Here is a 121,658-nt window from a genome sequence, read left to right on the forward strand (position 1 = left end):
CTTTGTTTACGATACTGGAGTCAGCACTAGGACTAAAGGCTTGCTGACCGACCAAAACGAGGTTAATCAAAACGGAGTTCAAACCATGTAGTCGTGATAGATATTGGCATACTTTAAGTTCATTGGTGTCAACGTTGCCTATGGCAATCTACCACATAAAGCCCTCGGTTACTAACTAGGTCAACCAAGTGCAGACCAGTGCGGGGAAGGCTTGTGACGAGTTTCACCAATGTCAGATGTTGGCCTGCAGCTCCAGCTCCAGATACTTATCTTTACAGGGCTTTAGAGATATCGGTCAGCGATTAACAACCTTCGTAAAATGTATCCCATAAATCTAAGGGCAATAAAATTTGGCTTGTGTTTCTGGTTTTTGGCAATTAGGGTGGATATCGCTTATATACAGGTGTTCTCAGCGCCCACCTGTACAAGGGGTGAGGTGGTGCCTATCGCAGTTACACGTGGAACACAAAACGCGAGACACGATAATACTTAACGAGCGTGAACGTAAAGAATCTGACACCAAGGCAAGTATATGGCAAGTATATGGCAAGTACAAGAACTTGTTGCCTGTCCTGCTATAGCTGTATAATAAAGGGGTCCTCTGCACTTTGGCAAAGATACTATTGCTCTTTGTGTATTTTTTCTTAGAAAAAGTCTGTAAAATTACTCTTAGTACGTGTCTAGGTGCTGTTCTGAGTAGAATATTGCAGCTTTTCCGCTCACCTGCGTTGCTAGTAAGCTAACTCGATCACGTGAGGTGAGGTATGAAGTTATAAAGTTTATATCTTCCGGGTTGGTTTTTTTTTTTTTTAAACAATGACAGCTCAAATCTCAGGGTTTAGACAGAATTAAAGGATACTATACGCTCTCATCACGGTTTTTTTTTTTCAAAGCCTTTGTTATTGATACTTTCCTACTTCAGCAAAAGTTGCGATAATGTCTATTATTTCCTCGTACACAGGACTGAGGAAGTAAAATCTGTTTCCTTGCAGCGTTTGTGCATGTCCGCGTGTTCTCTCTATCTTGCCTCAACTTCTATGCCGAGTACCCGGAATATGGGACTGCGCATGCGTTGCTTATGGTTGCTAAGCAACTGTCCTGCTCATTAAACAACATATTGCCCAAACCATGGTTCTTTGATATCGAACTGATCCAGATTTCCCCCCTCGTCCTCGCGCTTCTTCACTTCAAGAGGATGCGAGACTTCTTGCAGGATCGATCTCGTATCGTCTCGTATCGTATGCTGACATCATTGTGCTGCTGTTCACAGTCAACGTTCGCCAGTTGAACAGCGATGGCGCCTGTATGGACAGACATGTGACCCCCGTCGTTCACTGCAGAACCCTCCACAGACTGACCCCCACTTCTTTGTTTAACCCTTTGTATGAGTCAAACCATATGTCTTCTGTGTTCCTTTGTCGCCGCGCGGCTTTTGTTCACTGTCGCGCCAGTGAGCGAGGTTGGCGCTGTGCTTGTGCCTCGAACGCTCGCGCGCGCGAACGCTCTATGTTGCGCCTTGACGCGCGGGTCTGTTTATGTTGCCTCGCGACCCTCGCCGTCACGTGACATGTCGTCATCTTCCGTTCGCTCGCGAAAGATAAACAGACGATCGTGGTGTTCACAGCTGAATCGAGTTGCAGAGGATGTAAGAAGCAGTTGCACATCTAACCATTGTACGAATTTGTTCCAGCGCCTCACAGTACTGAATAAAAGTATTTGTGGGGTTAGGACTTTAGGTAAGTTTGAGGTTCATGCTTGTTTACTTTTATTGGAGGGATTAACGGTCTGAAGGAACTCCGACACATGTCGTCTGCACTGCAGCTGCAATCTCATTCCTAAAGTGCAGCGAAATTCTCTGCAGTACTGATCGTGCGTTTAAACTTCATGAATTGGATTATAATAGTGGTTGAAGTTTTCTCTCATGTAAAAATATTTTTCGAGGCGCTGTCCGCAGTGCAGAAAAGATTGCTGTCTCCAAACATCGCAGCTGTGAAAACCCGCCATTGGCGCAGTTTCAAAACAAAGGGTGAAAACCAAAACAAAACCTGCTTTCCGTCTAATACACGAGCTAGAGCTTGCAGAGGTTTGATGCATAGACACATTTTGATAAGAAAATTGCAGTCCTGTTGAATACTTTTCAGATTTGCTCCTTGTTTCTTTGTTCTGGTGACCTTTTCTGTGGCATGTGTGCGTTCAGTCACTGGACGTTGATCAACGAGGATGTAGCGACCACGAAGTTTTGTTCCCTTCTTTTTCTTTGCATTGAGTTTTGCAGAAGTCGAAAATGGTTAAGAGATGAACTTCGTCACTAAGCAAGCGCTTATTTCGGTGTCTTTTTTTGTCAGAAGCACTAGAAACAATGGATGCAGAGTGTTTGCGAAGCCAGCGTGCAGCGCTGGGCGACTATAAATAGAACTAGGCTGCAAATATGGCGGAGGGACGAACAGATGTTGATGTTTTTCGTCCAAGCATTCTGTCGTTGAAAGAGCTCTGCTTGCATTCTCAGAGGAACCGTACTTTTAGGAAAAGATGTCTTAATCTTTTTTGCGTGAATTTTGTGTGCTTGACGTCGACATAACAAAGCAAGGTGGGTCTTTCTACGTGTGTTATGGTTCTGGTACAACAGGTTGGATCGAAATGTCAAAACGAGACCCATCACAACAACACGTACACGCTTGAGGCGGGACTGTAACTGAGGTGGTGAGATGTGCAGGTTGCAGTCAAGCTTGACCGTACTGGAGGCTAGAGCATGAATAGTTTTTATGCATGTTTAAAGTAGAGAACAGTGGCAGCATTTCGAGGTGCAGTGCTAGGATCGTATTGCGTACTATCAGCTGCGCTCGCATTAGGCTGGTAGTGTTGTTAAAAACATTTGTGAACTAGGGTTAACTCTTCTGTCAGGTGTTTGCTATGCTAGTGATAATTTCTTTCTAGTGTAAAGTAGCAGGGAAGGTTGTTTACTTGATTATTTTCAGACACCTGCAGTGATTTTTGTATGTAATGCAACAGTTCAGTTTTTGTTTTATCTTTCAGCAGATTGGTTCAGACAACGTTTTAGTGACCAAGGGATCGGCCAGCCATTTGCCTCTGTGTATGCTGAGAGCTCAGCAGTGTTTAAACAAACCCTGACCTGCAGCCCAACTTCGTCACACTCTGGCTTAGCTTTCAACGCATTGCTTCTCAAATTTATTAATTGGGGCTCTGCGCTGACACGTAAGCCTGCAAAACGGGTTGTTCATTCATTTGCTTGTTTGGCCCCCTCCTCAACTTCAAAATTCCCCGCCAGTCTATTCGATGTCTGTCCAGTTCGGCAAAAATGGTGAAGACTTTTCAGGCATACCTGCCAAACAAGTGTCACCGCACCTATAGCTGTCTGCACTGCAGGGCACATCTGGCCAACCACGATGAATTGATTTCAAAGGTGAGCCTGTCAGCTGTTGAAATGTTTTGAAATAAAACACACTCATAACATAAATTTTGGTTATTATTTTTAGAATGTTTAAAGTGTGAGAAATGCATGAAAATATTACCAGATTAACAGTTAATCTGTTTGGCAGCAAGTTGAAAATCTTAAAAATATCAATTTTTAGCCAGAAGAGGAAAAGCCCTGCAATATTCCCATGCTTATTGGGCCAAGAAGGTTCCAAAAGCTTATGGATTCATTGCAATATATAAACTTGAATGAGCTTTTTATGACAAATGTAAAATAGTGTTGTAATAAGCATTATTTCAATTAAAGCCATGGTATCCAAGTAAGTTTGGTGACCATCAAAGTTTGATCATATATCTGCATTCTAGTTGGTAGCTTACCCTACATAAATCTTATTCTGTTATTCTTATTTAAGGGTTTGGTTAGTGGATTTTGTGTGGGTGTGTGATGACCAGATAGATTAGTGCAAAGTTATTTCCAAAAATTTGCTAGAATACTTCCATTTCATTCTTGAGATATCCACCTATAAAGATTGCATACAAAGACATCAACAACATGGACATAAGGATAGACAGAAATATGTTCTTATTGTCTAGGTTACAGCACATGGGATGTATCTGTGGACAAATTTGTCAATAGCTTGACTTGTTATGGGGTTTCATGTTATTTGAAGGTGTATCTCAGAAATGGTGGAGGTTGAGAGGTATTATTCAAATATTGAGGCGCAGTATCTTGCACTGAGCTTTACCCATTCATTTCATAAAAACATTGGACCCTACTAGACTTTTAACACATTGGATATCTGTAGCTTACTATATAGTTCTGACTATTATTGCTGCATGTTTTGTGACCTATGGTCCCTTAATGACTGTAGTTAGTTGGTGGAATCAGTGTGTTGATAATTTTCTTTGCCAACATTTGTATAGCTGGTTATTTATAATTTCACAATTTTGATATTTTGCAGTCATTTCAAGGCAGTCAAGGGCGTGCCTACTTGTTCAATTCTGTGTAAGTTATAATGTGTGTACAATATGAGATGAGCAGATTACTGCATAGAAACTCATACAAAATATATTTCTTTAGTGCTGTGATTGTAAAGTCACCTGAGGTTTGAATGGAATGTGCTGTTGATTATCTTTTTATATCTTTATAACTATAGTTGATGTCAACAGTAGTTAATTTTCAGATCATAAGTATACTTCATATATATTAGTACAGTGCTCTTTTCAAAATGTTCGGAAAAAGTCAGTTCATTGTAATGCTAGTGATTTGTTGAAGGGATTACTAATTCACAGTGGAAGAATGATGAACAAGTAAGAAAATGAAATGACTAAAAACATTGAGATAAAAGGGTTTCTTTCTTGTGTACAGGGTAAATGTTGGCTGTGGTCCTGCAGAGGAACGAGTTTTGCTCACTGGCCTTCATGCTGTCGCAGACATTTATTGCGAGTGCTGCAAAACAACGCTGGGCTGGAAATACGTATGTTTGTTTATCATCAGATACTTTAAGAAGTAGGAAGTAGAAGATAAACCTAAGATGTGATGCAGAAAAATATCCTTTTAGGAGATAGTAATGCTGCAGAAAGAGAATTTTGAAAAAAAAATATAGACATTTCATAGAGTTTAGAAAGCTTTACAGATTTGTAAGTTGTGGAGCTTGAGATGGCTTGGACTTGCATTTGAGGACTCTGGATTCCCACTGTCTCTGAGTAGAGTGCATTTGTCTTTCTTGTTGCAGGAACATGCCTTTGAGTCCAGCCAAAAGTACAAGGAGGGCAAATACATCATAGAGCTTGCCCACATGATCAAAGATAACGGATGGGAGTGATCATGTGACTTATGTCTCTTCACTTTTCATTGGCCAGAGTATCTCTGTGAGCTTTTCTAAAGCAGAACACTGCACACATTAGTGTCTGTAATCATGTAGTCCAAGAGCAGGTCAGCAGGCAGTCTGCTTGCTGGCCTCTTATGTCTTCATTGGATTTTGACAGACATCGTCCATCCTTTGTGATGTGAAACTGTGAATTGTGGTCAGGCCTGTCTCATTTTGGCAGGCCAGTGACTGGGGTCTGCAGCACAAGATTCATTCCTTTGACCATTCAAGCAACCACACTTTGTTTCTTGTGTAGTGACTTTAGCCCATAGTCCTTGGCAAAAGGATATAGTAAAAGAAATTCAAGTGAGTTTCGAAATTTGACCCCAAGAAACAACCCACCAGTGCTTTCATGACTACACTGACAACTCCCCCCTTGTCTCAAATGAACATTGTGAAAATATTTTCTCTTGATGAAAGAAAGACGTCTGTGAAGGCATCTCTTTATCAAGGGACTCTTTCTTAAAAAAAAAGAAAAAAAAAAAAGAAAAGAAAAAATTGAACTTTCACCCTATAGAAAGATTTGCCATGGACAGTTAATTTCCATTTTTGATAGGAATGGAACGATGGCAGCTGTAGGGCAAGTAAATTTAGAGTACAGAGACCTGGGATGGAGGCAAGAAAATCCAAACAAATAAAAAAAAAACCCCTGCCTTTTATACAACTCAGCTTCGATTCATTCAGTGCACGGCTTGAGCTATTTTAGTACTGAGAAGATTTCTTTGTGTGGGAAGGTGACAAAGACTGAAGAGATCTCATTTTCCTAAATTTTTCTAATATTTATTAATTTCGTTTGTTTTTAATTTTTTTTTTCTGTTTTTCTTTCTGTTCTGTTGTACAGGGTTGGAAGGGATTTTGAAGAAGCTGGATTGGATGGGGTTGAGGAGAGGTGGGAATGGACAGATTGAAAGTAAAGAGGGGAGGTTCTTTTGTGAGATTAGGCACACTAACATGGCTTCATAAGGTCCACATGTACATAGCCTTTCCTGTGCTTTGCGAAAGTGCAGTTTGTGTCGGCATTTGGCACAAAAGAGAGAGAAAGCTAAGGGGAGGGACATTGGGTGCTTGCTGTGATTTTTGCTAGAGGGACTCTACATCCTTCAATGCCAAAATGAGGTGGAGTCCTCAGTCACCCAAATTGTATTTTGTATATTCATCCATTATATGTTTTGGTGTTCATGTGTTAGTAGTGCTTGATGTCGTTTCCAAGTGAGATGTTGTATTGAGTGTGCCCTATGGTATGTAGCATTTTTTTTCCCTTGTTTTCAATTTTGTAAACAACTTGAATTGGCATTGTAGCTGGAAAAGTACACAAGCTATGCTGATCATATGAGCACCTAAACACCTTAAAGAAGCAGTTCATTTCAGTGTATATAAATGTTTATTTATACTGTTTTTTTCGCAAGCTTTCAATGCAGTAGAAAACATTAAACGTGTGAAAACAAATGCTGCAGTCAAAACATAATTCGACTCCTTTGTTCGTTGTGCTTCAGCTGGATTGTGCTGTTACCTGTACAGTACTGTATTATTATTATCATGTAAGATGCAAATGCCAACATTTCTAGACAGCTTTGTTGCTGGAATTAAGGGCATACCATTATCAAGTTTCCCCCCCCTCCCCCATTGAGAAAGAGATTAATGCAAACCAATGCATGGAAGAAGAAACTGAAATAGTTTGATAGACAACCTTGCTGTATGGAGGATATAGATTTATTGTTGTTAAGATATAAAAGTGTTAAATATCTACAGTCTTTCTTGATATCCATTTTGTCCCCTCCCAAAAATGATAGACTTGTCATCATACATAAATATACATTTTCACAGTAGAAAAAATTATGCTGCTTGTACAAAATATTTTACTTTAATTTCTGTAATAAGGAAAATTGTTTACCTTCAAGGGTCTGTGACAAATACCGTTATGAAAGTAACATACAGCTAGCTATTTATAGAAAGAACAAAACCACAATTATGTTCTAACCTAGTACATTGAGCAGTGGAACTGGGGTGTTAAAGCTTTCGTGGGGGCTTATTAAGCAACCAGAAAAGTTTTAAGGGGTGCATTTTGTGAGTTGTAAAATATAGTTGGCTAAATTGTCAAAAAGCTGTGAAGTTTGCTAAAATATAGATTGTGAGTTGCTCTGTAGTACAGCCAAGCTTTGTAGCGTTTTTATCTAAAACTTCCTTTGGCTTTAGAGTGTAGTGCTTGATATTTCAACAACATGAAGCAAAAGTGTACAAAGATTGCAGGATTTCCAAATATAAACTAGTTTAAGGGCTTAGATTCCTTCTAAGTGGAGGAAACATTATTTGTGCTATGTGCTCATCTGGTAAAGAGTTTACAGATTAGGATGGATTTACATAATTTGAAGGAATAAATTTGCTAATTGATTAAATGATCTAAATTAGGCTTTAGTTTTGAGACCTAATTTCCCTGCTCAGTCCATAAGTTCCCCCCAGCTTCACCTTTACTACTGTGTCAGTTGACAACGGACAAATCATGCTATTTATATTTCACAGCTATTTTCTACAGAAAACTCATTCATGAAATTTCATTCATAAGAAGAATATTATTACTTTTCTTCTCTGGTCAACCATTATCTGCTGACTGGTTTTCAATGCTAGAGAAGAGTCGAAAGTCTGTATATGCCTATGTCATTTAATACTGCAGAACATACAGTGCACCTCCTGTACAGTTCTCTGCAAATGGTGCCAAGCTGTAACTACTTTAACCCAAGCTTCTGAGAGCTTTTGCTGTTCAACAGTTCACACAAACATGAAAAGATTTTTTGTCTTTTTGTTCTAGAGTAACATTATATGTATTTCCACTCAATAAAGATGTCAAACTATACCTTGACGTTGTGGCCTACGGAGCTATTATTTATTAAAACCTAGCTGTTTGTGATTTAGTTTCCTTGTCACTATTTGGTTGCCAGATGCTTACCGCTTAGACTTTTTGAAGGTCTCCTCGATCTTCCCCTGTCCCATTGGCTGACAAGGTGGCATGCCCAATTCACTTGTAGATGACTACTGGATTAGTCTGGCATACAATGTATAAATTTTACGAGGTGCGTTGTCTACCACCTAAAGAAGACATTATTGAAATGACATTTTCTTCTTTCATACACAACAGGATTACAAGACTAGACCTTAACCGCATTTGCTCCTTGGATTTTCTTGCCTTGCCTGACAAACCTGGCACAGCAAATTTTCATGATGTCTGGATTTTGTTTGTTTGTTTGGTGTTTTATAAACAAATCTCCCCTGTGAATAGCTGACAGCTTGTTGATGTCAAATTAATGGCCATTGCGCTCATTCACACAATTTGACATGTCTGACAATTGTTAACAGAATTCCAGCTTTGTTAGACAATCCTTGCAGTCAGATGGAAGTGTTTTGACTTGCAAGACTTACAGCAGCACTTTTGCAGTGGGCTATTTGAGGTACTTATTAAGTTTTGCTCAAAAAGTTTACAGTTGCACTGTCTGAGATGTAGACAGGAGTGAGATGGAAAATGCAGTGGAGCCAAGATTTTTTTTTTGAGGGGGGAACATGCAAGTGAAACAACTCATATTTTCATCTAAAATGATCTCAAACTGTCTACTTACAGATTACATCTTCCATTTCTGGGTGTAGGCAATAGCTCTAGTTCAGTGCATGATCTAGTCATCTTTTCTTCGCATAGACTTCAGCAGTTAGTAGTTTGTTGAAGTCCAGTTTTCAATGGATTTTTACAAGTCAAAACAAAACCTAGCATAACTAGATTTGTCAAAATATACTAGTGTCATTAATTGTAAAATCACCTTTAGGTGGAAGCACCTTCCTGTCAAACCATGCATGCAAGTAGTGTCCATAACCTATCAGAAAAGTAGGAAAAAAAAGAAGTAAATTCACATTACCATTACACTACGGAATATTGCTACAATTGGCAAGAGCCTTGTTTATTCCTTTTTACTCCTCCAGCAGCATAGGGCCACACAATTGGCGAGAACCAATCTGTTATATAATGTTTTTTAAACTCCATTCTTTCGTTTTATTCTAGCCCTCATTTCATTTACTTCTTTTTCTAATATCTTTTTTATATCTCCTGCTCTACTGTCTTTTATTTTCTGCTTAACAATTTCACAACAAAAATGAAAGGCCAACAATAATTGATTCACTGTTCTAGTTTGATGTCGAAACACAAAAATCGAACGATTGAAAATGACTTCGTGATATTTTGCAGAGTGGCCTTGGCTCATAAACAGTTGATAAGGAGGAGGTGGGCGTGGGGAGGGAGTAGTGGCCTAGAAACAGGCATTGGTCTAAGGGAGAGAACTGCAGTGCTGGACGTGACTGCATTACGTGCTCTTGTCTACACAGGCTGAGAATGGTGGCTGGCTAGGGAAAATAAGTTTCTTTGCTACTCAGGTGTCTCATCGTAATAGTTAAATGGTTGCTCACTTTTCGCTGGTGATCAGACACAATTCTGATGAGTTTTTCATTTTTGTTTCAGTTATACATTTGCACTAATCCACTTTACTCTTGTGACACAACTTTGCCTAATTTGGTGAAACGATCCTCGACCTTTTGCCGATTAAGAAGGGTTAACAGCTTGCTCAACACAAGAAGTTTTTCAGTTTTCGCCACAGATAAACCAGGTGCTTTCTAAACGACGAGCTGAAGATGAGGTAGACGAAAGGGTTGGCAAAATGGTTAAGGATGTAGCCGGTAGGGGCATAGGTCATGACGGAGAGGTCAGAGGACGAGAAGGGAGGCGTGTAGCCGACATAGAAGTACCAGACCATGGCCACGTAAGGGGGGATCCAGCTGACCACGAAGAGGATGGTCATGATCAGCAACAGCAAAGTCAGGCGCAGGTTTCGCGAGCTGTGGCCGCCATTGGAGGTCGTGACCTTTGCGATGTGGCCGTGCCGTCCTTTTCCGTTGGTGACCTCGTTGTCCACACAGGATGCGGATGGCGCGGAAAGTGTGGGATAGTCGCTGACCTCGGAGTCTGGTGCAACGCGAAAGCACGGCAGGCACTTGATGTCTCCGCGCGAGCGTGTCACGTGACCACCAGCCTCGGCAGACGTCGGCCCTTGTCCAGCTGTCTGACTGCTGTCGACGGTGATCACGTGCACGACCTCGGTACCTGTCGTCAGGTCCTTGTCCTCGATGCTGCCTCTCTTAGTGGGGGGAGCTCCCGCAACACTGGCCGGTGACTGGACGCTGTGGCTGAGCCCGGCCACGTCCACATGGCCTACAATATTATTCGGTGACCTGTTGAGGTCGTATTCTCTGCTCTCAGCTGCCATGTCGATGCCAGTAGCAGGTTCGCGGTGGGTGTGAAGATGAACGCCGTCCGTCGTCTGCTCGTCTGCTCCTGTCCAGAGCAACTCCTTATCTTGAACTTTCTGTGGCACGGAGGTCAACGACGATCTGGTCACCCAGGGGGTGTTCCTGCTGCAGTCAAAGTCCAGGGAGCTGCGCTTCGTTCCACACGCCTGTCCTTCATTCCCATCGGTAGCCACGCCTACTCGGTTTTCTCGCCGTTTCGCGAGGGATTTCCCCCTGGCGGTGCTTTGCGGTCCAACATCCCGCACTCCGTGCGCCTTCAGTATCTTTCTCGACATCCTGACCTTGACGATGATGAGTGTGTAGCAAGAGACAACGACAAGGAACATGAGGATGAAGACGACGAAGATGAAGGAGTAGTAGGCGCGGGTGAGGGTCTCTCCCAGTAACGTGGAGCTGGTGACACACAGGCCTTGCACGCTGCTGGAGTAGATCCAGATGGTGGGCAGTGCCGACACCATGCTGCCCACAGAGATGACCGCTACACAGCCGAGGCAGAACCGCAAGGACAGCTGGACGTTGGTCCTGCAGATCTTGATGTACCTGAGTCAAAATAAACTCCGGTATCAATTGTCGAAATCACCTTCACAAAGTAACGAGGCATGACCTGCAGGACTACGACTTGTGCTGATGGACTGATGGCCTGCATGGCTGTAGTGATTGTTGTTGGGCCCGTTGATGACTCGTGCGTAACAGCCATCAACCAAAAACATATTTTATAGTCGGTTCAGAAGACTGTTTCAGGTAGTTGTCTGATCAACGCCTATTACCAAACTGGTATCTTTATAGAGAAATCAAAAATAACATCCTGGCAATGTTGTGCTGCTGGCTTTTTTTTTTAAAGAGTGAAATTATATCATTCTTAGGGAAAAAAATCAAACTAGACTGTTTAAAAACAAATGGGTTCATTGCATGACAAATAAATAAAAATAAGAGATATGCAACTTGCTTCAACTGATGAAAAAAATATGAAGTTTTTAGATTAGGTCAGAGGGACGTGCGACCAAAGGGCAGGAGCTGAAGTTTGTTGAGGCAATTATCACCTGTCCACGGCGATGAAACCGAAGAGGATGACCGATGCAGTGATGACAGACTGGGAGAGCCAGTACACCAGTCGACACAGGCTGCTGGAACTATGGCGCTGCCAGTAACCTAAAAGTAGACATTGTAACAAACTCCAGTAAAGTTCTTTATGAGGTGAGATGTTATCAGCACATTAGGTTTACAAGCAGAATAAACTAAAATGAAAGCTATTCATAAGGCGAGACATGAAACTACAACAGCTCTACTTGTGAGATGACCACAGCTCATTCGTGCTAAGGTCTAACTCCACTAGAGCGTGAAAAGGATTCAAAAGACAAAAATTACTGTCAATTTTGTTCCTGTTTTATTTTAGAAACTTTTGTATGCGGATTACTTTGTTAACTTAACAGCAGAAGCTTTAATTAAACAGGCTTCTTATTCTTGAATGGTCTCCGGAAGGACAAATTGCTTTCACTTGCACCTTCTGGAGAGAGAGAATCTTTAGCCACTGGGAGTCATCCACTCTACTAGCAACACAATACAGGCGAAATGAAACTTTACTGTTCAGTAAATATCATATAAGCACGATATAAGGATTTCTATCCCTACATTATCCTTTCTGGTTAAAAGAGAAGAAATGGTTCACAATCTTTCTGTAGCCAGACTTTAATGAACTTTTTGTGTTGCCCCAGCGACCCTAATGCACTGACATCCTCCTGTATAAACAACTTCCGGACACTAATTCGCTAATTACCTAGGCTCTGAAATAAGAAAGCAAGCACCCAAAACCACCTACACACCCACATTACAGAAGCTATTATACTAAACGGATTCCCGAATCAGTGCAAGAGCTAGAATAATATGAGAACGATCAAAACTTAATTAACTGGTTTATTCATTCCGTGTGAGAACAATCGAAGCTTAATTCACTAGTTCATTCTTTCCGTATGAGAACAAACAAATCCTAATTTCCCTCTTCATTCTTTCCGATGTGAAAGTATAGACACATGCGACTGATTTTTTTTTTATTATTATTATTTTATAATGAGACCTAGAAAAAAGGTGAAAGTTGTTTGCTGATTTGCTTTGTTAAAACTCAGAAAATTACAGTCCGGAAATTCTGGTCTAAAATATTTCCGCCAATGAGAGAGAAAGCAGCATTGTTAACTTGAAGCTCGTCCACAGGGGTCAGAGGCCAAGAAGAGAGTTAATTAAGATGATGATTGTCTGGTAACAAAATACTTGTTAATTGGAGGTTAGAATTTGTGTGAAGGGTCATAAACCGCAAGAGTGCATATGTTTGTGTGTGCGTGAGTGCATGGGCGTGTGTGTGTGAGAGAGAGAATGGATCAGAAAGATGGGCACAGTCTTGTTCCTAAAAAACCATCTGCCGAAATTTTCAAAAATATTTCCTCGAAATCGCTCATTGTGTTCAGAGTTTTTAATGATATAGGAGAAGTAAATTTTCATGTAACAGTGTAAGTGAAATAGCAAGTTAAGAAAAAACAAAATATCGACGTTCTCAATCGTGTCCACTCAAAATTTCTGGTTTTAAATGAGTTGTTTACTTACAGTCGTATCGTAAACATGGAGAACATTACACTTCACTCTTTAGCGAAGGAAAGGGAAGGTTACTTGCCTTGTGTGTTTCTATGAGATTGACTGAGCTTCTTACTTGTTCTGCATTTTCGGCTTTCAGTAAACCAACAAATACTCTGGATTTTTTTTCTGGGGTGGGGGAAGGATTATTTCGTCCTTGGACAAAGGATTTTAGTAACTTCTTCGTTGTTGGACTTCTGCCCTCTCTAACGCAAGAAAGTATTCTAGAATGAGTTAAACACACACAGAATCCGAACCACCTGCTTTGAAGCAAAGTCGGCCAAATACTGTCAGCCGAACGGACCAAAAGCTTGTTTCTTTTATAGTGAGAAAAAAGTTAACTGGACCCATAATTCTTGATCAATTTATAAACAATTCAATTAAGTGAAAGGTTTGATGTTCAGTCAAACTAGCGAGCGGTCATAGAAGCTAGACTGAAAAACTGAAAACCGACGCGAAATTTTGTAACGGTTTTTAAAACGCCAAACCGTTTTGGGAAAGGTTTACAGTGTATATCACACGACAAACAGGAAAAGCAGGATTATTTCGGGAAAAAAAAGTTTATCGTGTGTGTCCGAGCCATTGTTGTATTTTAGAAGGGAGTTTGTTTTGTAGCCTGATATTTTGAGCGACGATGTATTCTAAGCGCAGATAACCATTTGGCTGTAATGGATGACTGCTGTGCTGGCAAGGGAGACAAAACCAAAGCAGACAAAGCACAGCGAGCGAGACGCATTGTTCTCCCCTTCATAGACCACGCCACAATAACAAATTTCTATGGGAAGCTCGGCCTGTTCCGACCTCCATGGAAGCCTATAAGGCTCAGAGGCAGGCTGGTCAATAGCCACATGATCAGACCCGGTCATTGACAGGGTGGCCATTGTACAGGCAGCGGCAGCCTGTTAATCGTGTGTCTGACAACATCAAACGGTTGTGCACTCCTCTCATAGGAAGACAATGCGCCGCTACCCGTCAGATCAGTTGCTCAACTCATTCAGTTCAAGGAGAACTGAAAGTAATATTTTAAATGTGTACTGTACAGTCCGTCTGTCTTTGCTGTCTCTCTGTATGTCAGTTTGTCTTTTTTTGTTTCCATCCGTCTGTCTGTCCCATCTGTCCCTTTCTAAATTGAAACTGTTTCTGTGAGCAGAGCACACACACACACACACAAACACAAAACTAAAGATATTTGATAAAAACAAAGGAAAAACTAGCGATCATAATTAAAATCATCGCAGAAAGAAAGATTCGCCAAATTTATAGTCATAACGATTTTCTCTTCACGATAAACGCCCTGCGAAGTAGAAGGCGATTGTTAGGTCTGTAATAGTCTACTCTTATAATAGAAACACTATATGATAAGCAGCAACTTCTTCACAGCGGGCCTCTGACATTTGGCGCAAAACTCAATCGAAAAAGCAAATAAAAAATCAGTCTGTGTTTCCCTTACCTGTCTCCATAGCCAGGTGGGTTGGTACACGGAAGAGGCAGACGATAAGGTCGAGGCCGCCGATGTACAGGATGTACCAATCGCAGGCAATCTTTCGAGGAACTGCAGAGTACACAATTATAACCAAGAGGTTACCAGGTACTCCCAGAGCTATCGCAGCTGACAGGAAGACCAGGTGGTAGTAGTACAACTCCACAGGTGGCGACGCCAGCATCAGCGGCATCGACGACTTCGTGGATCGGTTCCCGCTGACGGTGATGGTGTCGTTGTTGTCAACACTCGTCCAGCCAGAGACATTCATGATGATCTCAGGCAATAACTTCCTTGGCTCTAGGACGGGAGTTAAGAAAACAAAATCAAGATGATGATTAAATAAACTGAGATAAAAAAAATTAAAAACTTCAAAAGCAAAAATGAGATGCTTAACCATTTTAAAAAAATCACTTTTCTTGAACTGTGACCAAGAAGTCGAACCATTTCTCTTAATAACCGTACATTCTTTTACTCCGTCAGTATTTGGTTTCATTTTTGGCGAAAGATTTTTTTCCACCTTCCTTCTTGATGATGTAAATCTTTGTGACGATGGAAGCAACAGAAATAAAAACCAGTTGACGGGAAAAGTCAGTAGGTCGTGCATGCTGGGCTCCGTTAAAAAGGCAGCCATACATTCCTGAAGAACATGACAGCATTTCAATCTTGTCTGTATGGATGATATTGATGTGACATTTGAGAGATAGCTTCTTCTAATATGCCTTGCGATATGAAATCTGCAAAAACATTTCTTTGATGAAGGGATAGAAAGAATTATTAAACGAATGCACACAGAACAATCTGCATGTTTTAAGTATGTTTTGGTATCTGGAGTGTGTGGGAGATCAAGTGTTAGAAAAGTGACAATGTGTAAGGTACACAGAACTGTTTGAATGTTTTTGGAATATTTTAGAACTTGAAATTTGCAAGAAAGCTTAAAAAATACAATGTCATGAAGTCTGTCAAAGGAACACGGAACAGTCTGTATGTTTTGCCACATTTTTGTATATTTTGGGATGTTTTGGTATTGTATTGATATGTGCAAGAACCCGTCAGAAATATAGCATTATGTCTTAGTGTTATGGTTTTCCTTTTAAGGACAATGTCAACTGTTTTGCTGATAACCATTACATTTTTTCCTGCAACACAAGAATCACTGTGTGGGTTAAGTAGTGAAGAGGATTTTTAAGAAACCTCATCTTTGAATCGCTTTGCAACGCCAGCAATGTGGTTTCACAAAGTGCTGGCCTCATCGTATACTGGAATCTACAATATTAGACTGGAAGGTTCCACCGAATCAATCAAGTTTCAAGCACAAAGAAAACAATTCCTGTCGATCCTCCAGTACTTCCCAGTGCTGCGTTACCATCTTATGCCAGTGACTATTTGGTCTGTATTAAATATCTCTAGTGAAATCTGCCAAGAGTGCCAACCATTTTGCTTGTCTAATATCATCTGACACAAAGCGCGGGACAGAGTTTTCCATTATCTGGATAATTTTGTTTACTATTTCTGGGGACAAGTATCGCATATCTTCTGCTCGCTTGTGCTCAGTAAACAAAATCTTCATACACTGATAACGGTTGGTCTCGTCGTCATCGTGACAATGCATAACAAAGCTGGAAAGACTATTCACTTGCTTGATGAAGCTTGGAAGATGTTGCTGCTAATGAGATTAGTACTGGGTGGAAGTCTGACCATAAAGTTCAAGTCTTGACTGTCAGGTTGTCTTGTCACAGACGACAGGAAGATGCGAAGAAGACTTTTGGTGGGAGATAATTTTTTTAAAATGTTTTCTTAAAACCTTTCTAAACAAGTGTCTGACCAGCTTTGCAGCTAGCATGTGCTGTTCACATGCATACAAAACAACATGCTTTGTAATCAGTCATGCAGAGATGAAACCACGGGGCATTGAATTTTCTAATAGACGAAGCAGAAAATGTTATCATTAAAACATGCACCACTACCTGTCCCTGCCTCAGTGCCATTCTCGTTACAAGGTTTCTTATAGTCACCAACATGTACCCCTAACCTCGCAGATATACCATCATGTTGACCTCCTGATTGTCATGTCAGACATAATTATGCAGTGCCAAAGTCTATTGTGGAATTTCGTTAGAAGATTGTACTCTTGGTTGTTTCATGATGTTTTCTGTCAGAAGGAAAACAACATAAAAACATTTATCATGTTTTCAGTAAATCTTACGCAAAAAAAAACTACAGCTGCCCTCTTCGACAATATTTTAAATCAAGAAATTTAATTGGGTACTATCGCATTCGTTTTAAGAAGCTAATTATATGAAAACTGATATTAAAGACAATTAAAAAAAAATTAACAAAACATTTGGTGCATTTTTGAATACTTTCTTGTGACCTCTGTATCTTTATCATATGATGAAGTTGAGAAAAACGACAAACATTTTCTAGAACTTTAAATCCAGTTTTATTGTTTGAGTTAGTCAGGCACTTTATCCTTTCTCACTGTTTAAAAAAGTGGGAATATGGCAAAGCATCGATTTGTAAAAGATTTGATCATTTTTGACCTAACATAGCATCGAATATTTTCATTAATTTGTAGCGGTGTCTACAAACCCCAGTTTTCTTCTGAGAGTAAATTTTGAGATAAGATAGTAATCCCCTCTTTCATAATTTTTTTTTTAAAACGATAAAAAACCAGGCTCCATTATTTTCAGGAAATAATGATTTGCAAAGAACTAACAGAAAAACTAATTCAAATAAAGTAATAGGTGCATAAAAATTGATAATAATGTTTTACCTTTGTTCTCGACTGGGCCAGTTAAAAACGAAAGGCGATGACCATAGCGTCTCTTTCGTCGGAGACTTTGAGCAGATACTTGTTCAGATATATCAGATATATCAGATATTTACAAGCCGTCGATACAAGGTTCCGAGCTCTCGGCACGAATCACAGACTTTAGCTTACAATTTTATATAAACTGGGTGTCCATAAAGTCCGTGCGCAATATAAAATACTTGTAACTGTAAAGTATATGTGATAGAAAAATCTGTAGAAAGGACTAGAAACAATTAATACTTGAACTTGTATTGTTCTTGTTGATGAGCAAGGATGACATATTATATAAAGTCATTGCTATGACTACGACTTCTACACTACCATGACTACTACTCATACACTACTACTACGAGGACGAGGACTACTACTATGATCATACTAAGACTAATCATACGTATACAACTACTAAAGCACTGCTACTATAACTACCACTACTAAAATATTCATACACATATTCCTTCATTTGACGAGAGAGTGCATGGCGTTAAAACAAACCAAACAAACAAATCGTCATAACAAGTTGGTGGAACTGACAACAGGGAAATGCCTTAAGTGCTCCTTAAAAAAATCCTGTACCTTTTGCTGATATTGCTCGAGCAAAGTCCTGTACCTATGGTGATCCTTTGTAGTGCAATGTTTAGAAGACAACAGCTTGTTGTGTTAGCCAGTCGCAGTTTTCACTGTCGCCGTCTGTTTGTGTCCACTGCAGTGGTCAAGAGAAGGGTCCGATACTTGTATTTCCGTGTGAATGTCTTTCACCTCAAAACTGAGATCCACAGAGCAGTCAGAGGCAACAGGCTGAGCAGTTGTACTGGCAGGTTGGGTAGGACACGTAGGGTTAACCACCTTTTAACCTGTCCTGGGGCGAGGTGATTATGCCATCAGAGCAAATGTTAGACGAGTACTTGACATGGTTGATGGCTGTTGTTTGTGGCTTGGGTTGCTCAGATGGAGTTTGTGAGGGCGATGGGGTAGAACCCGATGGACCGCCTGTTGTGGAATGTCGGTGCTGTGCACGGCGATGTCATGTAGACTGAGAGCGCATGCGCGCACGTGCGGTGGCCGGTCCACGGAGAAAGAAAAGTTGAGGTAAGACGACGTCACTCACCCAGGCACGCGCATGCTATTGTCTCTGTACTCGCACGCTCGGCAACAGCCCCACCACAGACACACGCGCACATGTTACACACAGACACACGCGCGGACAAAACACACTAACACCATCTACCACCCAACACACACACACACACACACACACGAAAACACAAGGAGGTGAATGTAATGCAGGAATCTTTAAGAATCTAGATACGTTACAGCAGCACATACCCGCTTTCAACTTCTCTCTTACTAAAAGTTTACCTTTCGAAGTTACTTTTAATAAGTAAATACAGACTGATCAGCAAAGAGACATCTACAGTATTATTTCAGCTTCAGACTAATAAAGTTGCGGTTTTAACATATTGTAAAGTATACATATACATATATTTTTCAAATATGAGCGTTAATATAATATTAGGCACACACACACACGCGCGAGCGCGCATATATAATAGTGAAGAATATTCATCTGACACGTGCGCGTACAAATGGCTAGATGTTACAGTTACAAGACAAACCACAAGTATTTTTCAATGGCCTACTTCCGCCTTCTGTTAGCATCTAAGGCACTCAGAAATGAAGGTAAACACAAGGTGAATCGCACTCAGCGGTGGACATGAATCACAGAGCGACAAGAAAACCAAATACGAAGAAAATGGAGACAGAATCATGGATTACAGATAAAAACGATGATAAAGTAGTAGGAAGGCTATGTTCAGGAAAAAAGTGACCTTTCTGAATCCCAGTCCATTGCATTGACAATATATTTAAAGTTTTCTTGTCTGATCTCGCCGCGTGCGACGCAGACTACAGAAGTCTATAAGGCTAATCTGATGCCGTGGCGGATAACCCTTCAGACAGAAACTTTGTTTGAATAACGAGTATCATGAACTAGTTTTTCTTTATTCGCTTAATCATCCTGTAAATCATTCTCTTAATCATCCTGTAAATCATTCGCTTAACAGCGTGGGAGACAGAAAAGGAACAGGGATGACAATGTATCTATGAATGTTAAACTGTGGAATGAGTCAACCAATCTTGATAATTATGTTGACTTCAGGAGATCATCATCATCGTCATCGTCATTATCATATGATGATGCCGAGGGATGGTATTTATGGTGAAGTGTTGAAAATGTAAGAATAAAGAAGAAAACTAAAGAACTGTTTCTCTGATGATCTTTTATTTCAGATTTAATCATCAAAAACGACTGTTAAAAGATTTTGACAATGCGTTGCTTTATGTATATACATGTAATAGCTACACTAAAATCGCAGTGTGCTTTCATTTGTCGTTTGAAATTTAATTATTAAAGAGAAAACAAAAACTGTAAAAGAAAATTTATTTGTAAAAATTTTAAGAAAAAAAAAATCAGAAAGTGTTCCAATCTATTCTCAGCTCACAAGCAGGCATCACAAAGATGTCTATGCGTTCAAAGTTCACTCATGATGGAGGTGATGTTCACCAGTCTAAAGACTTCAGGTGTTTCAAGAAACCCGAAGATGGCGCTGCCCCAGGTGTTGACTGCAAGCGTTAAGCAGCTCACAGCGATGATGTTCATGACAGAACCCACAGCCGCCTGTCGCAGCATAGGTCAAACATGGACATATATTTATAAGTTCGTGGTTCAAAGCCATACAGACAAACACAAAGAGGTAAGGACCGACAGGGAAACAGACTGATAGACAAGACGGAACAGAAGAGACAAACTAGACAGAGAGAGAGAAAGACCAATGCAAGGGAAGGTACTGACAGACATAGACTATCATTTACAGTTTTTTTTTCTGTCTATGACTGCCACTCACCATGTCTACAATTCTCAGGTGACCGTGCGAGAAGACTATGGCGTTGGCAGGCGTTGCCACTGGCAACATGAAAGCAAAAGACGTGGCCAGTGCCGCCGAGGACATGAAGTATAAAGGGTTAACCTTCAATCGGATCGCCTGCGGAGAACAAACAGACTTCACTCGTCAAGACAGACTTCTTTTCTCACCGGAAACTTGATGACCGTGTGCAATTTTCAGAAATTAGTTTCGTCGTGGAAAAAACAATTCATCGAACATACCGTACGCGCTCTTTCTCTTGATTGTGTGTGTGTGTGTGCATGTTTGTACGCGCGTGCGCCCTACGGAGGTTTCGTAAATGGACGTGGATGATGCACTTTACCAGCTCCGCCATGATCGGCATCAACAACGTGGCAGTGGCGGTGTTGCTAGTGATTTCCGTTGCCATAGCGACGGCGATGGTGATGACGAGGTTGATGAGCCAGGGTTCAGTCCCTCGGAAGGTGGACAGTTGCTCTCCGAACCAGTCTGACAACCCCGAGAACTAAAAAGCGACCAAAAACCATAATCTGTAAAAACAGCCAGTGTGGATAAATCTACCTTCCTACTGCTCCCGTTTCGGGTGCATGCTTCCAGGGGGCAAGCCTCAGAGTGTGTGTGTGTGCGCGCGAACGAGACAGCGAGGATGAGATAAAAGCAATTTACTGTTGTGATGTCTGTGATTCGTACCTTGCATCCCTTAGCCAAAGCGAATCCCCCTCCTAGTAGAATAATTATTCCCCAGGGCATCTTGGCCTGAGCTACAGGCCACGTCAGCAGCGGCGTGTACACGGGCTTCTGTCTGACTTCTGAAGAAAACACACACACACACCACACACACACAAGGATACCCCATCCGTACACATACACTAATACAAAGTTCCATGGCAATTCTGAGAGAAAGTAAGTTAATTTAAGTAAATAGTTCTGTCCAGCGCGTTCTCGCTGTTTGTCCTGAATACTTCTGTCTTCTCAGTCTCTTGACACTCAGGCCAAAGCTAAGCAAACGGGTGGCAGTACAACAACGCGGGTAGCTCACCGTCTTTGCGTCGCCAGCAGAAGATGGCTGGCCTTGTAGTTGGGAGGATGAAAAAGAGAAGGCTAACGAACACGGCAGCCGTGGAGTCGCTGGTGTATCTGAAAAATGGCAAAAAAGACCTGAGGTGGACGGAGGGGTGGGGGATAGGTGTTTTACGCCGTCAGCAACTAAGGCTATATCACGGCAAGGCAGCCAGCTCTGTCAACAAACAAACAAACAAACAAACAAACAAACAAACAAACAAACAAACAAACAAGCCGAAAGTCAATGCTGGGCAGAAGTGAGAACAAGAAGACCTTCAAAAAGAAAACATTAAAGTAGACTTTATCCTAGTTTCACGGTGATGTTGGAGGACATGAAGCGATGCAAGCTCCAGACACTAAGGCCTCCTCCAAAGTGCCCGAGGTACTGAGGTGCTCAGAAATGGTCTCAGGCTAAGGACATACTTGAATTATCGTGTTTGCTTCAGTTTGCTGTCACGTTTAAATGAGCGATAAACTACTCACCCCTCGTTGAATAAATTGCTCCAGCCAGGAAGAAACCTGGGATCTCGAAAGAGCCACAGAGATGCGAGGACAATGAAACAAATCAGAGTCTGGACCTCGGCCATCCTGAAAAAAATTGGGCAGAAGAAAACAGTTATTTCAGAGGAAATATAGAGAATATTTTGTAGGAATACACACAGGTTTTGGTGCCTCGCGAATCTGTCGGATGGCGGCAGCTAAAGTTGTTAATACCAGATGCTTGAAGTGGACTTTCGCTTGTAGTGTATCGGATCAAAATTTCCAACGGTTTTAAACTTCAAATAATAGTGCAAAAGGACAGACACACAGGAGGAGTGGGCGGAGCACAAGTAGGTGGAAAAGAAGCTAAATTAAGATGTAATGAAGCGAGAAAACTGAGTGAGGTATATCCTGATCCCAGTTATAACCTATATACATAGAAATGGCAGTAAGGTTACCATGACAACCTGTCATCAAAAGTGATGAGCGTATTGACAATGATAGATGAAAAAACAACAGTGAAGAAACGAAGCTGTGGGAGAATGGAGAGTTAAGGGGATGGGGAAGAACACAAAGAGAGAGAGAGAGCGACTGGTTTGCTCACGTGACTTTGCCCAGGCCCCTGTAGGCGTTGTGGAGGGCTGTCTTCACCGGGTCGTCAGATTGTTTGGCTTGTTTCCTACATGTCCTGATCACAAGAAAAACTCTAGTTCTATACGACTAGCCGACAACTCCCATATTCTAATAATTGCCTCGAACGATTGATTAAATGGAAAACAAACTATCAATAAAATATTCGACTACAATTTACATTGCAGCAAATATCATCGGTATAAATACAAATTAAACAGAACGCAAAGTCTACCGAGAACTGAAATAAATATTTCAACAATAATAAAGATAATACAAAATAATTCTTTCTGTCTATAATTTTGGTAAAATAAAAAGCCGATTAGATCCTGTAATTTTTTTAATTGAAGAACACGATAAGTTCAAAAAGTGATGGATGTATGAGAGATGTACCCTCTGGTATAGACGACAGCAAGCCACGCCCAGCACAGTAGCAGCATGAGTAGTGACAGCGGGAAAGCCATCAGCATCCAGCGCAGGAACGACACCCCCGACTCCCCGCCCAGCTTCCGGAAGTACCTGCAGCATTAGACAAATAATTAACAGATGTTTGTGATCTCTGAGGAGGATTTCAATGCAATGACGAGCCTTAGAGAGACTTTTGTAACTGGAAGGCATGTCTACAAGTCTACTTCTCTTTAGAGGGATGAATACAACAGCACATATCTACCAATATTCATTTTTTTTATTTATTTATATTTACTGTATTTATTGTTGTCCATCCCAATACACCGTGGGCCGAGTTCTCTCTCTTTCACTCACTCGAGAAAGAGAAGTGAGATATGAAAGGATTGGGATGAGAGGAGACAGATACTAAAAATATTTCTTTAAAGCTACCAAGAGAATAAGTAAGACAGTTGTAAACAAGAGACAAACAATTGTATTCGTGGCCGTACAAGTCCGCTTGACCCGCGAAGACCAGGTTGGGTGGAGTTCCAGTCAACGTAGCGATGCCGCCAACGTTCGCAGCGTACGCGATGCACAGACTGAATCCTTTACACAGCCTCTTGTAGTCTGCTGCCACTGCTTTGTCACATTCGTCATCTTCATCAGCATCAGCCTTGTCATCATCACCATCGTTATCAAAGCTGAAAAGGTAACATCAGACACAGTGCCTTGACGTTTGTCTACTATGGTAGTAAATATGTTGGTAGACTAACCAGGGGCAGCCTGTAGTCCCGAAGGTAAAGCGCAGCTGAAGTATCGATGAATATGATAAACAATAAACAAAGATAAAGAACCCTTAACTGGACAACTACGAAGGCCTGGTCTAGTCGGGCAAAGATTTTGATAGACGGTTATAAAAAACGTTACCAAACTTTGGTAAAATATTCTTCCACGTTTGCTCTGCTAAGAAGGACCTTCAGGTAAATACCTAATGCAGTATTCCTACAGTCATCACGGCGAACACAAGTTTAGAATACTCATATTTGTAACTGCTGAATAGTTCATCCTTACCTGCGAAAACAAATTGCTGACTATGCTCTAACACGTAGGGAGTAAAAGTCAAAGAGGGAAAAAGTAGAATACTTTAAATAAGAAAATAGTCTTGCCGCGAGACGGAGTTGAATCATTTACATTTGGATTGGTACATGTTATGCCACCAGCTCTTCTTTCTCTGCTGTTACTACGGGTTATAGCACTTAGTCTAACTGCACGTCACAAGTAAGGAAAAAATCGGTTACTTTCACTTATATCTCACTACAAATAACACGTTGACGAAGTGGAGTAAGAAGACGAGAAGAAAGAGCAATATGATTTTGGAAAAAAAAAAATATTCCCGCGAGACGGATTCGAACCATCGACCTAAGGATTGCCACATCTTTGCACCACTACAGTCCTCCGCTCTACCAACTGAGCTATCGCGGGTTACGTGCAATCTGATGACTTCCTGTTATCTTATTGGAGAGTGTTGCGTTGGAGGAAGATGAGTTAGTGATAATGAATGTTTAAACAGTTCCGGCCACCAGACGTGTTCAGCTTAATGACTAATAACAAGCGAAGCATGGGACGCGGTAACTCCGCAAAGGTCGAGTTCCGCTTGCGATGATCCCACTTCGCACAGACTAACCGCCTTCAACATTTACCTGGGCTGTGGCAGGTGACAGCGGACATGGCCTGCCATTTATTCATCCCCAAACTGGCGAGCCGTTTATGGCCGTGGGGAAGACGAAGCGCAGCAGAGGTAAACTCACACCACCTTAATTTCCCCCTTCTCCCCCCACTTCGTGAACAGTCGGTCCACCTCTCCACGTTAGTCATCCAGCTTTTTTTTTCTGTTTGCCTCCAGCAGTCTATCATAACATTGGAGAGCCTCCTTCAGCAAGATATAAACCCTCGATAAAACAGTGGCGTGGAAAAAGTGGAGCAAAGGGGTCAGACGTCCCCTCAAAAACTAGACTAAGGCAAGAATGTGAATGATGTTCACTGTCAGCATGGGGTTTGCTCTCCCCTCCCTCCCCAAAAGCCGAGCATCTTATTACGCCACAATACAGAAAATACATACCAAAAAAGTCTCATAAGAGCTAGGGGCAATCGTTTGAAAAAAAGGTGTATGCGCGGAGAGGAGATAGAGGGAAGCACGAAATATGTAAAGCAAAAGAAGAAAAAAAATCCCGCGAGACGGATTCGAACCATCGACCTAAGGATTGCCACATCTTTGAACCACTACAGTCCTCCGCTCTACCAACTGAGCTATCGCGGGTTACGTTGTCATCTTGCTTCGAACAAGTTGTATAGAGAATAATGTTGACAGGTTGCCGGACACACTGTGTGTGGGACCCGGTCATTATTTGACCGTTAATGAAAGTCTGCTCGACTGCTACGACATCATTCATTTGACCATCGACATTATCGATTCGATTACAACCCCACAGTCGATACGACAGCCAAGTAGACAAGTTATTATTTAAATTACTCATCTCCACTCAAACATTCATCACGACGTTTACCCACCCAGGTGAGTCAACCACATAGATGCCATTACTGCCACTGGGCGGCGCTTGGTGTTCATTTTGTTTGTCGAGCGGCGCTGGTGACGTCACATGAATGGCGTCGTCTTTGACACTGACGTCGACAGAGTCAGACTTGAGGGAGAGCCTGGCGTCCACGTGACGTCCCTGGACAGAGCCACCTCGAGGTCTGCCTTCTGTAAAAACAGGATTTTTAGAACAAATTTACTTGTTACCTACAGATCGTTTATCTCAAAGGTAAAACATAGTGTTGCGGTGTGTGTTTGTGTGTGTGTACATGTCCAATCCTGACTAACCCTAACCCTGAAATCCACCCGGCAAAGCTTGTTACAGAGTACAGTGGCAGTGTGATGAAAGACAGTTATCTAGGTTTAAAAAAAAAGTACCTGAGTTTGATGCTGCTTTGAACTGTGTGAGTATCGCCTCTACGATGGGTATCATCATGGAAGCCGTGGCTGTGTTCGAGATCCACATGGACAAGAACCACGTCGGCAGCATCAGCCCCATCATCACCCTGTGTACAGAGTGAAGACTGACCTCAGAGCACACACACCCACATTATCTCTCTCTCTCACACACACACACATTCTCTCTCTCACACTCTCTCACCCACACTTACACACTCTCTCTCACACACATGTACAACAAATACACCTAATGTATACTTTCCCTTTCTATTAATATCTCACAATAATACATTTAATACCTACAGTGTACACTAGTACCCATAGTGCACATTTAGCACCTTCTCGTGTACCTTCCGTATACTCAAGTACCTCCGGTGTTAGGTCAGCCGTAAGATGTGAGGTTAGACGAAGTCCTATAGCTGTGGTAAAGGTTGCAATGTGGATCTCTTGTTGGGGCACACGGGACGCTGGTGCTTCGTAGGTTTTCTTCGGGTACTGCGGTTTCCGCCCACCCCTCTACTTTATTACTCTTCCTAGGAATGAAATCATACTGAGAGGTGAACCCCCTTTCTGTCAAAGAAAGGTAAGAAGTAAAAAAGCAAACAGTGTCTCACCATTTAGGATCAGAGCCGACGAACCTCATGACCCCGAGAGCGATTCGTCGATGAAGGCCAGACTCCTCAACGGCGATGGCCACCATCAGCCCCCCGATAAACAGCAGTGAGGTGTTCTGGCCACACAAGGACATCACTCGACAGTAATGTTGCCGGATGGGGGCAAGTAAGAGGGTAGCGATGGAAGGGGGTAATGAAGTAGTGAGAGAGAGAAGAAAGAATGAGAGTCTGTGAGAGAGATTAAGTGTTATGTAACACAAAATGTGTGCGCTTCTGTGCAAAAGGATTACATGTTGGGAATATAATGCATGTGCACATTTTTGCCTGTATAGTGTGCGTGCGTGCGTGCGTGTTTGTGTGTGTATATATATATAATGCCGCTTCTTTGTCTTTCTGTGTACAGTGTGTGTAGTTGATGCAATGTCTGCTTATTATGTGTATATGTGCCAGCGTGGTATCATCATAATATTACGAGATATTTTTAGAGCACTCCTCACCCCCATGTAACTGTTGGCCACGTCCACAGCTGTCAGTACACCCATGACGGGGAAGAGAATTACCGGAAGTAAAGCGGTTACAGGGATGGGGATGGCCTCCGTCACCCACAGAATGGCCATGGCTATCACCACGTATGCACAACGAGTTTCCTAAATGAGAAACAACAGCAGTTAGAAACCCACCATGGCAGATACTTTATAAATTTCCTCTCAAGACTTCGAGAATAAGTAACATAAATGTGTGTGTGTGTGTGCGAGCGCGAGCGTATGTATGTCCTTGTGTCTATGTGTAAGTATATGTACGCGTGTATATGTTTGTATTTATTTCTGTAACGTAAATGTTTACGGATGTTCTTCACTCATCTGATTAATAAACATCGATCATGTTAGAAGCTCCTACTCTCCCAGCAATGAATGGTAGTCTGTCAGGTAAGAGAGACAGGAGCGTGATATTTGATCCTTCTCTCTCACAATGCAAAACTCTAGACATGTTATACCACTTACAACCCCTCGCCCTTGAGACTAGTGGATCATGTGACTATATCTACATACATATACAAGTATTTATGAATCATCATTGTGTCTGCCATCTGCTGATCAAGTGCCGATGCACATTGCGCCCTGTGTCAGGCAGACTGTCTTACCGAAGAATCCACAAGAAGCGGAAGCGGAAGTGGAGCGCCAAGGGCCAACACGATCATGATGGGGGTCTTCAGGGCCAAGACTTGTTCCGCAACATCTGCCAGGCGACGTCTACCACGTGGGTGGTAGTAACCACCGTGAGTTGCAGTGTCGTTGACGTTGTAGGCGTCCACCGCCATCTCCCAGCGACGGTTTGATGCTGTGATAGTGTTTGTCCTGCTGACACGGCATAAAGTACAACGGAACAGAGTCAGAATCTACAAGGTCTGTACAGAAAATACATCGATAAATAGAAATGAAATATATGAAATAAGAAAGAAATCCTTACTCGGTACACTAGAGAGAGCAGGATTCAACCCCAAACAACCCCCCCCCCCACAAAAAAAAACCAAAACAAACAAACAAACAAAAAAAACAAAAAAACGAAAACCGATGAATTATCAAACTTCTGCACTTTTAATAATTCTAGGGTGATATTTTAATATCTATTTCCAGTATTTTCTGTGGAATACTTATTCAAGCGCTCTAGAAATTTTATGATTATCTTAAATTTAAAATTGAAGCGAAATCGTTTACCTTTAGACAGTAGAGACTTCGAAGTTCGATTCTTGCACCAGGAACCTGTGTCCGCCCCACTCACAGCATCCAAATTGCTCATCAAGACCAAGGCCGCACTTAAAACAGGACTTGGGGTAGCAGCCGTTGTCAACGTGCCATGAGAGTGTAGATGAGTAGATGCAATTTGCAGTCAATGAGAAACAGGGTATGGTGATGAGTGTGCATATTTACTTGTGTGTGTGTGAGAGAGACAGAGCGAGTCGAATGGGTGTTAACACCATGGCCAAAGTTCAGAAATAATTTTCCCAACGAAATCATGTGCACGCTTTTTGTTCTTTTGGGTTTTTAATTTGTTAGACTGTAAGAAACACACTACGATGGACTCCAGACGGCCGAAGAAAACGAGGCCGCCCAAAGGAAACTTGGAGAAGAACAGTGGAAAGGGAGATGAAAGGAAAGGGCTGGACATGGGGTCACCTAGAGCGGGTTTCAGCCGATCGACATCGGTGGCGGACTCTGGTTGAGGCCTTATGTGCAACCTGATGCACGAAGAGGAATAGATAGATAGAAGAAACACAAGTTATTAGCACGTTAGAAACGCCCTCTTCGTCAGCAAATCAGGGGAGATGAAGCTGAGCAGTTTTTCTGGAAGAGTTTACAATTTGTTATCTTTCCTTTCTTACCTTGTACAGTTGAAGGTATAAAACAATTACACGTGGCTCCTTCCATTAATCAAAATTCGCGGCGCGCACGTTTCTTCACTCAAATAAGTACAACCCTTACCATAAATGAAACCGGCCTGAAAAGAACTTTGCTCTCCGTACTTCTTGTTAAATTTTACATAAAAATCTCGATTAGCTGGGGTTGCGGGAAAAATTATTTTGCGTAGCCCTATTTGATAGTGAAACTACTACTAATCAGTTATGTGCATCCACTCAAGTGTCTTTTGCTTCTGGATGCAGCAATTCACTGATTTGGCCGACAATGTTTCACTATTCTAGTTATATTGAACAACTGTTAAACCAGGGATGGGGAATGTCATTGGCTCGGACCCGCCAAGGCAACCGCTCTTTTAATAGGAAAATAAATGTATATAATAATAATAATAATAATAATAATAATAATAAAAATCAAAATTTGAGGGACAAGCAAAGAACGATAGACAGGACACAGACGAGTACATTACGGGACAGACTCGTATCTCGTCGACTGCCCGTGGACAATCTTGGAGAATTTTGTATCATGTGACCTTCACCATAAGCCACTTCCGGTGTTGATATGCTAGAATTTTTCGACCATGTCGGTTCATACAATTATAGAAAAAAGATCATCGACACTGCTGAGTACCTTGGTGACACTGCTGAGTACCTTGGTGACACTGCTGAGTACCTTGGTGTAAAGTTCGCTTACTGTCCACCATTATCCTTTTATGGATTTCTAAGGACAAGCACATATAAAAAAAGCTTAGGCTAGTAAAAGCTCTAAGACTACAGCGCCCGCTCACACAGGCATGCCCACGAAAAATTCATGCTTTGTGGGTCCAGGTGGAAGTGGTTCATTCTGTTTAATGTTGCGACACTAACTGACATAACTGTGCACCCGGTTCAGGCGTGCACCGGCATATCGCCGTTGTCGTTGACCCTGACGCCGCGGAGTGTCAGGGCAACCATCAGTCCCACCAGCTCCTGTAAGACCCACGATCCTGTGTGTATTCGTGCAGGACCAGTAGGGTGAGGCTACCCTAGGTTGTTCCGGCCATGCGACTTTTGAATGGATTTTGACTTTGTGGTTTTGAACTATGTTTGTGTGAGGGGGTCAGGCTGGTGCGACGGGTAATGTCTGATGGTGGTATAGATTGTGGACGTGTTGTGTACTTCATGACTACTTTCTCACAGATCTGTTTCCTAATTGCTTTCTTGGAGTAATAAAGTTGTCAACACTATAAACCGGGATCATTACACTGGTAGAGTAGAAATACTCCGGTTTCCAGTTTAGAGGAATTCATCGAAAGAATTTTTGACAGATGCGGCTGTAGGGGTCTGACTGTAAAGTGCTCGGGAAAAAAAATCTAAGCGAAAGAAACATTTTGTTTTAAACAAGAAAACATAAAATGCTTGTTGAGTTTATATTAGTGCTTAATGAGGACGACATGCCAATATCAGATACACATGTAGGCAGTGGACCTCAAAGTGTTAGGTGCACACCCGGAGTACGCACGTCGACTGAAGCTCTTACTAGACTATGTTTAGACAACAATAGGGCTGAGTAAATATGCTAAAATATTAAAATACTTTGTATTTTTGTGGTGTTTGATGCATGTTCTAATAATATTTTGTTATTTAAAATTCCCAAGGCGATGACTACATGAAAACATGTTTGCACTTGCCATCACTCTTACTAATAAACAAATATTCGTGTCTCTTTCGCGCAGATTAAAAACAGACAAACTAAGAGTGCTTATCCTGTTTATCCGTAAAATAATTCCCGAGTATTCAAACTGACAGGATGCAGCATAATATTGCACTCGCCGCAATTGTTGTTCTCTAAACACAAACATAAACAATCACGCATGCCAGCAATACAATCTTTATAATGCAAGGGTCTCGTCATGGTCATGATTCCTCTCTCTCTCTCTGCTTTTTTGTTTTTTGTTTTTAACATTTAATATGTACAGCTACGAAGACTGTTTTACCGACAGCACTGAGAATCGCGCACATCACAAACAAACCAAATGCACTAGCGAATAATAGGTGAGGGCGGGGAAACAATGGAGAGTGTGGTGATGCAGGGAGTGGGGTGGAGTCGGGGGAGGGGTGAGTGTAGCAAGTGGCGCTAGACAAGAGCTGGAGGCATGACAGGAGGTACCCCCTGCCTACCCCGGTTCTTTACGTGACGCAGGAGGATGACGATAGCGGCTGGTGTGATACCCGGCACCCTGCTGGCGGCGGCGATCTGCAGAAGAGAAAGACTGGACATAGAAACCTGCAATACACACCTTCAAGGCTGGCTCGTCATGCTGTTCAGATCTCATCTTTGGTACGTGGCCATTTAACTGCTTGCCTTCCAAACTGCACTTTCATGCAGATAAAATGTACGACAACGTTTATGTACGTAGGAATACGTCATATTGTTCTGTTCTTAGCTGTGACAAGTTACATCCATATAGATTGCAGGCACTGGGACCTGCGTCTTCTTTCAGAATATGCATGCTCGCATCTAGCCCAGTAAATTAAACCGTTGCTTCTCACGTCATAAAAACGTGCTAAGACATGAAGAGACCTGCCCGCTAAGAAAGGATTTCTGTGTTCACCATAATCATGCGTCAAAGATAAAATTTTATCCGTACCGAGGATGGTCTGGCTTCGCTGAGTTTCGCCTTGGCGTCAGAAGACATATTCAAACTGCAACGACACCCGAGACAAGACTATGAACGTGACTGAATGAACCGTTCTTTCACTCTGCCATGAACTCACTTCAGTTAATCAAACAAATTTAAATATGCACACATCTGATATTTTGTCACGCTGAAAAAAAAAGCAAATAAAACAACAAACAGCAAACGCAGACACTGAGACATTGAATATCAGGAACTGAGAGAAACAGTTCACAGTCAAGAGGCAGGACTGTCTGACTGAAAAAATTCAATAAGTGGTATGTTATCTGAACGCTTCTTGTTCGTACCTGTAGTAGTCCAGGTCGTCTGGCAGCTGGAGTTGCTCCTCCTTTCTCACCTCTTCAACTTCCTCGAGTTGTTCTTGGAGTTCATTGTGATATTTGGCTGCACAGCACAGCTCACGTTACTGACAAACAGCGGTGATTCACACCGAAACTAGGCTAAGTCAGCACTAGAAGGCAAAATCCGAGCGCGTGCGCTTAGCACTTTGCCATTCCTCAATTTTGTCATTTACAAGACTAACTTTATCACCATGGAGAGAATATTTAACAAATGGGATAATTATTCTTGAACAGTAGAAGAACAACATAAAAGTTTGTTCATTCGTCCTCCTGAAGCCTTCTTCTTACCTTCTGTCTCGAGTTTCTCCATCAATTTTGTTTGACCTTTTAGATGTCCCAATAGGTCAGGAAACGTTTCTACCATCTTGACCATCGTGACCTCAGGGTGACACAAAACATCAAGCGCCCTGTACAGGAAATTAACTACATTAACCTCACGAGTCTAGATGACAGTGTATGCAAAATTCACGGTGAAAAAGATCAAGATAGTCTATCGACCTTACGCACGGTGGGGAGTGAGGTATTAGAGTCTTATTATGTGGCGAGCTTTTGGTGCCCATCCTCTCTCCCTCGCTGATTTACCTTCCCCAGCCTTCTAAGGAATAAGGTCTCCATTCCAGCGCGTGTCAACTGAAGGGTACGCGCGTTACCACTCACGGGGGTATCCAACAGGATGTAGACTACTATTATGTAATGATGTATAACGTACACTACTATGATGATGCCAAAATATCTGTTTACAAAGAGAAACAAACATCCCCCCCCCCAAAAAAAAAAGAAAAAATCCGCAACTATCACCTCTTTTGAATACTGTTGTTGTTGTCTGCTAGTCCCAGCTTTTGACGCCATGCCCAGACCGGTTTAGAAATTGACTTCATGAGCTCGAGATTCTCCTCCAAAGCTGCCTTAGTTGCCATCGCTCGTTCATACCGTGTCTGGCTTACACAACCAATGTGGTAACCTGATAATGCGAAACATTATTTTACATGCCTACCTTATTTTAATAATGATAAAAATAATTCACATGACAGCTTAATTAAAACTATAAAAACTAATTTGTTACACGAACTTGTATTAATCTTAGAAAAGATCTTAACAGAAAAAAAAACAGTCAAAGGAAACAAGACGCTAGGCTGGACGTCGGAAAAGATTAGAGTAGGGCTGTGAAAAACAAAACGCCATGGCCATAATGTGACAAACTCCGACTACCCTGCCGATCAATAGCAGAAATGTGATTGTTTTTATACGGTCAGGCTGACTCTTGGTTAGGCCAATGAATTATCTGTTCTGGACGTTTTGTCTCACCGATTTCAGTCAGCCTGGCATCGGCATTGTCCGGACGAAGTGACAGCCGGAACTCCGCCCTACTGGTAAACATGCGGTATGGCTCGCTCGTGCCCTGCGTCGTCAGGTCGTCGATGAGAACGCCGATGTAGCCCTGCGTGCGGTCGATGATGAGAGGCGGTTTACCCAGCACCTTGCACGCAGCGTTGATGCCGGCCACGATCCCCTGAGGCAGCAAAGAGAAAGGCCATGAGGCTAAGTCTTCTGCTATATGGCCATCGTTTGGAAATGAGGTTATCTTGACTATATTAATATAACCAACTCTCTTTATATATATATATAAAACACGCACATTCATATAAGAATTTAGAGGAATGCTGGTTTCGGTTTTGTTAACATGTAATGGAGACTTTTAAAAAGAGTGAAGAAACAGGAAAGAGTGATGAAAGGAAGGAATGAAAAGAGAGGGGGAAGAGGAAAAAGTGGAACACACCTGGGCAGCAGCCTCTTCGTAGCCAGTAGTGCCGTTTATCTGGCCGGCGAAGAAAAGACTGTGAACAATCAGCGTTTCAAGAGAAGACTTCAACTGTCGCGGGTCCATATAGTCGTACTCTACACCATATCCTGCACAGAGCAATAGACTTGTACTACGCCTCTTGCCTTCGCAGGACAGAATTACAACCACCCAGATACTTATGCAAAACAGAGATTCTGCTTAACAAGTATCTGGAAGCTGAAATGAGCTAACCTAGCAGATAGGCAACAAATTGGCTGTTACAAAGATAGGAAATAACTGATATTAAGAAGCCTCCGTTCTGAAAGAGTTATGCCAATGACCATTTACCTGTCTGTAAGAGTGTGACATTCTCCAGTCCAGGCATAGATCGCACCAGTTTCACCTGATACTCCTCTGGCATTGTCATGGAAATGCCGTTGGGATAGACGACGTGAGTGTCGAGACCTGATTCGAGTGAAAGAACAGTTTACACATGCAGAAAGTGAAGCTGTGTGCTTGCTGATGTGAAATGGATGTCTGAAGAGTTTCAGGAATGTGCTGACCCTAACGCACTTAAACAATCAACATTTACAAAGAATCAAACTGTAGCAGTTTTAAAAGTGAGCCAGAAAAAAGGAAATTGCCATGATTTAATAGAAATAAAAATTAAATTCATACATTGGTGTTTGCTTAAAAACTTATTAGTTTGAAGCACATAAAAAAGGCGGTTATCGTTGAATAATACTCAGAACTCTGTGCACTTGTCCTGCAGAAAGGCATGCTATGAAGAAAATATACCTTCTGGTTCCAACCATACTTGATGTCTTCTTCCTTTGAACCTCAAGATCTTCGACTCAATAGAAGGGCAGTATCTAAAATTGAAAAAAAAAAAATCCAGTTAATCACATTATTATCAGTAGACTCGCAAAAGTGCACAATCAAATAAAATTTTAACAGCTGATGATCTCATGATCAACATGAACACAAAGATGTAATCTACACACGCCATTCTTCCTCGTCAAAAAATTCTTCTCGTTCTTTGTTTTATAAATATTTTTTGGTCGTGGTCTGCCCAATTTTCTCAACAAAAACTGTGCCTGTCGATTTTCATCTCCGCACAAACTGGTATAGCCTGAAGCCAGAAATGTCCATATGAACTAAGGGAGCTTACTTCAAACTGATGGGAGAACTACAGATCAGACAGATTACCTCGCCTGGAACAGGGATGCTTGAAGGATGTTCAGTTTGGGGCGAGGGGGAGCCGAGAAGATACTTAAAGTGCAGCAGTCTCTGCCTAAAGAGATGAGCGTTTACAAATAACATCCCATGATCAGAATACACTATCAGCTAAGCTGACTCCCTATCATCATTCGCAGTCGAGTTCTTATTTTTTCAGTCTTCATTCGACGAATGATGAAACCATTAGAAAAATGCCTTTCCCCCATCTCTCTCCCCACCCTCAAGCCTCGCCCACACAAAATACCTTCCTCATACCTTTCCTGTAATTTTCTTTTTAAAGTGTTGCTTAGACACCTCGCCAAAAGAAGTTTGGAATGACTCTACATTCATCAAAGCTCGTAGCCGCTATTTGCCTGCCTGTCCGAAAGTCTGGCATTTGGGTAAAATTGTGTTCATGATGTTTTCCTGACCCAGGGACGAGCAGGCGCCGACTGGCTGCCTGACTAGCGTGCCAACACTGCATTCTGTGGCCTCTTATCGTGTGTACCACGAGACCTGCCAGCTCTCAGCTCTGTGTGTGTGTGACTGTGGAACTGTGTGTGTGTGACTGTGTGGAAGTGTGTGTGACTGTGTGGAAGTGTGTGTGACTGTGTGGAACTGTGTGTGTGACTGTGTGGAAGTCTGTGTTTGTGACTGTGTGGAAGTGTATGTGTTTGACTGTGTGGAAGCAAGCGTGCTCGCTGCTGTCGTCCAGTCAGAGGCTCGACGATGTGGCAATAGCTCAAACTGTTATCTCATTCTGAGCTTGGAAGAAAAACGTTTTACGAATGGCCTTCACCCCGGCAGTTCACAGTCATCAAGTGGGTACAGCTTCTCCTCCTTCCCCAGTCTTCATTCCTCTCTACCTGTCTTGTCTTTCTTATCTCTCGCCACCTTAGTCGCTCCCTCTCTTCGTAACTGACGCACGCGCGTGTAATTACATGGATAAAAAAGAAGAATGGTAGAAGCTTTATTTTAGCCCCGACAAGAATGGAGAAAATGGAGGGAAAGGAACAACAAAAACAAATACATAAATAAAATGGAAAAGAAATGTAAAAAGCGCGGAAGACATGACTGCTATCGAGTTCTACCTGATACCTAGGTTAACATCTCGCCCACACGATCAAGCCTGTGTGGCAAGAACTATCTCGCAGATAAATATTTATGATCCCCCGCATGGGCACATTGCCTCTGAAGCCCTGCTTGACACCACACTTTAGAAAGCCTCATCTTTTCTTCGACTAATTTATTTACCATTACTTCATTTAAAGGCTACCAGCGGCAGATACTGTGAGTTAGCTAAGGTATTAGAGAGATATGCCTGTTAGCACAGGAGACGAGATCGGGGCAGACAGGAACGTGCCATCTTGGTTTCGGTCACAGGATAGTAACACACCTGGCGACAGGTGTGCCTGAGACTGAGCAGGGATGACTGTTCTGTTGGCAGGTGAGAGAGGATGCCCGTTACATTCTAGGACAACAGGGTGAAAGTACGCTTGTTAACCTATGAAGATTTCGTTAACCCTGTTGTGGTACATAGGGTCGCTTCAACCTAAACTTTCTATGACCCATTATTTTATTTTATTTTTTTTTTTACTTTTAAAACCAGAACGACATAAGACAGACAAATGATGAATACCAAATGGCTGTGCAACCAATGCCAGCAGTAAAAGTTAGACCTAATCAAGTGTTAGACCTAATCAGTGTGAAATAGTCAGCTGACATGCAGTGTTGTACAATACTATTTGGGTTTTGTATTACATTGTCCTATTATTTGAAAAAAAACATGATGTAATGAGGTGTTATTCCATTTTAATATACCATTTAATAATGAAGTCACACTGACTCATGGTGCTGTAAACATAAGGTTTTTCATGATACCAGAGAAGGGCTAAACAGGTCTCGCCCCTGTTTGACTTCTAGGCGCACACGCCATCACATACAAGCAAATCTGTTAGCACGTGCATTCGTGTTTAAACACCGTACCACACACTACCAGTGTCTCTATTTCCCACAGGCATCTAACTACACGGCCTTTAGTCACTGATGTGCTGATATCGAGAAGAATTAGCTGCTACAAGTTTCTGGGCTTTTAGTAAATCTCTCTCTCTGTCCCTGTGCTGACTATGGCAGTCAGCGATGCGTCGAACCACGTACCAGCAACAGCTGTGAGTCTGTCAGTCACTCCCCATCCCCACCCCTGTACTCACGCCTCGTCCTCCCTGCCGAGGGGCTCCAAACTCCTCGCATCAGTGGTCATGATATCTATGAGGATGTGCAGATGAACAAGTACAGTAGTAGGATCAAAGAAGGGATGGACGGAAAGAACAGGCAGAGGAAGAGGAAAATGAGAAGGGAAGGAATAGAGATCAATTTCACTTTATGTGCACTTGGAGCCTGCAAAGTCTGATATATTTAGACATCATTTTAAGGATTCATTACTACTATCACAAGAAACATGTTCCCGATAAATCTACGCGACTTTTATTTAATCAACCATATTAAAAACTACTTATTTACCGACAGATAACAGACGCGTGGGCACAACACTACAAGGATTCTTCCCACAGAACTGAACGACGCTTGAGAGCCTTGTAGATAAAAAGAACAAGATTGCAAACAGTCTCTGTTTTGTTGGACGCCAGGCGAGAGCGAGAAGGGCAGAGTGAAGAAGGAATAAGAGGCAAGGACAGATGATTACAGGAAGGAAGCAGTGTTACCAGTGCCGGAACCTAAAACCGTCCGTTATATAAATCTTCAGACACTTACACTCTGCAAAGCGGGAGTCTACAGCATAAAGTGTTTCCAATCATCATTAGGCTTCAAGAAAGGTACATGTTCTACATCAGGATGTCGCATCAACTGCGCATGCGCTAAGCAAAGCCCAAAAAATAAAAGAAAAAAATCAAACCATATATCTAAACGACTGGGATGGCTTCCAGAAGCGTTTATGTCTCATTTCCACATATAACAGCGCCCATAAGCTCAAAAGGTGACCAGACACTTCGGGTAAATGAAGAGGAGAGGTGGAAATGAGGCAGCTCAGCCAGAGCACGTGTGTTTAAATCATGTTGTATGCTCTTTTCCCGACCAAACTGTTCTCTCTCTACATACCCCCTTTCTGACTGTACTTCTTCGTTTGTTTGCGTGTGCCTAAAACGTGGGTGGGATGTGTGCGTGCGCGTGTATGCGTGTCTGTGTGAGAGGGGGGGGGGGGAATCTAGAATGATATTTATTCGATCATGTCCGCTTCAAAGAGTGAATCCACTGCTCATTGCTGGCCCATTAAAATAAGAATTACCACAGCTTCTGTGCGTATTACAGGCGCGGTTGTGTGTCTTTTTCTCTCTGTGCTTTTGTGCATGTGTGTGTGTGAGTCTAGGTTCGGGAGCTAACAGCCCTGAACAAAAATTTCGATTTTGCGCTGCATTTTATTTTCACCAGGCGGCGCTCTTCAATCGATGGCGGTCAGATGAGTGTCGATGCCAGCAGATGATGACAGATGTCAGCCAGTGACATTCGCACTCAAAGCCCATGCGAAAATCGATGACGTGAAGCGTACATCCCCAGCCCACACCCCAGGTTCCTGGCAACATTTGCAAGACGGGGATCCTCATAAGAGACAGATGGAGCAGAGTTCACCAAGTGGAGTAAAGCGGTAACTAAATAAATACCCAATCTGTGTGCAGCTGGTCGCAAACATAATAACAAAGACAAGATGGAGTTGGGAGAGGGAAAGAGGGAGGGAAGGAGAGACCACCCGCATAACTGTAGCTGAGCGCAAGTGTGGCTTCGAGGGCTGGTGGTTCGTTTACTCGAGTGGAGCAAAAGGCCACTGATTTCAGGATTTTCAACGGAGGCCTGTGTCTGGAAAAGACTTTATGTCCACCCAGCAGAAATGAGCACCTAATATATCAGGGAAGGTTAAAAAAACGGTTTAGAAAGAAGGTTGGGCTCCGCCTAGCACATGCCATGCCACAGACTTCTGTGATCTTAGACGGCGCCTTCCAATCGCTACTGACTGCCGAGGTCTACAGAGAGCACCTGGTGTCTTAGAGATGCATGCCCTGTGCACACGGTCAAATATTCTGTATTCTAAACTTCTGTATAACTCAAAAAACTAACCACCACATTTTTTTTGTATCGATTACAATTACAATTTTCGTCTTTCGAGTTATCAGGTGTTTACCATCGGGAAGGCTAATAATACTAATTCTTCTCCTGAATTTTTTTTTTAACTTCCCCATTCTTAATGTTTACTAGAAGTTTATAATCACAATAGCGATCTTTACATTCGTGTGTCTCAATAAAGGCAACTGATTGGCTAATGGACTAATTCCCCGCTTCCGCTTTAACCACCGGTGGATATGTACTGCGCCTGCGCTGAATAACTGACGAAACACCCTTATTCGTAGAGTTGTGTCTTGCCTCCTGAAGGATTTAATTTGGATGAAAGTGCGACGAGACCATTTATTCTTGCTGTTATGGAGAGTCCTGGGGTATTGCTCGTGACAGCTCGTTGATTGAAAAGCAACATTTATAAACAACAGTCACAAGTGTGATTTGTGTGGTACTGACAATGTTGGAATGTTGAATTACAGAAATTAGGTACTTGAACAGAGGTATCGGGTGCCATCCGATTGAACAGAGGAGTGGAGCAGACTGAAGTGAGGGAGTGGGGAGGTTGTGTCCCGTTATTGAACTGCCTTTAATGAACAGAGGACTAGAGATATTTTCGGTTACTACATTGATTACAATAACAGGCTTGTTAACCTGACTAACATTTGAAGCTTCCTTCAGTTTTAGGCAGGTCGCTGAAGACAACTGTTCTTATTTAAAAAAATGAAAACATAAAAAGAGTATCAGACTGGAAGAGTATCAGCAAGTTTCAAACCTCTACCAAACGCGGAGTCAAAGATGATCTGCACAACATCAGGAAGTCTAAGATGGTGAGTCCGCGAACAGTGGGTCACGGCTGGCGTGCTCTCTCTCTCTGTGCTCGTGCTGCACGTGCTGCAGTGTGTTTAAAAACAATGAAAGCGCGGCTGCAAGCCACCCCCACTCCCAAACAGCACATCTGTCAATGATCTCAGACTTCCATCGCACCGCGTGTTTTTGTTTTGCAAGGAGCTGGGGGTGTGGAGGGCGGGGGAATGAAGAGAATGCAAGTAGGGACAAGCAGCAGACTGTGGATGGTGGCTACCACCACTTCTCTACAGTGGCTACTGCTATTTTAAGGAGGTGGGAGACACGAGGGGGATGCCCAAACGGTGGAAAAATGTCGGTTCGTAGAGGACTTATTCCATCCCCAAACAGTTCACCACCCTAAACCCTCCCCCTCTCTCCACACCACAAACACCGCTACCACAATATCTTCAGTTCCTGCTGATGCGAAGAACTTGCTCAGTGAAAAATAAAAAAAAAAGACAATGTGGGGGAGGGTAGCAACAGGTAGCGCGCGCCTCTCGGAATGTGGGCAAGTGGCAGGTATCTGCTGACGTTGACTTAGGCATGTTATCGCGCTGGTGTGTGTGTGCGCGCGCATGCGTGTGTGTGTTTGAGGTGACTGCACACGTTCTGTTTCGTTCGCAGAGGTGCCTGAAACAAAACACTTCCTTTGTGGCGAAGAAAACAGAGAAGAAAGGGAGCCGAGTCTTGTGTGTGGTGTCCACTTAGGTTCTTGTTAACTGGATCCTGGGTGTTGTGGAGGATCCACTTGGCGGTTAGCACTTGTTTCAGCTGTATGAGCGGAATGAAGCTGTGCTTGGCGTCAGAGTCGTTTACCGAGTACTTATAGTTCACCACCTCGCTCTTTCTCCTCAGTTAAGTTCTTGCTTGGCTTTTAGTTTTTGTTTGGCCAATATGTTTCGCATGTTTTTGTTAGTTTTTTTCCAGGGCGTATGACTGTAAATCATCCATTGTCAGTTACACTAACTGGGCAACATCTTTTGTCAGCAACATCGTCTGATAACAAGGTCACTTGAAAGAATGGACAATGTGCCTGTCAATACTTCAAAATTTACAAAAGAAATGGACGAAAAGTCTACAAAACTTAACAAGTTACAGACCGTGGTTACAAATAAGTATTTAAATAACTTTATCACGTGACTAATATACCATTCTATGACTTTATTTATAACTCTCTGAGCGAAGTGCCACATACTCAATGGTTTCACATGTGGACATTTCATCTTTGTGTGTGAGCATCATCATGTCTAACCTTTCAGTCTCGGCAATCAGCACTAGCCATCTCTTGAAAAGGTTGGTCTACCTCAATTAAATATTCGGCAAGTAAAATTATTTTTCCCACATATGAGGCAGTAGTGATGTATAAAATATAGAAGGGTAAAATTATTATTTTGAATCAGTTTAGATAAATTTTTAAAATAACGATTTCCAAAACATAAACATCTGAGACTGAGTAAATTCAATGGTTGTTTGAAGTAACAGGCAATAAAAGTGTTAAGCCATGGGACACCGTCTAAAAGTTAATTTTTCCTGCCTTCCTATTGTGCCGACCGTAGCGCGCGCTCCTCACGTGAGCAACACAAGAAACGCTGTTAAAACCACGTCCCCCGGTGTGAGGACCAACATAAACTTGTTTACACACGTCAGCCAAACCCTAACCGCTAAACTATTTCGCTTCATTTCCCCCCCTTAAAACCTACAGGTGCTACAGGTGCTACAGGTGCAAACTTGTAGTGAAGACGCACAACTGTCGCGAGCTTAACGTGGCCTGACTTAATTATCTCGTTTGCTGCTAATACCATCTCTAGCCGCCGCTGTGTTTAATCTTGGGAACTAAAACACCTCCGTGTGTGTGTGCGCGCGTGTGTGTGCTTCTAACGACAAGGTGCCGTCTCCTGTTAATAACATCAAAGCTCAGTGGACGGACGTGAGACTGTAGCCAAGGGTATAATGAGGAAGCTGGAGGTAGCTTTAATCAGATATCTGTGAGCTAGCAAGCACATGTAGATACGCGCATTGGGGAGGTCTGCTTTTAAAACCCTGTCCTGAGCAAAACTGCTGCCACCCGTTTAACTCCGCACGCTTGGAGTGTTGAAAGCGAGAGTAAAGTGAGGGTGTGTGGATCTCTAACGAGATCGCCCGCGAACGTTTGATGAAAACCGACGGTTGTTTTGTTACAGACAGAGCTTAACTGATTAACTGAACTCTTTCAGTGCAGAGGTCTTCCTTCTTTCCCTCTCCTCACCCCCAAGACCCCTAAGCTGAACCTTTATCACTGATCAATGTGATGTTCTCTATCAGTAGCAGGAGGGGCTTGTTTTGATCAGAATGATCTACTTTGGGAATCAGAGTGAACGTGTTCAACCACTGGCCTCCCGTTTTACAGTTTCTCTCCCTTTGGTACGCTTTACCTCCCTTAGCAATACTTTCACAGTTAACTGACATATTCGCTCCTCCAATTCCTTCCTCTCCACTACCCACGATGTCCAAATCAACATGAGGAACAGCCGCGAATGTCACAAGCCCGCAGCAACTGTCTACGGCCACAATCTTTTGACAATGACACAGTATTAGCACCTGTTGGACTAAGTGCACGTGCTCTGCTTGTTCATGCCAAACAGAACGAAAAGCCCACCAGTAAATAATTTTATCATAAGATACGAGGAAAACTTGATCCAAACGCGTCGTGAAGTTCGTACAAAAGCAGAGATTATGGTCACAACAAATAGCAGATGCAGGTCCGTAGTTATGATACAAGGGTGTAACTGTCCCAGGGCAAAATGAGGAAATAGGAAGTCAAAGGAAAAGTGTTCTGTCTCCGTAGTTACGGAGCGACGTCGAAGCCACCCTCTCTCAAGCCGGATATTGCTTTATGTTTCTTTGCCCCAGGGCATCTTTGCCACCACTTCATAAACACGGCCCCAGGGATAAAGCAGCATCCAAGGGGTCTGGATACTGCTTTAAAACTAATAAGACAAAACGCTTGTCTTTTATTTCCCTATTTTACCGAAGGGCAACGACCTTACAATAAACCTAATCAGCCATCCAAGCAAAGTAATGAAAGTTATTCAGAATCGCCTCAGCACCAGGGCTGAGCAACTGCTAGCACTGCAGCCTGGCCTTAGACCAAGTAAGAGCAGACTGTCGCATCCTGATACAGAAATCAGCATCAGCGAGATCTTTATCGCGAGTTGGTCGACTTGAAAAAGGCTTTTGACAGACTGGCGCTATATAGCACGTGACGCGAACACTCAGCATCAAAGGGGGTAGTCTATAGTCCAAATCATCAAAGCTCTGTGAATGCAGTGCTGCTGGTTAACCAAACGCGTGTTTTCTTGTACACGACAATAAACGTACTTCAAGAGCGCCCCCTATCATCTGTACTGTTCAACAACTGTTTGGAGAACATCAGGCATGAGACACTCAACAGTCACCACAATTTCACGTGCGTTTGTGTAAGACATCAATATGATAGCAGGCATCAACAAGGAGCTGAAAGATTTGACTAAGAGGGTGGCGGACAGTCTGGACACGTACAGTATGGAGGCAAGCACTCACAACAGTAATGTCATCGTCATTGGCAACCGCAAAGCATAGATCTTCGTGATCCAGTAGCTCGCCATTGTCACTTCTGTCAAGGTATGACAGAGAACAGAGTACATGTGTTATGTATATGCCCTGTTTATGACATACTTGGATGATAAATATTGTAAAATATTGAAGGAGGGACCTTGTGTTCTGAGGCAATTATAAAACAGAATCAATGAGACAATAAGACAATTTGTACTTTTTATATTCTTGATGTTGGGAAAACGTTGTTGGACAATGAATTGCTGAGCTGTGTGGTAACGGACCAAGAGAAAATATCCAGTGGAAGGGTATGGTGTGTGAAGATGTGTAGGTGAATGAGTGCATAAGGAAGGCAGACACAGGATGATGTGTCAGGGTGGGTATAGAGGATGTGGTGGTGGTGGGAGGGAGGTAAAAAGTATTACAGTGGGTTTGGAGCTTTATAATCTTTTCTATTATGTCTTTGGTGTATAATTATATGTGTATATGAGTGTGTGAAAATACAGGTGAATTGTGAATGAAATTTGTATAGATTAGGGTATATAAGCCAGATTTGAATAAGACCCTGGCTATAGCAAATGTGCTTACAGCAATAAAAGATAAGTCTATTATTATTTGTTTTTATTATTATTTAATGAAGGCGCCTCTTCACGGTATGCTAAGTGGAGCCGAGGCTGTCTGGTTGTAACAGTCGCAAGCCGCGGTCAAGGCAGACAAGTCTGCACACATCTGGTGGCTTCGTGCACAAACAGTGCAACCAGCAGCTGTCCAACACATTTCCAGTTTGTTTTGATCGAAAGGCATTTGAAGGAAGGGCTTAAATTGTCTTTGATGATTCCTAAGACGCTGTGTATCTAATTATGGTTAAAACACGGCTGAAGGCACTTTTTTGGCTCTTTGATGAGCTGATAGGGTAATGAGATCGTAATGATTTGCACCTGGTGAAACTTTGCCATAGACGTTCTGCATGCAGTCATTTCGGGGAAAAAAGGTCTTGTTTAAAAATAAAGACTACAGGCAAGTAAGCGGTTGTAGAATCCACCTCTCTCCATCTCAGGCGTACGCGCCTTAAAAAAAAAAAAAAAAAAAAAAGCTTCTTTTCTACCTAACACTCAGTCGCTTACATTACCTGCAAACCTGCAAATAGGATTTAGAGATTCCAAACTGGAAGAGAAGACGTGGATAATAAAAGAGGGAAAGCGAAGCCCAGAATGACAGATCAATCGATTCGATATTGTTTTTCGCATAGCAGGTTCAAAGGTAAAGGGCAGGCTAAGTCAATTTAAAAGAGTAGCTGAGCGCAATCATTGCAAAATTGGTTTCAGTGTTTGTTTGTTTGTTTGTTTTTTGTTGTTTTTTTTTTGTTTTTGTTTTTGTTTTTGTTTTTTTTTTACTCTACGCTCATTCTTCATTTTATTCAATTCTAATATGCCTTGCCAAAAAGAATTATTATTATTATTTTTTTTTTTTATTTATTTATTTATTTTTTGTTAACTGCTAACAAGCAAAAGGAACACAGCGGCATCACCAGGAGAGTAAGAACGCCGACAATATTGTATCTCCTGAATCCAGTTCTGTGTCGAGGGTTAAAGTAGCTAGTGCTTAAAGGAATAACGATTCCATTATCAATGCTGAACGGACAGGAGAAGAAGGAAGGTATGAAGAAAAATGAGAAAGCTAATAAATAAATAAATAATTAATAAATAAAGGCAGACACAAAAATATAAAAAAGAGACGAGAGAGAGAAAGAAATGACACAAATAGAGAGGACGGACATCCAGTAGCGCTGTGTCTGTGATTTAACAATCTCCGGTAAGTAAAATATCTAAGCTCTACCAGTCTTTCCTCGGGCAGCTCTGAACGAAATATTTTATGGTTACACGCGGTGAAGGGCCCGCATACAAACCGTCGACGTGGGTTTATTTTTAGTGTCACTCTGTCTTCCTTTACAGCACTAACAAAACTTAAGCCAGTTACAAGAACCGATGTTTACTATCTTTAAACAATATGAGTAAAAGCTCCTTGCTACGTCCAAGTGAGGTGCACTGGAGATCCATCCATGCTGTGCTGAAATTTGTCAAGCAGACGAGGTATTTCTCACGAGCATGCAAGAAACACAACTCAACATTCTTTCGCGACTTTGACGGAGAGGGCGGGTGAGTGAAAAGACTACAAAGATGAGGAGGAGGATAAAAAATGACATGAAAAGAACGAAGACAAAAATTATGAAGGAAAGAAGAAATGAAATAAGAGGAGAACGAGAAATAGGAAGATAAACTGCCCTCGAAAAGACGACGAAGAACATACAGAGGAAAAGAAGGAAAGTAAAACAAAAGAAGACGAGAAAGACAAAGAGTAAAATGACCTGAAAACGACGACGAAGAACAAGGGAAGGGAGAAAGAAAAAAAATGGATGACGAAGGAATAAGACAAAGACGAAGAAGAAATGGAGAAAGTTAAAAAACAAAAGAAAACCAACGAAGTAGGGATACCCCACGAAGTAACAGAGAAATCTCTGCACAGACGTGCAGTCTGTTGTAGTCTGAGTCACATGGCCTCAGCATGGCCGACATTAAACTGTGTTCAGGGCCGCGAGTCTGGGGCCCCGGTGTGAAAACGTTTACCGCTTCTTCCTGTTAGTAAGGAGCCAGGAATTCTTGAGCACGTCCTCCATCAAGGAGAGAGCAACTGCCTCACGAGAAAGCGAGGTTAAAAAGGTCTGGCAGCTACTGCCGTCGCTGCTGCTTTATGTTGGCTTTTCTGGTTCGCAGGCAATCGGTTGTAGCCGCTGCTGTGGTGACGCCCCTTGTCACTAAAACGTTGCTGTAGTTACTTCCCCTTTAAATCACTCTGCGACATCCAGCCAGTTCCTCAATCTGAGATCGCACCAACACCGGAGGAGAAGGTCCCTCGGAGGTGATGTACTTCAAAATTACCTACAGACCTCAGCCAACTTCAGCACTGGTCCTAGACATGGTGACACAATGAGGTACGACAATAAGTGGGTCTCAAAACAAAAGAAATGCCTCTTTCTCAAATAAATAAAAAGTAAATGAGAGAATGTAAATAAAACTGCAGGTTCATAAAGACTGGACTCTGAGAAGAACTTACTTCAGGATGAAACATTTCTTGGTATTCTTGACAAAAATTTTGTCTATGATCACATGATTTAGAAAAAAATTCCAGCGCCTTGTTGTGTTCACATAACTTGAAACATCCCTCTTCCACCTGCCTTTTGCTTCTTTCTTTCTAGTCACCTTACTCCTCCCACACGGCTTTTCCCTAGTCTTTCTGCTAAGAAAAACATTTACCCCACCTCACCCCACCCCAACAAAGTCCTCACTTTCCACACGCACGCGGTGGAAACAGCTCAGGTGTGCCAGACCGGCGCGCGCTGCCTGCAGCTGGTGAGTCTTCTGTTTCCAAAAGTGTGCGAACACGTGGGTCACAGAATATCCTGCCTTCGGGATCGGGACTGGAGGGGATGAGAGGGAAAATGGGAGGAAGGTAGAAAAGCGTTTGGAGCCCTCCCGCCGTCCGAAAGACGATATGGCGCCGCTGAAATGTGGCGGTTAAAAAGAGGATGCGGTGAAAACAATTCGAAGTCAAGTGACGGTCAAGAGGTTCTGGCCCTACCCCACCTCTTTTCTGCCCTCCCCCGAGCCTCAACTGTTCGTCGCACTGTTGCTGAAGGAGAGAATGGGCTTCAGGAGATCTCGATAACATTTCTGGAGTAAGATGTTATTTATTTCTAAGCCTCGACCTCGAGCGGTACAGAATACCTCTCACCTGAGCCAGCAGGTAAAGGCACTGCACTGACACAGCGCTGAAGATTGATCTCCGGAGTGTTAAAGCGATCGTCTTGGCAAACTTCTCGGTCGGGCCGCTCAACACACCTTCTTGGACTCGGCGCAAGTGTTTGCCAACAGGAGACATGCGCTTCAACGGCGAGCAGTGTCGTCATCGACTGCTTCCCGCTAGGGTCAAGGTTGTGCAGCAAGACCAGAGACCACAGTTCTATGAAAAGGAAGTGACGTAAAGGATGGACTGAGAGAAGGGACTCTTAAAGCGAAATTTGGCGAAAATATCTGAAAGTTGTTAGTAATCTAAAGACATGCAATTAATTGTTCGAAATATTGTGACGATGCCAAAGAAGGTCCTCCGCGAGTCGCTGGTGATATAAATGCAACCAAAAAATCCTGTTACCAATGGGGAAATAAGCATTCTTAATTTCTCATGTGTATAATTATCGATACTTGACGAAATACTACTTTTCTTCAGTGGTCAGCCACCACTCAAACAAGCGAAGCAAAGCAAGAATTGTGGTTGCGAGTAACTAAAAGCAAGAGAACAAAACGCAAATTTTAGTCAGCACACATCTCTGGTCAGTGCAGACAATCTAAGAACTTCACTGTCGCCAGGACATTATTAAAAAATCCCTAAAATGTTGTTACTGGGGATGTTGAGTGAGGTAGCCTGGGCCTTTTTCTTTCTATAACTTTCCACCTCAAGCACCATTCACAGACACCCTCGCTCGCTCACTGGCATGCGAAAGGTGTTGGTGCACATTTCGGTTATGACGTCATGGATAAAAGCGGTAGACAAGACCAAAAACACTCAGCAGAGGCGTTTAAACAAATAAGCAAGATAAAATATCTAGATTATTACCACTTGGTTTCAAAGATGTGTATTAATCACTGCATCAGATACTAACCCTTTTACAACAAACATTCTAAATGTCGACAAAGCAAGTAGGCTATGGAAGAGAAATATTCACTGAGCGGATTTGCAGGAAGGAATGACACCTTGGTGCAATGGATTCTAGCCGCGCTACCTTGACCCACATGTAGTAACGTCCGTGACGTAACTGTCAACCGTACTACGTGACGTGACGGGCAGAGGCAACAGTGGTTTTTTCTTTTCTTGCGCATGCGTGGAGAAAACACATGTGGCCTTATCGCAGCAAGGCGCCGTGTCCCTTGCCGGTTGACTGGTCGTGATAGTCACGGCAATTAGCAAAAACGTTGCAGATTCCCACAGCTCTTTCACATGAAGTCTACTAGACAAGCTTCGTTATCTCCTAGCTGTCGGCACGCCTGCTCCGCAAGTGCACCTAACGATGGGGTCTGAGAGGCGGCACTACAAACCACTTCCCTGAGAACTCCGGACCTGTTCCTGCAAGATGATGGGCATCCCCGCCACGGCATCCTATTAGTCATGTCAAAACAAACGCGCACTTTGCGTTCACAGACAGTTAATTTGAACTTATAAACAACTTTTCTTATTCTAATTAAAGAGAAGTGTATGTGTGGTCCTTACAGCAGACCGTTCTCACAAACACTTAAAAAAAAAACCCCGAATAATTACAATAACACCTGCACCCTGAGGAGAACCATCTATAGACGCGATGTGTCCAGCCAAGAGCTGCGTCATACAACAAGAATGCCGTTATATATATATTTAAAAAAAAAAAACAACAGGACTGACACAACAGACAAGTCGAAACTTCTATCATACAAATTTTAAAACCGATATCATCTATAAAAATAAATAGTCTAACATTGTGAGCAAACACAACGGCACTGCAAGAAATGGATGTGCGCACCTGCAGACCACCTGATTCAATGTGCTGAAATAACACCCACATCTGAGCCCTAGAGACATCAAGGGACGCGACAAAAACACAAAAGGAGGGGAAGGATGGATAAAAGGAAGCGAAGGGGGCGGAAAGATGAAAAGATATGGAGGACGGGCGGAGGAGAGAGAGAAGCATTCTGCTATGAAATGCCAGAAAGCTTGTAAATAAGACAGTGCTCTTGGAATCCTAGGAATGATTTTTTGACTATAAGCCAATGCCAAACTCCTTCTGTCGAGACTTTGTCGACACCCTACTTTGGTCCGACAAACTGTTTTCCGTGTTTTCTCCCCATGCTTCCCAACTACTCGCATCTGCAGCTATTTCGTGTGTTTAAAAAAAGTCAGCACTACAAGGTTTGTTTTAAGCTAAATCAGAATCTTAGTGTTTCCTACTCAAAAACTAAATTCTCTAGCGCAGTTTGCCGGTTATCATTGATCACCTCAAAAATAAATAAACAAAAGAAAAGGTCGATGAGGAGCGGTTATCGCACTCGGCAGTAGGAGGCAGGGCCTCTTAGACAGGCAAGCCTGAGGTCTGTCGTCGACGAGAAACGCGAGAAGTGGCGCGGGCGTGCGCGAGGTCGATGAAGCAGTGCGTCTAAACTTTCTTTACATCCTACGGCGCTCGATAGCCGCCAATAATTCCATCAGCCTGTCTGCCGTAGGTTTTTCCCTTTTCTGCTGTCTCAGCTGTCTGCGGACCATCGACCCCATCGACCCGCCGCATCCGACCCCGATTGCAGCCTGCTGACCTCCTCTAGTTCCAACATCGGGGGTTTCCGACACGTGGCCCTGTTCTACAGCCTGCACATGGGGGTCGCCGGTGGCCCAGTGGCCTGCTTCACCTCAGTCACGCCTCGCACGGCCCAAGTGAAGGTGCAGTTCTCCAGTCACTAGCTTCACGCACGTTCTCGTGGAAATCTCGCCAGTAGAGAGGGAAAGCCATAGCAACGAATGGTCTAGTTATAACGTGGGCATTCCGAGAGAGAGAGACAAATAGAGAAAACTTTATGCTTAGTCTGTTTAACAGGATATTAACACATTGAGGCTACTTTAACATTTGACTACGAAGAAGTTTCAGATGTTGATGTTACTACACCAGTCTATCTCCAGAGATTTCAATATGTGTGTGTGTTGGGGGGAGGGACATTCACATTATCCTCCTAAATCCCGAATTCTTAAAGGCCAAAGGGTAAGCATAACTTTCCTCTCACTCCCGCAGTTCAATGAACCGGAGACAAACCGTTACGTCCCAAACTGAACGAGCACTAAACTGTTGGAGCTTGAGCCCGACTAAAAATAGCTTGCCACAGCTTTGCCCTGCTCTCTGTTGTACTTATTTACCATATTTATTCACACGTTTAGTGTATATTTATGCCTTATTGTTTTAATTATATGGTGTTAAGTAACTTAAATTTTCATTGATCTAATTTAGTAGTTTTTTATTGACGGTATTTGTTGTTTAATTATTAACTAGTTGTTATTATTATAACTATTATTAGCTATTACTGTTCATTTATTACAACTAACAACTAGTTTTGTAGATTGCGCTCAGTCGGTAGTTAAGTTTGTATTAGCAGTTTACTGGTTTTGTTTGATTAACTTATTTATTTACAGTTCTCATTTATTTCAGTGACTTTCAATGTTTTAAAATTATTCTCATCTACTGTCAAATATCGGCTAACAAATTAAAGATTAGCAGAAAGACTGAATAACAAATTTCAACAACCTTCATCTTAATGATTATCGTGCTACCCGGGAATTTATGGCGGTTAGTTCCAACCAGTGCACAAAGGTGAACTACCTTGTCACTCTGTACTCGCTTTTGCCCGCGATATATAGAGAAACTAAAGCATATCTCAAACAAAGCTGAAGTGTCACTTTTATTTTATTTGTGTGTTTGCTTACGTTGTATTTTTCTTTCCTTTCTTTCCAGTATTCCCCCCACCCCTCGCTCCCACACACCGTATCATTGTCAACAGGTGTAAGGAGTTTAGTTTTTCAGAGCCGAAAACACACGAGCGCTAACAGAAACAGCCATCTGATAACCACAGAACAAGTCATACAGTGTAGGTAAGGTAACAACACCCGAGGTGTGCACGCGCACATGGATCAGCCGCTAGCAAAGGGATCAGTGGATCCTTCACTTCTGGATGCGCCTTTAAGTCTGCAGCAAGACCTGCGGCACACGAGACTCCTTCAAGCATACGAACATCAATTTGCTCAAAAGACTTGACAGCTGTCTTACTGGGATGAATGTTTATTAAAACTGCCTCTTAAAATAAAACATTGTATGTATGTATGTGCGTGTATGGGGGGGGGAGGGAGTAGGAGTACAGCATTCTACTCAGATCCAAGCATAATAAAATGAATAAAATTTCCGAAGACATCAAATCCTCTACCTACAGTTCCTAAAAGAGGCAAAAAGATGCGAAAGAGTTATTCTGGGGGAAATAGCAAGATTAATCAGCTGCTGACCAAGGTTCATGCTTTTCAAGAGTCCTGTTTAAAAAAAAACAAACAAACAAACAAACAAACAAACAAAAAAAAAAAATACGGCAAATACAAAGAAAGGGCAACGAGCGAACAAAAAGGCTAAAAATAAAGGAAATGGTGATTGGATGAAGTGGGCAGAAATTCTGAAGAGGTAGGACCGTGGGCTGGAGAAGGGAAATCTCTTTGTTGCGGACGAGAGCAGCCAGATACCTTACCACTGGTTACATCTTTGACAAAAACCTCTAAAAGGAAGTTAAGTACCCTTAACTCTCTGCCACTGAGTGTCCTCGATGTGTCTGCACACATACAACTCACACTTACATCTAGAACACAATAGCGAAGCATATCCAACAAAGACGAGAGAGAGAGAACAGACCATATATTTGGTGCGTTGATAAAATAAATAAATAAAAACAAGATCCCAGACGCATACCAAAAAAACAATTTTTTCCATCATCGAATGCTGCTGTCATCATCTACGCTTGACATATTTCTTTGTTTATCTGTTTATCTAACTAAAAATTAAAGCAGGAAGGAAAACTCCCAAACAAGTTCCCCTGCACTTCCCCACTACCCTGCAGCACGCCTCACCTTCAAACCAAGGTACAGGCCCCGCGGCCAGCCTGGAGACTTCTGAGACTCAGGTTCATCGAGATAGGGTTTGTAGCTTGCCGCTCGTGACAGAAGCCGGCACTCAAGGGGCTAAAATTATGCACTTCCCTCCTAAATAGGTTTCTTCAAAGCTAAGCCCACTACTTAGCGCATCTATCAACCCGACAGGTGTTTCAACTTGACAGACGCCGATCACAAACACAGCGGTCGTCTGCTAAGAAAACTCGCTGCCTTCTCTCCGTCATCACAGCGATTATTCGCTCGCCAGGCCTCGTGCTCTTCCCTCCCCCTCTCTCTCTCCTCCACAATCCCTTTTTCCTACCAGACGCCGATGACTCAAAATTAACTGCTGAAGATTTCGAAACTACAGCAACAGCCTTAACGCGGGAAATCGTGAACAGGTAAAGGTGATGTTTAGAGGAAAGTGGGAAACATCAGGTTAAACTTTATCGTAAAGACAGTGTGTGCTCCTAGGGGGTAAGTAGCAACGTGTTTTGCAGATATATGCTACCAAGTCGCCGTATCATCAGGCTAGTTCTCTGGTTGTTGTACGCTTTCAGCATTTAAGAAATAAAGGCTAAATCACGGTGAATTGGTTTAGAGATGTGAACAAACATCCTATAGGCCTAAGATATGATGAGATCCGAATCCAAGACCTTCAATTCTCACTGTCTTGGTGACAAGGGATCTACCACTCCGCTACTGGGCGAAATGATGCATTGTGCTAATTTTCTGTGTGTGTGTGTGTGTGTGCAAACTGAATTATGAATTATGGGCCAGTACAATATCATTTTAGTTGTCTTAAATACAATTAAGAACATCTTTTAAATAACTTAAGATGATCTTCAGGATTTGTTCTCGGGATGTTTTGCGAGCGCTGTTTAGTCGAGTGAGACATACAGTGATTGACAGAACGCACCCTCATTTTCTCACAGCCCAGGCAGAATGCGTTCGATGAAGAACACACCATCGCCGTTCATTCTGCTGTAAACTGCACCAAAAAAGAAACAAACAGCTCATTGAAGAAATCTAGTAACTGTTAGTGAAAGAGTTTTCTTTACAAGGAAATGCATGCAGAGAGCCATAGTAGCTGTTCACGTGGGAAGTAAACAACAAAACAGATAATGACGAAGGCTCGCGCTATTCATCAACAAACCTTTCTCAACTACAGAATTTTTTACGCCTAGTAGTTTTCCACATAAGTTATATGCATTCAGTCAACATGAAGTATTAAATGTCCATTCACCTGCAATAACCTTCTTGTGGAGAAACGTAGAGGGATAGGGAGGGGGTGGGGAACGGTATTCTACTGCCGAGTAACTAAGTCTACATCACGATAAAGCAGTCGGCCCTGTAAAACAAAAGCTATATGTTGAGAAAAACAAATAGCTTGTCTGAGACGAGATTTGAACTGGGGACAGCCAACCCTCACTGTCTTGGTGACAGGCGCTATTCGTATTGTCACCGGGGCCCCCACAGAGGGAGAGCGATGGAAACAGAATCAGAGTGAGAAACAAAGAAAGCCCGAGACAGAAGGAATGAGAGAGAAGAGCACAGAAATCCAACCCCCAAAAGTTTCACTTCTCTCCCCGCATCCTGCCTCATTCTCATCGCTACTTTCCTCCTCCTCGTCTCTGGAAGACGAATCAAGAAGATCCCTGGCGGGCGACAGCAAGCACCGACACTTGCGTTCTTCCCTCAGCGCCTGCGGTTGGCTGGCTGTGCGCGATCAGGGTCCGACCAAGGCGTAAGAGTCGAGCGCTCGTCAAAAGTTAACCCTCGATCCCCAACAGAAGCTGGTGGTCTGCAGCTCCTACCGGATGCAGCATCGCACGATTCTTTCAACGTGATTGCAGCTGCAACGCCGCGCTGTGACGTGTTCATCTTGCCTGCTTCTGCGACGGTGTAAACAAGCCAACAACAAATAAAAACAAGCGAAATAGTCTTTCTCTGGTGCTGACGACTGGTTAACAAAGTTGTCTATCTGAAAAGACACTGTGTGCAACGTGTAGTAGTGTCGTAGACTTTAAAAAAAAAAGAGGGGGGAGGTAAATAAAACCTGAACATCAAAATGCGAACTACTTCGTTTGAACGGGGCTCTTCCTCGGGGTCTTCAGGCACCATGAAAGGCCAGCAACCCAGAGACTGGACTCCCGAGAGAGCCTAGTCGCCGTAGGTCGTGATGTGTTTGTCGTGACAGCCAGCCGCGTGCTAACCGCGTGACGGCGTGCTGGGATGTGCGGCTAGAGGCAGACTCCAGCCAGGTGTGCGTTTATTTCAATCGCAACGAGGACCACGCCGTCAGCAACGTTGGAAAACAAATTCCCTTTCCCTGCTTCACCAGCTTGTATACTACAGACTTGAAGCAGCTCGAGTATCATAAGGACGCTGGTAAGTAACTGGTTCATTCTATCGTTCGCGCGTGATCTTCTGTGTGCGTGCGTGTGCGCGTGCGAGCACAACAACAAGCGATGGAAAACTAGAGTTTGTTGTCTCAGGTTGTGCGGTGCTCCCTACCAGCCTCGAAACTTCACAATGAATTCTTAGTCTTTGCTGTTGAGCATGGGTCTGGAGGAACCACAGCAATTTGTAGATGTAAACAGGGGCACAGGCCCCCACTTGACGTCAGCTGCCTCACGTCCTACACAGGAATCTTACCTTTCGCACAGGTATCTGCTTTTAAGGTACACGATGCCCGGGCCTGATGGTGCTAAAAATGTACACAGCAGTGACTGATGATGGCGAGGTTCGTGTGATGAAATTCCAGTTATCTATCACAGACGGTGTGTGCAGCACGATGGCTCACTTGATATGCCGCACCTCTAGCCATCGGCAAGCGAGTATTTCAGTTTAGCCAGTGTGCAGGAGACCTCGGCATGTGTACAGCGAGTTCATGACCAAGCCATGTTTACTACAGAGAAAAGGAGCGAGGTGGGGGATGAAATAAATGTTGAATAAACTGAGGAAAACATGTTTACGAGAATAATCTCTCTCGCACACACACACACGCCTACACACACACGTGATTACATTGAGGTTAATATTAGCAAAGAGAAAAAAAGAGAAACGATAACAAAGTGACAGTAGTGTTTCCATGTTATGTACATATTTCACACTAGAGCAGAAGACAAGTGTAATTGTGTACTGTGTACTGTGCTATGTAAGACACGCACACCACCTTCCTCTGTACTACAAAAAGAAAACCTTTCGGGGGGGGGGGGAGCAAATTAACTATCACTTGATCTTAAAGTGCACTGGCAGTTCACACATATTCACTCCTGACGTGAACGATATCACGGTAAGTGCAGTCCTTGAGACTGTCAGGATGGAAATCCATTCACTGACTACTAGGGCGGGTAATTATGGAACTGAGATATGGTTACCCCAGGGTTAGGTGTGAAGTGGAAGCGATGTGCAGACAGACCACAGTATTGTACACAGGTCACAGAAATCGCACACTACGACTGTATGTAGTGAGCGGATGGATCATAGCAACCACAAGACTGAAAACCGCTCCCCATTTCACCTAGAAACACGAAAAGTGACAACGATAACTGAGAGATGTATTCCGTTTGCCAGGTAACCGGTTCATGACCATGTCATCGCCCTTTTCTTTGACATAACAGGTTCGGACTCGAAGAACGTAGTTATATATCATGGAAAAGAAGTTATTTAACAAACAGGCATTGCCACAAGGAGAAAAGGAGCAGCAGTGGAATGTGAACAAGCACACAGTCCGTTGATGTTTCGCAAACCGTGATGATTATCTATGAAGGTGCTGTGATTTTTACACAAGGTCGGTGAGCTTTACAGGGTGGGTGGAGAGATGCGAGAGAGGTCCAATGTTTTGTTTTCTTTTTTCATTAGGTCGATTTTCTTTGAATCTCAAAAAATATTCAATCCAGTGCAGCTGACTGAAAGAAGCATTTAGAGAAAAGTGATTACAATGTTATAACGGACTAGGTTGTTCAGTCTGACCCCTGTATCAGCCAGAAGGTACTAAGAATTCGATTACAATCATAACTGTATATAATATGTAATGTGAACAACTCCTTTCCTCGCCTTTCTTATCACATGACTGCTATTCATTTACAGCCCCTATAAGCGATCTGCGCACAAAATACAGCAGTTTGGGCCAAAATCAAACGGTCAGCATGCCGTCAATATCCAAGTATAACTACATGACTATCACCATCGATAACTTCATTCAAATTCATTCAAAGACTTCACCTCTGTCATTTTTTTTAGAAAAATGGTAAATTAAGTTTGCATTAGAACAGCTTGAGGAGGTAGTCAGGTGAGTGGTCAGAGTACCGGTGTCCCAGACTGTAGATAAACATCCCTGGTCAGTTCCATACCCGTGTGGCGCCGCATCCTTCCCTCAGTTGACCCCGCTGTTAAACGGATACCCGGTCCCTTAAGATGATTGGAGAAAAGTCGAGGACGAGGAGATGGCAGCACCTAAACACTTCACCATCGACCGAAATATTAACAAACTACCTTTAACCCATCCTTTAATGCGACCACAGTACTTTAGAATTCTCACCAACACATTCACCAACAGATTAGTCCCACGAATCTCTATACGAGGACTGATCGGTGTCACATTAATCTGAATGTGAACACATTAATTCGACAGAACTCTGCAGTTAATCTGTAGCTGATGGGATTATTTATGTACGCGAATAGGTTAGTCTGGCAATATTTTGCACTTGCACTAATTAGTCCCACGTAATAATGAACGCGAACATTTTAGTCCAACATAATTTTGAATATCAACAGGTTCAGTCAATCAAACAAATGAACATTTTTCGTGTGTGCTCCCTCTGTCGGTTCTGCGTTTGTTCTGGCCACTAATCAGTCAGAAATCTCAATTCTTGTCAGAGGGTAGGCAAGCGGCTGGTTTCTGTTTAAAGTATTTCTTGTATTATACCTATCTTGACGATCTAAAACGTCAGTTACGGTGCAAAACCTAATCAAGAGGTTAAAGAAGTTGTCGACCCCGTATTCCCCTCACCAAACAGACCCTAGGATGCGGATAAATGAATTTTGAAACTGCCACTTTGACCTCGTCAAGACTGATTGGGTCCTAGCACGGTGTGCACAGAAGGCACCAACAAGCATGCCGTGGAAATAATTAGCGTTGATAACCATACCGACTACAGATTCCACAAAAAAATACACAAAACCCCCTAACGGCTGTCAGCAATTTTCCACCTGCTTCTCATCGCCTCAAATTTAACTGATCATGTTGTGAAGGTAGTAAGGTGTCTCACCAGTGCACGTACTTCGAGGTTGATGGGACAAGGATGTGAGTGGAATGAAGCGGTCTCAGGCCCTAGCTGACACAATATTGCGCAGTTTGTGCACGCGCCATGCGGTGCCTGCTGTTACAAGAGTAAAAAATGTTGGGTTGAAAGATGCTCGCCAGTCGACACGTGTACAAAGTGGGCCAACAACACCGGGCGACACCGAGGGCGCACGTGAGGCAGCAGCACTTTAGGTCTTCACAGTCGCACGATCGTCAGTCGTGTTCACCGGTGTACGGCTGTTGGAGGCCAGTAGCTGGACTGTTTACCGCCTGCAGTGCATGGTGGGGTGAGGCATGCAGGTGGGAACAGAGCCAGACCCTGATTTTTTCCCCACATAGCAAAGCCACCCACCCCCTCCACCACCCGCCTACAACACGCGCGCGCGCACACACACAGCCGAACAAATGCATGTTGTGTGCAGGTCACTATACACTCACAGAGAATTCCCTTTTTTCTTTCAAACTGCGCTGTCTGCTCGATACCACTGTTACATCGCACTGCTACATTATTCCAACTCATGCGATCCACTACGATAGCGATGTCAGTCTCTGAGTGCCGGACATCATGTGTTAGATGACTGGCTCAAAGACTAACCATAACCTCGTTATTCCCTCAGGTATCTGCTGCACTAGTTTGCTTTGAAAGGTAGACATTCTCCCCGTCTCTACTCGATAGGTTAAAAAAAGGTATCCGTTCTCCTAACTGCTTCTATTCGACACACCTGTTTGCTGCTGCTGTTTGGCAGATAAAGAAGGCTTGTGCAACGGTCAGTGACAGGCAAATCTTCTCTGCTCCTTTGTGAGACAGGTGTGCCTTCTGCTGCTGTCTGTTACACGCAAGCACGTGCTATATATACTGTCAGTGACGGGTAAATACAGATGCTGGGACAGCCTGCACCTAGTTATTAAACCAGATAAGAAAGCGAGATCGTTCAATCTCTTCGCTCGCGAAAGAAGTCACATGACAGTTTCGATGATAAACGAAAAAGTAGAGACTAAGAGGGAGGGAGCAAGGAAGGGAGAGAGAGAGAGGATTCACTCAGAGAAGTTATGAGTGGAATGTCGGCATGTGGGAGGAAACGCAATGGGGATGCATCATGCCCCAGTCTCCTCTCCCTCCCCCGACTCCCAGTCCCACCCGCTCAGCGTCTGCTCACGTGGGAGGCTTGTTGCGTGATGCGCTGCACGCTTGGCCGTCAGCCGCTGTTTGCGCCGCCGATAACAGACGTTACCTTTTCGATCGCCTCGTTTCCACGGGAGGGGATTGAGACAGTTGGGAGGGGGCAGGTAAAAAAAAAAGACTGCAGTCTGGCCACGAAAAGAACGTGACTGGCCTTTGGTGGCCCCTGGGAGGCTCTCTCAAGATGAAGGTCAATGGCCTGCGAGTGAGGTTTGCCGACGGAAGCTAGGATGGAGATGCGGAGGACCTGATGTCAGAAACGCACCAGCACTCGGGAGGGAAACACGATAACAACAGTCAACAGGCAGCCAGTTGTCGTGTCCTGGCATGTCTCATTCGACGGCCTTTTAGCTTTCCAACATTTTTTAATTCTCCTTCCTTCTTCTCCACCACTTAAGTTCAGAATTCTTCACCACTTAGAACACACTATTTGTCTCACTTTACGAGGGTAAGTCGTTTCGGAAAATGATGTTCGCGGAGGTGGATGTTCGTAAATCGAATGTGTAATTACATCTCTTTTCTTTTTTTTTGAGGCAACAGCTGTAGTTCTCAGACAAATGAACGTTTAACGGCCTTTTTCATGCATGAACATGACCGTCCGTTCACCTTCTAAAAATTTATAGATTCTTTTATGATGCAAAACTAGACACGAGCAGTCAAAATGCTGAGCACAATTCACACTGTACTTGCACTAATGCCAGTGCTGCAATACTCAACGAGAGACAAGAACTGTTCAGTTGCAAACTACCAAGGCAACTTGAGCATCAAAACAAGGTTCACAAAACAGACAAGCAACACTTGCTGCTTACAGTATACTTTTTTTCAAAAAAAAACAACAAACTCATTCACCGAAAGCGAAGTTTTAAACATGAGAACAACAAGTGTCTATGATAAAAACTCACTAGATAAATTGAAAACCGTTTCTTGTTTTCTGGTTTAAGCTTTTTACTTGCATGAGATAGTTAACCCTCTCGCTGACTTTTATGAACACGTTCTTGTAAAGAGTATCTCATGCAATTGTCATTTCAAAAAAACCGGAAGACTGCGACCATCTGACCGGCAATTGTAAGGTGGACTCACTGCACAGGCTCATGGAGGCCAACCTGTGGTGGTGATTCGTCATTCAGAAACGGCGCTCCGTCCACATCAGTTGTAGTTGATTCGTGAAAAATCGCTGTATATGAAATTTTTAGTGATATTGGCATTTTTAATGAATTGTCTATGTCTGTAGAAGGTAAAGGATTTCGCAGCGTGTTTCATAACCAGGATTCTTTAAGTGATCCACCGTGAAAGGGCACAGAATGCGGTATGTCTCACAAACCTGTACCTTCACTGATAAATCTTGTAACCCATGTCAGCTTGGAAGAAACAGGATGGAAAGGCAAGATTTCGGCTGCAGGCTTGATCGGGCCTTGACCTGGCACCTTCTGATTTACAGTCGCGGGCAATAACCTCCTGGTTACAGCTTTTCCCGTCTGCACAAGGGCACAGTACTCCTCCGCTAAGACTTGGACAGCAAACACAAAGATCAAGTGGAGCTCAAGTCGATGTCACGACAGCACAAAGACCAACAGGAACTCCTGTAAATCCAAACCATGAAAACTGGAAGAAAGACCAAAACTCTGACGGACAGTCTAAAGACCAGAACTGAGGAAAAGGATGGCAAAGGTGCTAATAAAAGTGCGCATCCTCCTCGCGAATGACTGACAATGACAAGCCATGACAAGAGACTTAAGGTCTCAATCAGCCAAACGTGGTCTGGCGCAGTGGCCCCGGAGTTGCAGGTGTAATGGGTTAACACCCTCATCAGCGAGACTGACTCTCAATGCACGTGGAAACAGAGGGAACTACGCGAAGTGGAGGAACCGGAGCCGACAACCTGTGTATTGCCTGCACATTTGTCTGGCGGTCTTGGCGAACTTGAACATTCGCACGTTATTTTCGTCGTTAGAGAAGAGAGTTTAGTGGGGGTGGGGGGGGGGGGCGGGGTGTGATGCCCATCGTCATTCCGTTTTTTTATAGCAGCCTAAGGGGCAGACAGGTTAGCAAAACAATTTTAACTCTTCTAGTTGTGGTCGCCAGAAAACATTCCACTGAAGCTGTTAGTGAACTTTGAAAAATGAAAAGAGCTCGGAGAGACGATTCCAGGTACATAAAAACACGAGGGCTGGAACTTATCCACTTACGAGACCGACAACTTGTGTAATGCGTTGTTATTTAAAGAAACAGCTTTCGAAATCGAAGTGATTATGAACAAAGGCGTATTCACAGAACATTATTATCTCCCACACCATCCCTCCCCCCCCCCCCAAAAAAAAAAAACCCCAAAACGAACAACAAAACAAATAAACGATAAAATAAAAAATACAAGGACAAAATTACAAAACAGAAGCAAGGACAAAACTTTAAGTACAATCAAACAACAACAAGCAAAGAAAAAAACGTACTCAGTTCGAAAGTCTGTTGCACACAAGCAATCAGCCAATCACTGAAACAAGAGGCCGGAGTATGGGTAAGTCAGGCTTCAGACAAAACTCTAATTTGCACGCGGGTAGGTACACATTATGTTTAAACTGATGATCAAATTCTTACCAGCAACTTTACTTTGATATCGGTAAACCAACAGTCTTTATGAGAGAAATAAACAAACGAACATCCGCGAATTAGAACTACCTTAAAGTATAGGTTATTTCTTTGCGGATTAGTTTAGGGTATTATTTTTTTAAATTCATGAAATACCTCCCACAAACAACTTTCTTTACTTTCTACTAAAAGGTTTATGGGTTCTAATTTTCCACTATGATACTGAAGCAGTAACAGCGGCTTTTGTTGCAGTCTGGAGAAAAAGCCGAGAATGACAAGTTTCTAGCAGTGACCTAGCCAGCCAGTGTCACTTGTCTAAGACAATGAATGTCTAATGACAATCGTACTAAAGCCAGGTGTATTGCATGTGTGTAGGTGTGCGCGTATCTGCAAATACCTATAAAGGGTTAACGCAAGCACGTTCACACCTCCAGAGAGACCTGCTATCCTCGCCTGTTTATGCTTTAAAAAGCTGGGTTTAAAAGTTTCCCTTTGGAACATAAAACAGAAAAAAAACATTCCAACATTAAAAAGCAAGCAGTCTCTTCGTGTGCTTCATCTCCTATCTAATCTTCCATTTCTTTCATTTCTAAAACTCATCAACTGAATTTACGAAAGTTTTATCTCACCACCACCAACTTAAACAACTCATGCTCCACCTACAATCTCACGCAAGAGCGAGAAGAGAAAAATGCTCTGAATAATAGCAAGCCAAAGCAGCTCTACGATGAAAACGAACAATTCCTCTACTGTATTCATCTGTAAAACCTGCAGGTCTACTGCCACAACAGTCTCTCTGTCATTCACTCATATATATATATGAAACATAGTATGCACACCACAAGAAAACATTTTGCACACATGTACACGAAGTACATCGTACCATCAGGCGGTGACATAATGATATAGTGATCAGCAGGTGCTCCCCATGTTTTGATGTGACCACGGACAGTGAATATACGAAGATGGTGCTTAGAGGCACAGCTGCATGGAATGTCTGATACTTGACTTGCTGCTGTTTCTCAGAGTATGAACTTATCTCTAGCACACATCAACTGCTACAAACTCCACCCACCCCCCCTCTCTCTCTTATGCACACGTGCGCGCATGCATGAACACATTTAGTCTCGTCTCTGCTATTGTTCCTACACAGTGCTAATTTTTTTTACAAAACAAAAAAAAAAAAAAAGAAAAGAAACAGATAGCACTTATAGTATAGTCTAGATAAAACAAGATAAAAATTTATTATCAACAAGACTAAAAAAGTATTCCAGTGACTTCACAGTGAACGTTCACGGGCCAAAGTCTTAGATCAGGTCGGACAACTATGGACGAATGTTGGACAAAGTCATACAACGTTTTTATATGACGGTTATGCAAAAATATATGACAGTCGTTGTCAAACGTTTGGGCTTTTAGAAAAAAGTAGCGCAAACCAATTCAATCAAAATTTTGCTCCACGCATGAACACACACACGATCGTGGTTCAGGTACGAACAATCAGGGATCGATGGGAGAAAAAAAACCAAACAAACAGGTGTAACGGACATAAATGTCGGTTGTGTGACAGCGGCGACCCTGGACACAAATCACTGGAATGATATTTATTTGCCGCGTGCCATCAGTCAGTGGCTAACGACACTATAAAGCTCTCGGCTAGTCTTGTGGGCCCATTAGCTGCCCCAGTCCCGGCTTATCGCCCGCCAACCGGCCACAACGGTGTCTTATCGACGATGTTTTGCGACTGGCCTCGACTCCAAGAGTCTGCTGAACACCATCTCAGGGTCTCGGCAACCTTCTCGACAATATTTACAAAATACGGCGGGATCGTTCCCCCGTAGATATGAGCGAGCAGCAAACGCCAAGAGGTTAACAAATTAGTCTGGCGGCTTTTTTTTCAGGCTGTGACTCAGTTAAATGGTGTTTATGTTACGTGGGCTTTTAAAAAGCATATTTCTCATGTCTGGAGAAATGCTTACCTTGAACTCTGTAGGATCGGTAGCATTCGTCACTATCTCACCACTGATGCAACTAAAACTCTAATCTGTACCTGTGTGCTGTCGAGGATGAACTATTGTAATTCTTTGTTAGCTGGAATTCTCAAGTATCTCCTCGACAGACTTCAAAGGATTCAGAATAAAGCTGCTGCCTCATCTGCAGGTCATCTAGATATAAACATATATCACCTATCATTCGTTCTGCTGCCAGTCGTAGACCGTATAGCCAACAAACTTTCCACTTTGACTCACCCTACCGTTTCTGGCACTGGTTCTCAGTGTCTCTTCGGACTCACTCCCATCTATACGCCCGCACGACCTCTTCGTTCATCTTCTGACACCAGACTTCTGTGAGTCCCACTGAGACAAAGACTGTGGACAGAGGTCCGTCTCCTACCAAGCCACATCAACTTCCGATTACCCATCAGCCTTCGTCACTCTGATTCTCTTATCACCTTTAAGGCTAAACATTAGCCGCATTTTTCAGAACGACTTCACTGTGACCTGTCCTGACCCTGAGCGTGTATAAGGTGTGTGTGATGTACTTGTATAAGTACCGTTTGTAGCAGGAGTGAGCGGGTCTGTTATATGCCAATATGTGTGTATGGTTGCTAATGATTTAGTCTATGTATGATTTATGTAAAGCGCTCTGAGCAAATCATTGGAAAAGCAGTAAATAATAATAATAATAAATAATTATAATTATAATTATTATTATTATTTTTTAAATGTAGAGTACTTTTCCCTAGCAATGAATCCAGGCTCAAGGTGGTTACACGGATGAAGACGCAGAGCCCACATATCAGTAGACATCAACGGATTTTACAGATATCCACCATCATTATCTCTCTTTCCCTCCAACACGCATAGAGAGAGGTGGAGGAAACCGAAGTACCCAGAGAAAATCAGCGACTATCAACCCTTGCTAACAGATATAAAATCAAGAGAGGAGTGTGTCGGACCGAGAAACGAAGCCCAGACACCCGATTCTCACCGTCGTAGAGACATGAACTTTAGCCACCGCCCCAAAGGTTAGAAAGATAGGAGAGACGCGGAGAGGGTTTGCCAAGCTTGAATTTAGGCTTGGATGATCAAAACTGTTAAAAAGAATGACAAAAATAAAAATGTTTATAGGCTCACAACTTCTAAAACTAAAATACGAAGCCGACGGTGTACTAAAAACTATATAAAAACCAGAAAACATCAATACAACGAAGAAAAGCTGCAAGAATGAAGGAGTTATGCAAGAGCTGGCACAAAAATGAGTAATAACACTAAAAACAACTGACGAGCTCACCTTTGAAATATGGCTGGAGTCAAGATCAAAGTGAGTGCCCCACCGGGCAGGGTAATTTCACCCGATTCTCGCTGAGTTGCGCCAGCGGCGTTACCTTAACGGATGCCTCTCTGAGCAATGACGCAGTGGGCGCGCACTTACAGGCTCTGTCGTGCATGTGCTCGTGCTGCGGGACGTTAACAACGTGCAGAGTGTGCCTATGGAGGTCGGCGTTATTCCAAGAAGGTATAATTGCTGAGGTCGCCGTGTCACGTCTGAGTTGAACACCTTCTACTTTAGTTACAGCAATCAACGGCAATCAACTGTCACATCTGCAGAAACCCAGAAATAAACGGCAGTGTCATGGGCTTCGTCACACGTAACAACCCTGTTCAACAAACTCAAACCCGAGAACCCAACGGTCTGGGTTTAAAAGCCCTGTAAGTGTCTGTAAAATGTCAGATACCTACCTCACTTAGAGTCATTTTTTTGTAAAAGCGGTGCCCACCTCCCCACCTATGGGGAGTCAAGTAAGCAATCCACGGCTGGGTGGAACTGTGGGAGACATTACAATGGGTCATACGGAGGTCGAACCTGCTTGTCTGTGCACATCATCATGTTTGGACTCAGTTCTTTAACGACTTTCCCAAACCACGAAATCTTTACGATTCTAAAGGCTCTTCTCCATTGGAAATATGGACTAATGTTTGGGCAAGTACGGAAAACCTTTTAAACTTAATTCTATATACTCATCGTATAAAATCTTAGCGAATCTTTACTAAATGTTCGTCCTTGTTTGTCCGGTTAAGAACGATCGTTATAGGCCTTCTACACAGACACACACCACCGAACATGTGGCTAAAGTATATTTTTACACGACGGAAACCATCGCCGTTGAGCACATACGAGGGGGTAGAGATAATGTACAATTTAGCTGATGTCGGCATCTTTAACAAAACTCTACACGAAGTACACGATGAAGTCGTTGCTGTTTCACACCAATAGCTGGGTGTACAATGATGCTCTGGGCATCGTGTGGTAAACCGAATTACAGAGTTAAGAAAATGTCTGGTGAACACAAGCTCACGCACGATGCTGGAAGCGGAGGAATTAAGGTCAATCATAGGTTGCCGATTCCGCCAACGTGACGGCACTTTTTTCCCCAAAAAACATGCGCGCACGATATCCAACGGCAGAGGTGGTCACGCCAGGGGAATATAGGGGGATAGGTGGGAGCTGTCTGGATGGTTTGCTCGCGAGCTCTGGTCCGTCTTCAGGTCTAAGCCTAGCTTTTCTCTGTGACCTAGCTTGTTGCACGTGCATGATGCACACAGGGGAAGCAGTATACATTCGCGTCAATATACCTACCGCCTGAATCACACCTGTGCTACCGTGGCTTGTCACTGTGATTCGGGAGATGGACTGGGATATAAAATTCGAGTGAGTGAAATTCCTGAATTAGTGACTTAAAATTTGTTCACTTTAATTTCCGAATACAGGTGACTAAAGTTTTTTTTAAAGTTTTGTTAGTTTTTTCAACCGACATATCGAATGTTTAATGACTCCGTGTATTCCTACTCAGTTCCACTGTTCTCTCTCTCACGCCCACACGACCACCTTCAGACTGATACTTCTGTATCCTAACCTTTCTTCTCTCTGTCTCACCACACGCACACTCCTGCATCCCATCTTTCACGCACACCTGGAGCGCGCGCACACACACACACGAGCCGCTCTGACTTCTGCGTCCTTCACCACTGGCACACATCGGAAATGCTCGCGCCCTGCATTTTCTCTCACCACCACCACCACAGCCCCCTACAAGCTCGGGCCCTCGCACGATGACTGTGCCTGTCCTGGGCAGGTAGGCTTCACGCCGGCGCAAACAAGCCGCACTCCTCGCCGCCGACCTGTGCTGGTGCACAGAGAGCACTGGGACTAAACACACGTAAGCCATGTATTCCTCACAGACCTTTAAACCCTCGTCTGCCAGACTACAGCCTTTGTATCCTGACGTACATGCTACACTCCTCTTGTGTTGTTGTGTCTTCATATTAACTTTCTAAAGGCCTTGAATGAGGTAAGAGACTTCTATTTTGGGGCAGCTAAGTGAACACGTTTTGGTAACCTATAGAAATAAGTCTGTATATATATATATGAGTATACTTGTGAATGATATCTCAGAATCTTACATGGTAGTAACTTTATCCTGATTGACTTCCTCGATACAAGTATTTTTATTTTAGCTTTTAGGTTAAAGATAAATCTACAATAATCTTAATGCTATTATTTTCTAGGAAATCCGTTTCAAAAAGCAAATGAGCATAAGACTGCAGAAAGTAGTAGTTTCAAAACAAACAGTTCCTATGGCATAAGTCTCGTAACGCAAGAGATATTTTGTAATTATTAATTTTTAATAACGCATGCTGTGTAACCTCTTCACTTGCTGTCGTAATTATTGCCGTCGTTTCTCACACGCAAGCACACCAAGAAAGAAAGACATTATTTAAAATTACAAATTCAACAACTTTATGCACGCGCGCACACAACGTTGACAGCCGCTGTTCAGAAGCTGAAAGATCGCGGGTAGGGCTGAGAACCAGCGACTGACCTACAGATACACCAGCCAATGGCCGTAGTCACACCCTAGGTATCTGGACACCCCGAGGTTGCTTTAACTAGGGTCTGTCAAGACTCATCTTTACTGGAAGGGGTGGTCATTTGTAAACATTCATAATATAGCTTAAGTCTAATATATCAAAGTCTGAGATGATACAGGACAAAGATGATGAAGTAAATAACTCGTGTTTCTCTCAGTTCCAAATGCGGGACAATGCTCGTTCACAGTCGAGGACTAAGGCTGATGCAGCCTTCGTACGTGCAGCTGTTACTGGCTGTTGGATGTTCAGTGCATGATACTGTAGCGTTAACCCTGTGGACTATAAACTAATTTAATCCCCAAAGTCTGGTTCATGATGCCCAACCATCTTAACCAGACAAACACTGACCAGTAAAGTGGTTATGTTTAGCAGATGTGCTATATCATTATCATTTTGGGGACAAAATCCAATATTTTGTGTCCGATGCAGAAGCCATAATCAAATTCCTCGAGGACCCGATGGGGCGACAGCTGTGGACGAGACCCAAAAGGACCTTTGGAAGGGAGTAGGGAGATGTCAGTCAACATTAGATGTCGATATTTCAGAGCTGCACGTGTCTGGGTTTTAAAAAATGCATCTCTTTCATCCTCCTAGTGTAGATATCTATCAGAGATAGCATTTATGAAGCACATCTACCCAACCTGTTACCAAACATGAGCTGTTTAATCGGCTATTCGCAGTTAGCGGTTAAAATCCAGCAATTATGGACTCTGGGTAGGCCCACCCAAATCGTTTTACCAGCCAGATGACCCCCACCACCACCAACTTCCGATAACTTTGAATACGATGTGGAGCAAATATGGCGGAGAGTACTGTCTTTAGTTCAAAAGAAGTGGACGCTTAATTTTTCTAGACTGTCAAATAAACTGGACAAATACAACCGAACAAATCAATTCGCTGCATACCATTTTTTTATTGAATTGATAATCAGAGTATGAAAAATAAATATTTATTGTCTAATACTTGTGCGAATAACATCATTTGGTCAGATTAAATAAATTATATTTTCCGCAGATTTTAATTTGTGTTTTCAGTTTTTGTCTGTTTAGCTGCATGCGCAATGGCGCTTTTCCGTAAATCCTGAACAGGAAGTTTAGTTTGCCTGGCTGGTTGAACATGAATCTTGGGTATCTCGAGGACCAAAATGCATGCAACCTGGGAAGAATACACTGAAAAATACTGCGCTACGATCAGGAGGAGGGACTGGGGGAAAGGACAAGACGGGAGGGAGGTGAGACTTAGTCACGCACTTTGTGCCAGCTGTCGGGACAGCCCCGAGGACAGCGGTGTCACCACACCCACCTCTGACATGCGTTCAATGCACGTGTCACGCTGCGCCATATCAACGACTGGCCACACAGCTGGCGCCTGTTCCCGGCCCAGGGTTCTCACACCCTCGTCAGGCCTCGTGCACGTACCTCAAAGAGGAGGAGAGGTTACGTGAGGGGTTATGGAGGGAGAGTGGGAGGAACGATCCTGGGAGTCGCGCATATAAGGAGTACCGTTGTTATCGATTCCTTTTGATTGTGTTCACGTCTGAATAGCCATACCACTAGCGCTGAATTATTTCTTGTTCTTATAGAATAGACTCCGGCGTCTAGAAATGGGAAGGGAATTGAAATCAAACATCGCGGCTGGTGTCGGGACACGCACATATAGCAATTCACTGCCAAGGGGTGAAGAGATGGAGGTTGAATGGGAGGAGGTAGGGGACATGATGGGTCCCGCAGACTTGTTACTTGAAACATTTTTACTCAAATGTAAACACGTAGCATTGTTACATCTATATTGCTACTCTTCAACTTTCAGATATGAAAGAAGAGAGGAAGTAGAAATGATCTCACTGTTGTTACTGCAGTCAAAACAGCCAAACTGCTTAGTGACTATCTCTCATCACATCAGCAATGCACACACGAGCACAAGCATTTACTGCATTTTATGGAAGGAGGATTTAAAACCCGAAGACGCGAGAAACGATGAGTTCGTAAGCATATTCATAACTTTATTGATGAGATTGACTCAACTGCATCTGTTTCCCTCTGAGAACGAGATGTTGGCACAAATTATACAAAAAGCTGTCAGTAGGTCGGTCACTCACGCTCCATTCTTTCTTCCTCCCTTTGCTACTTCAACCCTCATTCCTTTTCTATTTTACTCTTTACTGCGAACTTCTATTTTGTGAAAACAGCCAGACGACATCTGGCGGGAAGACAATTCGTGTCAGATGAAAAAGGAGGACAATCTAGAAGAAATATTCATTAAAGTGCCAGGAGGTCGGACACAACAGAATTACATATGTGTAGATATTGCCTTTTCGCCTGCTGCAAAATGAGTTCCTTTTGTGATAGCTATGTATAGCTATAGTCTGCTATAACGCGGCTAAATATTAAGTTCCCACCAGTAAGATTACAAAAAAAATTTCGTTAATGACAAAGCACGCGTGAATTATCTCGCTCACTGAAAATGACTGCGCATGTAACACAACAACAACGACAACAACAACAACACGCAGTTGACACGCGGAGTGCACGCGCTCCAGCACAACGTGGCAACATATTAACCTTGCTATTTGCTTGAAATACAACAATCCACGCAAAAAGTGCAGTTTTCCAGAATTTTCCTCAAGTAACTTTATCGATAATGGGTTGCTCGCACCTGGCGTATATGGTAGAACTATTTAAAAATACCATCATGATAAAATCCACAGAACTGCAAATCAACAATGATTGAGATCACATTTAAGTAACTGGAATTCCAAGCGCTCAAAAAAGTTACAACAATTAGAATGTAGTCCAGTTATTCGTGTCCTCAGATTACCTGTAACGAGCATGCGGTATGAAGCAGATATGTAGCGGAGAGAAGTAGACAAATACCAGCGCCGAATGCCACCTTCAGCCAACAAAACAAACCGCCACACACTGCCTTTTATCCTGGTTCGGGGGAGAAGGGAGGAGGGGAAAGAATGCAACCAGTTCCAGATTCCATTTCAACTGCGTAGGAAGACACCTCCTTACGACTGACAACCGTCCTGCACATAAGAATTGGAATAACAGGAGCGCGAGGAAAGCTGTCTTTGAGAACCAACAGTCGCGGTCAACTTGAGCCACCTTGCAGCTGCCTTCTGACAGGAGAATCGAAAAAGGAAATCACTCACAGCCGTGTGGGCCTGGCCCAGACAAAGAGGATCAAAGAAAGATTAGGGCTTTCCCTTTGAAGATGTTGCCTCCTTGTGCAAGTTATTTTCTTTTCCTTATTACAGGTGTCGGGGGTTTCTGTAGGACACCCTGTAGGAAGCTCATTCAATGACACCTCTCCTGGCACAAGGGACTTTCATGCTTGTTTAACCACGCAGATTTACTGGCTGCCATGTTGTTGACAGCATGACTAATAAGCTGTGCGCACTCTTACTAATCGAAAATTGTTGCATCTATGGTAAGAGAAAGCTCTTTGTGTTCGGGAACACTTCTAAAGCAAAACAATGATGAGATTGAGAATATGACTTTCAAATGAGGTTCCACCCATCTCAAACGATTTACAGATATATAGAAAATCTATTGTCAGAGAACGCTGACCAGCGATGTTTACATGTTTCTAATTAATAAACCGTTGTCATACTTTCGTAGAACTATCTGCTAATGACCGTTTTTGGCAGTAAAACAAAACGGATGTGCAAACTATAAAATGAAAATGAATTGGCCATCCATCTGTTTCGACGTGTCCAACAGCGAAATGCCTGTTCAAACATGCAGCCTGGGGACCCTGACGATGAGCAGACCTCTCCCTGGTGTTGATAAAAAGCTGCAAGCAGCAGGTCGGAGACGTGCCGACATTGTCTGTTCTGCTCTGGAGGAAAACGCTTGTTGCGTGACAGGCAAGCAGGAGGGTGCACGTGCTGCGACCAGCAGAAGCCGAGCGGCTACGAAAGATAATTTCCTCAAGCGATGCGCACCAGTGACGATGCTTCGTAGACCGTGAATTAATGGCCCCTGGCCGAATTGCCGCAATTCTGATAACATTTATTCGTGCTCGATTATGACCAGTTTCTGCCTATGTGTCTTACGGTTGGTTTGTTTTTTGTTTATTTGGGTTTTTTAACAAAAATATAGGCAGCAGTGCTCTACAGACAAAAACACGTGTAGTTCCATCAAAACACCGCATGACTCTCGATGACTCTCAAATTTTCCCGATTGCAATTTCATCTCTAGCATAGATGTTTTAGTAAAATAAGTATTTAAAAATTAAAATTTACCCAGTCCTTGTCACCTCTTGCTTTGTCTTGCTTTAAGGTCTTATTCTCGTCTTATTTGTAAGGACTAACAGCCTCCAAAAACATCATTAGTATTTTTTAAGTGGCTATAGAAAAAGAAAAACATGGTAGTGGGGTGTCGTGGTGGTGGTGGGGTGTCGTGGTGGTGGGGTGTCGTGGTGGTCGGGTGTCGTGGTGGTGGTGTGAAAGTACACAGACCTACACACATGATCTTGCTGACAACATGCAGGTTAAGCAGGAGTAAGTGCTGATTCCGCAAGCTGCTGGCGGAAGGGCATCGCACGCCGTAGCCCACAGATCGGCTTACAGCGGCAGCATGAAGTAGCGGTGTACGTGGCGCCCACTGCTGCATGCGTCAGTCATGTAGTGAGTGCATCGTCTGGCACGCTGGCCTTCCATTCTAATTCAGGTAAACTCCTCCACTGTTGTTAAGGTTTCACATCTGCCGCGCAGGTATCTGGTTTCCAAGAAGGAAGCGAAGACTAGGCAAACTTGGTTGTACGATGTCGTCTGGCTTGAGAACGCAGAGATAGAACGAGAGAGAGGAGCAAAGGTCATGTTCAACTGCTGGATTAACGAGTGATTCGCGAACAGAATTAGATGGTTATATTTCTACATTTTCCCGATTACAGAATCAGCTATCAGCTCGCTGGAGTGGCTGTCCGTCCCAGTTTACAGCTTGTCTTAGTCCTACGTGAGTATGGCTACAGCCACTGGGACATCTGCGACCATAATTATGTTAATTATAGCATCAGTCCACAGTCACAAGTCTGATCGCTGTGTGTGCATGGTTGTGTTACTAGAGCTATTCCGTTCCCAAATAATCAGACTTCATGGACTGAAAATGCTCGTTCACGATGTAGCGAGTTCTTACTAACCGACAGCACCTCCCACGCTTCATTGTTAGTTATTGGTGTTTTGCGCAGTCAGCAACTAAGGTTGTTCTGTACTTGTCAGCCTTGTCAGCAGCTACCAGACAGAGAATGGTTCAGGCAGGCCCAACGACACCTGCCAAAAGAAGTTGAGACAGTTTATGAGTACTCCAAACGGTGAGCTGCGGTTGTTTACTGGCCACTGACTATTGTTTTGGTTCCGATAGTTCAGTCACATGCACGCGCCTGTTTCGCGTGCGCGCGCGCACACACACACACTGAGGACACAGGACTGCACAAGGTGTCACACTCCCAAGACCACTAGTGGTCCTTTCTTCTGAGTCTTCGCACCTGTGCAAACAAACCAGGGTGGTTGTGATGTCGACTGCAAAGACACGCAACAACAACAAAAAAAAAAACAACTGCGTTTTCACATCGCACTTACTCGCACGCATGCGCGCTGCGAAATGGCAGCAGCCTGTTCACGGATGCTTTCTGTATTTTTCTTGGAACATTCCACAACAATCTTATCCACAGCGCTATGACACCCTTCTGTTTGACAAAAGCACGGTAAGGAGGTTTTTCTCAGGTGCGTTGGCAGTCATCTTCAGATTTGACCGAAGTGACTCCATGTTGGATCCGACTGATCGGAACGTGAGTGCGAGTGGTTTGGGGAAGGGAAGGTCCCTGTGTAAAGCAAGTTTGTAGTTTAAGTAATGTGAAGATTTGTAGGATACTATGTTAAACTTTTTACGAACTTGACGATAGTGAGGACGCGCGAGCGCACACACTTAGCTGTAATCACGTGATCGCCTTCTAGCACACGACCTCGCAGGAATGGGGCTAAGTGGGGGAGGGATGGGACAGCTGCGGTCGATGCCAACAGCTGCCAGCTGTCCAACCACGGTGGTGAAGAAACCTGCCTGTCTTACAGCAGCCACACCGCCACTCGACTCCCTCACGAGAAGGAAATTAGTCACTCGGAATCAGTGGAATGAATCACACAGGAGAAGACAAAAACCGCCAGCAAAGTATGGTGGTCGAGCATCAAGTCTTTGTCTGACTTAATTTCCTCAAATTTCTTAATTTTCTGACTAATCGAAGACGGCGATTCACGTAAGTAGTGATGCTGATAAACTTGTACCAGTCTTCTTATTTAGTGATAAAAAGACACGGAAGCGGCTCAGTGTTATGCCCCGACACACACACCAGCATGGAGGCTTTTAACGTGACTTCTATCATGTGAGTTGTTAATATTAAAATATTTAATATTTTTGTTTCGTAGGTGTAATATTTGGGCTACTTATGCCTCTACATTGGTATTAAGGCTTAGGTCGATACATGTTACTACATTCTGTGCCTAACATCTCCCGTCAAGAGTTTTTAACCCCTCTTCCACCTCCCTCTCCGCTGGTGCAAAATCGCGACTGGCAAGGAAAATGTTCCCTTCATATAAACCACACAGCCGTATTCCTGCTCACAGAATATGTATTATGTAATGCATGAACATAAGCATTAGCGATATATATGCGCAAGAAGGGAAGTATAACAAGTTGGGGGGGGGGGTTGTTTTAGGGGAAACCGTTATACTGCAATGCCAAGGACCACATCACTTATCCAAAAAGTCCTTAGTTCGTGAAATGTCTTGCAGGACTAGGGTAAGAAATCAGTGACGGTTCAAGCCATTACAGATTTGCTAGCGGTATTGATGTGATTATGGCTTTTGAGTAGAATAACACAAACATTTCGAAAGGTCTGATTAATAAACAAATTGTCGTTTTGATGTAGCTCACTAGTCTGCGGCATCGAACGGAGTGAGAAGTGAACCGCGAAAATCAGAGGAAAACTTACATTCCCAAAACATCAAACGCCCGAATTTCATTAAATCAATGTCGATTCCCTGGCATACATGACCCACAAAGCATCCTTCTCTCAATACGCATGTGGCGAAAGTGCCTGAGAGGCAGAAAGACAAACAGGGAGACGGACAAACAGAGAGACTAAATGAAGGCAGGAATAAGTTTAATTCCTTCAGCAAGTGAGCGGTTTATGCGATCTGTGATGCAAATACTATTTTGTTTCAAACCCCCCAAGCTCTTTTTATAGTTATTACATATCGTGCTCTAATTCTAACGCTACTGACCTTTGACCTGGCAAGCACAAGTTCTGAAGCCGCAGAAATTGTGCAATAAAAAGAGCCGAACCACAAGACGACAATATTTTACCATTCACTTCCTTTCATTCACATGCAAAGCCTTATTTTTTCCCCACTTTATTTCGGTTCGGCCGTAGAAGCATTAAAACTGCAGCCTTTCTCCGAAAATACCTCCGATAGCTGTCTTATGAGGAGAGTTCACCACAATCTGCCTCAAGCGAAAGGAAAACTAAAAAACACCAGCAGCACCAAGTGAAGCAGACAATACGCGCGGCAAAGCGCTTGCTGCAAGCACCTGTGGCACGACTGAGAATAACTCCATCTGTACCTCCACCACCACCACCACTCCCACCACCACCATCCAGTGCCCCGGGGATCTTTATAACTATTCTCAAGGCACCTCTCCGCTTAAAACGGGCACTTTGGTCATGCCTCTTTGTTTCCAATGCCACGCAGTCAAGCAGAATGAGATGGATGGAGGGTTTGTGTCTGCAGCCAAGTCCCAAGTGGGAGAAGCTCAGAAGTGGTTGACTTTTCAGCTGTGGGATTCCAAGACTCGCTCCAAGCACGCGGTCTTGTTACGGCGAGGATGTAAGAATGAGAGCGCCGAAGAGGGAGTCTTGTCTGCCTGTGATGTCAGCTGCCCCTTTCCCCGTGTGGTAGTCTAGTTCTGTGACAGGGTGGCTAGTGGCAATGTAGTTTTTCTCCAGGAGCTTATACTTATGAAAATGAGATACATCCTCAACGCCGAGTTACTTTACCTGCAGACCATTACAAGAAATGTGTAGCAATAGCTGTAGTCCGTGGACGGGGACCTCCAGATGATCAACAGACCTGCTGTGTCTGATTTGCTTCAATATTTCCGGTCTGTGGCTAACCCTAGAAGTAACCATACCTCTAGTTCACAACTACGGCCCCACGCCGCGTCCTTTTTGCACCTGGCGATTTCCCATTGAAGAACAATGTGAAACAATGACACGAAGCAGTGCCTGAGCTCTAGGATCCAGTTCTTTGTTATTCAGTGAGTGCGACGTCGTCAAATAGTCTCGCTTCTCTTTATTCTTTCTCCACCTCGCTCGCTCACACACGCACGCGCGTAGACAATGGACCATTGTATATCCCGCCTTTCTCCTATGAATGTAGTGTCCGGTTGTTTAGTATCTAGTGACTTTCAAACCTCCCCAAAGATTCGACGAAGTCTAATAGTATATGTAGATGTAACATGTCAGCGATTGCAAATTTTGTAGTAATAAGAACTTCACTGATCTTAGAAAATTCATCGCCAGCATGCATATTTTTTTCTGGAAATGGTCCTACTCCATGTACCTACAACAAAAACTCCATACAATGTAGTGGGCACAGCTTCGTCAGATCAGCTCTTCATCTCTTTATATACCTTACCTTTGAGCAGCACTAATAACGATTCAGTTTGTGCAATTGAAAACAGTGAGATCAGAGGGCAAGAGAGCTACTCCGGTGTATGATCACATCCTGATGGAAGGAAAGAAGTTTAGTGTTAGGTTCTGACGGGAACTTAACAGAACAAAGCTAGGAACTCAGCCGGTCCAAAGACAAACAGGATAACTGAGGTCAAGGATCAGTTTCCAAACACCAGGCTATTTTTAGTCCCATACTAGTGGGAGGCAAAGGAATGTGTACTGTCGACCGTGAAGCACATGTGAACTATCCAGTGAACGACCTTCGCTAGGTAACTATGTTTCGTCCGGACTTTCTACAAGTGTAGTCAGTATAAACAGTCAGACAGGAGTAAAGAAGACAATACACCAGCAACAACACAGGATGTTCAGGCTAGAAACTCATCAAATCCCGGTCGAATAATGCTATCAACGCTACTATGGATGCGTGCAATAAACATAAACCCCAGAAATTTCTCACTTATAACACCGAAGGAATAGCCAATGTGTATAAACCTGACTTAACTGAATATATTCATGAATTTTATTTTGCCCCACTTGTAGAAACATTTTTCAACTATACCCAACGACTTGTTTCCCTACCACACTGTATTTGTCTCCCCTGCTTTAAAACTTTCAGAGAGCACAGGAAGGCCATCTGGTGGTTTAGCTGTGCTACTTAAAAAGGAACTAGACTGTTTTGTGAACGCATTTTAAAGATTTTTAAAAACAAACTTAGATATCATTATCTTAGGAGTGTATATACCACCTACTGACTCACCATGTTACAAGGAAGCTAAAATACATAATGGTATGCCATGCTAAAAGAATGCTTAATGACCTTATTGAAAAAAGCGGTGATGTGCCTTCTATTTGACTAGGCGACTTTAATGCAAGAAATGGAAGCAAAAATATAGTTAACTTGTAGACTATTCAATGCCAGCTTTTGACCCGTTAAGTGAAAAAAAAATAGAAGGTAGCGTGGAATGTGAACCAAGCAACTTTTACTATGAACTCAGCAGATCAGAAAGTGAACTAAAATGTTTAGTTCTAATTCACTGCCATATGCTAAGCATATAGTAAGGATAATATTTGTGGATATTATATGTATATATGATATATGGACCTTATAATTGCATGTGTACTGATGTGGGTTAGAATAGATATAGCTAGAGACCTTTATGCCTCACCTAAAGGTGTATATTTGCAAAAGTTTAAATGAACCACCAGCTTGATTATTTTACAGTATGGTATTCACTACTATGAAAAGATGTTTTTCATGTTTTCTATGTTTTCATAATCACCCTCTTCAGTTTAGGGCTATGCCCACACTGAAAAAAGTCAAAGTCATATACCTCAGCTTTGACTCGAAAGTACACAATTAGTTGACAGTTTTGAGCAGCACTAATAACGATTCAGTGCACATGCGAGAAACATGAGAACTGGAATCTGGAAAATGGTCTACTGTACGAGCCTGAAGAAGGAAAACAGTGGACGAAAATGTGTGTGAAACCTGATATGATACGAAACAAATTGCCATAAAATTTACAAATTTTGAAGCATACGAAGGTCGTAAACTAAGCATTTCACAAAATAGACTGAACCTGCATATGACCCGGAATGTGCTGGATTTCAAGTACTGCCTGTCTGTTCTTTTAAAAGTTTACCAAGAAAAAAGTTTAGCAGTACGCGCTTCATGGCGGAACTTTGTTGTGATGTAGCTAAAGTTTTACCCATTCATCAACCTCATATTTGAAAAGTGGATTGGTGAGAAATGAAAGGACTACAGTTCATAAAAAGTAAGACTGAACGGTGACTTCTCTCATCTTTACTAATCATCTCATTTTCTCCCTCCCAGTGCCGAAAAAAACTTCTCCTGCCACAATAACAAGTGCGTGTGTTTTCTCTAGATTCTCAACGCTCAATTTCTGTAGCCCTCCACTTTAGTCAGCCGAATCTGACCCCTCTCAACCCCCAACCCCTCATTCCCGCAACTCTCTCCTCTGAGAATGAATCGATCAAGGATGGTGAGACCGACTGAACGCCTTCCTCCCGACATGGAGCGCACGCGCGCTAACTGAAACCCTGGTATCCCGGTCTGAAATTGAAGCTGTCAGTTGCAGGGCAAGAAGAGCAGTCTTATCAAACGTAACGAGCCGTGTCTGCAGTCGTCGAGAGACAGCTTTGGCACAGACAGCAAAACCCAAGCACGTCAAGAATATTCCTCCTATTGTTTCATCGTTCCCTCTTACCCATGCCGACATTCAGCTGCTGTAGTTGGTTACCAGGTTCACGGTCTTCATCTCTAGACGTTCTCTGGGTCTGGAACTCGTCCAACCAGATAGCAAAAGGAGACAATACAAGCAAACCCTAGTACTATATCTTAAAAAAAACAACCTCGGTACATGTGATGTCAAGTACTCTCGGGCTGAATACCTTCTGTCAGCCATCGTCAGCTGTCCAGTACTCTGGGTCTGAAAGCTTTCTCTCAACCACAATAGTCTGCAATTTAAGCGTAAATTCGCAGCCAGTCACAAACTGTCACGATATTTCGGTCAGGTAATCACAGGTGCCAGATTATGACAGATGTCTTGCTAATGGATTTATCCAGAAACTGTGCGCTTATCACACGATGATAGCTCTCTTGCTGCAGCGAGTGGAATAATATGAACTGCACTAAGAGAACAGCGACCGAGATTTTCACGTTATAACGGAAATTTAAAAAGAAAAAAGTGAACAAAACAAACAGAGAAAGGCCTCAGAAAACGATAGCTGATGCATATTGTAAATGTTCAGACGTTCTGACCAGCCATGAATATCGAACACGGTCATGACCCACAGAGATCAACATGCGGCAATAGGGCGACCTCTCGTGACCTAAATGAATAAGGCCAAAGTTAGAAGGTCGTGATTAACTTCCAGTCAAAGGATGATATTACGCGTGCTGCTGTGTGTTCTCTTTTGTAATCTATCATCAGAATACGAGGATCTCTTTCCTTTCGCGGACAACCATGTCTTTTCAATTGTGCAAGTCGCGAGATCTCGCTGCCACAAATTCCTCACCACGACTGGGTCAAACACTGTCACGAGTTCATGTATAGTCTCTGGTCACGTGACCTTGTCAGTCGTTAGACGGGGGATTAAAAGTTACTATGTGTAACTCCTCGCTCCATGCGAGGGATAGTTCCCGCGAAAATAAACAAAAGCTGACACAGCAGAAGAGAGACATGTTAACGGCTCTTCTGGACGTTCTTCACAGCTCAGATACAGACGAACGTTTGGTTCAGTTGGCAAAGTTGTGTGACGGTCAGTAGTAGCTAGTAGCTATGACTTGATTTATTATTATTGTTGTTATTCGAAAAACTAAGCTCGAGTTGTATTCGTTTTGCAGAATGACAGCAGTCTTCCCTACACTCCATACGATGGTGAGTGTGGTTCAGCGTGACCGCAGCAGCCGCCGCCGTCATGATGTTCAACGGATCTGCGCCGGACGGGGCCTCGGAGGCCAGCTGGGTGCGTATTGAGGAGCATGGTCCGCACTACCGCTTGCAGGGCACGAGTCGCATGCAGCACGCAGCCGCCATGGGCTCCGACACGCACCGCCAGGAGGCCTACTACCTCTTCTTCGTCGGCGCCGTGGGCATCTGCCTCAACATCCTCGTGGTCATCATGATCTTCGTGCGGCGGACCCTGCGTCGCCTGACCTGCGCCTTTCTCGTTCACGCCTGCTTCCTCAACCTCCTCAAGTCGGCCTACTGCATCCCTTTCGGGGCCAACCTCTTGTCCAACGCCGCGCCGTCTGACTGTAACTTTCAGGGCTCCTCCTACGTCGTGCTGATCACCTCCTCGGCCTTCAATACGGTGGCCATGATTTGCTCCGAGGCTTACACGTTCGGAGAGACCAACGTGGGTGGCGACACGCGCGGCTCCGTATGCTGCGTCCTTTTCGGGATCCTCATGGTCTACGTCTGCAGCCTCGTCCTGCACTTGGGCCCCACCCTCATCGGCGGCTACTTCGATTATAACGCCGAGATCGGCAACTGCTCCTTCCGGTTGGGCCACGTGACTGGGTACGTGGCTCACGTGATGTGGATCATTATCGTGACGCTGTCATTGGTGGGTGTGGCCCATTTTCTGTGCAAGCTGTACAAGGAAATCCAGGTCAACCAGCCAAACCGCGTTTCCATGCTGGTGCGCTCTTCTATCACCATTATGGACGACGCCGACGCCAAGCGCTCCTCCTCCAGCATTCGTGTCATGGTCAAGGACGCCAGCCACCGGGCCATGATCTTCGTCATCACCGTCCTGGCCTTCTGCCTGTGCTGGTACCCGCTTTTCCTTCTCATCCTCATCGACATGAACTTTAAGGTCTCGCCGAAGGTCTACCAGGCTTTCAGCTTTATCGCCTGGTCGCAAGGCACCATTGAGCCCATTATTTACATCTGCTTCGACCGCCACCTCAGCCTCCTCTCGCGCTGGGTCTATTGCGATCGCTACAGGCGTTACGACGCTAGCACGCTGGCCTACCTGATGGCCCAAAATCGCGGCGACATCCCGGGTGGTGAGGACAGCCTGCCCAATGCAAGCGGCGCGGCGGCCTCCGCCACCCAGAACTCCGTCATCTATCGGGACGGTTTGCATAGCTTCCCGCAACTACACCATGAGTCCGACGACAGCAGCGGGCGCCGTTCGCCTGCCACAGAGTCACACAGTCCAGGGTCCACCGCCGTCCAGGAGGACCTGGAGCCTGCATATGGCAACCATCCGGCGCTGCACTCAAGGGTATCGGGACATGCGGCTGGCTCTCGCTCGCCGACTGTTGACAGAACTCGCCCGAACGAAGTGCAGTGTTGACGTAAACGCGTGTGGCTAAGAACTGTATTCGCAACACACACACACAAACACAAACACTCACACTTCCAGCACTGATGGTGACGCTGCACTGAAAACAAAATTCCAGAACGTCATTAAAAGCAAAGCCAAAAATAAAATAAATAAACTGCTTTTTCTGTTTTGCCGACAGGAGGTACACACCTTGACTGACGCTAAGTTGTGCACCTGACATGGTCCGGAATTCCAGCATATCATACTTAGCAGTTTGTGATAGCAAAGTAACCTTCTACCTGCGCACAATACATGGATTACATATTCATCTGTGTGTGTATATATCAGTAGCCGTTTTGTTCCCTATTTTAAAAGCTTTTAAAAGCCTTTTTTCAAGCGTACATCTGCAATGCGTACGAAAACAAATGGCGCCAGTAATGAAATATTTGATGAACCTTTGGTGACGGAAAGTGGCGATTCACAACTGTTAATTTTTAAAGTGTGTGTGTGTGGCAGGTGGACGCATGGCTTCATTTTTCTGCGTCTGTCTTCTGACAATTTAGATGACTATTCCTCGCCAGGTGTCACACAGCGCCCAAACACCTGGCAAGTCAAGCGCTAGATAGTGCTGGCAAATATTTTTGTAAGGTTTGCAGAGAGAGATGCAAAGTCGGATGAAAAACTTTCCCGCCGCCGCAGCCATGACTGCATGCCCGTGTGACCTTTGACTCGTGCCTGCTTTGGTTCCAGAACAACAGTTGAAATTCTTCGCAGTGCGGGATGGACAAACAATTCTGGAACGAATGCTTCATCCAAGGTCTAAGACGTGGTGAATCCTCGGATAGTGTAAGTTTATGTTTGGTATCCGAGCACTGAAAAGGCCCGCTGTTCATATGGGTTCATGCTTCGTTAGTCCACGGCGTCTGGTGCCCTACAACAACACGAGTAGACCAAACCTGGCGAGTGGTTTTTGTACTCATTTCTTCTTCAGGAATCAGTGCTTTGGCTATTAGTTATTTTGTTTCTTGGTTGTATTCGGGTGTCCCTTTTTTTTCGTCTTCGTTTTATTGGACTGTTCATAAATTTGATCTCCTTTTTCATTTTTTCATTGCTTGTGACCATGCTTGAAATATCCAGGAGAAAATTCCTAGTGTTCCCTTTTTCGATAAAAATCAAGAAAATGAAATGCAGTTTCATAATACTGTCGACGATTTTGGATAAAGATAGAGTGCTGTGGTACAATGCGAACTTGCAGCAATTAAATCACTTTAAATACATTTCTGAAAAAAGAGGGTTGAGTCCTTGCTTACGGTCATTTTACTCGTCTTTTAAAGGAGTGTTATAAATAACGATGCTTCGCTTCCTTGATTTTAGTTTTTGTCGCGTGTTTTCATAAAACAGGTAAACAAGGCCTCTTTAGTATTTTGTGTCGTTATATATATAGACATATACTATAATTTTTCTGACTGGGAAACGATGAGATTTCCGGAATTTACTCTTTTTATAAAGGTTAATCCGATAGCAAAATGATCTTCAAATGAGATACTAATTCACAAAATCTGAGCGAATATTTTTTTTCAATGAGCCTTTGAACACTGCCTTGCCATTCACATTTGGATTGTGGGAAAGAAGTCAACACACTACCGTGACGTCACAAATATCTGCTCGCTGATTGGGCAACGCCTCATTAGCATATGATCGATTGCGGCCTTCAGTGGCGTTAGAAGTAGGGATTAACGTCTAAATGTTTTTCTAAAATAATTGTTTTTAATTTGCTGCACATTTCGTTAACATACCTGCCACTTTGAGTTTAATTACATGTTTCACTCGGATCAGAAATCGACACTAAAGTCTCAGACTTAGCTCCACTAAATCCTATACAACTGTCCTAGCCTATGCTGTAGGCCAGGCGTTGCTAAGAGCAGCAGCAGTAACAGCAAGCAAAGCTGCATGCTACACAATGCAATCCATCTTCCTACAGTGCCAGTCCTATACTTCCATGTTTAGTGAGCTACTGGCTTTCTCTGCTATCAAAACAAACCGATGTTATATACAGCCACCTTTCTTTATCTGCTAGGATTGATGAGAACGAAAGTTTTAATTAATGGAGACTGATCTGATAACTAGCGGATGATTGTTATCATCGAATGTATAGGACTGATGAAACTTTATCCGAGGGAAAATCTTGCACAGTGAATGATGAATGAGGTACAACTTTAGTGGAAGACTTGCCTCGGATCTCCTGCACTGTGCTGCTGCACAGTTGTCGTGTCTTCGCGTGTGATTCCTCGGTCCTTTTATTACCTGCACGCATCCTGTTGGGTTGCTGCTGCTGTGCTGTGTGATCGTAACTGCTGACTGTTGATCGGTCGCAGCAATGTTTCTGATATCCCAAGCGTCATGCATTGTTTATTTTATTTTGTTCCAAATTTACATCTGGACTTTAAGAATGGTCCGAACAAGGGAGCGTAGGAGGTGATGTAGAACTATTTAACACCCCCCACACACACACACCCACACCCACACACACACATACACACGGGTTGCGGGTTCTATATATCAGGCCGCAGAAACATACAGTCAAAGCATGCTTCAACGACGCGCAACAATTATTCAACAATTTTCTGACTACTAAGCAGTTAAATATGCCACACGTATGTTTAGCACAATGGGGCCTTTTAATTTTAACACCTACTCTCTTCTCCACCTTTCCGCCCAGTATGAGTCTACCTGTTCCCCTGCATTTTCCGTTCTTGTCCTTTAGCGTCAATAAACATGGCCTTAAACCTTCCGATCTGCGAGAATACATTAAAGACTTCACGAAACAAAACACTTTGGCAAAAGTGACGATGGATGAAAGGAAGTGAGTAGGGCCATAGGGACTGAAAAGACCGTCAAGACACGGGGGAGTTGTTTTCCCTACAAGACTGACCACTGGTCAGTTCTGCTCCAAGGCTTTCGGGATTCACTATAGAGGGTACAATGTGGAAGATAAAACAAAGGATATGCAGTCTTGAACAGAGGAAAGTTAGAGAATGAAAATAATAGTACGTATTTACAGTCTCAATCACACACACACCCACACACGATATAAGCATGAAAGTAAACCCCGACGATCATATCAGATACGCTATTTGTGCAAAAAAGTCCAGAATAATAAAACAAATCACTTTGAATAAGTGGAACAGATTTCAGACTACTCTTGCTGCAGGAATGTGTGTTGGTGTGCTATACCACAAGTTCTTGTGTATGTTTTTTTCTGTACCCTAGCATCCATAGCTTTGTTATTTGCGATAGCACTCTATATTTTTTCTATCCTTCCGGGGAAAAAAAAACGCTCAGAGTTAAAACTATTCGCACACCACTTGTTATGCACGCACACACACACACACAGGCGTGCACGAACATACCCCAGTCACCAACACACAGGTACAAGCACGCACGCACACGCTCTCAACACACATGCACATATATCATACGTCTTGTACTTATTACTAAAGTAATGTTTTCTTAACGGTTCATTTTCTTTAAAGGTTAAAATTTAACTACTGTACAAAATACTGGATGAACAGCAAAAGAACCACTGATCTGCACTGCAATGTACAAATAATGTAATCAGTGAAATAAAAGAAATGAATTTGTCGTCTACAGCGTTACATCTGTTCGGCAACGTGATGTCAGAAAGCCATGAAAAGTATCTCGTGTTGCAAGAAGGCAAGTGTGTCTCTCCTTCCGCACCCTCCCACTTGTGACAGCACTTTCGAGACCTATCGTCAATGGCAACAGCAGATGTCTACTTGGAATCCCACTTCCACCCCACCACCACCACCACCACCCTTCTACCCGCCACCAGCGTGCTCACCCAATCACCGAGATCACGGAAAGAAAGCCTTTATCATTACCGCCTGTGAGCTGCCCACTAGCAGATTCCGTGCCAGCCTAAAAGGAAGTTGCCGCCAGACAGCGCCCTCTGCTTGCACAGAACCAACCTGGTTCTCCGTGCAAAGCCTCCAGATATACAATCTGACCAGGCGGGAGGAGATGGGTTGGGGGAACGAGCAGAAGGGTGGTGCAGGCAAGACCTCTGAAGCGGGAAGGACCATTTCGTGGCATTGGGCTTTCTTCCATTACCAGGAATGACAAATCAGCTCAACCGATCATCTCCTACAAAGAAGCTTACACAGAGTATAGGGTTAGGTCTTCCACCTACAGCACCGTCACAACCCCCACAGATATAAGTTCCCAAATGTATCATCTTTTCTCTCGTTCGCACTTTTCGTTTCCTGTAGAATTAAGTAATCAAAGACCTATCAAGATGCTGATTCTATAGCACGAGTAATAACATTATAACACTATTTTCTTTACACACACACAAACACACAAGAAAAATGGAACCCGGAATACCCCGAGAAAACCACTGACGATCAGTCCGACTGATGTGTCTACATTCCGTCTACTGATGTGTCTACGTCCCATCTACTGTGCTGTATTGCACATTCGCATGAATGTCTTTTTGCTGAGAAATGAACTTTCGTGCGGTCCAGTCGTTTCCGGTCGACTCATTACCTCCGACTTCAGCCATATGTTCATGAGTAAAGGAGACATCATCACCAATGACCACAGTCGCGACGCTTGTCCTGCAACTTTCACACCGTCTCTCATCCATTTCAATCACTCCCAAAATTAGAAGGGAAACAAACAAAACATCCATTGAAATTCATCCAAGAAAGGTCTCAGCAAATGTTTTCGCAGTAAACCTGCGTGGACGAGAAAGCGTTTGGCAGATGGATGCCAAGCGCTGGTCAATTTGTCTTCATTTGGAAGAAGGTCCCATCGGAGAGGATTATGGGTCGGCATTGCCCAGTATTGGCCGCGATAAAACGCCTGATAGATTGCCTTTCTACACAATACCAGCTGACGGCCAGGCAGGAAAGGATGATGTGGAATGGGATGGGGATGGGATGGTGGTAGGGGGCAATGCTCCTTTTCGTCTTTATGGGACTTCGTGAGAGAACGACATAGCGTGCAACGTGTCCCATTTCTTCCTTTTCCTCACTCGCAGCTCGTGAAAAGAACGATGCTGGACTTGTTTGATCGCAACAGGAGCCGGCCGCGTGCCGTGTTTGGAGCTGTCTTCTACGAACTGATGCTTCATATGATGGTAGGTAATGCGAACTCCCGGCGAACAGTTCTGTGCTCTTTAAAATATGAGTGGTAGAGCGAGAGTTAGTAAAAGGGAGCCCGATGAAGTGTCGCGCGAGCTTAGTGCAGACGACTAGCAGTCAGGTAAAATGCTAGTATTAGCAGTTAAGTGTGACTGTGCAATGAGCCTCAGTTCTCAACCATTTTTCATTTCCACCCTCGCTCATCCCACAGTGAAGTACACAAAGCCTTGAAACCCCCAGTCGCAAGAGGGATCAGTTTATTGTCAACTGTGCACAAGGTGACAGCCGCTTTTTCAAGACAATCAGCTCCCGTCATTTGAAAATAAAAATTATGTGGTTAATTTTATAATGCGTTCACACAGCATTCGCTTGTTTAAGGAGAAAGTGGTTCATACAATCACAAGGAATCCTGAGAAGAACAAATCCTGAGTCTTGTACCATCCTCTTCTCTTCCTTCTCTTTCTTCACGCATTCTTCTCTCTCTCTCTCTAACTGTACCTTCATCTTCATTTTCGCTCCTCAATCGCGAAGTGGGGAAAAAAAACCAACCAAACAAACAAAAAACAGGCCTTTCTGCTGCTAAGTGCAACACCATACAACTAGTGACTATTTCTTTTCTCGTATCGCCTAGACGCCTGCACTTAGAAAAAGGGAATGCCAGGGACGCCTTCCATTCCAAAACGGCCTCGAACTTGGGACAAAAGCGGCGGGCGCCATCCCAGAAACCCGTAATCCTGCTAAACGGCGCATTAACAGTGGCCTATGAGAGGCTGCAGCCGAAAATAAATGTCTGGGTCTTATTATTCGTGAAGATGCAAGTTGATAAACGAGAGGGGAACAAGATCAAGAAGCAGAGACTGAGGACAAAACGATTTCCTGAGGACTCGTGCCATGGAAACGTGCAGTCATGAAAATTCAACATGTCATTATTCATAGCAGATACTAGCCCCTCGACAGAATTCGACAATTCCATCAAAGGACGATACAAGATTTCATATCCAGTCTCTGTGGGGGACACCCCATTCATACCTGCTCTCTGTGCAAGGGTGTAATTGTGTGCGCATTTCTTTGTGTGTGTGTGTGGGTGGGCACGCGTGCATGTACATGCATACGTATATTTTCCTGTGAACATATCTAAGTTGCTTCAGCCAGATTTGAATGGCAGTCCAAATCTGTTTCTATTGAGGACTGAAGAAAGGAAGAAACAAAAATGCCAGAGAGAGAGACGATAGGCCCAAGCTGTGAAACAGTAAAGGAAAAGTGGGATGGGGTTATGTGGGCAACTAAGGCCAAAGGCGATCATCAGTGAAGTAAACATCTGCCTACTGTTCTCATGTTCCTACTGACTCTACAAGCTACTGTGCAGTATTCCTTCTTCCTGATCGACTGATAAAGCGGATTTCAGATCCATATCACGCAACCGCATACATGCATGGACACACACGCACTTATTCACACAACACGATAGAGAGAAAGAGAAGAATAAAATTCGGTTGGTTGTTGGTGTTTAACGCCATGTCAGCAGCAGATTTATATGTCACTACGATGAAACAAAGAAGACAACCTTTCACTATTCCCGACTGACATGCTGCGAAGCGTTTATGCTTGTTTGTTATAATTTTTACAAGTGGTTTGCTTTTTTCGAAGTCCTTTGTAATCCATGATGCTGCTATTAGAAACTTAATGATGTCACGGATGGACAAACTCAGCCAGGCGCGGCACGCGAGTTCAAACAACACACGAGTTTCGCAGCAGCAACCCTCAATCAGCCTCCGAACCTGGGAAAAGTACGAAGGTAAACACCCGTCAAGTAAACTCTCTTTCACCTCAGCATTCTATATTTGTCTCCATCATTTCTAGTCACTACGAATAAGACACACACACTAGTATACTTACAACCTCTATATTTCTATTTCCTTCCTTCCATCCCACAACCTCTTCCCCACCCTGCCAAACTATGAAAATGTGATATCGAGATTCGTCTCTTAGTTTTCATTATGAACACCTGAATTGTTTTTCCCACAACAAACATCCCAGGTGTGCAAGTCCCATGACACCGTCTCTTCACGCAATGTCTCGTTGCGTCATGCCAGTAGAGAACACGATAGACGTTGATGACAGGAGCTTACAAACATTTTATGTAACGGACACCATTGATGCAACCCTGATACCTGGGCACAACACTGAAACGGCGGTGTGAAGACGAGGGTGCCTTTGCTTACCGTTGCTCTTTATTTCTTTCGTTCGTTCTTTTTTCTTCCGTTTCCTACCAAATCGCGTGGAACTGCAAACGCTGCCTCTAAGAGGCAAAGTGGCTGAGGTGAGTGTTCAAAGGACAAGATACTGGAAAGTTTATTTCCACTGCTGTTCGCATCTGGCGGCCTTCCAGTGGCACGGTGCGTCAGCCAGCACCATATCGGTGCTGCAAAGGCCTGCGTCTCTGCTGGAGTCATGCCACTTCACACGGTTCCCATTATAGAACCTTGTATTTGCTCATTCCACAATCTATTGTAAAGTCTGGTCACTGTTGTCCAGCACGAAACTTGCGAAGAGAAAGATGAGTGAGGTTGTGTTTGTTACGCACTAAATATTTATTCTGGTTGGTTGCTGAAAGTACCTAAACTGTTTGAAAATTTCATTATATTGTCTGAATATACAAAGCTAGCATTATGTCTTGGATTAAAGAGAAAGAATGAGAAATGTTCGACTTACTGACTTGAAAGGTGGATTTTCCAGTTCTGTTTTATCATGTTAAGGTATCCGACATGAAACATTAAAAATTCACCCGGCGATAGAGAAGAATAACAGATACAAATTGCTTCTAACCTTAATAATCCGACGATAGAAGAAGCAGAGTCGGGTTATATCTTTAAAATATTAAATATAAAATGTTTGGATAATACTACTCTCTGTTTCAGTTTGAAAGAAATATGCCGTTTCTAGATAAAACTTTCTGGTTCTCAGTTCCCAAAAGTTAATTAATATTTCAGTTCCCAAAGATTAATTAATACTTCAGAGAGATCAGGAAGTTTTATCTGTCGACATTTTTTCTGATAAAGCGTTATCAGCGGTTGATTAATATCCACCGTAGCTGAGCACATAAGGCTGACCAAATGCGGCTTTGCTAGAAAACCTACATTATGCACTATCTAGCCGTGTTCACAAATGAGCAATTATGCCGTGAAGATCAAAAGCTGTTCGAGAAAATGTTCTTATTCTCCTACGACTGCAACTAGAAAGTAGCAAGGAGAACTCACACACACATGTCCAGCATGAGAAAGAGCACAACATACATTGGTTCGTGCTTTGTATAACTTATTTATAATCTTATCTCTCATAATCTTTTTTTAACCTCGGAAAGGAGGGAGCTTAAGAAATAAAGAAATCATGCTTTTTTACAACAATGCTGACACTTAGATTTTCAAGAGCTTAACCTTAGCTTGATATTCTTTTACACTTGCCGGCTCCAAGTCCGACTAAAAGGTGTTTGCTCACGTGAGATGAGGATACATTAGATAGCAACACTCGACAGTAAGAGGCGCCTTCAGCGGAGGAGCTTGGCCGAGCGCCTGGCAATGCACTTTTCTGTGCCTCTGTCATCTATCTGGCATGTCGTGTGGTATACATGTTGGTGGCCACCGGGCCGTCCTAGGAAAAACGAGCGAAACGAGCGAATGTGCAAGAGGAGGGATGTTGGACGGGGTATTGGGAGTAAGTAAGAAACAAAGAAAACAGTAGATGCTCGGATAGGGTAAGGCATCATCTGCATCCAGCCCAGATATACAAGTCAGCGATCCAAGCGCCACACCACAATTATCTCCCAAAATATGAGGGACGATAACGCTGAAGGCGCCGCCGGACTATGGCGTCATCTGCATCCAAGTACAATACGGAGCAGCACAGTGATGGTCCAACGGAGCATTACCTGAATATAGTATGCCTCTCTCCCCCTCCTTGCCTCCCCAACCACCCGAACACCCGCTTGATCCCAGCAGAGACATAGTTAAGTCGTCTGCCAGACAAAAGCTTACCCTTGACTGACCTCCTCTAAGCATCTACTTCGTTGGAATAATTTTCTTGCAAAGGGGATGTGTCGGGGCGGAAAAAACGTGGATTGGAGAGAGAGAGAAAGAGAAGTGACGAGCGAGACTTACACTACACAAGCTTGTTTGCAAGCAACATCGTCTTGATCAAAAAGTCTTAATAATCCTTGTTCCATTTTATAGTTAGCCACGCATTTTTTGTACAAGTGTGGGGAAAAAAACAGAAACACACACACACCTTTCTGCTCTTCTTTCAAGTCTTTCTGTACATTATCCCCCAATCATACCGCCATCCAATCCCGTGTTTCAGGGCCGAGATTCACGTCTGTTCGTTTCGACTGAGAAACATTTCGATAGAAGCGCCATGACACCTTCAGACGGACGACATGAATAGTATCTTGCAGGCTCCCGCTAGGTCTCGATACGTGATTCACAGGGCCCCCAAAACCAACATTTCAAACAAGAGTCAATGCTTTTCTTTGCTAACTGCGATCGAGTGGTTGTCTCTAGGCCCACTTCACCGCCTCTCTCGTTCCAGCCGAGCTTCTTTCTGCTGTGTGATGACTTCCCCGCTTCCCAGTGGCGGTTTCATTTGCTTCGCATCGACAGCGTGTCAGAGGGCAGCCGAGACCTTTCTTTGTGGTCACGGGCAAATTCTAAACAAGTGTCATACCCACTCTTGGAGCAATCTTTCTGCAGCCCATTTATTTTCGTTGCAGCATAAGTTTTTTTTATATTCATTTTCTCCCTGATGCCAAATTATTGTCGTAACATCATCTTCTCTTTAAAACTTCAGGAAGCTGTTCACTCCCGTCACGTTAGCAGGCGCGCAGACCAAATAGCTTTGTTTACAGGACTTCGCTTGAAGGAAAAACTTTCAGATTATATCGACTGATGCTCGAGGACATAAAAACAAAGACGTAGAAACTGATGTTTGTAACCCGTTGATTATTCACTCACCCACGTCAAACTACTCCAAACCTCTGCGAGGTAAGCAAAAGTCGAAATAAACATTATGAATTAATCACAAGGAAAAAGATACTTAAGTAAATTCACAATGTTACAATAATTTTGATAATTTTTGGTTTTTCAAATAGTCGTGTGTCTTTTGTCGCTTTGCGGAATCTGCTGTGTACTTGATTGGATGGACGCACGCTTGTATCATGTAACTGTGAACGGGAATGTACATGCACGGGTGAACGGCTACCTGATTTATCAGAGAATGGCGAGCCTTCCACATTTTGAGTCCTAGACACGGTGGACCATCTGCCCACACAGTCTAAACGACTTCTAGGATGTGCGACCTTTTACCTAAAGACATTCGCCTATTTTGATTCCCATCTAGCTCTTTACATCTTCGTCTTTAGGTCGCTATTCATTTGGGTAAAGACGGTTATAAGTAAACAAATAAGTTCTACAAGATCTTAATATGTCTTCACAAGCCTAAGAAAACGTATCGGAAGTCGCAGCAGGGGTAGCAACCCGTCGCAATACGAATCTTCTTTAATTTGAATGGGCGCGTCTCAAGGCCTGTAACTGTGCACGTCTGCTGCTTGGAACAAATGATGCAGTGACACAGTGAGAGCCGAACTTAGACGCTCTTAGCTCCTGGCTTATCATAGGGCGTTGATAAGTTTGGTTAAAATAAGCCACGTGGAGGTATCTGATAACCATGGCTGGACTCGGCAATCTTACAAATGATAGCACGTTATTCACTTACACTGAAATCTGTCGTCACAAGATACCCCTTCATGCATCCAAAAACGACGAGGCATGAAACAGGTTGAACGGCAGCACCGAACATCTTTACGTCCAATCTAAATGTCACAAGAAACAAAGATGTCTGCTTGTTTTAAATTTGTTTATAATATCGGGTTCCATAATGCACCAGCAGCTTTATGAAGTGTTTACACAACAATCTACAGACTCTGTGGAATGTGAAGACAGTAAAATGTGATGTAATGTAAATATGATGTCGCTTTTGAAATATCGAGTTTTGATTCGCCTGCACCGATCTTTTTTCTTTCTTCAGCTCATTTGCACAGACCGTGTCCAAACATTAAGGTTTCCCCAACAGTGTATGGCTTTGTGCATTGATGACAGCCCTGATGAGCAGAAAAGAGTTGTTACAGTCAGAAAAGGTTGGTAGTGAGTGCATTGGTCAAATCTTCATTTCTGCAAGTCATCTGATAACGGATACACTGAGAATGTCCGTGTATGGGAGGGAAGGACAGAGATGGGGCACTATGGTGGATCGAGAACCAGTTTTGAGATGCGGCTACAGTATTTCTTACCTAATCTCTAGATTCTACACAATAGCTGCACCTCACAATTGCAGAAACCAGAGTCAAGAAAAAATGTATGTCAAGGTACTTTCTTTTTCGCTTCCAGAAATACAAAGATGATAACAGAGGAGCATATTGGAGAAATCTGTTACTTTCGCCTAAAATAAAATCCCAGCAGTCAGAAAAACCCATCTTCCAGTAATAGGGTCACCCTGACCCTCGTCTATTTTTAAAGAAGTGTTGTAAGTATTCCGTGGTTTAGACTGACAGACGGATTTTAAGATCGAGGCACAAAGCCCAAGGATTTTTTTTAAGTCCCCTTCGTTAGCACGGTCAATCAAGGAGGTTTTTTTATTTTCTGGCTTTAATTAAAACCTGCTTTATACAGTCCATTACATCTGGCGCACCCAGAAAACAGCGTTTAAAGATCTCTGATAAACAGTGAATGGAAAGAGTGCCAGCCAATGATGTTTCCTGCTTAACTTGTTAGGAGTTCACTGAATGCAGAAAGCTGTGCATGTCCGGAAATACCCGACTTTTCCATTACAAATCTTGCACCTGCATGGGTATGGATGCATTTTTTAAACTTTTTTCTTATAGCACTCACATATGAACATGTTTATATGTATTCCATATTTCTTAGATTTAAATATGATAGTTAAAACTATTCTGCAGCGTTTATTCAAGTTTGAGACATGAACTGAACATGGCTTTAATAAGAGAAGATTAATTACTTTCTCTTTCTCTCTCACTGACTCTCTCTCTTTCTCTCGCTGACTCACACGCACACACACCCTCTTACACTTTCATTATTACTGTTACTAAATAAGGATTTCTGAATATTCAAGAAAAATGTGGTCAGACCCCATTCATCTGGACACTGAAATGCATATCAGCTCTATCTAATCCTTTTCATTTTCATTCCCCTTCTTTACGCGCTATTCTTAGAAATTCCATAGCAGCTAGTCTGGACAAATATGCAGCTGACATAATAAATATATTGCCTCAGTATCTACTACTGTGCTAGAACTTATCACAAAATGTGCAATAAACCATATGAAGAGAATGAAATATCAATAAAATTTATTTTTATGTTGAATATACTGTTTCTGTAACAACACCATCTCTGCCACACAATTTCTCTTGTAAACAAAGGATGGCCATCGGGGGAGAGGATGCCTAACATTTACCTCCATCCTCTTCTCTTGATAAACATTTCATTGCACTTTTGTCAGTGCAAAATAATTGCAAGAATTCACAATGACAAAAATTCATCTCTCATGCCAAGAACAATAAAAAAATTAATGGCCTACCTTGGTCCTCGTATCTCTTCCTTTACATGACGATTCATGTGCAATGACTCCATGACAAACTTTTCAACCTCTGGACCAGTATGGGTCATATGACATGCAAGCTGATCTTCCGCCTGTTAGCAAACCAAGCCCAGGATTTAGAATAATGGTCAGATGTGAATTATTTTGTTATTCTGCTGAAGAACCTTACTTGCTCTATCCATGTCTAATCATAGCAGCAATGATGAACAATAAGCACAATGATTCATAATGGTCATAATGTGTCCAATAATACATTTTACATTTATATTTACTTATGTGTTTAGATCCCTTTAAATGTATATGTAACTAAAGTACTTGAAAATTTGGTTTCAGTTCAAACCATAATTACTGGGTGCTAAAGATCATAATAAATTTTTACATATTCTGAAAAAAAAAATTGTCCTTATCACCCATGAATTAAAATATGCAAATCTGAATTTAAGTGGTCACATGAATTCCAATTTTGGCTCTGTAAATGCAACCTGAACTCTCAACAGAGTTTCAAACTCTGATTTCTTATTTGCACTCAGATTTTAGAAATCATCCTCTGATAACAGCAAGATTCCATGAATGCATAACAGCAGCAATCACCATGCCTACTTTTTTTTTTAAATAAAAGACAAAAGCTGTTATCTTTTAAACAGAAGGCAGCTTTACACGATAAAAAAGAGAAATGCTTGCTGGTATTAAACTTTCATAAATTCCATAAAACTTCTGTGCTCTTAAAAAAAAATTTAGGCTCGCCAAGCCAATATTAGATTTGTTGATTGTAAGAACTGAGTAGCTACACCACAAAGTACTCTACAATCTACATGAATTTGAAAACTACTGAACGGAGGAAACTGGAACATTTTATTTTGTTTTAAGCATTAAGTTTTACAAAAGAATGAGCTAAATTAATATATAATGTTCTCCAAAATTAGTTGAATTAATCTACACATTATCTTAAAATGAAGCAATATCTCATACGTACCAATCAAAGAAACTTTAAAAACTCCTACCTTTATCCATACAGTATCATTAAGGAAGGAAAATGGTTCTGGTGGGTTATCTCCTGATTTCTTAAGGAGACGTGAGTAATCAATGGTCCTTCCATCTAGTCTAGGAGGGGTACCTGCAAATGAATTCCATCTCCTTCGGTGTAATTGAAAAAAACTGCTTCAAGAAAAAACTCAAAACATGCTCCAAAACCTGCACAAAGCCTGGAAATGATCATTTTTGCATTAAACTCAGAACAATTACAAAAATAAATATATATATATTCTAGATGAAAAAATACATAAAACCTTTCTATTAACATTCGCTAAAATCCACCAAAATCAGGTCATAATTGAGAGGGGTATTAGTATGGAAATCAACCAGTTTGTTTTTATTTCACCTATAAACTAAAGCTCATATTTTTTTCATGTTGAATATAAAGCCCTTAAAACCATGTAATCATTCTTTTCTTTGTCATTTTGATTTTGCTCAAATTAAAGATTTATAGGGTAACTAACTCTCCAGGTAGGAGTAATCAATCAATATATGTGTACTGTGGTAGACAAAGATGATCTTTTAAAGTGACTTCTTTTTTATTTTAATGTGACTTTAAAAAAAAATTGCAATACACTAGTCAGTCACCAAAATCCTTGTTTTTGTATAATGTGATTTCTGCAACAGGTCATTACTCAAGCACAGCTGACTGATGTGCACTGGTGAACAAAGTGACAACAATGAACTGGTTGGGGGAAGGGGAAAAGGGGTTCTTATTTTGACCCAGAATTATATCCCTCCAGCCATGCTAAGTTGAATCAATATCACAATGAATTACCATTCCACTAAAGTCCACATTACATAGACAATGACCAACTTTATTAGTCCCCAGTGGGCAATTTAAACACGAACAGTTTTAAGTGAGCTAATGAAAAATTTGAGCACGTAGGAACATATAAGCATGCGACATAATATTTTTAAAAAAACTTACATCTAGACTATTCAAATGCACACATACATTATCACGCATGCACACACACACCACTGATAATTCATCTGTGACTGAGCAGCTGGACTGCAGATGGCACAAATGATTTAAAGTGACTATTGTTTCTACACACAGGCATACCACAGGATTAAGTTTAAGTTTAGTTTTATTCCTTGCTACTCCTCGAGGATCAGAGGGCCACAACAACACCTGAACAAAGAACCCGGTTTTGGGCAGCCTCCCTCAGTTGGGTCCATGTGGTTCCGACGTCCTTTGCTTTGCTCTTTACAGTTCTTTTCCAAGTCTGCTTTGGTCTTCCAACTCTCCTCTTCCCCTGCGGGTTCCAGTCAAGTGCCTGCCTGGCAATGGTGTCAGCTGGTTTACACAGGGTGTGTCCTATCCAGCCCCATTTGGGCTTTTTGATGACTTGGCTAGTGGCATTCTGACTGGTTCTTTTCCACAGGCTGCTGTTGGAGATCTTTACAGGCCATCTTATTCCAAGAATATGTCATAGGCATTGGTTAGTAAAGGTTTGGAGCTTGTATGGTGTTTTGATATGTGGACCGCAGATTCGTGCAGTGTGGACGCTGCCCTGTGGTGACATGGTCCACCGAACACTGACATTGTGTCATCATCTTATTTTGATGTCACATAACCTTCTGCTCCTTCTGTCAATTGTGAAGCACCTTGAGCTGACCACAGGCCAGGATAAGGCGCTCTACAAGCAAACATATATTATTATTATTTTGCTGTTGATGGCATTTGTTATTCTCCAGGTTTCAGAACCATGCAGTAGGGTTGCCTTCACATTTGTGTTAAAGATGCAGGTCTTACTATGTAAGGATAATTCTTGGGAGTTCCAGATGGTATGTAAGCATGTGTGGCCTTGTTGATGTGCTTTTGGTGTCATCATCTTCTCCACCATCCTTGTTGACAATGCTTGCCAGATACACAAAATGATCTGTATCCAGGATGTTCTCTCTTAGAAGTTGGATTGGGAGTTCCTGCTTTTTGTTGATTCTCATCACTTCGGTCTTCTTTCTGTTGACCTTTAAGCCAGTCTTCTCTGCTTCTTCTGTTAGCTTACTTAGTTTGGTTTGTGCATGCAGCTGCCGATGAGGTAGGAGACGGTAACACAAATTCTCCCTTTAGTATATGATCAGGTATTAATAAAATGTGGGAAGCTTTCCTGACTATTTGCTGATCAAAGAAAGAAGGTAAATCCCTCTGTTTGATACCAATTATCTTTGAACAGATGTGTACAATACTGTTCAGACTATTCCTGTCATGGACAGACAGGCTGCAGAATCAGCATACAAATAAAAAAAAATAGAAGACTCAATAAATGACTGGTAGAAATGACCCAAGATTGCTTTGTTGACTGTTTAGCTTACGCAGAAGGGGAAATTATCCCAACACTGAAAGTCATATCAACGCTGACTAAATGAATGCCCAAGTAGCAACACCTGTTTGATGTTAACTGAACTTTTGCATATACATTTAATATGAACTTACAAACTAAAGAATAAATGATATGAAGGGGTCACAATACGGAAGGTCTTACTGAGGATATTTTACTGCATACTCATAAAAATATAAGCAAATTTTCATAAGCATAAAAACTCAAGAGCATTCCAAACTGAAGAGGGGAAAAAAAAAGTAAGCAGTTGTTCAAAGCCAATGTAAATGTTTTATTAAAAACTATCGTGATAAAATAAGTGTGAGTCAGTGGGCTAGCGATTGAATTCATTATGAAGACTGTCAATTTTAGGGGTCTTTGATAACATAAGCACAAGACTTCCAATTTGCTTTTGCAAAATAATACCTTCCCCAAGAAATCACAGTAAAAAATAATATTTGGTTCCCTTTTTCTTTTTGGTTCTGTTCTTAAACCTCATGAGATTACATGTGTTACAGCTAAAAATTGGAATGCATAATTGTTGTTGCTACCACCAGCATATTAAACATTAAACTGTTATAATTGTGGAAGCAGATAGGAATATATAAGGAATAACAGTAACAAATATGGCAATACAGCTGCTTAAGTTTCTCAAATAAAAATACTTTCAACAAAGCTAGCTAAACACTGATTTAGTAAGGGAGATCATACCTGTTTTCAAGCGCCCCATCCTAAACCCAGCATTTTCAATAGTCTTTGCAAGACCTATTGCTGGTGCATCCCCTAAACGTCCCGCAGGCCTTGTTGTTAATCCAAAATTAATCGATCCTCTCAAAAATGTGCCAGTTGTCAGAACAACCGCACCTGCACTAACAGTAGTTCCATCAGCTGAAAAACATGGCATGAAAACAATCATTAGACAAATTAGCATGCATTTGTCAAAATGTATCGGACATTTTAGTTATTGCATTTCTGCGAGATGATAGTTTTAGTGCTGACTCCTGTGTCAAGGGAAGTAACTGAAATTAAAGCTAGAGCTAATGGGTGCTCACTTTCATCACAGAGGCTTTAAGGAAGAGGCGACAAATTGTACAGACTGGACAACGGCTACTCCATTCAGCCATATTTCAGCAAATGTTCCATGTACTTTTGTCACCTGGTGGACCTATTTGCAACTAGCCAGAACAAGTTCTCAGCAATTTTGTTTCTGATTCCAGTCATGACTGCTTGGGTGGATATCCAATATCTTGAGTGGCAGGGGCCCAGTATTTAGGACATTCCACCGTCAATGTGAAAGCTTTGACACCCATCACAATTAAGGTAAGCATATGACTTGCAAAAAAGGCATTCTCATAATTTAAGTACAAACTATAACTATTATTTTGTAACCCTCATAATACCTAAGACAACTCCCTGACACCTCTGCTTCATCAGACGGTTTTCGGGATCACTGAATTCTTCCATAATGAGGTCCTCAACCTCTGCTGCCATCACTGTGAGGTGAGCAGTGTTTAAGACTTCTGCTTGCATGTGCTGCTTATAGAGGGCTCTATCAATCTGAGCTCGTGGACCCTTTGAGAAAGAGTTAAAAGATCAAAGTTAAAATTCAGATAAAAATAGCCAACAGCTTCACTGAGTATGTCACTGCTGAGTGAATTTTTTTTTTTAATTGCTTTGTGATTTTTTTAAAAACTATGTTTCAGTACAAAGCACACCTGGAGGGACTATATTCTAATTTCTGATATCAATAAAGGTGACAGCCAATGCAAAATCTTGAAGTACGTGCTACTGAGGGAGTGACACAGCAACAAGCCTACTATTGTTAAAATGTGAGAAAAATTATGTACTGTACTCAAGTACAAAAAAGTTTTCAAACTATAAGAGTGAAATGAAGAGAAAGATAACACAAAGATTTGTGTGGCTACCTTCCCTTTTGCCATAACTGTTCATATATGTGGGTTGAGAGCAGCTCTGATCTGGCGATTTGGTCAAAAAAATATGATTCTGAGAGTTTCTATTTAGAGGATGTTTTTGGTTGCTTCTGAAAAAAATCTTGTAGTGGACTTTCTATGGGCAGAGGGAGTGAAACCTAAGGAAATTTACTGTCAGATGTTGGCTTAGTATAGACATAGCATCATCAATTTGTGACAGGTTTACAAGTTGTAAAAAAGTTAAGCACGAAGAACAGATGCAACCAAAACAGGTCACTCTGGTTACCCATCAACATCACACACACACACAAGAGCACATCAAAAGGGCAGATGCATTGACTGAAGAAGATTAACAGATAATGGTACCTAAATTGGGTGTACATTAGGATATCAGCCATTGATCAGTATTCACCATAATGCATAATGACTTGGGATACAGGAAAATCATCTTCAGTCTAGTAAAGGAGGTGCTGGGGATGAAATAAAGAGAGTATTGGGAACAGCCAAAACACTTCATCTTCAAAGAAATACAAAAGCTAGTTGAAAGATACAACAAAGGCATTATCTTGTCTAGGGACTCTGTAGAAAGTGATATGTTGAATTAAAGCCGTGAAATGTATTTTGCCTTAACTTTTTCACTCTCCCTTGTATACATGTTTGCGTCTTTTTTCACTTTCTCTTCCCACAAAAACTTACCCACACAGCTGGACCCTTCTTACGATTTAGGACTTTATACTGGATACCAGATTTATCTGAAACCAGTCAAACAAAGACAACAAAATATTACATAAACATTGACATGAAACAAATGATTGGTGAAGAGAGATCCACACATTTACTTAATCCTATTTCCAATTTCATTAAAAAGACTATGAAGTTTCACAATGTGACCTGTCTTCATGAACAAACCATGAAGCATTCATTATATTAATTATTAATTATAAATTTGGAAGCAACACAGACTGTTTTATCCTTACCACAGATTCTGGCGCAAACTCCATCTAAAGCATCAACCTCTTTCATCAGATGACCTTTGCCAATCCCACCAAATGATGGGTTGCAGGACATAGCACCTGCCAACATTTTTTTCTGTTAACAATGCTCACAAACAAAAGTCTCATTGCATGTAACTATCATTATCAACAATAAAATATTAAAAAGAAACAGACTCTGTAACAGCAACTGAAAAACAATGCACAAATAATGAACAGTTTGACAGATGTAAACAAACTGACAGATTAGAAAAAAGTGGACACAAGGTTTCAAGCCACCACCCTCCCACAGTTTTCATCTTCCCTGTCTTTCCCTCTTGTATTCCATGAGAGATTTCTCATGTCAAAATACTGTCAAATTATGATTTGAAATGTGTACGGTGCTGTAAGGATATGTCAGACATTTTTTTCTCTATATTTTTATTTTGAGCAAACTAGTAAATTTTTAAAACAGAAAATAAACTTTAAAATAAACTGGTGAAAACCTGGGAAAACACACACCAACCAAACATAGCCTATGACCTGACCCTATTCAAAAAAGAATACTTCTGCCAAATTTAATGATAATGAGAATAAACAAAAGAGATGTTTTATAAATTGGTAGGTGAGTGGGAGTACACCACACGGTGATATTTTAGAGCATGTGAAATATTATATTATAGCTGCTTCCCTATAACATTTTTTTGAATAGTCTAAACAGTGCTTAAAATATATTTTGGTCATTCCCCTTGGTTTCTTCCAGGAGTTCTGAATGAGAAAAAGAAAGCTAGACATTTATTAAGGTAAGAATAAATGTTTTAGACTAAAATATATATTTCCTGAAGAAAAAATCATCGATGGTTATTGATAACTTTTTTTATGAAACTGGCCAAAATTTATGCTGCCTTATGCAGACGGAGAATTAAAGGACACAACATACAGCGTAGGTTGTAGTCACTTGAGACACATTTTTCTTTACTTACCTATAGTTTCAATTTTGTGAGTGAGTAATAAAGTCTCAGCACCCATTCTTGCAGCTGCACATGCAGCCTCTGTTCCAGCATGTCCTCCACCAACAACAATCACATCATACCGCCGGTCAAACATCATCTTTTGATGTGAGAAGCAGACAGTGCGATGTCCACAGTCATGCCAGAGAAGCTTGCAGATTCTTGACAATATTGGATACTTCCCATGTTGAGAAGACTTAACTGTAGAACAAAATGCTGTTTATGACAAAAGAAAGCAAGGCAGTGACTTTATTTCATGTTATTTTCTAATCTACTTTCTTTATTTATTATTTCCAAAAAAGCAAACATGAAAAGGGTGGTTGATGGATAAACCTGCCTTGAAATCCATGTTCAATCATCTACAGCAAATGTGTGTTAAATTTATCCACGAAATACTACACTAATGGAACACGCGACAAGCGGCAAGTTTTCATATTTCATCAAAGGGAAAAAGAACAAGAAAAAGATCGGTGACACTTAACAAAGAAATAAAATCTCATATTCAAACATCTTTGCATTTTATAACATTATCGAAGATATTTGCACGGGTTAGAAACTTTCTCACCTGCATGTTTCAATAACATACTTGCCGCCATTATCGTCTGCAACAAGGGAAATGAGAGTAGCTCCCCTTTACATTACATTTTTCTGCTCACGATTTTTTTTAAATTACAAACTAATAAACTACTGTTGATTAAGAAACAACATAAACTTTAATTGCACGTAAAATATGCTTTATCAGTTTATTATATTTCTCTTCCTTTAGTCGTTCTTTCTTTTTAAAATTTTATTATTACAACTATTTTGCCGTGTTGTAAAATCAGTTGACCTTAGTTAAAATAAATAACCATGATAAAGGTGAAAATGGCATATCACAAACCACTACGTTATTTCCCAGTAATACAAGAATTTTTCTAAACTAAATATGCTGGAACCAGTTTTGTTTGGGGAGACAACCACGCAGTCATTTGTTAATAATTGGAGTTATTTCCCCTTAACTTAGGTTGAAGCTACCAAATACTAAATAAATGTAGTACTTACACCGTAAATTTATTTTTTAATTTGATCTTAATTTTTTTTAAGTATGTAAAAGAGTTCTGCTTTAGAATTAATAATCACATTTTGGTCATGCCATTTAAAATTTTCTTTTTTGATTTCTGCCGAGCAGTCGTGTGAAAATAAATCTTTAAAGGTATTCAAATAAGAAAAAGAAATACTGTAATATGAAATTTTTTTAACTTGCAAAGAAATAAATGTACTTAATAAATTATATTGGAGGATTGCACGCTGAAGTGACAAGAAAAAAAATTGGGGAAGAGGAAAGAAGAAAATATACTTTTAGTAAACAGTATTCTAAATCATCAACAAGAATGTCGACCTGGAGAGTTCGGTCATTTGCTCAGAAAACTTCATCCCTTTCCGGCAATGTTTATGGCGTGAGCCTGGTGGTGAAATTCTCGAAGTACGTTCACGCAGCAACAATGTGATTCGCATTCCAAAATAAGATTTCCTTTAAAATTCCGCAGTACGAAATCCTCGCCACTCGTCCTTTGCTGTTCCCCCGAAAATTAAACCTCATCTAGCTGGAATGACTTGATGGGGATGGGGGAGAGGGGAAGAAGGGGTGAATGACGAGCCACAAAGCAAATGAAAAAAAGGGGGAAGTACACCCGCCCGACTTCAGCGCCAGTGTCTGCCTTCTCGACCAGCTTTGCACGTGCAGCCATTTCGTTAAAAGGTGTTTTTCGATGCTGGCTGTAGTTAAAGCTTGCCTTCCCTTCCCCTACCCTGCTTTGCACCACAATGCCGCGCCGATGTAATTTCAGCACTGTTCTAAAAGTCTTGTGACTTGTTGCGCTTGCTGCTTTTCATTCAAAATTCACTCCTCTTCGGGACCAAATTTCTCACCAGAGTGTCTTGGGTAACACCATTTCCATGGCCCGTAATTTGTGTCCGAAATGTACCCGGGTGGAGAGCCGCGTTTGCCTCTTTTAAGTTTGATGCCATGACGTTCTTGCAGGTTGTGTGGCATTGCGATCAACCAGGGGCCGGGTGCACGACAAGTCACTAGGTGGTTTACGCAAAGTTAAGGTTCTTCAAAAACACAACCAATAAGTTAATCATTCAGATTACATTGAATTAACCTTCCAGACTGCAGTTTTAACTATCAAGATTGGAGCGAGCCAGCCATCAAGATCGCAATGAGTTAACCATCCGCTTATCGTGAAGCCGTGCATCTGACCCCAGACATGACGCACAACTCAGAATACAAATGACTATCCTTTAACCCCCATTCACATATCTCTATGCAGGCTGCACCACACCAGCCCGCCATCTCATGACTTTAACAACATCCAGTTCTCTAAGACGAAGTCAAGAGAACCGACCGGGCGGTCGGTGCAGAGGAAGAAAGAAGAAAGAAAGGATTAAAAAAGAAAAAAAAAGGCAAAGGGATGCGATTTGGAAATGAAAACTGTTGAGCCCCTGACAACACACACGTGCGTGACGTGAATACGTAGAAGCTTGAAAGAATGTCGACAGGACCTTGTTAGCCGCCGGTTACCTCCTTCTCTTGTTGCTTCCCCTCCCTAGCCCCCTCCCTCATGATCCGTGTAAAATGTCCTCGTTAGCCATGTTTATACTGTCTTCGCAGACCTGCCGTCTGGCACGTTCTTCTAGAAGCTAGACGCTGGCGGGCTGAAGGTACCCTCCCTTGTCCACCGGACTCTGCACCACCCTTCGATTGTCCCGTTGTCTTTCTCTTTTACTTTTTTTTTCTTTCTTTTTGGTCTCCTTTCTTCCCGTTATTTTTCTTGTATTATAGCTGTTTTATTGATTCACTTTCATTTTTCTTAAGTCTCAGAATTCTGCACAAAACAGGACGATACGATGCAATGTGTTTAGCAACAGCAGTTTTAATTGGAGTGTGGCTCAGTGCAAAGTGGAATTTCTCTGTAAAGTAGCTGCCTGCCGATACACAGAAAGGGACGGAGCCAGATGAGACAATGTCGGGTCGATTCTTAGCAGGAATACAATTACTTCGGCTTCACTGGGCAATAGTACCAGTCAAATCAAAAGACTATATTTTCTTTGATATCTGTCATCAATTCGCGTGTCGACGAATTAAGCACAGCAAAGATTTCTGGCGCGGATAAACCTTTTTTCCGAGTAACTGTCAGTGATTTCCCCTTCCCAAGTCTCCCCTCCTTCCCCACGGCGACGACTGTTCGACCAGACTGACAAGCATCAACCAGGTTTCATAGTTTTTGATTTTAAACTTTTAATACATATTTTAATATTAAATCAACCTTCAATCGCAGTGCTTAGTGGCTTATTTTTTTTTTTTTTTGGTTGGGGGGGGGGGAGATAATCTGCGAGAAAATAAATATTTTGATACAACATAAACATTATCAAAAAGGATCATCACAAAGGATTGACCGAGTGTAGAGTTTTTAACTGCAAACATTGTTATACTCTATAATTAAATTTTAAAGAACAACCAATGAAATTTTTTACCTTGTTCAAAGAAACACAAATGTCAAAGCTACAACCAATGGTAAAGCAGGAGCCATATGTTAATTAGCCACATTCCTAACATCGTAATTTTCACATCATTCTGGGTCTTTTTTGTTATTTTAGGAAACGGGAGGATAGGCGTTCAGATTCCGGTAAATAGTACTATCTTGTGCAGCTATTATGTGATCTAGGGGAAAAAAATCCAGATACCAGTGATGGACTCTGGTAGACCTTCAGGTGCTTGAACAAAGTTGATACATTGAGTTTACTAACCTATCGGCACACACATCTTAAAATTCATTTCTTGCCAGGATGATTTCATTCCAGATTATGTGTCCCTCTTACTAAGCATAGACTTTTCTCTTTATGTCTACGCCGCAGGGGTGGCACACGTGCGGCGAATTCTGATGCTGGGTGCCCTACATACATCATCCCTCGTCCTCCCGAGCCGGAGGGAAACTGTAAAAAATTGCGTCAGCTTATATCTTGACAGTCGATCAAGGGTCCTTTTATTCCTCCGGGATGGGAGAGATGGAATAGGAATTAAGATGACTCATTCGTGGTGTCCTAGAGAGGGAAAAAAAAGATCATTTGCACGCATGCGATCACCTCACTGGAGACTGCCCAACCAGGTCTTATCAATTCTCCATACAGGTTGTGACGAGAAAATGCATCCATCTGATTAGATGAGACTGACAGTGTCTGGAATTAGTTCGTCTGTAGAGTTTTTTTTTTTTTTTGAAAAAAAAAAGAGAAAAAAAGTTTCATCTGAAATATCTAGACTGTCTGGAATTTGATTTTCCCACTGGGAGGTATAGCTGCTCCTTCGGTGCTGTTCGCTGCTTGACTTGAATTTTTTTTGTCCTGTTCCAGAATTTGACCCGTCTCTCTACAACTCTGAATGTCTCCCTACCTGCTGACTCGCCCTGACATCAGGTCAGCGAGTGAGTTAGTATTTTGATTTATAAACCCTGTATTGTTGTTTTTATTGACACCCCAAATGCAACAAATACACTTTTCATATAAATTCATTCAAAGTATCTCCCACAGCCACCAAGTCTGTTATTTGTTTACTGTGTACCATTCCTTAATAAAGTTCAGGTAATAGTAATCTGTGGTTTGATTCCCTGAAGTCTCCAAGAAAATAAGCAAGTATGGATATGTGGTTTTTTTTTAACAAGAGCAAAATAAAAAAGATTATTAAGAGATGCTGTTTATTCCTCTTTTTAATGTGAAGACATAAAGGTTGTTCCAAAAACACCGGAACGGGGTGATTTTTTAAAATTTACCTCATGTATAAATAACCACCTTTGTTTAACGTCATATAAACTAATTACATTAAACATATCTTTAGTTTATTGCACTTTGTGCTATTTTTCACTCTTTGCTTTTCTCGGAGAGTTTGTTGTTTTTGTTTACCTTTTCCATGTTTCTCGTTCTAGATGTCATCGAACAAACTCCTCACAATCCAATAAGTACTAGTTCACCTTCCGTATCCTGCTTGAAGATCCAAACTGATGACTCCGCAACCAACATGACACCAAGCAAGAAATATGTAAGGCACACGTTCGTATGTTTAATTAATTGCCGGCTGTAAACTTTATCGCATCGTGCGAAAGGTCGTTGTGACGTTTATGCAAATCGCTGAAGGTGATGGAAGGGAGGCAACCCCAACAAGAGACGAGAAATGTTTGTTGGTAGGAAGGTCATGGGCAATCTTGGCACCATCTCCTCTACAAGATCAAGTCCACACGAACACTTATCGTACAGAAAGCCTCCTGAAGATGGCACCACCATGAGGCGGAGTAGACAGTAGTCACTGGGGCCGTCTTCATGGGTCGAGGGTAAGTTGTTGTTGTCCCGGATAACCCAACGGCAAGCATCTTGTCTCAGTATTTATGAAGCTGTGTCCAGACTTGTAGTTATGAAGCAGTGGCTAAGATTCCCTAAGGTGAAATAACATCAAGCAATATTAACAGGGTCTAGACAGCCTGTCGTAACGAAGAAGACGAGACATTTTACTTTGATTTTTCCATCTTGCCCCTGGGTAAAGACTTATCTTTGTTTTCCGAATATGACCTGAGAAGGAGAGGTGGGGGGTCTTTTAGAGAGGGGAAGATGCTGTTTGGAAAGATTGGAGAAAACGCATAAATTTAATTTGAGAGAGGAAATCCATCATAATTTTTAGACAGATTAAACAATGGTGAAGTGTTAATGAGAATTCTTCATATCATCGTTATTTCGGGAGAGTTGCTAAGGTTGTTGCTGTCGTTCTTCTGAACTCCGATGTCCCCTACCAATGCTACTCCTCCTTTCCATGTTTGTTGTTTTGTTCAGCATTCAAGTTATTGGATTAACGAGTATTCAGCAAGACATCAAAACAATCGTGACATGCATGGTGTTATTCTGCCCTAGAAAAACATAGAACACAGCATGTGTATTTAAAGACGTGGGTAATGTTTCCATGGAGACAATGAGAGTACACATGCCAATGGTTGTCACGTGTGTGGAGTGTCCTGCAAGTTCTTCGATGCCGTACACATGGCACATTGACCAAGGAATAGTGGAGCTCGGGCTTAAGCGGCACTCACTTTAATTGATGCTGATCAATTTTTAATCACAGAGGAATCGTGTTAGTACAGCTCTGTGCCCAGGAAAAAAAATAGACCAATATTCGAGAACATGGCCAATAAAAAAGGAAAGATAACGTTCATTAGTTATGTATTAAGCTGTTCATGAATATTCATAAGCACTGAGTCATGAAGGTAAGCTCCCTGGAGGTAATATTCCGTGTGTGTGTGTGTGGGGTTTCCGCTCGAGAGAGTGTTTGTCAGATGACGACTGGACCCTGTGAACACTTATTTCCGAGAAAATATTCCATATTACGAGAATACGGATTTCTCAAACTGTCAGATGAGGACAGAAGTAGAACATTTTATTTTTTTAAAATCTCGTTCATTAAGTCGAAATTCTCTGGTACATGTATGTCTAAACGAAAATACACCATCCTCCACCTAGCTTACACCACCGAATCTTCGTCTCAAAGTATTTTTTGAACGCGAAAGTTGAGAGCAATATAAATGGAGTTCAAATAAACATACAAACTAACGAAAGCATTTAAACATCAGAAAACTTGCCGTTTTGACGGCTGTTGGAAGCATGGTGGAATTATGCCACACGTGTGGTTGTAAAAACACATAATACGACATATATGCCACACAATATAACCGAATTCAGCGAAATTTTTGTTCGTCAAAATTTTCAGCTGTTCTATATATCCAGACAGCGATTCTACCTTGTCTGCGCATGCGTATCCATTGCCGGCCAGCGCATGCGCACTAAATGAGTCGAATGGCTTTCGCGTGTGCACGAGAGAACTCAACCTCGACTTAAGACCACTCCGGCCATTGTCACCTTTACAGGTGCGCTGAAAAAAAATAGCCCCATCACCCACCCAATCACCTGTCCATCGATGGAGGTGATACGAGTGTGTGTGTGAGAGAGAGAGAAAGGAAAGTATTGTTCTTCACTTGCCGAGTAAATATCCACATCCTGTCTTAGTCACGAGACTCAGGCATGCACCCAGGGTACGATGTACAACTTGTAGACGACAGCCGCGGCTTTCTCGCTGTTCTACAAGTGTGCGTGCGTGCGTGCGTGCACCCTTCCCAGCCTCAGTTTGAACAAGGTGACGTGCCGCTAATGGCGTGAAGTGACTTAAAAGTGATGTGTGATTTCAGTGATGTCTGTCTGAGGACCTCGCTGTCGGCTGTGCGATCGTCTTGAGATAACAAGTGAGACAGACCTCATTGTTATCATCACTCATACAGCCTTTGTATTCCTGTTGTGAGCAGACTTCCTCCTACTTGAACAGTTTGCTAAGCTGATCTGAGGAAGAAAACACAAAAATATGCAGAGTCAAGAAAAGAAAATGAATGTGCCTAAAGATGTAAATGAATATGTCGAAAGAAAGAATATTGTAAGGCATCTGTTTTTAATAAAAGCGATGTCTTAAAGACGGGTCCATAGACTCCACAGGAGGTTGGCTACTAGTTTTATTTGCCTGAAGGGGAAGGTAAGAAGGAGAAAGAAAATAAGACAAAAGGAATCGGTTCTGCTCGTCGTTAGTAACACTGTTAAACTATATCACACACACACAAAAAAAAACCAGTCAAATAAATAAGACCTCCTGAGACGAGATTTGAGACCAGAACAATATTGGTGGCAAAAGTTTGACCATTGCGACATCGGAGCATCCGAAAGTGTGGAAGAAGGAAGAAAAGCAAATAAAAAATCCACCATTAGGAGTGTAGGCGAAAGAAGAAGCAGTAGAGGAGAATGAACAAGAAGATAAATTCTCGGATGGAAACCCATCTTGTTCACAGTTTTTGTCTCTCTTACACCTCCCCCCTTAATCCCCTTTGTGGAACAGCAACTACACTTTCCCCTTCCAACCCCTGCAGCCCCTTACTCATCCTCCTTCCGCATCCTGTACGTCAGAGACCACAAGTCAGGTGTGCAGCATGTCTCTCAAGGTTTGAAAATAAACCGTGCAGCGTGCAGCTGGTAGCACGTGCGCTGACGTCATGATTAGGATGAATGTCTCCTCGGTGCAGCAGAGCAGGGAAACGTGCACTGGCAGATTCCCCACCACCGCCACTACCACCACCACTACCACAAACCACCACCACCACACACGCGTGACCCCTGCACGAGTTGACCTGTAATAAATGATACGCATGTGCAGCAGGGGGTGTGGTGGTGAGGGGGAAGGGGTTGTAGCTGTTCCACGCATGCGCCTGGATGACAGTTGTACGCATGTGCGGAGAAAATGTGCGCTTGTCTGCAAAAGTCTTGCATCTGTGATCGAACAAACAACAACAAAGTCTTCGGAAGCAACAAATTGTGTAGTGTGCGTTTGACAGAACATTTAAACTCCAAGATGGCGGACACAACATGGAGTTTGTTTGAAAGACTTGAAAAGAAAAAGTGTCTGACACTCCTCAGAACACAAGGAAAAAAAGAAATTATGCAGAAAAAGCGCCTTCTGCTTTTTTTCAGTTATCCATGTGCATACGCGTACACACAGTCCCCGTTCTCTCATCAGAGCTTTGTGTTTGTGTTTTGACTGTCTACTAGTTTGTGTTTTACTCTCTTTCCCGATCTGACAGGTGTGAGTCAGCACCTTGAGGCAGATTGTGGAGACCGCGACGACGACACTAACGGGAAGATCTGCAACGATAAGTATGCTATAGATAGCAGGCAATAAACGTGTGAACTTCGGTTTTAAGGAACTTTTTTACTTTTGTTTTTATGCCTAAAGACACATTCACGTTCACAAACTCAAATGTGTTCACTAGGTGCAAATTATTTCCACCAGGTGAAGGTAGATGTCGACCCTTTCTGTTGATGTCGTTTGGGGAGTGCGGTGCTAGGGTTCAGCTTTTATATAGCTCCTCACTCTCAGCTTTTCTTTTCCCAACTTTCTATGGATTCCGGTACCCGTTCCCAACAGCCAATCCTCCAACCACACTTATATTCGTGTGTGTGTGAAAAGGACAATACAACAGTTCGATTGGCATCTTATAAATAAAGCAGTGTGTGTTTGTTTGTGTTTCTTCAGTGATGTGGTGCTTGACATCTCCTGCTTACAGATTTACATTTAAATTGTTCGCTGGCATAAGCACTTAATAGAAGTGTCGGATTACTTTTGGGTCTTCGGGTACGTGCGCGCGCGTGTAAGTGGTTGGGTTGGGGTTGACAGAGATAATGGGAAAAAAAACTTGACCCCATCACTACAATAGACACAATTTGCACAAATATTTCCACAGCGTAGGACACGATCCTAAACATCCACCTGAACTGTGAGCTACAGGTATGCAGCAGAGTATAGTGTACCCTCACCACGTGACTTCACACACTTACACAAAGACCTCGGGTGTGAGCGGCGTGCACCCCACGGGTTGGCACCGCGAGCGCCGCCTGTAGTCAAACAAGACAAGATGCCCATCATCAACCTCGCCTCTAACTCCGACCCTCTCTCTTCACAAAGCACGAAAAGTACACAGCTTTCTACTTGCATTTCTGCTTGAACTGTTTACAAGTACAACGTCGGTAAACAATAATCCTTTTCTCAGTTCATACATTCAAGCCTTCCAGGCACAGCCATGGGATAGACACACACATTCATATTCGAGTCACGTGTGCACAGACTTACACTGTAAGTAACTGCTGTTCACAAATGGCAGTAAAAACTTACATATACACCACATTTTTTTTAATTATCTCCACGCACGTGCTCACGTGCACCTCACAAACATATCAACTCGCCCACTGTCATCGTCCTAGCAGACATTTTGCGGTGGAAGCTGTAATTCGCGATCTCTCACACCTCACTGTCTTCTACACAAGCTTTTGTGACCCACCCACCCCTTCCCCTAACCGTTGTAGTCCTGGGTGTGCGATGACCTGTTATCTACTCTTATCGGCAAGTAACGAGGTGTATCGTCAGCACCACTCGTGCTCTCGCCGCTGACCAAGACAAAGAGTGTTGTTCTCCAGGTACACGGGCAAATCTACCCGGAACAAAGGAGACCTTGACAGCTGGAAGCTTCAGCTCGTGATCACTGTTCACTTCCTGCCGGCCACCATTTTACCTTTGCACTGGATTTTTGCGACGCGTGCGCGCGTGTTTTTATTTCATCCTCCCGTTTTTGTGCGTGAAAATTAAATACTTTATAACTGGTAATTGTTTTGTAGAAGCTGCTATAATGAGTGGTAAGCGAATAGTTTTCAGTAATGCAAGTTCATTTTTATGGATCTTTTATTTATGTTTCTTTTATGGACGTTTGCTGTTGTTCTAGAGGGATTGTACATGTTCCGTGGGTATCTATGTTTAGGATAGGTTTGGGTTAGGGTTAGGTAGCTAGGGTAGATTTAGGGTTAGTATTAGATCATTTGTGTTAGCTTTATTTTGGACAGAACGACTGACTGAGAAGACAAAACGTTATGGTGAAAGTTTGCTGAATGACAACTGAGTTCGACTGTTCGGCTCAAGTCAGTACCAAAAAAAAAAAACTGTCCTGCGTCTCTTATCCGCGACCTATAACCCCAATCCCTCCCTACACACCGTCGTCTCGCTGATTCAAGACCCTCCCTTCTCCCAATTAATGATTAAGATCAATCGTGGCTTACTAATTATAACTGTTACCACACCTTTCTAAGTCTTAACCCACGATGAATGATCACTTTCAGTTGCTCTTGGCCCTCGCCGTTAGTAATTACTACCAATAATGCTTGGTTAATGAATACTGTCACAGGCCCTCGCTAATTAGTATGTCATGCCCACGACTACTGTTAGTCTCCGTGGATTGCCGGAGTAACTATGCACGAACGAAGGGATAAAGGAACTAGTGTTGATGCAAATGCGCACAGACGTGTGAAACAGTGGATACATGATGGGTGGAAGCCGGGTGTGAGACGAGCCAACAGATATCCCTCCTCTCGCTTCGACACACACCCTCCATTCTGGACAGGTTCTGTTTACCCATTCTCTCCGCCTCCTCACAGTCCAAGGGAGGGAAAAACACGTTCATAGGATCATCTGCTGCTGAAATTCAGTCACCGACAATTTGCTTCCACTGTTTCGCTGCCTGACCGAGGGGGTGACATGTTTAGTCACCATGGAAACGCATATTAGCAAGGCAAATAGACCTGATCAGCTTTTATCTTTTGCTGAGATGTTCAAATTATTAAAATTGCGTGTGCCTTAGTCTATTAGCTGATTTTAATGATTTGTTTTCTTATATGCATCGTTGTGACAAAAAAAAATAATAATAATGAGCAAATCAACCATTTTTTATTATTTTCCTCTCAAATATTACTCTCCTCTCATCTACTTTTATTTACCAGCGAAGTTAGATTCAATTCAATACTTCCATGCCATATTTATTTATTAAATTTTAACTATTAGCTAAATCTAGATCTTTGTCGGCTATTCCATATCCGGCACCTGACGCATGCGCACGAGCATGGCCGCGAGGCTGCTCGCTGACACAGCTCGCGTTCTTCACATTGTTATCAACAGTATCGCTGTGTCAGCCGGCTCTTAATGAGTTCACGAAGGACCCCCATCTCCCATCCCCACCCCATCAGCTTGATAGCACCGAGCCCCGTCGGCAGTCAGGGTCCTTTTGATCACTGTCGGGATTCCTCCCGCCCGCCCCTTGACCAGAACCTGGAGAACTGCAGGAAGCCATCTTGCCAGACTGTCGGCGCGAAAAATGACAGGCACGGTCCATTTCAGTTTGGATGCTGGGGTTGGGGTGAGGCTGGGACCCGAGGTGGGGGATGATGATGATGAGGAGACGAGTGTGGTAGGAGATGAGGGAAGGGACGGGCGCAAATTGACTTGGATGTTGTTTTATTTCTCCTCGAGGTCCTCCCCGTAATGAGCCATCGCCGGGCTCAGAGGATGTGTCGGCCAAACAAAATGGCGACGCCCAGTGGCGAGGTGATTTCCGGGGGTCATTTGCAAAGCTGGTTAAAATGATGGGAGAGACATCGCTGGTCTGACAGTATCCCTCCTCCGTCCTCTCCATTCCTTGTAAGCTACTTTGGCTGCTGGTTGAAGTTATTGCAAATGTGCGGCTTATGCAAACCTGATTTAATGCTATTTAGGGTCAAAGCAAAGTGGGTAACGAGTGTTCAGTTTTGGAGAGGTGGGAGGGTGTTTGTTTGCTTTTGTTTTTGTATGGTTATGTCTGTGTGGCTGAGTCTAGGTGCAGGTGATGGAATCGCAATGACCATGTGAATAAGAGATATTTAAGATGGTTTGTCATATCATTTGTTCAAAAACAAAATATTTACAATCAGACTTTAATAGGATTCGAATTTTTCAAGACAAACTCTCGCTTGGTATGTCATTTTGCAACCTTCTCTCTCTCTCTCACGCACACACAAAACTGTGTTCTTCGTCTCTGCAGCTCTCGTGATCGAACTCTCCTGTTAATCTCTCTTTTTACCTCTGTTTTTCTATTTTGTTTTCTTTCTTAAGCTCTCCCATCGAAAGAGGTAAAAAATAAAAATAAGAAATAAAAACAACGTAGAGAGGAGAGCAAAGAGTGAATGAATATGAAAAAAAAAAGAATAAAAAGGACGAACTGACGGATAGAAAAGAAAATTGGATGCCAACGAGTTGAGTGAGTAGACAGGCGAAGGGAAAAGGAGAGATAAACTTACGCACATACGTTGTTGTTCGTGTGTGTGCGAGAAAGAGAGACACTTTGTATGATGGGAGCGATGTTACGATGTTAAAAAAAAAGAAGAAAGAAGATGGATGGCAGAAAAAGTGCTAGAAAATGAAGTTATGAAAGAAAAAAAGTAATGTGAAGGTGAATCCCATTAACTGTGTAGTGGACACCCACACACATCACACCCACACACCCCACAACACCCGAGCCGGCCACCGAGTGCTGCGGAGCGTGCTAAACTGTTAGCTTTGGAAATTAAAAACTACAGACCGAGTCCAATCGATGCGAGGTCTGACGTTAAGCATTAAGGAGAGCGAATTAAATCACAAGCAGGCGTTTACAGGGCCATCTACAGTCATATGCGCTCCATCAATCTTCACTAACCCCTCCAACCTTCCCCATCATCCCCACCCCTCTCACAGACACACGGTCAACCCTCCCCTCCATCCTCCAGTCGCCGATTAACTGCCATCCGCCAGTTGGCCCCAACCCCCACTGCATCATCGTCGTTCAATGTTTTAAGCCATTAATTTAATGAAAGAACCATCGTTGGATGGAGGTTTGGATTTTTGTGGTTTAAACTCGACTTCGTGTGTCCGTGTTGCCCTCTGACCTCTGTATTTTTGTTCAGCGTCAACTGACGAGAGTTTAGAGCTGTAGCAACTGCCACCTGGAATTAAAGACAGGTGGAAAGTGGATTTTTACAGTTCGTGCCAACACAAGAAGACGCCGTCAGCTCTAACTGCACTTTGTCGTGGGTACATTTCTATCACGTGACCATCACATGACGTCACAGTATATAAATAGCGGACTACGGTCGGATGTATTCTTTACTAGCATGATATGTTAATAGATGCTTATTATGTGTCTAATCGTTACCACGATTTCATGAGGATGATAATGAGATGACGAAAGCATGAAGAAATACAAAGTGACCTGTGAACTTGTACCGGACTACTCTAATTAGAAGGACACCCGATCTTGTGGGCTTACAACACCGATACCGCCGGAGAGAATAATTTTACATTAATTGCACGTTCAGTGCGATAAGACATGTTGGACCATATACAGAAAACCTTTGCGAGAAGACACGGCGCCTCGTCTAATGATGGAGGTGTCCTCTTTCGCCGGAGACAGATGCAGGTCATCAGGACTAAGCATCCTCGGTCAGAGATCCTCTGGTGACCCAACTGTGTCGTCTGCGCTGCATTTGGGTTGAGTTGCATTCGCCATGGCTGAGGGTTAAAAGAGGATCGAGATGGAAAGACGATTTAGTGGAAAGCCGAATCTGTGTCTGCAGTCACGTAGTTAAAGCTTCTGCAGGATCCGTCGCCACGTAGTTGATGCAGGATTCAGGGTCGAGTCGACCAACTATGGATGTTGCACGTGAAGGTTGCAGGTTGTTCAATCACTCGCCATGTCTGCTTACCTCCCGTTAACGATCATACAGGACGTCTGCATGTAACTGGTGGATTGTTCGTGAAAACTCGAAACCTCAACCACGTATACACCCCGTAACAATAGAGAACAAAAAGGGGGAGAGAATTTTGATGGTGTTGCACGCGAAAGGCCTTTGCTTCCTTTGTTATTCGAAATCCTTGAGGTTAAATGTTTACTCAGCACGAACTTGCAGGGTGCTAAGGTTGGTGGCGGGTATGGTAAGCAGACGTCAACGTTGCAGGGGTAAAGGTCACTATGACTAGACGCTGACACAGCAATAAAACTTTCATCGTCAGGGTTGTGTGGGTTGACTTGTCTACAGACAGGCGACAGGCAACACGCGGACCTACTTCGACAAACGGTTTCTGTCTCCCTCCTCCTCACGCCGCCACCTCTCGCTGTGTAAATGTGAGAACTCGATCATGTAATGACGAAAGTAAACAACATTCAGTTTGTTCTCATATCCGGAACGCTTGTGAACTCAGCTCATTGTTCGTAAATTGTGAAACATTCCTCGCTCTCTCTCTCTCTCTGCATATTTGCTGTACAAAGAAAGATATTGTGAGAGATCTGTGTATTTCTTGTGCAAGCAACGTTCTAACGATTATATCATTGGATGAATGCTGATAACGTTTTTTGTTTTTGTTTTCTTTGCTGTGTTTGTGGAGTTGTAGTCAAGAAAACGTAAACATAATAAATAAAATATTTGTATTCTTTTTTATACTTCCCCACTTTTCACACACGCTGTTCTCCGACATTTCCCTCCTGACATGTTCATCCCACCCTTCACTTTACTTACCCAGCCTACAAGTCAGTGGAACTCTGTACACATGATGCAGATGGCATCTAGATAACTGAAAATACCAAACATACTGCACACGCGCGCACACACACACACAAACATTTCCTACAAAAGTAGGTCGCGGTGTGTCTGTTCTTTGCAGCAGCATACTGCTGACTCAGGCATACCTACCTTTTTCTTTCTATCTTTGTTTCACGTGCGTGCTTTCCTCGTAGCCCACCTTACACCTTCTGTGTCTTTGCGGACACCTCCTCACCCTATCCCCACCTCTCCAGAACATCTGTTTCCTAAACTGTCTCTGTCCTCAATAGGTCAAAAAAAAGCGTCTTCCAAACACCGGAAGTGAACGTCCTGTGTTTGCGCATGAGCAGTGTGTGTTACGTAACTGTGTGCTTGGAGTCGCCGCCCCTTCATGACACACCTGCCCACAGATGACGAGAACCTTTGAAGAGTTACGAGACTACACAAAAGTTGCTCACCCTGTGTGATCACAGACCTCGATAACCTGTGGTGCAGGCGCTTGCAGCCTCGTTCTCGATTCGTGACACGTTTTATGAAGTAAGTGGGTCAAAATATAAACCATCCTTGTTGAGCTGTGAAGTAGAGGGATCTAGGACGGGTAGTCCCCCCTTGGGGTGAAAAGAACAGTTAAACGTGTGACAACTAAAGAAATACGTTGTGTATATATTACGATTAGGAGCTCAGTCAGGATTAGGTTTTCATACATAATAAAATGTAAGAAACTGAACCCATGACATCATCCATATCACGTGTAATTTGAGACAGCCAATCACATAGCTTTATTTTTATGACCGGACAGTTTAAATTGTAAATAACTTTGATTGGTCAGAAATAGAGGCCCTGCATGGGTTGAATTCTACTTTTCGTGGCTTTCAGTGAACGAGCTGTTGGACTGTGAGTGTTCATACAGTGCAGCCAGTAGAACAGTCGGGGGAGGTAACCTGCTGCGTACGTTGATGAATGATCTACCTTCACGATAAAAATCTCCAACCGCCTGGCTAAACATCCAAGTCACGAACTGCCAGTGGAATATAGCCACCAAGTGCACTCTGACATTCAAGTTGCTCTCAATGATTCACCGCATTCTTACCTCGCGGGCTTAATGACCTGTCGGAAATTAAAGATGCTCTCAATACACTGAAAAGTAACGGCGAGGTGACGTTCATGATTTTGTGAGTGCGTCACACAGATCACTTGTGTCAGTTGTCTGGAGCTGTTACTATGTCAACACGTTCGTGTGTGTGTGCGCGCACACACATTCATACTATAAAAAAGGAAGTTGAAAGGACAGATAGACGTACAGAGGGACAGACAAGACAGGAAAGGAGCAGGTGAACCACTCACCGGCTGAGACATACTCATACATATGAGTTTATTTTACGCGATGTCCCAGATATTATCTCGCTGATTAGATAACACCTTATTAGAATATGGCCTTCGGTCTTTGATAGGCTATTGAAAGTAAGAAATCAGGATTCTATAATCTCAAGTATATTTTCCTTGAACGAAACAATGAATTCAGAATAACTGTTGTAACAAACTAATTTGCCAGCCACTCTTAGCTTAATTTCATAGGTTTCTTTCGCATTTAGCTGGTGCCGGGAAGTTACTGAAGCATGTATCTGAAGCTCTCAAAACACGTGTTTTGTAACTTTTGCACTGGCGGTGGTGTTTTAGTGATGTCCCCAGTTTGAATTAAAGTCAATCTACTTGTGTGTTTATAAACATCAATGCATGAATTACTAAACACTTTGGTCAGAAAGAGCTGACATCTGTCTCTAAGCTTAATTTCAGTTTTGACTTATTTTCTACGATCTCCATTCCAACAATATAATAACTTGATTGGTAAAATTACACTTTCTCCTTGGTATCATCCACATGATATTAAAATAAATCTTTTGTCTATACATAACCATTCACATTGTTGATTTAATAATAACTGAATATATTACAGAACAAGGACTAGGGACATGATTACAAAATCACACTTGTTCACATGTGAGCTGAACTGCAGTGGCCTAGATTCTGTCTTACTTTTTATTTTATACCAGAGCTTGGTTGTTAGGGCAGTCTCTTTGTTTGCATTATAACTGTGTTCTTGTTGCCTGTTCCCAATTTAACCCTTTACAGCGAACAATAGCGAGACAGTTCAAGAAGCAGTGTGCAACTACACCCTCCCTGCCCGCGGTTACACACACCGGCAAATGTTGGAACCGGAGTTTGACAAAGGTTTGATAAAATCGTTGGAAGCTTCTGGTCGAGACCTGGTTCACTTCTTTAGTTCCGGACAAAAAAATAATTTGTGCATTCTTCCGTCCATCCACCGCTAACCAATTGAAGACGAGGGAAGAATATTTACTCCGAAATTGGATGAAGTATCCGATGGAGACAATTAGTTCTTGGCTGGTCGTTTAATGCAACTTTGCTGCACCCTGCAAACCAGAAATAAATAGTGAACTCGCTTGACAACGTCAACAACGCCATAGAGTTAGGACCGTTAAGATCGTCCCAACGGTCCACAAAGATTGGTCAGAGGATTTTGATATTGCAACTGCTTCTTACATCTATAGCAGTAACTAAGCATTTCACTACTTGAAAATATAACTTTTCACGAAGAGGGAAAAAAAGAGTAGCCTTCTGAAAACAACCTCAAGCGTGACAAAAATTGTATTTCCTTTTTCACTTGCACAATATAAGCCTTGTGTGGCCCTTGGTTACAGGACAAACAATCCACACATTGGGCCTCGTGCATTGGAAATATTTCAGAGAGGAGGATTTTATAATTTGTGCTCTTCATCTAGAAAGAGCTGCATATCTTTATTACATTTCACTTGCATTTCCTTCGACAAACAAAAATAAATATAGTGTGACTGTACTTTTTCTTCGTTTACCATGGAGTATTGTCGATTCTTTAGCCATCAAGCACAGAACCAGGATTACTAGACAATAACTGTCAAATGATGAAAATGAAGCTTTACCTCAAAAGAAAAAAAGAGCATAATTTCGACACACATTATCCCTGGCATGCCAAGAGTTAATATTCTACAGCAGGGACAGTGTTTATGGCAGTGTTGCCCACGTCAATGGCGCTTGCTTCCAGCCTCGCGGTCTACAGTTGCACGCAGCACAATGGACAGTAATTTGCGGAAATTGCTCACCGGTTTCACTGCACCGTAATTGTGCATTTTCTGAATGCTTTTGTGTAGATAATCGTTGCTGACATTAGAAGAGCCGAACGTGATACGTCTTTTGTCTCGCAGGAATTGGGGGAAATGTAGTACAGCTTTTATTTAGTTGTGCTTTAAATAAATAAATTAACTCGATTTTGTCACCGATTGGTTGATTTATTGAATCGGAAGATTCTTTTACCTTGGAGGGATTTAAGACCGTTGGGAGGACGGTGAAGAGGGTTGTCGGGGGAAGGGGTTGATGGTGGTGGTGAGAGGAGGAGTGAGGAGAGGAGGAATGCGGCGCTACTTGGGAAAAACCCTCGGCGTCCAGCCCTCGGAACAAGTCACGCGCAGAGAGAAGCAAGAGCTTGTGTCACAGGAGGAGGTCTGTGCTTAGGAATTTAGAATCCTCACTGTTATTGGGACAAGCAAGTGTTTTATCACCCGACAACCACCCTCAAACACACACAAAATGGCACAGTGTGTGTGAGTGGTGTGTGTGTTGTCACTCCACATTACCTTAGACAAGATTTAAAGGATGATTTTAAAGGACAGCTGCAGTCACTGGACAAACATGTTGCTTTGACTAGAGTCTGATGGTCTGTCTCGAATTTGTTTTTCTTTTTATTTTTGTAGACGCGTCTGTAAAATAATCCCACAGTTCTCTCTCCCAGCGACGATAACATCTCCAGAACATTCCAAGATCTGTGAAAGAGGTCACTGACAGGTTCAGCGAAGCCAATACTATTTTTAGCAAGGATGTCAAGGCCGAATGATCCTCGTTCTGAGATGAACCCCGGGAGCAAAGCTGGCACCAGGGGTCGAGAAAGCTGAGTCACAATTCTACATAAATCTTGTGACGAGGGGACTGGCACTGCAGTTATCACAAAGGTTGCAAGCACTTTCACTTGCAACGCCTTGATAAAAGTCGTTAACACACGCGCCATTTGAAAGCACAGACCGATTATAACCGAAAAAAAAGTGAAATAAAGTTTAAATATACGTGCATGAGGTACACGATAAGTCCCTTCGAGATACGGCTGGCATACAAGAATCAGCTCTTGAGATAGAACTGACGAAGGTTGCAGAGGTATAAAAAAAATAGCTGCGGGATGGAGAGAACGAGCAGGAGGAGGAAGAAAGAAAACAGAAAGAGAGTTATCAGTGCAAGTAGGCCATCTGTTGCTAGGCAACGTTCGCTATTTCACTGTGTGTGCGCGCGCACAAGCACTCGTGTAAACGCGTTTAGGATGGTGAGAATGTACAATCGCAGTCACATGACCTATATGTAACTAGATACAAAACAAACAAACAAAATGTAATTTTGAGATCGGCGTGGTTCCAAACATCAAGACGCCTCACCTGTCTGCTTATCTTTGTCAGCAGAAATGAACCAACCAAGTTAACCCACTCATACGGGATTTCATTGACAGATGGTCACCCCAACCCACCTTCTTCCTGGAGACTAAACTTTAGGTCCTACTTACTGTGTGGTGCACAAACCTGTTTAAACTGTGAGGCAACAACAGCCGCTTAGAAACACGGAGCCGCTTAGCACACAAAGGCCAGACAGTAGTTGGAGTGGAGTGGAAAAGAAGAGACTACATAAAAGTTTTAGCTTGTGAATGAAAACAGATCTCTTTTTCTTTTTATTCAAAGTGGGGAGCAGTTTTCTTCTGACGACTGGGTAAAGCCCCGCGCAACAATCTGAGTAAATAACACCTCTCTGTTCTCGAGATTCACGCCTACCAGTATTACCATGATGTCGAACTCGTGACATCTTTTGTACACTTTATGTGTACAGTGACACCCTCTTAACATCTAGTCCAGCTCTCCTATTGGTTAGAGTCGTTACAACGAAACGTTATCCACGAATAATCTGAAGGCCGTTCTGTTGACCTTTTCTCTACATGTTTGTACGTGTGTATATCGAAAACGGAAAGGTGGGGGAAGGAGGAGGGATGTTTAACCTCTTTAGGAATTACCATCTCGCACCGATCTTTACACAGTAATAAAACCTGCAGCCAGCTACAAGAATAGCTACTACTGTATAAGAATGACAAAAGAAGGAAGATTATCAGGCTTCTGCTAAGTTAATTCTGGGGTCAGACCCCTTCAGATTTTTAAGTTCTTCGCCCAATGAAGGGACACGAAAATTGAAGGAATGATTAATATCTCAGCCACCACCACCACCAACTTGTGAAGGTGTCGAGTAAAACTGAGAATGAGCATTACTGAGTAGTACTCATCGTACACTTACCAACAGCCTCTACGTATCGTACAGTGTACATGTAACAGAACACGTGCATGAAATATGAAAACAACTGCTGCTTTCATTACTTGTGGTATCGCCAGGCCGTTGTCCACTCGCCATGATTCATGTTGCGTGTGATTACCACTTAGGTAGCCGCCCACAGAACTGGGTTGAGTCCTAAATGTTAGTTCTAACACTGGTGTGTGTCATTTC

General features: G+C 42.7%; 5 protein-coding genes, 1 long non-coding RNA gene and 2 other non-coding genes across 18 annotated transcripts; 3 read left to right on the forward strand and 5 right to left on the reverse strand.

The window, feature by feature from the left end:
• Positions 1-1,566: 1,566 nt before the first annotated feature.
• Positions 1,567-6,768, forward strand: LOC112561602 (protein yippee-like 1). 3 transcript variants are annotated; one of them, XM_025234176.1, is made up of 5 exons: positions 1,567-1,736; positions 3,034-3,421; positions 4,395-4,438; positions 4,802-4,910; positions 5,169-6,768. In XM_025234176.1, the coding sequence occupies exons 2-5, from the start codon at positions 3,317-3,319 to the stop codon at positions 5,256-5,258; spliced, it is 348 nt and encodes a 115-aa protein (XP_025089961.1). In that variant the 5' UTR covers positions 1,567-1,736; positions 3,034-3,316; the 3' UTR covers positions 5,259-6,768. The 3 variants fall into 3 exon arrangements, with proteins under 3 accessions (XP_025089961.1, XP_025089962.1, XP_025089964.1); XM_025234177.1 differs by lacking the exon at positions 1,567-1,736 and adding an exon at positions 2,414-2,587; XM_025234179.1 differs by lacking the exon at positions 1,567-1,736 and adding an exon at positions 2,414-2,587 and having other exon boundaries at positions 3,037-3,421.
• A 1,153-nt stretch (positions 6,769-7,921) lies between these two features.
• On the reverse strand, positions 7,922-19,700 carry LOC112561599. 3 transcript variants are annotated; one of them, XM_025234172.1, is made up of 4 exons: positions 18,131-19,700; positions 14,710-15,039; positions 11,681-11,789; positions 7,922-11,180 (listed from the first exon to the last, which is right to left on the reverse strand). In XM_025234172.1, the coding sequence occupies exons 2-4, from the start codon at positions 15,008-15,010 to the stop codon at positions 9,899-9,901; spliced, it is 1,692 nt and encodes a 563-aa protein (XP_025089957.1). In that variant the 5' UTR covers positions 15,011-15,039; positions 18,131-19,700; the 3' UTR covers positions 7,922-9,898. The 3 variants fall into 3 exon arrangements, with proteins under 3 accessions (XP_025089957.1, XP_025089958.1, XP_025089956.1); XM_025234173.1 differs by having other exon boundaries at positions 16,707-19,700; XM_025234171.1 differs by having other exon boundaries at positions 14,710-19,700.
• A 116-nt stretch (positions 19,701-19,816) lies between these two features.
• LOC112561601 (solute carrier family 13 member 5-like) lies at positions 19,817-28,697 on the reverse strand. 2 transcript variants are annotated; one of them, XM_025234175.1, is made up of 15 exons: positions 28,356-28,697; positions 27,782-27,995; positions 27,138-27,287; positions 26,641-26,756; positions 26,006-26,133; positions 25,603-25,795; positions 23,544-23,735; positions 23,041-23,166; positions 22,622-22,705; positions 22,021-22,125; positions 21,515-21,612; positions 21,166-21,284; positions 20,819-20,980; positions 20,458-20,595; positions 19,817-20,231 (listed from the first exon to the last, which is right to left on the reverse strand). In XM_025234175.1, exons 2-15 carry the CDS (start codon positions 27,956-27,958, stop codon positions 20,085-20,087), a joined length of 1,935 nt encoding a protein of 644 aa, XP_025089960.1. In that variant the 5' UTR covers positions 27,959-27,995; positions 28,356-28,697; the 3' UTR covers positions 19,817-20,084. The 2 variants fall into 2 exon arrangements, with proteins under 2 accessions (XP_025089960.1, XP_025089959.1); XM_025234174.1 differs by having other exon boundaries at positions 27,782-27,998.
• Positions 24,426-24,516, reverse strand: Trnay-gua. The gene is given in 2 exon segments: positions 24,426-24,461; positions 24,480-24,516. It is a non-coding gene; the product is annotated as a tRNA-Tyr (tRNA).
• On the reverse strand, positions 25,261-25,351 carry Trnay-gua. Its single transcript is given in 2 exon segments — positions 25,261-25,296; positions 25,315-25,351. It is a non-coding gene; the product is annotated as a tRNA-Tyr (tRNA).
• A 2,088-nt stretch (positions 28,698-30,785) lies between the features above and the next one.
• Positions 30,786-101,589, reverse strand: LOC112562310 (protein MTO1 homolog, mitochondrial-like). Of its 2 annotated transcripts, none has more exons than XM_025235488.1 (17): positions 101,557-101,589; positions 100,965-101,207; positions 99,988-100,083; positions 99,707-99,762; positions 98,480-98,651; positions 97,791-97,967; positions 94,722-94,834; positions 93,700-93,812; positions 34,651-34,724; positions 34,201-34,317; positions 33,850-33,980; positions 33,378-33,582; positions 32,871-33,033; positions 32,361-32,479; positions 32,019-32,115; positions 31,684-31,738; positions 30,786-31,289 (listed from the first exon to the last, which is right to left on the reverse strand). In XM_025235488.1, the coding sequence occupies exons 1-17, from the start codon at positions 101,585-101,587 to the stop codon at positions 31,170-31,172; spliced, it is 2,082 nt and encodes a 693-aa protein (XP_025091273.1). In that variant the 5' UTR covers positions 101,588-101,589; the 3' UTR covers positions 30,786-31,169. The 2 variants fall into 2 exon arrangements, with proteins under 2 accessions (XP_025091273.1, XP_025091274.1); XM_025235489.1 differs by having other exon boundaries at positions 100,965-101,192; positions 101,557-101,586.
• LOC112562311 (5-hydroxytryptamine receptor 4-like) lies at positions 53,653-84,535 on the forward strand. 5 transcript variants are annotated; one of them, XM_025235490.1, is made up of 2 exons: positions 53,653-54,744; positions 79,461-84,535. In XM_025235490.1, the coding sequence occupies exon 2, from the start codon at positions 79,535-79,537 to the stop codon at positions 80,921-80,923; it is 1,389 nt and encodes a 462-aa protein (XP_025091275.1). In that variant the 5' UTR covers positions 53,653-54,744; positions 79,461-79,534; the 3' UTR covers positions 80,924-84,535. The 5 variants fall into 5 exon arrangements, with proteins under 5 accessions (XP_025091275.1, XP_025091277.1, XP_025091276.1 ...); XM_025235492.1 differs by lacking the exon at positions 53,653-54,744 and adding an exon at positions 66,425-66,648; XM_025235491.1 differs by lacking the exon at positions 53,653-54,744 and adding an exon at positions 66,642-66,780.
• On the forward strand, positions 92,900-99,700 carry LOC112562312. The gene is made up of 3 exons (XR_003098840.1): positions 92,900-92,952; positions 98,297-98,399; positions 98,783-99,700. It is a non-coding gene; the product is annotated as an uncharacterized LOC112562312 (long non-coding RNA).
• Positions 101,590-121,658: the final 20,069 nt, after the last annotated feature.

This window comes from Pomacea canaliculata, linkage group LG4 (assembly GCF_003073045.1).
Source record: "Pomacea canaliculata isolate SZHN2017 linkage group LG4, ASM307304v1, whole genome shotgun sequence".
Lineage (NCBI taxonomy): Eukaryota > Metazoa > Mollusca > Gastropoda > Architaenioglossa > Ampullariidae > Pomacea > Pomacea canaliculata.

Excerpts from the sequence above, each read along its gene's own strand:
- LOC112562310 (XM_025235488.1), bottom strand. The coding sequence starts at position 101,587 with ATGGCGGCAAGTATGTTATTGAAACATGCAG. Across the intron at positions 99,763-99,987 it reads AGTTTGCGCCAGAATCTGTG|ATAAATCTGGTATCCAGTAT; the intron begins GTAAGGATAAAA and ends GACTGGTTTCAG. Across the intron at positions 94,835-97,790 it reads GATGGGGCGCTTGAAAACAG|GTACCCCTCCTAGACTAGAT; the intron begins GTATGATCTCCC and ends ATTCATTTGCAG.
- LOC112561602 (XM_025234176.1), top strand. The coding sequence starts at position 3,317 with ATGGTGAAGACTTTTCAGGCATACCTGCCAAACAAGTGTCACCGCACC. Across the intron at positions 4,439-4,801 it reads GCCTACTTGTTCAATTCTGT|GGTAAATGTTGGCTGTGGTC; the intron begins GTAAGTTATAAT and ends TCTTGTGTACAG. Across the intron at positions 4,911-5,168 it reads CAACGCTGGGCTGGAAATAC|GAACATGCCTTTGAGTCCAG; the intron begins GTATGTTTGTTT and ends TTCTTGTTGCAG.
- LOC112561599 (XM_025234171.1), bottom strand. The coding sequence starts at position 15,739 with ATGTGGCAAAACATACAGACTGTTCCGTGTTCCTTTGACAGACTTCAT. Across the intron at positions 11,790-14,709 it reads CCACCTGGCTATGGAGACAG|GTTACTGGCAGCGCCATAGT; the intron begins GTAAGGGAAACA and ends GTCTACTTTTAG. Across the intron at positions 11,181-11,680 it reads GGTTTCATCGCCGTGGACAG|GTACATCAAGATCTGCAGGA; the intron begins GTGATAATTGCC and ends ATTTTGACTCAG.
- LOC112562311 (XM_025235490.1), top strand. The coding sequence starts at position 79,535 with ATGATGTTCAACGGATCTGCGCCGGACGGGGCCTCGGAGGCCAGCTGG.
- LOC112561601 (XM_025234175.1), bottom strand. The coding sequence starts at position 27,958 with ATGGCGGTGGACGCCTACAACGTCAACGACACTGCAACTCACGGTGGT. Across the intron at positions 26,757-27,137 it reads TGGCCAACAGTTACATGGGG|AACACCTCACTGCTGTTTAT; the intron begins GTGAGGAGTGCT and ends TTGTGTGGCCAG. Across the intron at positions 25,796-26,005 it reads CAAAGCAGCATCAAACTCAG|AAGGCAGACCTCGAGGTGGC; the intron begins GTACTTTTTTTT and ends CTGTTTTTACAG.